The 144,179-nt window shown below is 34.2% G+C and overlaps 1 protein-coding gene across 1 annotated transcript; it reads right to left on the bottom strand.

Moving 5' to 3' along the window:
- Nucleotides 1-125,508: 125,508 nt before the first annotated feature.
- LOC129520451 (NHP2-like protein 1) lies at nucleotides 125,509-126,208 on the bottom strand. The gene has a single exon (XM_055341459.1). The coding sequence runs from the start codon at nucleotides 126,206-126,208 to the stop codon at nucleotides 125,822-125,824; it is 387 nt and encodes a 128-aa protein (XP_055197434.1). The 3' UTR covers nucleotides 125,509-125,821.
- Between the last annotated feature and the right edge of the window lie 17,971 nt (nucleotides 126,209-144,179).

Below are 144,179 nucleotides of genomic sequence, written 5' to 3'. Positions count from 1 at the left end.
TGCATGTGCCACTGATGTTTTTTTTGTCCAAAGAATCTGTATTCAAGTCAAGAAGGAAATGGCATTTCTTAAAAACAATTGTGGGTGTGGTATGACTGGAATCAAATCAACAAATTCTAACAATTAGGAAAAATATAATGACATTTTGAAATGAATGGATGGCCAAGATTGCCATCTTGGATGAAACTTTGACAATTTGAAAGGGAAATTTACTCTCGAGCATGCAATATTTTATGAACAAAAATCTGATTGAGAAAGATATTCAGCCAACAAGGAGGGGATATTTTTTAATGCCTTTTTCAAATGTGTCCAAGTGATATGATGAAATAGTCAGAAACATCCAGAATGTAGAGTCCAAGCCCATAAATAATAAGGACCTGGTAAGCTACTCCCAGGCAGCAATTAAAGTGCTTACGCAAGGGAGTTCAGAATTTCTACAGACGTCTGCAGAGTGATTTCAGTTCTTCCCCTTTTGTAATAGATCCATGTTCCATCATCTTGTATTGAATGTTTCCTTCCCTTCCTTCCTTCCTTCCTTCCTTCCTTCCTTCCTTCCTTCCTTCCTTCCTTTTTCCTTCTCTCTTTTGCTCTTAAATTTCCAGTCTAAGGAGAGCCTCATCTAGATGTGATGTAGAGATTATTGACGTATCAAGGACTTTGAGCTACATGTTTTATTTTTTATTTTTTTAAAGATTTTATTTATTTATTCATGATAGATAGAGAGAGAGAGAGAGGCAGAGGGAGAAGCATGCTCCATGCAGGGAGCCGGATGGGGGACTCGATCCTGGGACTCCAGGACCACGCCCTGGGCTGAAGGCAGGCGCTAAACCACTGAGCCACCCAGGGATCCCCACATGTTTTATTTAGTTGATATTTTTTGAATATCTTCCTTAGATTTCAAGTGATTTATTTTCATATAGAAGAATGGAATCCTGTATGCGTAGCTAACCTACTGGCTTGTGACGGAATAAATTGTTTTTAGAAAAATTCATTCATTTCTCCCTCCTGTAACTCCCAAGAACGTCATATAATTCCTTTCCTTACTGATATGGATAGGTAGTGTGACTTGCTTTGACACATAGGATATGGAAGGAGTCAACAGTATGCCAATTCCCAGATACAATGTAAAGAGTCATTATAACCTTGTGCATCTGTCCAGATAGGAGATGCTTTTTTTAACCTGTAACCAGGAACGAGAATACAGAGAATAGACCCAAATCCACCAGTCCTGTGAAATACAGCCATTGCAGCCAACCAGCAAACTTTTGTGAAATAGATATATGAAGGACTGAGAATTTTTACATACATTTATTGCCGCACAAATGTATATATAATTTTAATTACCATTTGTTTGCTCTTTTTTCTGTTTAATTTTCATACATTTTATGATTTTTGAATTGATAATCTATAGTTCTTCTCTAATAAGAGAATTACATCCCTAAAATTAATTTGAATTCCATTGATTCACCCACAGCATAATTATATCTACCTTGATAAATTTTGATAATGTAGCATATGTGCTATTTTATATGATATAATTTATTTACTAATTAGTAAAAAATAAAATTAGAATATTATGGAACATAAAATATTTGCATTCATGATTAATACTCCCCATTCCAATAAGCTTACCTTTTTCACTGTTTAACTGATAGCTTACCCATTGTTTAACTATTATCTGACCTTCCTTTTGATACTCTGAATATGTGTCAATGATTAATATGCCTACTTCTAGATTTGAAGCAAAAAGATCTTGAACCTATGTCACTTACTGTAAGTAGTTAAAATATCTTCATAGTCATTATTCGGTAGAATTTTCAACCTAGAAACCCACTCTGAAAAATAGAAAAAGCTATGGCAGACTATGCTATAGAAACATTGCAATATTACCTATTACTTTTTCCTTAAAATGTCATGATAGGTATTTATTTTCAACATCTATACTTTAGTACAATTCATTATGTTTATATCTCTCTCATTTTCATTTAGAATAATCCTAAGCAGATGATTCTCATTTTTTTTCCTTTTCAGTTTTGACACTTAGGCTCTTAATCCAGAGTAATACTTCACATTAGTTTATCTATTTTATACTGAGACTTCTAGGGATCCCTGGGTGGCGCAGCGGTTTGGCGCCTGCCTTTGGCCTAGGGCGCGATCCTGGAGACCCGGGATCAAATCCCACGTCGGGCTCCCAGTGCATGGAGCCTGCTTCTCCCTCTGCCTGTGTCTCTGCCTCTCTCTCTCTCTGTGACTATCATAACTAAATAAAAAAATTAAAAAAAAATTATACTGAGACTTCTAAATGGGCAATAACAGTGTTTGGAACAATTAGTTCTTCCTGCAATACTGTAATGAGTGAAACAAGAAAACAAAATCTATATATTTGTCTCAGAGTCCATTTATCTCACAGATTTTAGAATTCACAGTGAATTACTGTTTTCACTTATTTAATAAAGCTTGTTTCTCAAAACAAATAATAAAGAGAGAGAGAGAGACAAACCAGGAAAAAATTCTTAAGTACAGAGAACAAACTGAAGGCTGCCAGAGAGGATGTGGGTGGGCGGAAGGGTGAAATAGGAAACAGGGATTAAGCAGTACACTTGTGATGAGCACTGGGTGATGTTTGGAATTGCTGACTCACTATATTGTGCACCTGATACTAATATAACACTGTATGTTAACTCTGCTGGAATTAAAATTAAAAAAAACACTTGTTTCTTTGAAAGAAGTAAAGATACTATTATACACTGAAGGAAATCAGTTAATGTTTTTTAACATTTTGTTTTTCATTATGAAATTTTAACCAATATGTGGAGATTCAAGAACTAAAGGTGTTTAATTTCTAGATCATAAATCCTTTTCACACCTGATTCTATAATCTATATTCAGTCACTTTTTTATATTTATGAAATATTTAATTTATGAAATTAGACATTCTCTTGTGGAGGTTGTGATTTTGCCAAGCTAATGGATAGGAACTGCATCTTCTTTTCTGTTCTGTATAAAGCAAACAAAGGCAAGGAAAGCTGACAGAATTTTAAGTGTCAGTCAAGCAGCAATTGCAAAGTTGAAAAGCAGAAGGTAATGGCATTCCTGACAAGCTGACAATACCTACAGTTCTTGATAGAAATCACTTTGAGTCTAAATGACTAGCATAGGGTGATGTCTGACAGCTGATTTATACACCTAACTACAGAAGGCAGTAGGAGGAACGTGAACATATTGAAGACTAGGAAAGGAATAGACCATAAGGAAAGGTGATGGACATCTGTTTTTTTCCTTACAACATACCCCACACCTTGTATTTAAACTTCTTTCTTATGTTAACTAAAACAAATAAGCCTGAGACCAAGAAATAATAATATGATTAGCTGTGTAATAGTTTATCTAGTTGTTTGTTAACATCTTCTTCCACTAGAATGTAATTGCCAACCCAAATCTTACTGATTTAAATATTAACCACAGCTAAAATGTACCTACACAGTACCATCTAGAATGGTCCTTGGCCAAAAAATCGGGCATCATATTCTAAGCTGACACATAAAATTTGCCATCACACTCCACTCATTATCAATTTGGCATCCATACACTTCTCCTGAAATCATACTTAATCTCCTAATAAAGGCAATAACAAAGGCACACTTCTGCTTAGCAGGATGCATCTATCCTGTGTACTATCACTCATGCTTATATATCCTATCCCCTGAAGAGGATGGGAAGTCCTTGGGTGATGTTTATACTTCTCCTTGACAACCTGTAAATTAAATATTATAAGGAAAAGTTAATACTTATGTTATATGCATAAAATAAAGATATTTTTATAAATATAAATATATTTATTTATAAATAAAATATAAATTTTTATAAATATAAATATATTTATTTATAAATAAAATAAAGATAATTTAATACACACATGCATATATACAACAAAATAAAGAAGAAACACTAACAACAACCTCAGTCCTGTTTTCTGCAACTGGGCACCTAGTTGTAGATGGTATTTAAAACTACTTTCTTCTGGGCAGCCCGGGCGGCTCAGCAGTTTAGCGCCGCTCTCAGCCCAGGGTGTGATCCTGGAGACCCAAGATCAAGTCCCACATCAGGTTCCCTGCATGGAGCCTGCTTCTCTCTCTGCCTGTGTCTCTGTTTCTGTCTCTGTCTCTCTCTCTCTCTGTGTGTGTGTGTGTGTGTGTCTCATAAATAAATGAAACCTTTAAAAAAAAAAACTACCTTCTTCCACTGCCCATTCTATATTCCCCTTGCACTCAGTAGGCACCTCAGCTGGTTAATCATAATTTTTTGAGTAGTTTCTGCTACTGTATTTTTTTAAATTATAGCAAAAACATTGAACATGAAATCTATCCTTTTAACATATTTTAAGTATATAATATGGTATTATTAACTATAAGCATTATGTTGTACAGCAGATGTCACTTATTCATCTTGCATAACTAAAAAATATGAATATCTCATTGACTATCTCCCCATTTCCTTCTACCCCTACTTACTAGCAACTATCAATCTGCTCTTTTTCTAGGATTTTGACTATTTTAAATACCTCATATAAGTGGAATCATGTAGTATTTGTCCTTATGCCACTGACTTATTTTATTTAATAAAATGTCCTCCAGGTACATACAGATGGCAGGATATCCTTTTTTTAAGGCTGAATAAAATATCACTGTTTACATATACCATACTTTCTTTCTCTATTAACTCATCAAGAACATTTAAGTTGTTTCTGTATCTTGGCTATTGTGAATAATGCTGCATTGTATATGGGAGCGCAGATATATGAGTTCAATTCTTTTAGATATATACTCAGATATAGGAATGCTGAATCATTTTGTATAAGAACTGACATAGAGACTAATGAAGCAGGATAGAGTGCCCATAAAAAATTCATACACAAATTGTCCTCAAAAAGAATATCAGTAATACACAATGGGGAAATAATAGTCTTTTCAATAAATAGTGAGAAAACTGAATATTCACATGCAGAAGAATGAAAAATTATTCTCTTATACGCTGTATTAAAAATTTCAAACTGGATTAAGACACTAATGTAAGGGGATCCCTGGGTGGCTCAGTGGTTTAGCGCCTGCCTTTGGCCCAGGGCGCAAATCCTGGAGACCGGGATCGAGTCCCACGTTGGGCTCCCGGCATGGAGCCTGCTTCTCCCTCCTCCTGTGTCTCTGCCTCTCTCTCTTTCTTTCTCTCTCTCTCTCTATGTCTATCATAAATAAATAAATCTCTAAAAAAAGAAGAAGAAAGGGTAAGAAAACCATTAAAAAAAAGACACTTATGTAAGAATTTAATCTGTAAAACTCCTAGAAAAAATATAAGGCAAAATAGTCCTAACATTGGTCTTAGCAATAATTTCTTGGGTATGATATTAAAAGCACAAGCAACAGAAGCAAAACAGAACAATGGGATTACATCAAACTTAACAGCTTCTGCACAGCAAAGGACACAATCAACAAAATAAAAAAAGGCAACCTATGGAGTGAAAAAAATTACAAACCTAATATCTGATTATGATTAATATCTAAAATATTTAAGAAACTTCTACAACTCAGAATAAAAAAAAAGATAAATGAGCAAAGGACTTGAATAGATAATTCTTTAAAGAAAACACAAATAGTCAATAAGTATATGAAAAAGTACTCAACATCATTAATTATCAAATAAATGCAAATCAAAAGCACAAGGAGATATCACTTTATGCCTGTCAGGATGGCTGTTAAATAACAATTACAAATAACAATTGTTGAGTTCAACAAGCATTGGCATAGATGTGGAAAAATCAGAACTCTTGCAAAATTTAAATTCATAGCTCAGCTGATATGCAAAAAAAAAAAAAAAAGGCATGGAGTTTCTTTAAAAACTGAAAGAAAAACAAAAACAAACAAACAAAACCCATAGATCTACCAAATGGTCATGGTATATATCTGGTGGTGTGACCCAAACTCTCATTGCTATGGATTATTAGTTGTCCTGCCTGAATTGGGTTGTTGTAGTTCTCCATTAACTTCAATCATAGAGCATAATAATATTAAAAGTTGTCCTAGGTGATCTCATTTATTCTAAACATATCCTTCCACCTTCATTGTGTAGGGGCAGTACAATTTCCTCTTGGAAATAAAGATGAATCACTGAAGCCAGGACTACTGGAATTATCTATTCTAATTATGCATTTCAGAAATAGGGAAATAACCACAAGACATGTTCATGGATCCAAAAATTGATCTAATCTAAGTTAAAACTGTATAGATCACCTAACCTCCGCAAACCCTAACTAGCGGACAATGATGACCTTTTGGGACTCTTGGAGTTAGTGTCAATAATAACCAGTGTCCAGTAATCTTGAAAAGTTTCATAATTTTCTTTTCCCCAATGCACACTCTGGGAAAGTTCATAGGTCCCTTTGGGGGAGGCTGGGGAGAAGATTAACAGTATAAATTTTAACAGAGCACAGAGATACTTCCTTTAGGGATTCATCTTGCCCTTCATTCGAGAAGTTCAGTGTCTTAATACTGACTTAATACAGGGAAAAGGGCATGCCTGGGGGCTCAGTGGTTGAGCATCTGGCTTTGGCTCAGGGTGTGATACCGGAGTCCCAGGATTGAGTCCCATGTCGGGGGCTCCTTGCATGGAGCCTGCTTCTCCGTCTCTGCCTCTCTCTCTACATCTGTGTGTCTCATGAATAAATATGTAAAATGTTAAAAAAAATTACAGGGAGCTGAATGAGAGGATTTTTATCTGTTTTTATGATTCAAGTTAGACTTCTGTTCATTTGACCTAGAACTCTTCTGCTTATACAGATCAAATAAGAATTTAGTAGGCTGCACAACTGCTTCACTTTAGGGATACCATGACTACACAACATCCTAGGTCTTTGAAAATCACAGTATTCTAATTACTGATTTGACTCTGTCATTCATTATGGTAACTATGCTCACCTTGCCTTGGAGATTAAATGCAGACACAAGGCTCCTGAAATTCTGGAACCAATTATCCTCATTGCATTTAGGCTTCCCAATTCAGGGCAATAGTTGCCATTGTAATTTATGGCCTACAGAAAACAGTGAATAACAAAGAAAGTTGTACAACTAAGCATCTTTTAGTAAGAGATAATTTGAAAATTAATAAGTAACTATTATATTGTATTTTAAGATTTTGAATAAGATATCAAAATAAATTCCATTTTATGTGATAATCAGTAATCCCTATATTAATAACATAAAACTTAATATTTAAATATTCTATGTTCTTTTTTGAAATTTTGAAGTTAAAATTTGGTTAAATTGAATGCAATAGTTTGGTGTCATTTATAATAATATTGTTATTTTAATGCAAACATTTTAAGTGACATTAAAGATGTAGAATTCATATAAGCAGAAAACCAAAATTAAAATTTATTTTATGAATGGAATATCTGTCTGTAATTTCATATTAATGTGGAAGAAGAACTTATAAAAATCAATATCAATTTGAAGGCAGGAAAATGTTTTATAGTAAGGAAATAATGTTAAATTTATTTTTAACAATACTTTTATGTTTGGGGTGCTCAGATGATATAGTCGGTTAAGGGTCCAACTCTCGGTTTCTCCTCAGGTTGTGATCTCACCTGAGATCAAGCCCTGTGTAGTCTGCTTAAGACTCTATCTCCCCAATGCATAGTCTCTCTCTTCTCTCTCAAATAAATAAATCATTTTTTAAAAATAATACTTTTATAGTTTTGAAATATCAAGTCAACTTTTCCTGAAATATTTAAATAATCAGTATATAAAAATTTTAATTCATACCTATATAAAATACTCATAAATATGTATATATACACAAACTAAACTATATACACATAATTATGTAAAAATTGTTGATTTGATGAAGAAATCCTTTATAACCTGCTTTCTTTCTCTTTGTTTTGTTTTGTTTTGTTTTTAAGTAGGCTCCGCACCCATGTGGAGCCCAAAACAGTGCTTGAACTCACAACTCTGAGAACAAGAACCTAGGTGAGATCAACAGTCAGTCACTTAATTGACTGAGACATGCAGGCACCCCCAACCTAGTTTCTTCTTTTTATTAAAGTTCAATTTGTCAACATATAGCATATCACCCAGTGCTCATCCCGTCAAGTGCCCCCCTCAATGCACGTCACCCAGTCAGCCCATTCCCCTCCCTACCTCCCCTTCCACTACCCCTTGGTCATTATCCAAAGGTAGGAGTCTCTCATGTTTTCTCACCCTCTCTGATTTTCCCCACCTATTTTCCCTCCTTTCCCCTATAATCCCTTTCAATATTTCTCATATTCCCCGTATGAGTGAAACCTGGTTTCTTAATTTAGGATTTGTGCACGTGCTTCAGGAATTCTGTAAAAATCTTTAAACTTGGTATAAATACTTGCATGGATTATTTTTCCCTTTGGGAAAGGTCATAAATTGCATCAGTTTGCTATATGTCCATTAATAAGTAAGTCTCTAAACCATTATTTATAACATATAAACACTGATTTTTAAATCTCAAATGGGAAAACTGGATTGATGAAATCAGTCTGGATTATCCTTATTACTGACTGCCATAACTATTTTTCTTTATTCTAAGGAGTTTTCTGTCCAAAAGGCCATGGACTTGTTTGGGGTTCACATTTAGCATATGTGTTTATGTCCCTAGTTTTAAGCCATTGTAAACAAGTAATAGGTCAGGATTGTTAAAGACCAGAGTCACAACAACTTTCCACTGGAGCACATAAAATGCCCGTTGAAAAGTAGAACCCCGTCTCATCTGAGTCTACATTTTTATAGCCTATAATTATTTCATATGGTTAGTAAGAATGGTTTATGACTTGCTAGAATACCATAGTTTAGAACTGAAAAAAAATTCTCAAAAATTCCAGAATATCCTAGATTAGCATATATTCAACGCATACAAACAGTAACATTGTTTATTAGAAACAGACAAGACTTTCTGTTTACAATCATTATCTGAAACCATCTTAATTCTCATGAATATTAGCAGTGAGGTGCATTATTATCGTCACACAGGGCAGAGACCTTTTCAGGACTTATAAATCTAAGAGAGCTAATGCCAGAGTGATATTTCACAAAATGTGCTGCCACCAGGGAGTCTGACCACATTTCATTTTCAGTAGTAACATCGAGTGTCCTAATTGCCAACATTCCCAAGCTGCTATCAAGTTGTTCTGTCATCTATTTTCACTAGCGATTTGCCTCCATTCCTTGTCCTTTATTGTTCCTCTGTTTCCTCTGTCTCTTCACAGATGCTGACAGATTTTAGCTTACTTGTAAATTTCATAAAAATCCACCTATAATATCACTGATCTAAACACTTTCAGTTGAGATTGAGATGATTACAATTTGGGCAATTTATACCTTTATAAGTGGTAGTGATAACATCATAATTACTTTTTAAAAATATTTGCCTTCTTTTCATGTCCAACACCATGTCAGTGTCTGTCATTCTTTGTCTAATAAAATGGTGAATATAGTGCAAATTAGCTGGACTGCACAATGAATTGCTGGAACTGATAAATACATTTGATAATAATGCTAAAGAGAATACTACTTTAGGTTATTTTTCCCAATATATGATAGTCATAAACATGATTTAGTTATAAATAATAATGTATTAATACTGACTTCTGGGCTTGATGAAATGTATGCAAATATCTCTTTTTCTATAAAACATAAAATAATTCATCTTCAAATATTGAGAATTTGTGTTTCTTTCTTTCTTTCTTTTTTTTTTTAAGATTTTATTTATCCATTCATGATAGACACAGAGAGAGAGGCAGAGACACAGTCAGAAGGAGAAGCAGGCCCCATGCTGGGAGCCCAACGTGGGACTCGATCCTGGGTCTCCAGGATCAGGCCCTAGGCCAAAGGCAGGCGCTAAACCACTGAGCCACCCAGGAATCCCTAGAGAATTTGTGTTTCTACTACAAATATGTAAGGAGAAACTTTCCTTGGGCCTTCATTTTATTATGTATCACAATATTATATATGTAAAAGTAACATATCCATTTAGGACATTCTCATATTGGACATAATGTAATTATTATTATTATTATTATTATTATTTGCCTTTGTATTTGGCTGTTTTGAATTTAGATATTTAGAATGGTGGTTCTGAAATTCTATGGGATGTGTCTTATGAAATTTAGGTTCATTTTCATAAATATTCCTTATGTGTTTAATAAAAAAAAAGTGCACCTTGCAGTTATTAGGTACAACCATCTACAGGTACTGTGTCAAGCTGGCTTATTATGTGGATAAAATCTATAATTTGACAATTTGTAAGGAGAGGTAGGGTGTAAATGCATTTTATTTTTCAGTTCCCATTAGTATATTTACTATGTGACTACAATAAAAGATATTTCTGTAAAAAAGTGAAGAAGCAAGACAATTTATATTGGATTGAGGAGGGAAGTAAGACAAAAAATTGAGGAAATTTAGACTTCGGTTTTGGAAATTTAAGATTTTAAAAATATAGCCTACACTCAATTACTTTTTCAAGAAAATGTTTTTGCTCATAATTTTCAATGATATCATAAGCGTTGAACATATACATTAGCTTCATCTAAAATGTTGTAACTACTCTTAGAAATGGAAGGAAAACTTCCAAAGTCATTCTACAAAGCCAATATTACTCTGATGCTAAAATGAGACAAAGACCCCACTAAAAAGGAGAATTACAGGCCACTCGCTCTGATGAACATGGAGGGAAAACTCTCCACAAAATATCAATAATAGTTCATTAAATAATTCATTAAAAGAATTACCAACCACAATCAATGGGATTTACTGCTGGTTTGCAAGGGTAGTTCAATATTTGTAAATCTATTAAGTTGATAAACCACATTAATTAAAAAAAAAGGATAACAAAAAAAAAGGATAACATCCATATGATCTTCTCAATAGATGCAGAAAAAATTTTTTGGCAAAGTACAACAGCCATTCTTGATTAAAAAAAAAACCCTAAAAAAAAAAAACAACTAACAAAGTAAGTATTGATGGAACATACCTCAATATCATACAAGCCGCATACGAAAGATCTACAGCTAATATCTTCAATGGGGAAAAACTGACAACTTGTCCTTTACAGTCAGGAAGAACACAAGAATGTCCATTCTTACCATTGTTATTAACATAGTACTATAAGTATTGGACTCAGGAATCAGACATAGAAAAGAAATAAAAGGCATCCAAATCTGCAGGGAAGAAGTCAAATTTTCCCAATTCATAGATGACATGATATTTTATGTAGAAAATCTGAAAGATTCCACAAAAAAATTGCCAGAACTGATACATGAATTCAGTAAAATCACAAGATACAAAATCAAAGTACAGAAATCTGTTGCATTTCAATACAGCAATAATGAAGCAGCAGGAAGAGAAATCAAAGAACCCACCCCATTGGCAATTGCACCAAAAATCATGATATCTAGAAATAAACCTAACCAGAGCTGTAAAAGATCTGTACTCTGAAAACTATAGAACAAAAATTTTCTATGGAAATTGAAGATGACCCAAAGAAATGGAAAAACAGCCCATGCTCATAGATTGGAAGAACAAATATTGTTAAAATGTCTACACTACCCAAAGCAATGTACACATTTAATGCAATCCATATCAAAAAGCACCAGCATTTTTCACAAAGTAAGAACAAACAATCCTAAAATTTGTATGGAACCACAAAATATCCTGAATAGCCAAAACAATGTTGCCTATATATGAATGGAATGTATGTGTGTGTGCACCATTTTTAATGACATGGATGGAACTAGAGTGTATTATGTTATACATATATGAGTGTATATATTATACGTTTTATATACATAGATATGAAATAAGTCAGTCAGAGAAACACAATACCATTTGATTTCACTCATATGTGGAATTTAAGAAACAAAGCAGGTGTATATACAGGAGGGGAAAAGGCAAGAGAGGGAACCATCAGACACTCTTAATGATAGGGAACAAATTGAGGATTGATGGAGGGAGGTGAGTAGGGAGATGGGCTACAGGGTGATGAGTATTAGGAGGGCACTTGTGATGAGCACTGGGTATTATGGGTAAGTGATGAATCACCAAACTGTATTCCTGAAACCAATATTACACTATATGTTAACTAACTAGAATTTAAATAAAAATTTTGAAAAAAATGAAAAAAATCAATAACTAAAATATGTATAAGGATTATTAAAATACTGATTTGAAAGAAAGAATTCTGTTGGTTAAGTTTTACAAAGTTATGTTCTCTTTAAGTTCTACAGTCTTAATAGTTTGAAAGAAATATACTGTAATTACGGTACATCTTTCAGGAAGATACATATTTAAAATTTGAATCAATTTTCTGAAACAGCAATTCCATGTTTTTTTAATTATCATGCATTCAAATATATATTTTAGTTTACATACTGTGTTTTGGGTTTTAAAATTAGTAATATATGAAATTGTAATAGGTATTAGCATAATTGCCTCAGTCTCTTATTGATGATATTATATGTCTGTGTTAAGAATATAATGTTTTTAGTCCGATAGGCTGTGTCAAACTGTGGCTTAGGCACTTACTAGGTGTGTGACATTAAGTACATTATCTTACATCTCAGTGCCTGAGACTTTTAATCTGTGAGACACTATTACTAATTTCACCTCATAATGTGAACTTCTAGGTTTAACTCATAGAGACTTGTGAGTCACACACTTGTAAATCACTTAGAACAATCCCTAGCACTTTGCTATCAATAATCATACATTATTGTACTTTCAGTCCAGAGATCTAGTTCTTCCTTTAGAGATGTACCGGGCCTTTGTTACACATTTTTAAAGTGAAAGAATAGAAATATAAAGACAAAATATAAAACTGGATGTTACTTTTCTTTAATGTAATATGTGAAATGATACTCAAGAAACTTTGTTTCTCTTTCTAAATTGCAGCAGTTTAAAATTGGCATGTACAGCTTAAATTGCTACGTCTGACTTACTAAGATATCTAAATGCTTTACTGTGTAACACAATATCATTATAATTAGTATATTGTGATAACATATATTTCTAGACAGTTAGAAAAAGAAAACCAGTGATTAGAGTTTCATTAGTAAGCAGTTAACATGAGCTTGGGGTTTGCTAGGTAGTATGTTAGTTGTTAAGGATACCAAATTGACTAAGCCATGATTGCTCCCTCAAAAAACTATTGCACTCAATCCCAAAGTGTAAAGATATCCTTTACTACTAATAAAGGAACAATAAAAGCAATAGTTCTACAGATAATAACTCTTCTACTATCTCTTTTCCCAAAATTGTACTGAATGATACAGAATTTTGAGTGATTTCTTAGGCATGGTTGGACTAATATTCTCAATGAAGTTTTGCTTAACCTCCCGAATTGGATATCTTTCTTTGAATATTCAGGAATGCACTGGTACATCTTCAGTAAAAACAAACAAAACAACAAAATAAACAAACACAAAAAAGTTTACCTCTGTTTCATTAATGTTCATATATTTCTTACCTTTCTCAGAGTGTACGTCTCTTGGTTTCCCTCTCTTTTTTTTCTCCTTTGCTCATTTGTTTTATTTCTTAAATTCCACATATGAATGAAGACATATGGTATTTGTCTTTCTTTTTTTAAGATTTTTATTTATTCATGAGACACACACACACACACACACACTGAGAGAGAGAGAGAGAGAGAGAGAGAGAGGCAGAGACCCAGGCAGAGGGAGAAGCAGGCTCCATACAGGGAGCCTGATGTGGGACTAGATCCCGGGTCTCCAGGATCAGGTCCTGGGCTGAAGGCAGCGCTAAACCGCTGAGCCACCGGGGTTGCCCCTCATTCTTTTTTTTATGGCTAAATAGCATTCCATTGTGTAAATATAGCACATTTCTTTATTCACCAATGAACATTTGGGCTGTTTTCATAATTTGGCTATTGTAGATAATGCTGCTATAACATTGGAGTGCATGTATCTCTTTGAATTAGCATTTTTGTGTTCTTTGGGTAAATACCCAGTAGTGCAATTGCTGGATAGTAGAGTAGTTCTTTTTTTTTTTTTTTTTTTTTTTTTACTTTTTGAGGAACCTCCATACTATCTTTCAGAGTGGCTTTACCAGTTTGCATTCCCACCAATAGTGCAAGAGTAAGTAAGCATAATGTTTTAAAGTGAATGTATTTAGAAATGCAAAATAACAGTGTTTGAAATGAAATTGGTTGCTAATAAAACCAGAAAAATATATGTTTAATAAGAAAAAATCTTGTTTATCAACTTTGAGATAGGATTTTGAGCAGCTCCTGAAAACACTACACTTCTAAAGATACAAAACAAAATGACTGGGTAGGATGACAAGAGCCCAGAGGCCTCATTGAACTCTCATACGCATACTTATAGAAATGGTCAATAATGTATAAATACTACAAGTCCTCTAATAAAAATGACAGGTAAGAAGGAATGTTATTCTTTTTAGGTAAACTTTAAGGAATTCTTTAAAAAGTTCAATATCACAACAATTTAAAAGCTGATTTCCGTTTAACTTGTCTCTGATATTTAGCTTTCCTTTAGTATTTACATGTAAAATAACCTTGGACAACTTAATAAACAACCTTTAATTTAAAGAGATTGAATAAATGTGAAAGTATGAGCAATGATGAAAATAGCAACTGTATATGTTGATGGTAGCAATCATCAAATTTATTTACACTGGAGTTATAGCTTTTACAGACGCCAGTCTGTGTCCAGGTATGATTTGTGTGTGGTGGTGGTGGTGATGGTGGTGGTGTATGTGTGTGTTGGGGGAGCAGAGTTGAAGTGAGGAAATAAGTTGTTATAACATAATGCATCTAGGAATATACTCTAAAATATAAGCAAGGGGCAGGCACAAGTATTAATTGGAAGCGAGACTAAATGCAAATTCTAATTAACTCTACATCCTAGCTCAAAAGAAAGAATAAAACACTAGAGAGAAGAAAATTCACTTTTAGGACTGCTCATAGTTTTGATTGTCATAATGGTCTACCAAATTATTAAGTGTGTATTTATGTTAAAAAAAAACCCTCAAGCTTGAAGTCTGAAAAAATCATAATGTGATGCTGTTAAGATAGTAGATGAAATCTCTTCATGTAATTGTCTTGCCCTTAATCCTTGCATTCTCCAACTGTCTCTGCACACCCCACACAAAAGAAAAATAAAAACAAAAGGAAAACAAACATGAATTAAGAACAAAAGAGAAATAGAGTATCACTAAGATTTATGCTCTGAAGCAGAGCACAGAGATATCACCTATCAGATACCTATTTTGCAAGCACCTAACTGATAAAGGGATTGGATTTCGAAAATTCTCACTAATCTCTTCCAATATATTAGAGAGAAGGACATGTAGTTCATACCCTTGTTATATCCTCTCTGATCATAGAATTTGCTTTCAGGGTAGAAGAAATGAACAGCAAATTTGACTTTCTTTAGGATAGCAATAAAAGCCAGGGATCTACAATATCTAGAAGAAAAAATGTCCAGTTTTCGGAGGCTATTATTTCTTAATGAAAATGTTATGTTGCTACACTCTAAATAGATGGTGTGAACCTGTTGAACAGTCGCCAAAATCTCAGAAAGGAGAGCAGAGCCCAGATGTTCTAATTTTTTTCCTAATAATTTATATTTGCTATCTTAGCAAGATATATCACCCACTATGCTCCCTTGAACACACACACACACACACACACACACACACATACACAAACTCTTTCTTCAATACAAAATATCCAGTATATATACTGGATAACTCAGAGACATTGTACATCTCAGAGACAAAAACAAAAGCTTTATATTCTCTATCAGCCTGTATTAGTTTGCTAGGGCTGCTGTAAAAAAAATACTGCAGTCTTTGTAACAAAAAGAGAGAGAGAGAGAGAGAGAGAGAGAAATTTACTGTGTCTCCATTTCAGAGACTTACAGTTGTCATCAGGACAGTGCTCCCTCTGAAGATGTTAGAACAATATCTGTTCCACACCTCTCTCCAAGCTTCTGGTAGTTCCTTGGCTTGAGGCTGCATAACTCTAATCTTCACATGGTGTTCTCCCTCTGTGTGTGCTTGTCTATGTGTCCAAATTTCCTCTTTGTATAAGAACGTGCAGTCATATTGAATTAGAATCCACCCTAATGACCTCAACCTAATCATCTACAAATGCACTACTCCCAAGTAAGGTCACAATCTGTGGTGCTGGGGGTTAGTACGTGGACATTATTCTGAAGGGCACAGGTACATTCATAGTACTGACTTAGTATAAACAAAATGGAAACAAATTTTGGGGTAATTATACAAGTATACTACAACAAATTTAGAAAACTTTGAACTTGATAAATTATGAAACAGCAGTCTTTGAAAGGTAGCAGAGTGAAAAAGTCAGATGATATAAGGAAAATAGATTAGGGCATTGAAATAAATAACAGAAGGTAAACAACAATAACAAAATTAACGTGGCAGGAAATTGAATCTGTTGTAATGGAAAATCTTGAAGTGAAACTCAGAATGAAAACGAAAAAGACCAAAAATAAAATTGAAAAAATGAGTTAACTGGAAGAACAAGAAAACAGAAACAAGACAGTAATAATGTATTCCTGATTAAAATATCCAGACAAGGGGAAAGAAAGTTATTCAAAGACATAAATGGAGAACATATATGAATTATAAATGCTTAGACAGCAGATTTCATGGATTCATAAAGGTGCCCTAATAACATCAAAGTAAATTTACAATAATTTAGATATATAATGTAAAATTTAAGATTAAATACTCTTTAAATTAATAGATAGATTAATAAGATCACTACAGAATATATTAGAAAGTTTGTTGCCCATAGATTCAAAAAAAATATTATAAAAGAGTGAAAGAAAAATAAACTTTTATACATAGAATTGAGATCCTTAAATATGTGTATCGTACTGACCTCATCCAACTGTCTTCTTATCAGTGATAACCAAGTATAAATTACTTATACTCTATTTTATTAGAGTATATTCTAAGTAATTACTAAGTAATATCAAACATTGCTGTGCATGCTTCTATATAAAGATACTAAAGGACACATACCTTCTAAACTTGCCTTTTATATTCAAATAGTTATATGTTCATTTTACCTTATTTCTTGAATTAGTTTTGTTTTTATCCTTTTAACTATTTTTTACATCTATCCATACCTTCCACAGTAATTAAATAAACTCAAAGTTTACACTCTACCTTTGGCTGGACATTCACTTCCTAGCATATTCCCCATCTCATTTGCAAGTACACAGTCCAGTATAGCTAACTAGATATTATTATATTATGAGAAGTAAATAGAAGTATTAAATATATGTTGTACACCAGACATTAAAGTAACAATGTATGTCAACTATACTTCAATAGAAACACATTAAATATATCAAGTAATAAATTCTAATGATATAAGCTTGAACCAAGTTGAAATATGTTTCCAATTCTTATTAAAGGCTAAAAAGAGATTTATATGTGTCTTCCAATTAATTGCATTCAATTCCAAATATTACATCTTCTGTCTTACTCAGTTTTAGCAAAAAGGAGAGAACCTAGTCCCTTCAGCAAAAGTGATACCCAGGAATGGTATTATCCCTCATGCACCCTCAAAATTTGAATTAATCCAACATCAACTCCTTTATATGTCACTATTATTTGTACACTCAAAATCAAATTAGAATTTCACAAAATCAACCTCATATCAAATGCACTTAAAAATGAAGTAATTAGGGATCCCTGGGTGGCGCAGCGGTTTGGCGCCTGCCTTTGGCCCAGGGCGCGATCCTGGAGACCCCGGATCGAATCCCACGTCAGGCTCCCAGTGCATGGAGCCTGCTTCTCCCTCTGCCTGTGTCTCTGCCTCTCTCTCTCTCTCTGTGACTATCATAAATAAATAAAAATTAAAAAAAAATATGATTTAAAAAAAAATGAAGTAATTATCAGTATATAAACAACTATGTGGAGGCACCTGGGGCCTCAGTGGATGAGCTTCTGCCTTTGGCTCAGGGCATGATCCCAGGGTCCAGGGATCGAGTCCCACACCAGGCTCCTTGCAGGGAGTCTGCTTATTCTTCTTCCTATGTCTCTGCCTCTTTCTGTGTCTCTCATGAATAAATAAATAAAATCTTAAAAAAAATAAACGATGAAAATGAATTTCCAGAGCCCAGCATATTATTTAATCTAGACCTACATTCCACCCAAGGCTTTGTGTTGTTTAGAAGAATTAGAATAAAGGGAGAAAGAAGAGACCAAATATAAAAGAATAAAATATAAATTTTTATTATTTACTAAAATATATGTATCTAATATATATATATATTAGATAAAATAAAACTAATATATATAAATCTTTATTATTTACTAAAATATATGTATTAGATAAAATAAAACTATATATATATATATATATATATATATATATTAGACGGTACTATGTCTAAGAGAATGACATAAGAGTGGTTACAAGATATTTAATTCCTCAATCCTTACAAGATCACTCTGAGATAGTATTGCTGTGTCTCTATAAAAGTCTCCATTAGGATATTTAGCTTCCTTCAAAGAGTGGTATTAGAGAAATTCCATTAGTCTAATGAAGTTAAACAATTTGGAGTGATGGCATATCTTAATCTCTATGTCTTACAGAGTTTAGTGTCTCTAAAACATATTTTTAAAACTCTTAATTTTAAATTTCCTTTTAATTATTTTGTTCCTGTCAACAAAGTCCTAAATTGAATCTGGGCTCTATTGACATGTCTTCTACTTTTTGATCCCAGACTACACTGTATTTATAATGAGAACATATTCAAATAAAATAAGACCCAATTGTTCTTTCTGTCCTTGAAAGCTTGCTTTCATCTTTTATAGTCACAATATTCATGCCTTATTGTAATACTTTAGGCTAAAGAATTATTCATAGCCCCACTTTATAGCTCAGCTAGAGAATCAACACTGGGTATTGAACTGAAGTTGGTTCTGGTCTCTGGGAGGATTCTCTTCTTCATTGTTTTCTTGGATCTTGATTCAAGTGGTTCTTGCTAATCTATTATTCTCCATGGCAACATCATAAGCAGGTGCTGAGATATATAAAACATTCACAGACCTCTTCCTGTTGCTATATATTTAAAAGTCTATACAGTTTTTAAAGGTTTGTATTATAAAATGCCATTAACTTCTACAATAATTTAATTGCTTCAAAAACTTAATAGCTCTCTGATCAATTTTCTTCCAAATGTCAGTAGCAATATTTATTTTCTAAGGTAATTCTCAGAACTGATACATTTCTTTCCTTACTTAGCCCTTTGCCTCTTTTCTAACTTAACACTGCCTACCTTAAAAACATCAGGGTTTAGGGAAAAATTATTAGTCAACTTAAGCTAAGATCAAAGGTCACATTATCCAACCTTAAAGTTATGCAAGAGATAGTTTTTACCAAATATTTCCCTATTGCTTAAAATGGGATTTGGTTTTCTTAAGCTCTAATACAGTTCTTTGTCCCTAACTCTCTAAGAAACCCATATTTTAGGTGTTTCATAATCAGTACCTCATTTCTGCAACTCATTTTTATATCAGTCATCTTAGACTAAGCCATAATATGGTAGTACCCAAAATATGAATGGTTTGTAACTACGTAGATTTATACCTCCAGTTTTTCTAGTTTTTCTAATGTATTGTTAAACATGATGTACAAAAACACAATGGAAATTCTTACTCAAATTCTACTCTTATAGATTCTGTGTGTTTGTAGTAACAATTACATATAGAATCAAAATCTGTATCAATTATTTTTTGCCACCTTATCACATAATTCTCTAATTTCCCAACTTTCAATATCAATTTCCTTCCTGCTCACAATCTAACTGCTAAGCAAGTGCCAAATATTTTAGGATACTTCATATGGCAACACAAATTCTGGTACCAATTTAGTTAAAGTAATGATAGCTTCTGTATCAAATATATATATATATATATATATATATATATATATATATATATATAGAGAGAGAGAGAGAGAGAGAGAGAGAGACAGATAAAAGCAGAAGTATATGCCTTTCACACATGTGACATGATGGGCATCCTTCCACATTTGATTCAGGGACAATGTTCTCCATTTTGTGGCTCCATCGTCTTGACACATGGTTTCTAAGATTGCTATGGAAGGAAAAGATACACCTACTTTTTAATGACAATACCCAATAAATGGCACATCATTTTCCTAACATCCCACTGCTGATATTTAATCACATGCCATATTTATTGCAAAAATGACAGCTCAAATCTGTTTTTGCTATTTTACAATAAATGTACATTAAGGAAGAAGAGCTAGATATCTTTGAATCTTTGACGGACTGACAGTATCTCTCTTTGACACAGAAAAAAAATGTCAGTGGATCCATTGGTATTACTTTAATATTTACTTTATTGACTGATTAAACTCCATTTCAAGATAATTTAAATTCATTCAAAGTCCTCTATACCCAGGACTATATTTATATTTTCCACAGGATATAAGGAGGAGTACTTTTTAATTCATACATCCATCCGTGGATTATTTTTTCTCTTTTTGTTTGGAGTTGAGCACAATATTCCATCTAATCATCTATACCTTCTCATTACCTGAAATTCTTTCCTATTCTGACCATTGCACCTATTCCTCTCCAAAGAACACAAGTATTTCCTTCTATGTCTTAGTTCTAACCTACTTTCATAATCAACTTAGGGTATCTTTTTTTTTTTCAAGATACTAACCTTTAATACCAAAATTTTTGTGAGGTGTCTACCATAATATCTATAAATATTTGTCATATTCTCAATTTTAATTAATCATGCTCAATTATAATGACTTGTTCTGTTCTCTTATTCTCTCACTAATTCAAGTTATTTAAGTGCATTGGCAGTGTTGGTTTACTTTACTGATTTCACAGATCAGAAGGTATGTTGATTAAGAACAATAAAAATGTAAAGATGAAAAGCAACTTTTTAACATAATTCCTTATAGATAAAATGCTGTATAAAAGTTTGCAAGAAATATATTAATATGATCATTTGTTTGTAGAAAAGTATCCAATGATCATGTTCAAAAAATAATACCTAGTTTCCTTTAAGGAGATTAAATAACATTAATTTTGTTTTTTTGTTTATCTGAATGGAGTGAGCAAGTTGATTTGATGGAGGATAAAATAAGTGATGACACTTCTCTCCATAGCTGTGCTTTGCCTCTCCACTAAATTGTTGGTGAAAATAATGTACGTAAAGGCAGCTGTGACGGACACCTGTTTTGCAACTAATGGAGCTCACATGTCTGATTACCATGTATATTTGTTATATGAATTAAAAGTTATATAGCTTTTTAAAAACAGTTGAAATTGTTGATTCCACTTTAAAAACTAAAATAAATAAATAAATAAATAAATAAATAAATAAATAAATAAAATAAATAAAACTGACTAAGCTGTTTGTAAAGAGAAATGAAATGTATCTATCACATCCACAGAGGTACAGACTATGGAAGCAGAGAATATAAGAATATTTTCAAGGAGATATGCCAGATTCTATTTCTTGACAGTCAATATTTATAATCTTCATTCATTTGCCATCCAAATAACTAGACAGCTCAATAAACTAACCAAATTACACCATTTTAAGTTGCCCCTTTTAAATGAATAAAAATTTCACCAAGATCAAAACTTTTTCAAATAATAGCAGAAAGTTCAAGGGTAGTACATCTTCACTTCAGCCTCCATCCAAACAATAACGGTTAATGTGTACTTAGTCTCGATATGGAATAAGTTTTAGATAGGTTAAATTAAGAATATTTTAAAATCTAATATTTTACCTATTAGCTTACTAAAGTCTATTTATTTGAAAAGTTATTAGAGTTGCCTCCATTTATTACTTTATGAGCAATTATTCACATACAGATTTTGATAATAATTTTCTGTCCCTTATGGAAATAAGAAAATTTAGGCTTCAAGATTAAAGTTCACAGAATAATTCAGCTAGTGAGTAGCAGAACCTGGATTCTAATAAAGATCTTCCTAACTCTCGTACATTATTTTCCCTACTATATTGTGCATCAGTGAGTAATATAGTAAATAAATTATAATTGCATAAGAAAGTTTAATTGTAAAGTACAGTAAATGTTCTCTCAACAAATTTATTTTAGCATGACAGTTATTCTTTTTTGGGTATAGTTTTCACATATTATTACTGTGAACTTAATACTCAAAAAGCAGGAAACTGTTCAGATATTTTCATCATATAAATTAGCAATTAGCAGGTACTTATTATCAGATACTCCTTATCACAAGGAATAATAAAGTAATACTAAAATAGCTAAAAATCCTCTAAATTTCAGATTTATCATTCTCAATCCTCTCACTAGCCACATATTGAAATTTAACAATGAGAGTGGAGTAAATCTCATTAGTTTCAGGAAGGCAGAGAATCTTTATGCTCTATTCTGGTTCTTTATCATACTACATATACTATTGAAATAAGAGATGGGTAGAATCATTTCATTAAATATGAACATAGTAAGTGAAGCAAATTGAGTATTGCATGTAGACACAGAAAATCTGATCTGACAATACAGATTAACTTTTAACTAGATACGTGAAGCTTGAAAATATAAAACTGCCTGTGACTTCTTTCTACAAGAGCTCTTTCAGTTTTTATCATTCCCTTGAATTGAGAATAGACTTTTGCTCTGGAACTGTCTCAAAATTAAAATCATTGAAATCAACACCCATATTCTCCTAAGTTTTTATGGTTTGGTCACTGTAAAATATGCATGAAGCCAGGAAGCACCATAAAGGAGATTATCTGCATCCTCACCTTGACAATTTTTATTTTAAGATTTTATTTATTTATTCATGAGAGAGAGGGGGGGAGAGAGAGAGAGAGGGAGAGAGAGAGAGAGAGGCAGAGACACAGGCAGAGGGAGAAGCAGGCTCCATGCAGGGAGCCTGATGCGGACTCGATCCCGGGACTCCAGGATCAGCCCTGGGCCGAAGGCAGATGCTCAACCAGTGAGCCACCCAGGCGTCCCCACCTTGACAATTCTACCATGAATTTGCTTGAAAACATTTATCTTTATATCTATCGGAATGTCACTACTGTTTCTTGAGTCATATTTTCTATTCTCTACCCCTTCTAAATTCTCTAAATCTTATTATTATCTCTATTTTTATAAATTGTATTCATTCTTGTATGGGTAAAATAATCTACACCCATGCTTTCAAGTCATGATTTTATGCAGATGAATTACATATTTCTTCACCCTAGAGATTGTCCATTGTCTCAAATTCATATAATCAACAACCTACAATACAATTAAAAATCTTATATTCTGGAAGCTCCACAAAACCACTATCTCAAAAATTACAATACTCACCTTCCTCCCTCAAATCCCCTTTTTCTACAATCTTCACTATCAGTAAATAGAATAACAATCCCAAATTCTTCAAACCTGAAATCATTGCCATTTCTCAATTTCTTTTTTTAGCATTCCTTTTATTCAATCTTCGACTAGATTTTTTATTGAATATTACCAGAGATTCCTTGTGTTTTAGTCCATTTTTTTCCTTTCCCCCTCAGAACCAATGAATTCCTCAAATATGTGCATGATCAGTGGAGTCCCAAATTTCATTTGGATAGTTGGTTTCCTGGAACTATTTACCATATCAATTAATCAGTTAGGGTGCTGCAATAAAGTACTATTAAAGTTGGCATATTATAGTGGGATGATTTTTTAAGGGATTTTAATAATGAGACACTCACAAAGATGTGGAGGTTTGGATATGATAACATGGAAACAAACAAAAAATAAATAGTGTAGCCATCCCAAAACCAGAAAGAGCAGAAAATCATTATTCCTCCTGTGTCTGAAAATAAGATAGAGTCAGGGAGAATCAGAACATAGACAATGAAAGAGCTTTACATTAAAAGTTTCCTGAAAGGAGACGTGACTTTTGGTTAAGGGATAGCCAGGTCACAGAGTATCCCCAGGGAGGAAATCTAAGGAATAAACACTTGTACTCTTGTTTTCCATTGGCTGAAGTAGCAACTATAGAATAAAGCAGCCTATTAATTTAAACCAGACTCCACACCAAACAAAAAGGATAAAGAAGAATGAAAAGCTACCTGAAAGGAGTCACAGATCAACAATGCAATCTTCAGTCCCTATGGGAGACAACAGGCTTCATCATGCTTCTCAGCAGGATTTCAAAATTGTTACACTAGACTCCACTTGTTCCCTTTTTACAAAAGGGAAACCCATCGTGGTTTTCCGGTTACCTTCTCTTCACTCTTGCATATTAAGCATTACTGGAGGTGGGAACAAATTCCTTGCTTTAATTCTTAGGTTGTCAGAGTACAAAAAAACCACATGCAGAGTAATGGAAAAGATAGAATATCATCAAACATTCTTGGATACTGGAAGCTGACTTTGGGTTGTTTATTTTGGGAACAAATGAGATCTCTGACAGTGAGAGTGATATGCTTTTCACTTTGCTGTAATTTTGTTATTAGTGACTCTGGTATATTAATTTATGTTTTTGAGTAATTTGTGAGATCAAGCCTTTAGCTGAAACTAGCAATTCTTTAGTTCTTAAACATGATAAAGGAAGTGACTTCAAACAAAAGACATAACATACTTTAGTAAGTAGGTTTGGGAGAACTGCAAGGAAATTTGAAAAAAAAAAAACAAAACATTAAACAAATCTGTACTTGACCATACAATAAAATACATGTGCAGAAGGATTTAAAGATTAATTATGTAAATAAATTTATAGAAACACTAGGAAAAACTAGTGAGTGTATCCGTGTGGAGATATTAGGAATATATAAACATGCATATTTTCTACAAAAATTGAAAACACAAATCTAGCTGTAAAATAGCTAACTAAAAATGACCCACATATATATAACTATGTGCTTTTTTAATAATAAATTTGTTTTTATTGGTGTTCAATTTGCCAACATACAGTGCTAATCCCGTCAAGTGCCCCCCTCAGTGTCCGTCACCCATTCACCCCCCCCCCCCGCCCTCCTCCCCTTCCACCACCCCTAGTTCGTTTCCCAGAGTTAGGAGTCTTCATGTTCTGTCTCCCTTTCTGATATTTCCTATCCATTTCTTCCCCCTTCCTTTCTATTCCCTTTCACTATTATTTCTATTCCCCAAATGAATGAGACCATGACTATGTTTTTAAAATGTACTTAAATGTATCAATAGATAAACTGAAAAAGTATGACAAAAATTGAACATAAGTGAGAATGCAAATTCATAACTAATTCTTGACAATTGCTTTTTTTTACTTATAAAAGACCATTGAAAAAGTGTAAACATCCCCATTTTCTGAAACCAACAAATCTTTTTTCATAACTCCTCACTCTCGGTGAGATTATGGAAAGTTGACAGTTCATATACTGCTAGTGGTGATATAAATTGTTACTTCTTCCCTTTGATCAAAAAATGTGTCAAAATGACTCAAAAGTCATAAAAATGCTCATTTCTCCCTAACCTACTACTCAGAGAGGGAAGGATTTTTTCTAGCAAAATAATTTACTGGAGGAAAACCTTTCTATGAGACAGTTTGTCATTCTTTGGTAATACAATATTGGGTATAATCTAAATTATGGATAAGACAATCCTTATCAATATAAGACATTACTGCATTAAATTTGATTCCAAATGTAATTATAAATATTACATATACAACATAGAATATGGGTTGAAATAATAATAGCAATAATTATTTATGTGATATTGACTAATTAACTATAAATATGAGCAATGCATTTTGAAATGAATGATAACAGAAATATTCAGAGTTGATTGGGAAAACATAATTTCTTTTTTTACTTGAGATATTTTACGAGAAAATATTTCTTAGGTCTCTTTTCTGTACTAGTCCCCTATTGCAACAATCCATGGGATTTGACAGCAACAGAACAGCATGAAAAATACACAAAGAATAACATATTAAGGAAGGAGGAAAATATTGCACATTGGAGCTACATGGATTAAATACACCATATTTCTCTAATTTCTCCTCTTTTGTGTATTTATCATAATGTTCTATATAGATTCTTTTATAAATCTTACCTTCCAAAATGTAGCCATATTCTCTGTGTAATTCTTAGCCCTGTGTAAAAAAGGATCTGTCAACAATAAAGACTGCAGACTAAACAGAAGAGAAATAAATCAATTTTAGCTATATTTTCAAAAGCAGCAGGTAGAATCTTTTATAAATCACTATGACCCAAGACAGTAAATCATGTAATAAAAGAAACATCTAGCAATTTTAGTCAAAGAAAATTTTTTAAAATATAAAGCTGTGTGAATTCAGTATTTTTATTTGATGACCAATAAAAGTCCTATTTCTTCCACTTATGTGTTGTTTCTTTGTTATTGATTGTCTGTTTCAGAGATGTCATGCCAGTTAATGTCCTATACATTTGAGGAGTTATTCTTTCATAAATTTATTTTTTGGAAACTTGGCATATGTTGTGACATGTGATACTCATTTCAACAATTATATTTTATATTATTTTGAAAAAGTACACTTTATGCTGGTTAGTGATTTTGGATAATCATTAAAATCATCTTTATATAATCGGCAAAAATGCATACATTCCTGACATCTACAAGAGAACCTTGGTTAGTTTTTCTTTTTCCCACTTACGTTAAAAACCAGGCTTACTATTGATCCCATGTTGACAGTATTTAAAGAGAGAGATTTCTTAATATTTCTATTTTATTGACCCTTTATTTCAGGATGGTCAATACTTGTCATAAAATAATAATGACAGACTCATTTAATTACTAAATGCAACCATAGTATCTTTTAGTTTCTGTCCATATCCTTAACATTTGATACAATTCAATGTTATGAGGCAGTCATGGAGAAAAGCCAACATCAGCCTTCCTGGAAAAACAAAGCATAATAAAACAAAATCTCAAAACTGTTTACTCCATTCTATCAGTTAGACAATTAGTTTAGTCCATATATTCCCAGATCTTTCAACAGGTCTGATGCATTTTGTAACACTCCCCCATTAAAGAGAAAGTTATTAATGCTAGGCCTTCTCTTTATTAAAAACAAACAAACAAACAAACAAACACCTCCGAAAATACAGTAAGTTGTGATCAGTCCTGACCACTTTGTTATATATTAATTTTAATATCCATTTGAATTCCTCCGAATAGCTAACTGGGAATAGAACACTCAGAAAATAGTAATTATACTTCTAATGTATGCAATACTTTACAATTTCCACAGCACTTTAACAAATCTGTATCATTAGAACTTACATCACGTATGCTAAACCCATTTCCCAGGTAAAAAGTTGCATTTGCCTAACACAATCTATTATTATTCATGGCAAGAGAACAATTGATAATAATGCTACTTTCCTGTTCCAAGTTGAGGGTATCTCTGAGATACATGCAACCTACTAGAAATACTGAAACAGAAGAAATGGTGAGATAATTTTTCATCGAACCCACACCCTCGATAAAGCAACTATGGTTAAAGGCAGTATCTGCAATTTGCATCAGTTAGTGATAACAAAAACACCAAGTGCACATTTTATTCCTAGTGTGTGACTTTTTTTTTTTTTTGCATATCAGGCAAATATCCAAACTTACACTGAATGAAATAACCAATAATAAATAAATGTTATGATATAGTTATTATATTACTTTTTTAAACAAGTTATTTCTTTTTTTAAAGGATTTTATTATTTATCCATGAGAGACAGAAAGAAGGAGGCCGAGACAGGCAGAGAAGCAGGCTCCCTGATGGGAGCCTGATGTGAGATTTGATCCCAGGACCCCGGGATCATGACCTGAGTTGAAGGCAGACACTCAACCACTAAGCCACCCAGGTGCCCCTATTTTTTTTTTTTTAATTTCTATCAGTAAAAATATACTCTGATTTATAAAAACCGCTGAAGAATGTGTACTATTCCTAGAATACACAATATTATACCAAGTATAGAGACCAACATACACCAACAGTATTACCTAAACGCCTCCACAAATTCTAGACCTAACAATAAGCCTTTTAAGGTATTGGAGATATTTGGAGATAACTGGAGACTTTTTCTCCTGTTTATGACTATGTCGGCTTTCCATAATCCTATCTTCTCCTCAACTATCCCTTCCAAATATTCAAGACATTTTCAAACTCGCTAATTATGTAAAGAATGAATATTAATTACCTGATACAGTTTTTACACTGCTAAATTTTAGATGTCCAATTTGGGGGGATTAGGAATTTCAAAGGAAAACTATTACTATTATCATTTTATTGCTCCTGCAATAAATTACAAACTTGGTGGGTTAAAACAACACACATTTATCATTTTAAAGTTCTTTAGATCATAAGATCTACATGAGTGTCATTCAGCCAAAATCAAGATTTATGCAGGGTTAAATTTTCTTTCTGGGGGTTCTAGAGGATAAATCATGCCCTTGCCTTCTGAAGCTTCTAGAAACCATCATCATCCCCTGACTTGAGGTTCCTTTCTTCCACCTTCAAAGAACAAAAAAGGCCATATCCACTCATGTCATATCTCTATGATCTACACATCTGCCATTTATTTCTCCTTTTAGGTCTTCTGTGATTGGGTTGGACCCATTCTAATAACCTAGCATAATATTCCCACTATAATGTCCTCATCTTTAATCACAACTATATAATCTACTTTGCCACATAAGGTATCAAATCCACATTTCCAAAGATTAGGAAGTAGGCATCTTTCAGGGGCTGTAATTCTGCCCACCACCCAACCCTTCCTGCATTAGATGTATCAGGGGCACCCTACCAAGCATTAGATATCTAAGGGACTTTTTTTTTCCTTGCAAAGGCAATCGTATCTGGACCACATGTCTTTATATTAGAATCAGGTAGGTTTTTGGTGAAATTCCAGCTAATCCTGGCTCAATTTCTAAAGGTTGTATCTGAGGGGATGGAAAATTTACCAGATTCACTAAGCCCAGTAATTGAAAATTCTTAAAATCTGAGTTCTGAGATTCAAATCTATTATTTTTTTAATGTGTTCACTCGCACCATATTTAATTCTTGCCTTCAGTCATCCTTCACTTCACCAAGTATTATGATGTGTCAATATAGGTTCATCAGTTGTAACAAACATACCACTTTGGTGAGGAATATTGATAATGGGGGAGGCTACAGATTCATGGAACAGGGAATATATGGGAAATCTCTGTACCTTTCTCTCAATTCTGCTGTGAATCTAAAACTGCTTTAAAAAAAGGCTTAAATTAACCAAGCACATCATTATAATTTGTCCATGAAATAAGATATATAAATTATGGCACCAGAAAAATTAAACTTACACTTTATCTCCAAATTAAAAATTGCATAAATTAATCACTTGCCTTTTTTGACTATTTAGAAACTTTAGAATGGTATGAGAAGTTCATATAAAAATCAATAGTTTTGTTAACAGTTCACTGAGCAGAATGTACTTGTATTACCTATGCAGAAATATAGATCTGTGGAAAGGAATTATAACAATAGTTTGATATATATAATGCAAAACAAAACATAAGGGTCATTGTATCACTTTATTTCTATAAATTTTGTATATCAATTAAATGATATATAGGATAAATTGAATAGTGCTGACTGATGTTTATGATGGGAGACATTTTTCTCTGCTGGTTAAAATTTTATTTCTCTAACAAAAGAAAAAGAGATACTTATTTTAAGCATTTGGTTTTAAAGCCTATAATTGATATTGTAATTAAAATAGAAGTTGTATAAGATTTATTGTTCATTAGTAGAAATCTTTTTAAAAGTGTTTCATGGTATAAATCTAAAGAAAATTTGAAGCTGCATGTCTTACATTTCATTACCTTGAACCATTACTTTTTGTTGAGGATCTCATTAAGTGCCTAATAGCTTCTAATGTAATACTCACTTAACAACATGACAGTCTCCATGGAAACCAAGCAGCAAGATATGGATGTAGTAACATAGGTTAATGTACTGTATTTTAATAGTGTAGGAGTTCCCCAAAGCACCAAAAAATTGCTTTTTAGAAATATGTGTGATGTTAAATCAACTTAATATTTAGATAGGAAAATCAAATAACTTCTTGTATAAAATCTATTACTGTCAAGTATAAAGTAATTCATGTCAGTAATTATTTTGAGCATCTCCTATCTACCACTATGAAGGAACTTATTTTGAGGAATAAATCCTCACAGTTAAATTATCAAAAGTCCCTAATTTCAAAAAAGCCAAGAGTGGGAGAACAACAAAAACAAATTATAAAGCAAACACAAAATCATAATAAAATATGATGCTAATGCTGAGATGGTGATGGCAAAACTTCCTGTGAACAAAGAAATCTGCTAAGGATTTTTCATAATAAAGTCTATGCCATACTAGATAGATATAAAGATATTTATATTTTACTAATGAGAAAATTAGGCTACAAAGAAGTAAAATTAAAAGAAAAAGTATAGGAACTGGAAGATAGTACTCTCAACTATTTCAATTCCATTTATAGTATCTCAGTAAACTAGATATAGTGATGTGACAAAAACATTTAATTAATATTTACTATTGTGTATTTAATATATGTGATCATTTGTGAATTTCACTTTTCAACTAGAAAAAAATTCTTAGATAAAAAAAAAAAAAACAGAAAATTATCTAATGAAGCAAGAACTGCTGTCTAAATCGTAATCAACCCCAAGAAGGTCATTTAAGCAACCTCGTTAAATATGGTCTTCTTCATTACTTTCAATTATGTGACTCTTGAATTAAACTTCATTATTCTTTCACTCTAAGAGAAATACATTTCCGATTATGTCCTCCCTTACAAAAACTTATTTTTCCCTTTTATGTATGTTTTCCTTTTAATATTTCCATGTGTATGTGGCATGCTTGACCTCCAAAACTACCCTTGATTACTATTTCATTGGTCTCTCAATGCTCTTCCATATCTTATATTGGACACTACATTATTTCTAGACTACTACATGCAACAATCATTTAATTCTACTCTTTTAAGAGTAATGCTTGTATTTCATCTTACCTTAATAGGTGTAATTTAATAATGGAGCTAAGCTGGGATACAATTCTTAAAAATTAAGTAACTCCATATATGTGCATTATAAGTATGTAAGTATAAATATATATGTATCTAAAATATATACTATATATTAATATTATATGTATATAATATCTAAATTGAGGCTAACAATTCTTACCTCATAGTTTTATTGTGATTATATGTGTCAAGTAAGATAATATGCATAAAATTATTGGAAAAAATTTAGTTGTTTTAAAAGTGGTATTTAAAAACAAGTAAATGTAAGATAGCAATAGATCATAAATCATTTAATGTTATTGAACACTGAAAATGTTAAGGCTATATGAATGAGGCAAACATGTTCCTGATAAGTAGTTTACAATGAAATTAGAAATGAAAAAAAAAGTAATAGGAAAGCTTTTCAAAAAGTTAAGGTATATAGTAACTATAAGATTTATAATATCTTCAGGAACATAGAAATTTCCCCTTTTAGCAAATCTGGAAAATCTGAAAGAAGTTCTTTATTGGTAAATATATAATCCTCTTCATAGACATTTTCCTCATTTTATTAGAAAAAAATCATAAATAAGAAAGCCCAGAAAATTATAGAGTAAAAAACAGTGTCTTCACTACTAGTATCCTCATATTGATTGGTGCTATAGTTCCTTTATCATATATATATATATATATATATATGATATGTGATAATTATATATATATCAATCCTTTTATCCAACCAGTAATGTATGTTATATATTGACAAATTTAAAAATTGTAGATTACCGTACACTTTGCTCCTAAACATTTCAGGATTATTACTAACTGTAGATAAATTGTTATTAACTTGAATTAAATATTACTTTTAAGGAGAGTTCGATATTTGTTTACAGAATTTTTTTTAAGAAAGCAAGGGAAGAGGGGTAGAGGAAGAGGGAGATAGAGAATCTTAAGTAGACTCCACACCCAGAACAGAACCTAGGGCAGGCCTCACTCTCACAACCCTGAGATCATGACCTCAGCCTAAATCAATATTCAGATGATTGATTGACTGAGGCACTCAGGTGCCCCTGTAAGTGACTATTTTTAAAAATAATATAAAGCAGGGCATCTTGTATTAATTTTTAACTATTTCAAAAATTACCTTTCTTGAGATACAAACTTAGTAATTCTCCTTTTTAATTTTAATTTTTATTTATTTATTTATTTATTTATTTTTAGAAAACCCCATACTATTTTCCACAATGTCTGCACCAATTTGCATTCCCAACAGACCATGAGGGTTCCTTTTTCTCTACATCCTCATCAACATTTGTTATTTCTGTTTTCTTAATTCTACCCATTCTGACAGTGTAAGATAATATATCATTGTCGTTTTCATTTGCATTTCCTTGATAAGGAGTGATGTTGAGCATCTTTTCATGTATCCATTGGTCATTTATATGTCTAGGGTGGCAAAATGTCTCTTCACGTCTTCTGTCCCTCCTTTAATCAGACTATTTGTTTCTTTGTTGGTGTTGAGTTGTACATGTTTTTGTATATTTTGGATATTAATCCCTTTTTGGACATATCATTTGCAAATATATTCTTCCATTCAGATGATCTCTGATTTTTAATTGACCTAATTAATACAAATCTTAGACAACTAAATTTAATAACATAAATATCAACATGACTAGGGGTTGGTGTGTCTTTTTACTATTTTTGGTTTCTTCAATTTTTTTGTTCTATTTCTACTTTTCTAGAATCAAACTCCCAATTATATCTGGCTTTTTAAATATCTTGGGTAAGACACAGCTGACATACAATAATCAGCACACATTAAAAGTACACAATCTGATAAGTTTTGATATATGAACAGACCTTTGTAATCATCACTGCAATCAAGATAATAAACATATAAATCATCCCAGTTTTCTCTTTGTAAACCTTTCCCTTATCCCTAAGCAACCATAGACCCGAATTGTTACTATAAATCAGGATTGTGCAAAAGCAGCACTTTTACATTTTGGTCTGGATGTCTTGTGCATTTTAGGTTATTTTGCAGCACCTCTGGCCTCTACCTGCTATGTCTCTACTTGCCTACATTCACAATATTGTTAACTATTGTTACTGCACATTTCTTACCCCAAATAATTAATTCCCTTGAAATACCTTAATCATAAACAGCAGATCACTACAGAAGACACTCTGATAAATCACAAATGGAGGAATATAGAGAATCAAATAAATTTGAGTTCTGGGAACAATATCGATTATTAAGATCCCTTTTCTTTCCTTTTTTCGAAGAGTTTGTTTATTCATAAGGGACACAGGGGGAGAGAGAGAGGCAGAGACACAGGCAGAGGAAGAAGCAGGCTCCATCCAGGCAGGGAGCCCGATGTGGGACTTGATCTGAGGACCCCAGGATCACACCCTGGGCCAAAGGCAGTTGCTAAACTGCTGAGCAACCCAGGGATCCCCAAGATCCCTTTTCTATCTGTGAGAAATCCATAGTATATATTACTAAACAATCTCATTTTATCCACAACTCGGATAGTCCAGACTTTGGTTGAGAAAATTCAGGCAAATAGTCCTAAGACACAAAATAAGATGTCTACGTAAACAACAGTAAGTACAACATTAATTTGTGAATAAATATATCATTTATAATGACTTATGCACCAATTTTTTGCATGTACTTGGTTTTTGCATTTTACATTTAAATTAAACAAATAGAGAGGAGGGTCAAGACAGCGGAAGAGTAGGGTCCCCTAGTCACCTGTCCCCACCAAATTACCTAGATAACCTTCAAATCATCCTGAAAATCTACGAATTCGGCCTGAGATGTAAAGAGAGACCAGCTGGAACGCTACAGTGAGAAAAGGTAGGAAGACGGGGAAAAAGAAATAAAGAAACAAAAGGCCTCCGAGGGGGAGGGGCCCCGCGAGGAGCCGGGCTGAGGTCGGGGCGAGTGTCCCCAAGACAGGAGAGCCCCGTCCCGGAGGAGCAGGAGCTGCACCAACCTTCCCGGGGGAAAGGGGCTCGCAGGGAGTTGGAGCAGGACCCAGGAGGGCGGGGATGCCCTCGGGCTCCCGGGGACACTAACAGACACCTGCGCCCCGGGAGAGTGCTCCGAGCTCCCTAAGGGCTGCAGCGCGCACGGCGGGACCGGAGCAGCTCGGAGGGGCTCGGGAGCGGCTCTGCGGAGGGGGCTGCTGGGCGGGAGCGCGAATCCAACAGCGCAGGCCCCGGAGCACAGGGCGCCGGGACAGAGCCCAGGATCCGGCCTCCCCCGGGACAGGCAGAGGCCAGGAGGGCCCAGGACAGCAAGGACGCTCCTGCCCAGAGCTGAGCAGATCAGCAGCTCCGCCCCGGAGCCCCCAGGCCCTGCAGACAGAGAGCTCTGGAGCTACTGCGGGAGCTGACTCCAGGGCTGCAGAGCTGCCTCCGCCACTGCGGCTGTTCCTCCTGGGGCCTCACGGGGTAAACAACCCCCACTGAGCCCTTCATCAGGCAGGGGCAGAGCAGCTCCCCTAAGTGCTAACACCTGAAAATCAGCACAGCAGGCCCCTCCCCAGCCAGACGGACCAGTTCCAGGGGAAGTCAAGGGACTTAAAGTATACAGAATCAGAAGATACTCCCCCGTGGTTTTTGTTTTTGTTTTTGTTTTGTTTTTTTTTTTTTTTTTTTTTTTGGTTGTTGTTGTTTCGCTTTTTGATTTCTGTTTGCTTCCCCCACCCTTTTTTTCCTTTCTTTCTTTTTCTTTCTTTTTCTTTCCTTTTCTTCTCTTTTTTTCTTTTTTCTTCCTTTTTTCTTTTTTCTTTTTCTCCTTTCTTTCCTTTTTTCTCTGCTCTCTTTTTCTCCTTTTCCCAATACAGCTTGTTCTTGGCCACTCTGCACTGAGCAAAATGACTAGAAGGAAAACCTCACCTCAAAAGAAAGAATCAGAAACAGTCCTCTCTCCCACAAAGTTACAAAATCTGGATTACAATTCAATGTCAGAAAGCGAATTCAGAAGCACTATTATACAGCTACTGGTGGCTCTAGAAAAAAGCATTAAGGACTCACGAGACTTCATGACTGCAGAATTTAGATCCAATCAGGCAGAAATTAAAAATCAATCGAATGAGATGCAATACAAACTAGAAGTCCTAACGACGAGGGTTAACGAGGTGGAAGAACGAGTGAGTGACATAGAAGACAAGTTGATGGCAAAGAGGGAAACTGAGGAAAAAAGAGACAAACAACTAAAAGACCATGAGGATAGATTAAGGGAAATAAACGACAGCCTGAGGAAGAAAAACCTACGTTTAATTGGGGTTCCTGAGGGCGCCGAAAGGGCCAGAGGGCCAGAATATGTATTTGAACAAATCATAGCTGAAAACTTTCCTAACCTCGGAAGGGAAACAGGCATTCAGATCCAGGAAATAAAGAGATCCCCCCCTAAAATCAATAAAAAACGTTCAACACCTCGACATTTAATAGTTAAGCTTGCAAATTCCAAAGATAAAGAGAAGATCCTTAAAGCGCAAGAGACAAGAAATCCCTGACTTTATGGGGAGGAGTATTAGGGTAACAGCAGACCTCTCCACAGAGACCTGACAGGCCAGAAAGGGCTGGCAGGATATATTCAGGGTCCTAAATGAGAAGAACATGCAACCAAGAATACTTTATCTAGCAAGGCTCTCATTCAGAATGGAAGGAGACATAAAGAGCTCCCAAGACAGGCAGGAACTGAAAGAATATGTGACCTCCAAACCAGCTCTGCAAGAAATTTTAAGGGGGACTCTTAAATTCCCCTTTAAGAAGAAGTCCAGTGGAACAATCCACAAAAACAAGGACTGAATAGATATCATGGTGACACTAAACTCATATCTGTCAGTAGTAACTCTGAACGTGAATGGGCTTAATGACCCCATCAAAAGGCGCAGGGTTTCAGACTGGATAAAAAAGCAGGACCCATCTATTTGCTGTCTACAAGAGACTCATTTTAGACAGAAGGACACCTACAGCCTGAAAATAAAAGGTTGGAGAACCATGTACCATTCAAATGGTCCTCAAAAGAAAGCAGGGGTAGCCATCCTTATATCAGATAAACTAAAATTTACCCCGAAGACTGTAGTGAGAGATGAAGAGGGACACTATATCACACTTAAAGGATCTATCCAACAAGAGGACTTAACAATCCTCAATATATATGCCCCGAATGTGGGAGCTGCCAAATATATCAATCAATTAATAACCAAAGTTAAGACATACTTAGATAATAATACACTTATACCTGGTGACTTCAATCTAGCGCTTTCTACACTCAATAGGTCTTCTAAGTACAACATCTCCAAAGAAACAAGAGCTTTAAATAATACACTGGACCAGATGGATTTCACAGATATCTACAGAAATTTACATCCGAACTCAACTGAATACACATTCTTCTCAAGTTCACATGGAACTTTCTCCAGAATAGACCACATACTGGGCCACAATCGGGTCTGAACTGATATCAAAAGATTGGGATTGTCCCCTGCATATTCTCAGACCATAATGCCTTGAAATTAGAACTAAATCACAACAAGAAGTTTGGAAGGACTTCAAACACATTGAGGTTAAGGACCATCCTGCTAAAAGATGAAAGGGTCAACCAGGAAATTAAGGAAGAATTAAAAAGATTCATGGAAACTAATGAGAATGAAGATACAACCATTCAAAATCTTTGGGATGCAGCAAAAGCAGTCCTGAGGGGGAAATACATTGCAATACTAGCATCCATTCAAAAACTGGAAAGAACTCAAATACAAAAGCTAACCTTACACATAAAGGGGCTAGAGAAAAAACAGCAAATAGATCCTACACCCAGCAGAAGAAGAGAGTTAATAAAGATTCGAGCAGAACTCAAAGAAATCGAGACCAGAAGAACTGTGGAACAAATCAACAAAACAAGGAGTTGATTCTTTGAAAGAATTAATAAGATAGATAAACCATTAGCCAGCCTTATTAAAAAGAAGAGAGAGAAGATTCAAATTAATAAAATCATGAATGAGAAAGGAGAGATCACTACCAACACCAAGGAAATACAAACGATTTTAAAAACATATTATGAACAGCTATACGCCAATAAATTAGGCAATCTAGAAGAAATGGATGTATTTCTGGAAAGCCACAAACTACCAAAACTGGAACAGGAAGAAATAGAAAACCTGAACAGGCCAATAACCAGAGAGGAAACTGAAGCAGTCATCCAAAACCTCCCAAGACACAAAAGTCCAGGGCCAGATGGCTTCCCAGGGGAATTCTGTCAAACGTTTAAGGAAGAAATAAAACCTATTCTACTAAAGGTTTTTGGAAAGATAGAAAGAGATGGAGTACTTCCAAATTCGTTCTATGAGGCCAGCATCACCTTAATTCCAAAACCAGACAATGACCCCACCAAACAGGAGAATTATAGACCAATATCCCTGATGAACATGGATGCAAAAATTCTCAACAAGATACTAGCCAATAGGATCCACAGTACATTAAGAAAATTATTCACCATGACCAAGTAGGATTTATCCCCAGGACACAAGGCTGGTCCAAAACTCGTAAAACAATCAATGTGATTCATCATATCAGCAAGAGAAAAAAACAAGAACCATATGATCCTCTCATTAGATGCAGACAAAGCATTTGACAAAATATAGCATCCATTCCTGATCAAAACTCTTCAGAGTGTAGGGATAAAGGGAACGTTCCTGAACATCTTAAAAGCCATCTACGACAAGCCCACAGCAAATACATTCTCAATGGGGAAGCACTGGGAGCCTTTCCCCTAAATCAGGAACAAGACAGGGATGTCCACTCTCACCACTGCTATTCAACATAGTACTGGAAGTCCTAGCCTCAGCAATCAGACAACAAAAAGACATTAAAGGCATTCAAATTGGCAAAGAAGAAGTCAAACTCTCCCTCTTCACCAATGACATGATGCTCTACACAGAAAACCCAAAAGCCTCCACCCCAAGATTTCTAGAACTCATACAGCAATTTGGCAGCGTGGCAGGATACAAAATCAATGCCCAGAAGTCAGTGGCATTTCTCTACACTAACAATGAGACTGAAGAAAGAGAAATTAAGGAGTCAATCCCATTTACAATTGCACCCAAAAGCATAAGATACCTAGGAATAAACGTAACCAAAGAGGTAAAGGATCTATACCCTAAAAACTACAGAACACTTCTGAAAGAAATTGAGGAAGACACAAAGAGATGGAAAAATATTCCATGCTCATGGATTGGCAGAATTAATATTGTGAAAATGTCAATGCTTCCCAGGGCAATTTACACGTTTAATGCAGTCCCTATCAAAATACCATGGACTTTCTTCAGAGACTTAGAACAAATTATTTCAAGATTTGTGTGGAATCAGAAAAGACCCCGAACAGCCAGGGGAATTTTAAAAAAGAAAACCATAGCTGGGGGCATCACAATGCCAGATTTCAGGTTGTACTACAAAGCTGTGGTCATCAAGACAGTGTGGTACTGGCACAAAAACAGACACATAGATCAATGGAACAGAATAGAGAACCCAGAAGTGGACCCTGAACTTTATGGTCAACTAATATTCGATAAAGGAGGAAAGACGATCCACTGGAAGAAAGACAGTCTCTTCAATAAATGGTCCTGGGAAAATTGGACATCCACATGCAGAAGAATGAAACTAGACCACTCTCTTGCACCATACACAAAGATGAACTAAAAATGGATGAAAGATCTAAATGTGAGACAAGATTCCATCAAAATCCTAGAGGAGAACACAGGCAACACCCTTTTTGAACTCGGCCACAGTAACTTCTTGCAAGATACATCCATGAAAGCAAAAGAAACAAAAGCAAAAATGAACTATTGGGACTTCATCAAGATAAGAAGCTTCTGCACAGCAAAGGATACAGTCAACAAAACTAAAAGACAACCTACGGAATGGGAGAAGATATTTGCAAATGACGAATCAGATAAAGGGCTAGTTTCCAAGATCTATAAAGAACTTTAAACTCAACAGCAAAGAAACAAACAATCCAATCATGAAATGGGCAGAAGACATGAACAGAAATCTCACAGAGGAAGACATAGACATGGCCAACACGCACATGAGAAAATGCTCCGCATCACTTGCCATCAGGGAAATACAAATCAAAACCACAATGAGATCCCACCTCACACCAGTGAGAATGGGGAAAATTAACAAGGCAGAAAACCACAAATATTGGAGAGGATGCGGAGAAAAGGGAACCCTCTTACACTGTTGGTGGGAATGTGAACTGGTGCAGCCACTCTGGAAAACTGTGTGGAGGTTCCTCAAAGAGTTCAAAATAGACCTGCCCTACGACCCAACAATTGCACTGCTGGGGATTTACCCCAAAAATACAGATGCAGTGAAACAGCAGGATACCTGCACCCCGATGTTTCTAGCAGCAATATCTACAATAGCCAAATTGTGGAAGGAGCCTCGGTGTCCATCGAAAGATGAATGGATAAAGAAGATGTGGTTTATGTGTACAATGGGATATTACTCAGCCATTAGGAACGACAAATACCCACCATTTGCTTCAATGTGGATGGAACTGGAGGGTATTATGCTGAGTGAAGTAAGTCAATCGGAGAAGGACAAACAGTGTATGTTCTCATTCATTTGGGAAATATAAATAATAGTGAAAGGGAATAGAAGGGAAGGGAGAAGAAATGGGTAGGAAATATCAGAAAGGGAGACAGAACATAAAGACTCCTAACTCTGGGAAATGAACTAGGGGTGGTGGAAGGGGAGGAGGGAAGGAGGTGGGGGTGAATGGGTGACGGGCACTGAGAGGGGCACTTGTCGGGATGAGCACTGGGTGTTATTCTGTATGGTGGCAAATTGAACACTAATAAAAATAAATTTATTGTTAAAAAATAAATAACAACTTGTCAGGGAAAAAAAAAAAAAGCTTTGTTAAATGGAATAAAAGAAATCTCATTTCAAATCAAGTTGAGAGGCCCAGAAGGGGAAGCATTCACACTACCAACTCTTGATCACTTGCAGAACTCAAGAGAAAGAAACTCACCTTGCGTTTTCCAGTAAGAAGACTACTTTACTACTCCAGCAGGAGGAAGGATGATTTTTCTCCTTGCTGAACAACATCTCAGCCAATGAGAAACTGCCATGACTCAACAAATGAGAAACCTCCTGCTTTCCTTCAAAGGACTTTCATTCAAAATAGACCCTCCCAACTTCCTCCTGTTTCTCCTTAAAGTAATGTCCTTCTCCTTTGTTCCCTGGACTTACCTATGGTTTTGCCATAATTTGCATGTCCCAAACTGCAATTCCTCTGCTATTTCTAAGCCTATTTTTCTTGTAAATAACTGCTTTTTTCCTCAAGGTCAGTAGAATCTTTTACATTACAAAGTACAAGATAGGTTATTTATCCTTTTATTTAAATTTACACACCAGATTCTCGGGTGACAAATTTTAATATAATAAGTGCTCTTATTGATTGATGTGAAGTGTAACTGATGTGAAACAAACTACCCCATATTTAGGCACATAATAAGGAGCATTCCCTTATTTTTATCATGTATCATAGTTTTCAGGATTGACTGAGCCCTCCCAAACAGTCATTGATCAGAGTTTCTTTTCTTTTTAAAGATTTTATTTATTTATTTATTTATCTATCTATTTATTTATTTATTTATTTATCGATTTATTTATTTATTTATCTATCTATCTATTTATTTTAGACAAAGAGCACAAGTGGGGAGATGGGAAAAAGTAGAGGAAGAGAGAGAATCCCAAGCAGACTTTGCACTGAATCCCAGAACCCGAGATCATGACATGAGCAACATGTTATCTAACCAGGAGTTAGATACTTAACCGACTGAGCCACCCAAGCACTGCTTTTGGTCAAAGGTTCTTACTCAGAGGATGGCTGGTGCTGGAGTCATCCAGGAAGTTCCTTATTCGTGTGCGTGGTGTCTGGATTAGTTGGGAAATAGTTAGGAGTACTTGAGTCTCCTAGGGCATCTTATTCTTCATGGTCTCCTTAGCCCTGCAGCCTCAGTGTAACTGAACTTCTTATAGAGAGCTGGAGGCTCCCAGAGATGTGTCACAGGAGAAACCGGTAGAAACTACATGCTTTTTTCTAATCTAGTCTCAGAAGTCACATAGCACCACTTTCAACACATTCTAACCACGAGGCACTCAAAGGAAGGGCATATCTCCTCTGACTCCTGATGAGAAGAGTATCAAAGTATTCACAGATAAGTTTAAGCCAAAAGAGCACACAATAGGCCATTTTTCTTCTTTTGAACTATAGATTTACAAAATATTTATTTGAAATTAAAACATTACTTATTTCAATCCTGGCCTCATGAATTCATCATGAGGACTTTGCTGTTCTAAGTGTTCAGTATACTAATTGTCTTATTTAGTATATTACATTACTTATTTAGTATACTAAATACTTATTTAGAGGATACTTCCACAGGTTTTCCATACATGAGATATTAAAGTTACATCCAGATTGTCCACATCTATTCTGGTGTGCAATTGTGAAACCTTAGTTTACAAAATTATTTATACTATTTGTAAGGGGGTCATGTGTGTATCAAAGTCAATGCCAAGCCTAATCCATTTCTATCATTTTCATGTCTGCACTATGCATTCACAGGCAATAAAATTTACTATTACACTGCACAAATCAAGAGACCTTCAAAAAGTACTTCAAAAGTACTACAAAAGTACTATTGTGATACTACAATATTTTGTGGTATTTCCATTTTTTTGCACATTTCACATGATGGAAAATAATAATTACAAAGTCATTATCTTTTTTCCAGAACAATAGTTTGGAGGAACAGGTGCATGTCATCTCGGTCTCAGTCTGGAGCTCATTTCAATAAGCTCAGACTGGTTGCATTTTTAAAGACAGCACTATTAGTTGTCTCATTTGTTACAACCATTCTTTGCAATTCTCACATCTGTCAAAGTCCATACAAATAGCCCCCCAGAGGAAGCAGATGTTACAAAGTTATAATTTAGATGTTTGTTTTGACTTTTAGACAAAATCTGGACAGCAAACATCCTGCTCTGTTAAGTAGCATTATCAAATGCAAATGGTTGATGATTTTTTTTATTAGTTTGTTACTGCTTTTGAAATGCTTATCTCTGTAATTATACCGGGGAAAACATAATATTCTAAGAATGCTTAGCCTTCAAGAAGATAGGGAGAGAGGGAGGAATAGAGAAGAAGGGTGTGAAGGCAAGGACTGGAAGGATGTGATAGAGAGGTAGGTAGATAGATTATATATATATGACAAATTTAAATAGATATTGATATACTTGAAATCCAAGTGCGATTTGAATTTGTAATTATTTGATAATGCTAAACTGACTCAACAACATTCATAAATATTGATTTACCCAGAAAGTATTGCACCATTCATTACATTTTATCCGAAATAAAAATATTAGATTGTGATTAGTGAAGAAAGAAGGTAGACTTTTGTGGAATGTTAAACTAAGATTTTGTTTTCAATTTTATTTTGATTTTTACTTTGTTCATACAGCTTCTATAAGCATATACATATTATTTCTGAAGAAAAAAAAGACAGATTAAGAAAGCCTAATTCTCATACTGTAGACTTTTTATTCACTACTCATATTAATTTACAAAACACGTAAAAGTAAATGAAGCAAATTTAATTTTCAGTTTGATACCCTCGCAGACACATTTTCTGCTTAATCCTTAACAGATACTCCATGTAAATGACAATAATGATAACAACATAATTAAGAAGATACGGAACACAATAAATAAACAACAATCAGGGCATACTCGTTACTGCATAGAATTTTTTTCAGAAATGATTTTGATGTACCAATATCCAAGAACAAATTTTCCCTATTTTGCAATTCCAAAGCATAAGTGTATTCTGCTTACCTAATATTAACCCTCTTATGAATTTATTGAAAATATTAAAGCTACAGTGAATTGTCTGTATATTCTTCTTATTTTCCTGAGTAGAAAAGGAATACTTATTTTTTTCTATTAAATTTAGAAAAGATAGCCTTATTTCTTTCTACAATGAATGAAATCCTCACTTGGTGTTCCTTAATTCTTTCATACTAGGTTAAATGCTATTCTAGTCCATGAAAATCAGAAATCTCATCCTTCTTGTCTGTAAGTGAATATGAAAACTTATAAAATTATTTGTGATTATGCATGTTACCATAAAAAGAAACATAAAGTATCTAATTTCTGTATGATACCAAAACTAGATATTCATGCACATGTATGTTATGCCAAACAATACTCACTTTTGAAAATTTTCTTTAAAAAGGGGTTACACTTTAATAACACAAATTTGCAAGGCACTGCCAATAACTGTTTAAGGTCTTGTTTCCCCAATCATCAATATGATTATAACACTTAAAATAGTGGCTAATAGCACTGTAATTAAAAATAAGCTTTGAAAAGGTTTTAGGATTATATAAGAAAATATCCACAGTATTGGATTGAATCCTCACTAGGAAAGCAAGACTGTAAATGGTAACAAACTTATAATGATTTTTTAGACTTATAATGACTTTTAAAAATATATAGTGTCTAATGTTGCACTTTCAAATATTTTTTATAATAATGTACTTTCCTAAATTCTAAAAGCTAGTGCTGTAATATTGTTTGTAATATCCTCGCATACTCACTTCATCTCTACTGCTTGTTTTTATGATTCAATTCTCATTCCAGGTATAGTTTACTTGGCATTCTTTCCCTCTTTAAAATAATTACCTCATGTCAGAGCTTTGTTTTTAAAATATATATTCCTTACAATGAACATAAATTATTTTTTGCAGTAGAAAAGGAGTATATAACTGATGCCATTTATCACAATAATTAGCCATCCCATTCAATATTTTAATGCCCACATAACAGAATCATTTTTATCCCAAAATGATATAAGTGCATTTGCTACCTGCCATTCTGTTTTTGTTTACATTTCCTCACACAACAAACCACACACTGGAAAAGCATGTTTTATATATTAAATTTATTTTACTTCCTAATAATTAAAATTTGAGTAAATCATCATTTGTGATGTAATTTAAATTTAATATTTAAGTGCTATTTCACCAGTTATCATAGTTCATTGTGTAAAGGTATTAGTATCATGCTGTTTTAAACATCACAACTTTTTAAATGAAAACATTCTTCTCCGTTATTCTTTAGAAATTCTTGAATGTTCTTGTCCTATAATTCTTCACATGCTGTTGGTTCACCAACTGGTCCCTATACAGAGAGGGCAAGGAGAGATGGAAGAAAGAGGCAGAGCATTCCAGATTAGCAGGTGGCAATATTAATAAGCAAAGAAACTTACTTATGGGGTTGTTTTGGTTGGTGGCAACACAAGTAGGCCTTTTTACTTACCCATAAAATCTTGAAAGTGTATATCGAGGACTTAACTGGATACAGTCGTGTAATCAGCACAGTTGGTCTCAATGGCATCTACTTCCTCAAAGCTCCATGGTACAACTCCCATTGCAGGAACAGTAGGCAGAGCATACATCCCAATGACAGAGGAAGGGTTGAGATGCCTCTGATCACTTTGGGGTGGCTCTAGGCCAACTGGTAGTCACATCCTATTGATTGCCTCCTACAACACATGCACATGAGTATATATTAATACGCCATATATGCACCCACATATTTACATATACTGCATGTATTATTTTTAAATATAATGGTAAATAAATAAATAAGAGCATGTATCTGATATCCTGTTATGGACAGAATGTCTCTGTCTCAACTAAAACTCATGTGTTGAAACCATAATCCTCAATATAATGGTATTTGGAGGTGGGGCTTTGGGTAATTAAAGTTCAATGATGTCAATTGAATGGAGCAGTCGTTACTGGATTAGTGCCTTTATAAGGAGATGAAGAAACCAGGGCGCTCTTTATCCCTTATGAGGAATCCACAAGAGGATTGCCATCTACAAACCAGTAAGAGAATCCTTAAAAAGAATAAACTATTTGGCACTTTTATCTCTGGCTTCTCAATCTCTAGAATTCTTAGAAATTAATTTATGCTGTTTGAGCCTCCCAGTTTATGGCATTTTGTTAATGCAGGCTAAACTGACTATGACATATTCTATATCCTACATCAGTCAAAGTAAACAAAATTTGAGGAAATAACACAGAGAGGTTTAAATGCATTTTAATACTTTTTAATTTACACTATAGATATTCCATATGTGGGAATCAAAATAAATATTTTTAAAATTGACTATTAATATAATTTCATTTTATCATAAGCTAATATGATAACATCATAAACTAATTATAAAACTATTAACTTTCTATACAGATAAATATACAGGAGTAAAATATAATTTATATAGCTAATAGCAAAAAACCTAAATATTAAGCCCAAATTTAAAAAGTTAGTAATGAATACAAATAAAATGTGTATCTATCTTTATGGATAAACTAGATAAATATAAAAAGGTAAAATGCAAAATAAAAGTATGAAAATAAAACTAAATATATATTCCATTTATCCTTCAAGAGGGAAAATGACTAATGAAGATACTTGAAAATATTAAAAATATATGACAAACTACCTGAAAATTAGGTGTAGCAGTGGTATTTTATAAGGAGAGCATATGGTTGATATAATTAGAGCAAAAGATCCTTTTGTATTGGTAATATATACATGCCACATCAAATATCTATTTTTATGAGATGAAATATATAACATTGAGGGGCATTTGGGTGGCTCAGTGGTTGAGTATCTGGCTTCCACTAAGGGCTTGATCCCAGGGCCCTGGAATTGAGTCCTACATCAGGCTCCTCTCAGGGAACCTGCTTCTCCCTCTGCCTATGTCTCTGCCTCTCTCTGTGTGTCTCTCATGAATAAATAAATATCTTAAATAAATATATATATATAACATTGAAATAAATACATTACAGTGGATATATTGACAATCATTTCATTTTATTTCTGTTTTCTTGTGTGGAATTTATTATATATAGGCCACTAAGGTTTATTGTGTGCTACTGTTAACATTTGCCATTGTTTCTTGAATGAAGCAGAAGTGCCTGACTTAAAAGTCAGACTATGAGTATTTTGATAAACATTATCACCTTATTCTCATGACAAATGACTCAACCAATCAGGTTCTTCCTAGAAACATGGAAATGCCAGTTGAAAGTAAATATTGTAGTTCTGCAAATTGTAGCCAGTGAAAGAACAGCAATGACTAAGGTAGTGTACTTATCAAGAGTAACATGATAGAGTAGCCTGCATTTGCTTCTGTGTCCTGAATAAGTTGCTAGGCTCCAAATGAGCTGGTGTTGTCAGGTATTTCCCCGCAGTGGTAAGAAAGACAAATAAATGATGAATAACAATGTAGCCATAGAAAAGGATAGACCACAAAACATATAAATTAGGTATTTAAGTTCTTCATTTTTCCTTGTTATTTTCCTTAATACAATATATAGTAAAGATAGGCCTTAGGTAATTGTGTATTACCTGAAATACATTTAGACCAATAAGCAAAGGGAAAACTATCGCATGTGAAAAACTTCAAAAAGAATACACATGACGAAATGATTACATGAACAATCAATCACATGGACTGAAAATTACTATGTTGTAGTAGGTTAAACATACGACTAAGTTATAATAAATACATATGAGTTATATTTTCATGTACTCATTAATAGTGATTATGTCAGCAATTTTGAGATATCTTTGAGAAAAGATGAGTATTTTAGGTGATTTTAAAATGTAAGGAGTGCATCCAATTTTTATTTTACCTTTTAAATAAGAAAACAGGAAAATGAAAAGTATATATTAAAGGTATAAAATATGAAAATGTCAACCTCCCCTTCCCCAGAATTTCTGAGTGAAGTATATAAAAGAATAAACATGAAACTACCTCAGCAGGATGTTTGACACATAATAGACAAATGTTATATATGTTGGATCTTTCTCTTTAGATTTGATTTTCAAGTTTTTTCATTTCCCTTATGTTTTTAGACCGTCTAAGAGTCACAAACTGAATTAAACTCCTTAACAGAGAAGGCCGGCTATATAAATGAGCTACGCCATTGTGCTGATAGCTAGAAGATATGCACTGGTAAGGGCTGTGACAATTGGAGGGTTTATATCATCATTGCTGCCTTATATTACCAATGCGTGTTGTATATAACCTCATGAAAATGAGCAAATATGTATTTTTATTAAGCTCTTATATATTTCTCTTTTTTTCAACCAATTAGTCTTAACTAAACTCTGTAAAGGATAAATCAATCTTATTTGTGGAATTAAATCAGTTTGTATCATCTGATTTTAGTAATATACTAATTGATCATGATTATTTTGGGGTCTATGAGCTGCTTATATATACAAGTAATAGAAGGGAAGTTGAGAAGTTTTCTTGGTTATTGCTTTAACTTAAGTATTGGCTGCTCAAAGAATAATGCTATCGGCAACAGAGGATTCCGAAATAGTCAATATGACAAAATGGAAATCAAAATAATAAGATTCTACTACAAATACTTGTTACAATACTGATAATGTAATTGATTTGTTTTGATGTTCACTTTCCATGCCTGAAAATGAAGGAATTTAATGAGAAGATATTTAAGACCCATTTAAATTCTCAAGTTCTAAAGTGGAAAATTAAGCATTGAAATTGTGTCTCAAGGCTTAAGACTTTATACTAGTTAACTAATTAGAACCAGTTGATAGGGTTTCTGTGAGGGATAACTAAGAAACACTCCTTAAAGGCAGTTAATATGTATTGTTTTTCTTTATATTGTTAGAATCAAATATTGGTCTCCTGAAAAGGTGGTGTTTCCATATTGTTAAAAATATTTAATTCAGTGAGCTTTAAAATTAAATTTTGCATTGCCAGAAAAAAATCAATATAGGAATTTAGGAAATCACTTCGTATTTCCCTGCATGTATCATTCTGAGTAAAGATAGGAATAAAGCATGTAGAAAGAGAAAGAATATTCTACAGAGGACATTAACTTTCCCACCAATATATTACTCATATTCAAGCTGATAACATTGTATCATGTAAAGTATTTAGCATATGAGTGAAAAATAGAACTAAAAAAATTATTGGCAAATTTTTCCAAAAATTTTATATAGTAACTTTTAAAACAAATAAATAAAAATTATCTCTTGCCCTTTGGCAAGTACCTTACAGTAAAGAAAAATTGTGTGTGTATGTGTATATATATATACACATACATATACAGTGTATATGTATTTTATACATGTTTAGTATAACAGTCCTGTATGTCAATGGGGAAAATGTCTATCCCTAAACGTGTCATACGAAAAATGGTATAATGATTAATGATAGAAAATGCTAGATGAATGGACATCATAAAAGCTGCCAAAACGTTGATTATTTTGTCACTTACATTTTATCTTTCCTCTTCTCTTGTAGGTATACATTATGAATGTAGAAAACTGTTGTTTCATTCATGAATAATTTAGGATGCATAAAATGGCTGCTGGAAAACTGAGGAAAAAAAGATTCAATTTTCTCTGATCTAAGTTGTACAAAGTATAAAACAAATGACTCTCAATAATGTGTTCAATGTGTTTAATCGATTGTTGTAGATTTTGGTGCTAACTCTGTGAATAAGCAGATTGAGGAAATCCTCTGGCTTTACAACTTAGGAGAGTATGCATTTTGTTTTTCCTTTCTGAATTTTCCTCTTTTGTTAATTAACTTCTACAATATAGTGAATAGCATATAACTGTATTAAGAATTGCTCTTATAGACAAGACTGATTTACATTCATCAATTTTATAACAACTTAGTATATATTATCAAAGTACTTTCATAGTTTTCTAGTTTTATTTTGCTAATTAGTGGTTCATGAGATGATATATGTGAGAAATGTACATTGACATTCTTTCTTTAGCATATGCCTAAATCTTAATATATTTAGTCAGATTAAGTAGTTGGTGGCTAAGCTTAATGTGTAGTTCACAACAAAGATGGATAAGACCATTGAATCCCTTTCCCAAAATTTGTGTTTTTGTGTCTCCCATAAAAAAGGGGATATGACTGAAAGGAGCTTTATATTAATTTATTAATTACTTAATGAGTGTAATTTTAATGAAACGTTTCATAAAAATATCAATATCATAAAACTTAAACCTCCGATTTTAGTAGCACTGGCTTAGTGCTGAAGATCAACCTCTCTACTGAGGGCACCAAAAAATTATGATAAAATAGTAATTGCATTACAAACATCAAAGTGTTAACCACATAGTAAGGGGTTAAGAGACCATATTTTTAAAGAAGACAAGAAGCTATAAATATATGTCAATACTTGAAGTAGTTTTTGTATTAAGGCATTTTTCAATTCAGAAAATACACAGAATGTTGAGCTTCAGCTTTTATAGTAGAGAGAAATCGGAACATCAGAGTATAAAGCCTGCTTAGCTAAAGTGAAGAGTCTAATCTATCTGTGTCTTACTCTGGGATCTCTTATGGCTATTCCTTCAGATTGAGGATAAAACAGGTAAAATTACACTCTTGTGGATCTTCAGCTTGGTTCTACTTCAAGTCTAGATTTTGGATTGGACTGTCCTTGTTTCCTAGTATCCCTGCCCTTCAAGTATCTGGCACACAATTAAAGAAAGCATATTCTTGGGACACCTAGGTGGGTCAGTGGTTAAGCTTCTGCCTTCTGCTCAGGGCATGATCCTGGAGTCCTGGGATCGAATTCCACATCAGGCACCCTAATTGGAGACTGCTTCTCTCTCTGACTATGTCTCTGCCTCTCTCTCTTTCAACGTCTCTCATGAATAAATAAATAAAATATTTTTTTTAAAAAAAAGCATATTCTCAAGAAGTAAATATCATCCTTGGTCTAAAATTGTTACTACAAATAAAGTTTAAAATACTTTATCAGGAACACATTCAATGGAAACCAGACATACAAGAATTAAGTACCATGCCTGAGAAAGAGAAACAACAGACAATAGGAGATTAAAAAAAAAAAAGGCACTTTTAAATGACAAAGTGTTGGCCTATTAAAAACAAAAACAAAAACTACTACAAGCATGGAAAATCTCTCAGATAAAGAGATTATAAAGTCACATATTAGATTTTTAAAGGAACCAAAGAGGATTTTTGGCACTAAAAAATCCAATAACAAAAATATTAGACTTAATTTGGGAGTTTGATAACATATTAGATATAACTAAACAGAGAAAGTGAACAACTTTGAAGTTTGAATAAATTTTCCAGAATTTTATAAGGAGTGATAAAAAAGATATCAAAAACAGAGGAGGAAGTAAAATACATGAAATAGGAATATCTTATATATGTTTAATCTGAGTCCCAGTAGGAGAAAAAGGAGAGTAGTAAGAAGCAATATTTTAAAAGTTAATGAATAAGATTTTTTTCAAAATGAAAAATAACCAATCAGAAAATTCTACAATCCTATAGAATCATGAGCAAGATAAATAAAAAGAAATCACCACTAGATACATCATAATGAAGCTACAGAAACCAAAAAATGCAGGAATTACTGAACACCAGATAAAATGTAAGACTTCCTTTAAAGGAATGAAAGGAATGAGGATATGCATTAGAAGCATTCAGAACACATGCAAGTCTGACATTATGAAAGTAAATGTGGAGAGAAAGAGGATTGTGTACTAAGGGCCTCAGATGTAAGGTACAGACCTGTTTGTTTAGGCCAGGCTGATGAGGAATCTTTAAGACAAAGATAACCATCGGAGGAGGTCCACCTTGCAGATATAAGCCTCTATTAGTGCCCTCATCATGTTCATATGTTAACTGGAAGCAGTCTAGGGGGGAAAAATGGCGTCTGTATGATTCAGTGGTGTATCTTGTAGGATGGGTTATCAAATTATTTTTCTCTGAATAATAGACTTGAAATGCATATGTTCATAGCCACCACACTGGACATTGCAGTAAATGTTAATATAGTGTAGTGACTCTGCATTCTATTTTATTCTTTTCTTTGTTGTTGATTTTTATGTCTATTATATTCCTTAGACTTGCACTACAAAATATAGCTTTCATAAAGTGTGCATTTGTATTGATGTATTTGTTCAGTTCTTTCAGCTTCTGAAGGCTGATATTTTGGACTGCTCCTTGAGAGTCTTGTCAATGACATTTTAGTTAGCAGTCAGTCAGGAATATAGGCTGAGCTTATTTTTACATTTTATAGGTCGATACTTCTGCATTTATCTTGCTTCTGGTGTTCACCTCTTTCTTAAATTTCTAGCTGATCTGTTAGCCCAAAGCTCTGTGATATGACCTCTTAAGCTACAAAAGTCTCAACATGATGCTGCCCAAGATTAGTTCAGGTTAGGGGATTGGATTCATTAAAAAAAAAAAAAATCACAAAACTCATCTGGTGCACTGTTGCCTTCCTGAGTAGACTCCTCACATACTGGTCACTTGTTTGCAAAGTTCCCAAGCATTTTGCTCCATGCATTCATACTTTAACAGGTAGCACTGATTTGGGCAAAGTTAATTCCCAGAATTGGAATTTTATTCTTCCTACAGTTCTCTTTCTATATTTCTTGCAAATTTAAGCCAGTAAATTTGTAGTTTTGTGGCAATAATGCTGATAAATAGGAAAGAACCATCAACAAAAACAAACAAAAAATTTGGAGATTAAACAAAACAGCAAATCCAGAAACTGTCATTTCATGCCTACATTAGAGCTTTACCTTTGCAAGGGTAAATTTTTGTTACACTACTACCTGTTTTTAATCTTTCCAATGCTTTTAAAAAATAATATTTCAATACTTGACATTTGTCACATGTGAGAAGTTTTAAATGATTATGTTCCCAACTACTATTGGTGGCCCAACTGGGAGAAAAGATGAATAATAGTTGACAAAGTATAAATAGCTCAAAAATACTAATTATAAAAAAAGATAACTAAGCAAATAGACAAGTGTAAAAAGTGAGCAAATACTTAGAGACTAGGATAACTCAATGGCCACCAGTCTATGAAAATTTGATTAATATAATCAACAATGAGAAAGTACAAATTAAAATAATTTTAACCTTTATTATACTCATTAACTTAGGAAAAAGAACTCTAAAATATCTGACAATGTTAGAAATTGCAATAGCAGAGAGAGAAATTGCTATCAGAATCTAATGGGTAAGAATGTCACAATTTACTTTGGGACAATACTTAACTCTAGCAAAAATGGTAATGGAATTAGGGAGATGTAAATAGAGATCTTCTAGCACCCCGAATTTAAAAAAATTATGAGAGAGAAAGAAAGAGAGAAAAAAGAGCAGAGGAAGAGGAGCAAGCAGAGCTTGATCTCAGAACCCTAAGATCATGACTTAAGCCAAAACCAAGAGTTGGTCACTTAACTCACTGAGCCACGCAGATGCCCCCCACCTCTAAATTTTATAGTATTAGATTTTGAAAAAAATATAAGGAGAAAATATGAAAAAATATTTACTTTTGTTGGTTCTTTGTTGTAGTTTTGTTTACTGTGCTTTTATTGTAAAAATAGGTTTTGTAGTTGATCTAAAAGGTTACTGTCTTAATACTGGAGAGACTGATTCCAGCTGATTCCAGGGTGCAGAGCTCAGTAATAGACTAGACTGTACTAGGTAAGAAAATTTGATGATGATAAGTAAATTCATGTTTATATCAGAATATAATACCAATTGGCTACAATGGTTATGTTGTAGTTTCCATTTTTAGTGCTCCTCATTTAGATGAGGAATTTCTATCATGCATGAATGGATTCCATTCAGGAATTCTCCATATCTTTTATGAACTTCTATGGAAACAGTTATTCTTCCCAATGGCCTAATACAATTATCACTCACTCAGTTTTGATAGGATTAACACTAAATTTTGACTAACTTCTTCATGTTTCACAATCCTCTCAGCCTTTCTTGCTCTTTTTTATTCATGAAGTCTCCATGAATGATTCTTCCCAAATTGGCCCTGCTTTTTATAATAAATCCTAGAATACATTCAACTCAACAAGATGTTTTAAGCAAATACTAATCAACCAAATCTAATTCAACAACAACAACAAAAACAAGAACAAAATATTATGGAATATCACCCTCTGCTTCAGGGCTCCAGAAGAAGCTCTATCATTGCTCAGCTTGGTGCAGACATCTAACTCTGGAAAGTCATTAGAAATTTAGTTTTAGTTTCCTGGGATGCCTGAGGGGCTTAGCGGTTGAGCATCTGCCTTGGCTCAGGTCATGACCTGGGGTCCTGGCATTGAGTCCCGCATCAGGCTTCCTGCATGGAGCCTGCTTCTCCCTCTGCCTATGTCTCTGCCTCTCTCTGTGTGTCTCTCATGGATAAATAAAATATATAAAAAAAAAGAAAGAAATTTAGTTTTAGTTTTCTAATATATAAGTGGATGTGTCTTGTCAAAATAATTGTTAGTAATTTTGAAATGACACTTGAACCATTTTCAGGATGTAAAAATTGATTGCAAAACTATTACTTACTTGACATCATGCTTTTACTTTTACACATTTTAAAATTACGTTTTTCTTCTAATATTTCAATGATAAAATATTGAGTTCCCATAATACTATTAATCTCTTTAGGAGTGCTCCCAGTGTAAAGGTACTTAAAACCAAAAATGGCATAGTGATTGAGAGGAAAAAAAAGTCATATGTAATGTATTTTGTAATTCCCAAGTCAAACTTAAATATCAAATGAAATTAAATTGATTATGATAAATTGACAGTATTGAAACAGGAGGAAGTGTTATGAAATGATGTAAAGTTAATGAATGATCTTAAGGCAATTAACTTGACATAAGGTAACAATGTAGTCCTTAAAAATGACATGAGTGATTATTTTATAAAAGGAAAGAAGATTTGGAGATATAGAAAAGTAGAAGTATTATATTTTTCTTTAGTCATATATGATATAATCATTATGGAAGAAGTTATTTTATATGTTACATAATTCTTTTTTTTCTGGAAAATTTTATTTGATAACCCTTTATTCTGATATAAATTCAAGTTCATGAAATGTGAGAATACTGTAAGAATTTTCTATGTATCCTTTAACTATATTCATTAATAAGTTCCATTTCACCAGCTGCTTGTCTCAGTTGTGTCTATATTCTTCTCGTCTCTTTTCTGTCTCTCTCATTGTAGTTATAATTTTAATTTCCCTAATGATTATTAATGTTTAGCATCTTTCAAGCACTTATTTGCAATATGTCTTTTTTGTAAAGAGTTCAAATATTTTACCTGTTATTTATTGGGTTACTTGTTTTCTTATCATTGAGTTTTGATATGTCTTTGTATGTTCTTGATATGAGTTCCTTTACCTAATATGCAATTGCCAGTATTTTCTCCCAATCTGTTTCATATCTTTTCATTCATCTATTGGTGTCTTTGAAGTAGCATTTTTAAAAAATTCCAATGATACATTGCTTGGGGCATCCTAACCCATGGATGTAAACATTATTTTCCTATGTATTCTTCTAGATTTTATAATTAGTACTTGTGAATTTTTTTATCATAACTTTGTTTCATGTTACTAAAATATAAAGGTAAAATTTATTCAATGTGTAATTTGACTAACAGTGTACTAGTGACATATTTATTTCAAAAAGTTGTGTGCCATGAATTTAATGAAGTTAATATACATAAAACTTTTAGAGTAGAGCCTGGTTTGTAATTGGCACAAAGTATCATACTATGAGATTAAAAGTGTTAATATACTAAACTGCTTTAATAAAGACATGATGCATAGTAAGTATATAATAAGAACATATTTAGGAGAATGTTAAAACATACCAATATACAATAATCACTTTTCAAATTTGTTTTTTATATTATTATCCTTCTTTCAAAATTGTAAATTTAGGATCTTATTAGTGGTAATGGAATTTATGAATCTTTTAACAAATAGAAAGCTTATAGCAGAAAAATAATTGGCTAATTTAGTAATATAAGAAAATTAACAGTAAAATCATTGGTACCACAGCAAAACTGGCAAATTGTTGACTATAATTTTTTAAAGAATTTATCTAAAGACCCCTATTTAATGATCTTAGTCTTTATATATTTGACTGGATAAAGTATTTACATTTTATATACCTGCATTTTATTTAATAATTTATTGTAGTTTGCTATAAAAATGCACTCTTGGGGGATGCCTGGGTGGCTCAGCGATTGAGTGTCTGCCTTTGGCTCAGGGTTTCAACCTGGGGTTCCAGAATGGACTCCCACACTGGGCTTCTTGCATGGAGCCTGCTTCTTCCTCTGCCTGTGTCTCTGCTTCTCTCTCTGTGTCTCTCATTAATAAATAATTAAAATTAAAAAAAAAAAAAGCAAAAGCACTCTTGGGTACCTGGGTGGCTCCGTGGTCGAGCGTCTGCCTTGGGCTCAGGTTGTTATACCAGAGTCCTGGGATCAAGTCCTACAACAGGATCCTCACGGGGAGCCTGCTTCCCCCTCTGCCTGTGTCTCTGCCTCTCTCTCTCTCTCTCTCTCTCTCTCTCTCTGTGTGTGTGTGTCTCTCATGAATAAAGAAATCTTTAAAAAAATAAATAAAACTGTCAAGCAAGAAAGAGATTGATTTCTAACTTTATATCTAAGCTGTCAGTATTTTTATCACATATTCACTCTATTCATATCAGACTAAATGATATTAAAAATAAAAAAATGTACTTAGTAGCTAAAATCTTTGATATGATTTTCATAAACAACTATTTTAATTAGGTCTTTTAAACTGTATGGAAGCCTAGTGTAGCTTTCTCTGTTTAAGTTAGATGGCCAAGTGAACAATTTATTCACTCTGAGTGAATAAATGGGACTTTGAATAGGAATATGTCTATGTGTGTGTTTTTATATTATTAATATCAGTATATTTTGAAGTATTTTCTGATAAGTGTGAATGCAAAATCTACCACCATAGACACAAATGTAGAATAAATATTTGTTCATTATATATTTGGTTTCCATTATTGTCCATCATATTTTTCAATTTTACCTTGTTTAAATTATTTACTTATTATGTAATAATCCTCATGATGAATCACAAATGCCCAAATGTAAGAGTCACACATTCAGTTCTCATTAGAAAATGATGCATAATTATAATGCCTTTTTTATTCATATGCACACATACCAAAAACCCTAATGACTGATACTTCTACATGAAGATCTATGGAAAATTGTCTTCTAGGCCAAGGATTTTTTTTAAATATGTCTTTTTTAACAAAAATAAATGTAATATCTTATTTTGGATCTTTGAAAAAAATTAGTGAGACCTTTAGAGAAATGTGAATAGAGTCTATATGGGAGATTATGGGACTGTATTGGTATCAGTTTTGGATTTTGATAATTATTCTATGGTTTTATAATACTTTGCTGTTTTTAAAATCTATATACTACAGTATTTATAGTATAGTTTACATATATAAACACATATGTATATACATATGTTAATATTAATGCTAAAAAAGGAGGAGAAAGTTATAATTGAGTAAATATTATACATCAATGGAGAAGTTGTGTATAACACTTATTCAGAAACCATTTTTGTAACATTTAAAAATATGACTTAAAAAAGTTTTTATTTATTTATTCATGAGAGACAGAGAGAGAGAAAGGCAGAGACACAGGCAGAGGAAAAAGCAGGCTCCCTGTGGGAAGCCAAATGAGGGACTTGATCCCAGAACCCAGGATCACGACCTGAGGCAAAGGCAGACACTCAACCACTGAGCCACCCAGATGCCCCTAAGAATATGATTTTTAAAAATGTGACTTTTTCCACACCAAAATATTTTGTAATAGAGACTAATTCAGTGCTATAATTTTAAAAGAATATATTTTATAAAATATTTCATGTTTTTAAAAATTAAATAGTAACAAACATGTAAACTTCCTCATAAGATTCCATAGCAATGTAAGAAACCAAATCAATATACTTGCAGATGAAAATGAGATGTATATCCTATATTCAATAAAAATTTTAAGCAATTAAGTTGCCTTTTATAACCTTCATATGTTCAATCCCCTAACTAACCTTTTCATTATCTCTAGTGTTAGCTGATTTTAGATTTATGTATCATTTGATGTGCTTACCCTATACCAAATGCTCTCTGACAAATTATTTACAAATGTCAATGTTCCAATTTAAATCAGGGGATGTTTTAATATAAGTCAGATTTACTTTTCATTTAGTTCCCCTTGTGTCTCTATATTCTTACTACAAGTATCAGATTAAAAGTTTCTTTTTTTTAAATATAGCAATCTTTGAGATATTGATTAAACTAATGAAGTAGTCTGTTGAAAACACATCATCCATAATTAGCTATATCAATTTAATTTAACTCACTTAGATTTTCCTATTAATGTTTTTCTGTGCTTTTCACATAGGACACTTAAGCAAAAATAGTAAAAGCCTTAGATAGTCATGTAAAAAGAAACCTCAAATCCTGAATTAATTGATTTGTACCCCAATCCATAATATTTGATTTTGGGACAAGAGATGATTTTGTCGTTAAAAAAAGGAGAGTATTTCTATATTTTACTAATTTATTTTGCAAGGGATTAGTCTATTTTGCCACCTTTTCCCCAGGAGATTCACTTATCCTCAAAATCCCTAATGTCAGACTGACAAGTATACCTGGGAGAAATTAACCAATGATGTCATCACACTTAGGAAGGACTTCTTTCTCTGGAATCTTAATTTATTGTTGTTTCCATACCTCTCAAATGTAATTAAAATTGTGATTTTTGTAATTTATCTGATATTTCTGTGTAACAACAGGATCATTACCTTGTTTCTGCCCACTGTATCCTTTCCAGATAGAAAGTCTAAATATATTTAATGTATATCTGAAATTAATCTTTGTTATTTATCATTATACTATACTCTTTTGCTGAATTTTACCTAGCACCCCCATTTGCTTGATATTCGTTTTTCTTCACAATTATTTTAAGGCTTAATCAAAAGATCACTAGCTGTATTTTGATGAAAGGCACATATACATTTCCCAGAAAATGCAATGACCTTGGAACAATTCAACTGCGTATTGTACCCCTTTGAATTATATATTATTTTGTGTATGTTTTAATTATTTCTGTATGTTAAATTATTACTGTTACCTTAATATCATCAATATTCATTTACATGTACTTAAATATGTGTCTTGCTTTGCTCCTGAAGAATTATCTGTGTCTGCTTTCTATTTACTTTCCTCCTGTCTCATTACATCTTACTCCAAACAACCTTATGCTTGTTGTAAAAAATGATCAAGGACTCATTAAACAGACTTCTTATGTCCTAATTCCAACTATTTGGTGCCATCTGACTTTTTAGCCATCTTATAATTAGAGTTTCTACACCATAACTGTCTCATCTTCTAATGAGTGTTATAAAAAGATATGTGCCTTATTTCTCATTCCAATGATTAAATGAGTTAATATATTTAATGTTCTTAGAGCAGCACCTGCACATTTTAGGTGCACATATTATGCTTGTGCTATTTTTATCACCCCCAATGAAACAGTTCCCGCTTAGGACAACAGTACTAAACAAGAAATACATCTATCAATAGTCATCTTTTTTGGCAGGATTTAACATTATGGTTGCTGCATCATTTTTAATATATATGTTTTTAAGCATTTCTCACCCATTTTCTCTTCCTCTTTCGTTGTTACTTCCATGTTTCTTTTACAGAATTATTCTCTTTTCCCCAACACTGAATGAACTCCTAGGGATTCTGTCTTTGTCTTCTTAATTATATTGTCTAAGAAACATATTTGCTTAAACAATTGTATTTATGCCCACACATATAATTTACTGTCTGTATACAAATATTTCACTAACATTTATATTTCCCAAATATCTCACTTCTGTGCCAGACATATATATCCAAATGCCTATGGATATATATGCTTCTCTCCTTTGAGATCTCAAAAGTATAACAAATATCAAAGGGTCCTCTCCTCACAAAAATAAAGTTAGTTTTATTTCAGATATCTTAGCAACAATATAATTCAGTTATGTAATCATAACAAATTGATGACATATGTAATTTACCCTCACTCCCCATATCTAATTTATCACCAGGTCCTCTCAGTGGAAACTTCTTATTATGTCTAAAATAATGCAGGTTTCTCTGGATCCCTGAACACTTCTCTACCCCAGTAGAAATCTATATTCCCCATACCCATTTACAATGATAGCCTCTAGATATTATTTATTGTCCTTCTTGTATCCCATCAATCTAATGTTCAAAGGCAAGAGTCATTAATTTAAATAAACACATGACAATTACTATAATTCATATTTTTAGTAACTTCCGACTGTTCTGTTGACAAATGAATAATTAAAAAATTAACATGCCTTTATATTTTGGTACCTGTTTCTATCCATCTTCTCCTTGTAACAAACACTCTTTTTGTTCTCACCATTCCAACTATATTACCCATATAGTTCCTATAGAGTGTCATGTTCTTTCCTATCACAGAGTCCTTGCACATGTTGCCCTGTTCTGTGTAGAAGTCTCTTCTTTTGCCAAATTTAAGGCCACTACTACTTGAGATTAAAATTATTTTTACTTCATTAGAAAAGGCTTTCCATAAACACTTGACTAGATCAAATTATCTTGCTGTAAAACTTCCTGTTACACAAACTGACCTCTTTTTAGCACTTATTGTAGTTTGAAGTATGCATGGCTTGGCTGATTATTTTCATATTTTTCTGTGCATTTCATGGAGATAAGAAAGACATCTGTTGGAACTCCTTGGTGACTCAGCGGTTGAGCATCTGCCTTCAGCTCAAGGCGTGATCTCAGAGTCCTGGGATTGAGTTCCACATTGGGCTCCTCGTAGGGAGCCTGCATCTCCCTCTGCCTCTCTCATGAATAAATAAATTTTAAAAATAAATAAATAAATTATTTTTTTAAAAAAAGACATCTGTTTTTTTCATCTTTGTTTTTCACTTCCTAGTATTAAAAAGGGCTTATGAAATTTATTGCATACTAAATACGTATTTTTAGATCAATTAAGAGGTCTAGAGTGAGATTCATCAAGTTACAAGTGAGAGAGAAGACAAGAGTTGATATCACCACAGAGCAGAAGGCAAAGAGTATACTGACAGTTCACAAAATATTGGAAGAAGATGGATCCACAAAGGATATTTCATAAGCCATGATAAAGAAAAAAGTGTAAAAGATGGAGAGATTACATCAATACAGTAGAAGATTTTAAAGAATCAGTGAGTACAATAACCAGTGATCCTGAGAAATCAAGAGATATGTAGAATATTTTCAACTGAATTAAAATATAAATATAAAAATAATTGGACTTTTTAAAAAATATTTTATTTATTTATTCATGAGAGACACAGAGAGAAAGGCAGAGACATAGGCAGAAGGAGAAGCAAGCTCCCTGTGTGGATCCCGATATGGGACTCAATTCCAGACCCCAGGATCAGGACCTGAGCCAAAGGCAGACACTCAACCAATGCGCCACCCAGGTGCCCTATTTAGCCAACTTAATCAGAGCATTATGCAATGCTGTTTTGTGAATAATATTATATGGGTTTAATTAATAAGTAAGAGATGATAGGGGAAATATATGCTCCTAATTAATAATATTATCAGTGAAGAGAAATTATATACAAGCTAAATGAAAAAGGAGAATTTTACTAGTGCTTTTGAGATGTTCTATATTTATATCAAATAAAAGGAATATAACTACTGATGAGGCTGAAGTTAATGGAGGAAGACTGATTCAAAAAGCCTAGACCTTAACGAGAAAGAGAAGAGTAATCACAAACTAAACACCAGGTACATGTATGTGAATATAAAAACAGGTGCTTTTTAAAAACCAAAACAAAACAACAAAAATTATATGATGACGGAATTGGTTAGTTGCACATTAAAATGAAATTAGATGTCAAGAAGAGAAATTGAGGAGGTTTTGTTTAATTTTACCAATTTTCTGTAAATTAGCAAGCACATTTCTCTAATAATAATGAAAACAGTGAGCTGAGAATAAGCTCATGAAGTTAGAATCGCACAATTTAAAATTTAGATTAGCAGATGAGGGAGAATTTTAGCAGAAGTTGAATAGTGAGGCAAAATCCTTGTTGGATATTGAGTATGCAAAAGGAGTAAGAAAATATCAATTTGTAGTGTCATCTATCATCTATCTATCATTATATCATTTTCTACGTGTTTATCTATTTGTGAATTTATTAATTTAGTTATATATTTACTTCTTGCTGATTTATTCTTTTCTGTAGTTATACTAAAAATAGTGTTTATAAAAACCAAAGACCATATTTTACTTGATCCAAAGGTGAAGTGTTTCTCAGCAGAGAAAATAAGTCAATAATGGTAAAATAGAGAGATGATAATGAAAGGTGAATGGAATAAAAGATAATGAAAGTAGCTGAATAGTTAATTTATTCTGTGTATAGGCCATGTCTTTCTTTGCCAGGTTGGATTCTTCTTTTTCTCCAGGGTCCTCTTTTATTCACCTCTATCTTATTCCTCTTTCTTCTTCACTATACTAGTCTTAGTAAAAGAGAAAGAGAACAAGAAAAAAGAATGCAAAAAAAAAAAAAAACAGAGATAGAGGGAAGAAATAAAAAGAGGGTGTATTGACAGAGGAATAATCTATTTTTGAGGAAATATATAAACATTAAAGATCAGAAAATTTTACGTGTTGAAGGCTTAACATGTTAAGTAATTAAAAGTAAAGTAATGAATTGAAGTGCAGCTGTGATCATATAACCCCATATTGAGAAAATATGGGAATAATAAACAAGGATTAAAGCACTGATTACATGTAGAGTTTAAAAACATAGTCCAGGGGCACCTAGGTGGCTCAAATGTTTAAGTGACTGACTTGATTTTGGCTTGGGTTATGATCTTGGGTCATGAAATCTAGCCCCACATGGGGCTCCATGCTCAGTACAGAATCTGCTTGAGATTCTCTGTCTCCATCCCTGCTCAGGTTCTATCTAAATAAATTAATTAAGTTTAAAAAGAAAACTAATCAAAGAGTTGTAAACAGTTCCTGAAAACTTATAAAAGTAATATTTTGCAGTCATCTAAAATCATAAACTGTTTTAAGCACTGTATCACATTCTGGAACTACATATTTGACAAGCACATCATTTTATTCTTGTTTTTATTTCCTTTTTCTTTAAAATTGTATGTAATCTGCAAGAGGAGTTAGCCAAGGATCTTCACACTGAAATATTTAGAAACATTTTGATGGTTTGGATAAAGATTATTGAGAATTATAGTCTGAAAAATATTACTTAATATAGATTTTGGTAGATAGGAAGTAAAAAAAAAAAGATAAGGAAATAAGGGAAGGAGAAAGAGAAAAATGTTAGAAAACTAAGAGGGTGGGGATCCCCAGGTGGCTCTGCGGTTTAGCGCCTGCCTTTGGCCCAGGGTGTGATCCTGGAGTCCCGGGATTGAATCCCACGTTGAGCTCCTTTCATGGAGCCTGCTTCTCTCTGTGTGTGTGTGTGTCTCTCTCTGTATCTCTCATGAATAAACAAATAAAATATTTAAAAAAGAAAAGAAAACTAATAGAGGTAGATAATAGAGGGGACAATGATTACAATTGAAATATGCAAAATAATAGTTTCATATTCAGATACTTATAAATGAGATATCCTGCTGTGTAAATTGTATATGCTGTCTGTTAACCAATATTTAAATATTCCAAGTGAGCTAGCTGTGCATTGCTAGTGGAGGCATATGACTATTAAGAAGAATAATAATGAGGAAAACAAGATAGTCTTTGGAAGGAAGAGATTAAGACCACAATACACATTTCTCCTGTCATTTACAACTCCATGTTTAACTATTCACCTCAGTTTAAATATTCATTCAATGTTATTCACTTGACCAGTTGTAAAGTTTAAAATTGGAATTCTGTTAATTGCATTGTATTGGAATCTTCCATATCTACTTTTAAGACTTAGTTAGCTACTGTGCAGTAGCAGGTAACTCTATGGGTCAGACGTGATCCTTAAAGAGCCATAATATTCAAAAGCTTACCTTTTATCATTGTGATAAAGGATTACTTGGCATTGATTTTTTTTTTCAAAAAGTTGTGATTAAACAAACCTTACTTAATTTAAAATCTCAGCTCTCCAGGCATCCTGTATTTTGTTTTGTTTCTTTGTAGTTTTGTTTTTGTTTCTGCTGCTATTTATGCTATTGGAAGTTGGTTAGTTGGTGAATTTTGTTTATGGAAACCACACTTAAATATAAGTTTTTTAAAAAAATCACTTAAAATTTTGGCATTTTGGGGGACACCTGCGTGGCTCAGTCAGTTAAGCATCTGCCTTTGGCTCAGGTCATGATCTCAGGGTTCTGGGATCAAGCCCGTAGTCAGGCTCCCTGATCAGCAGGGGGTCTGTTTCTCCCTCCCTCTCTGCCCCTCCTCTCTGCTTGTGCTCTCTCTCTTTCTCCCTATCTCAAATAAAAAAAAATCTTTAAAAAGCTAAAATAAAAATAAAATCTTTGATTTTAAAATTATAAAAATTAGTGTATAGTGGAGTAATGTTTTCTAAAATGCATAACAGGAAAGTTTCAAAAGTAAATATTATTCATTTCATTAAATTAATTATGTTACACCAATTTAATCATATTTTTATTACTATAAAACATTTACAAGTCCTCTAAACCTACTTTTATTTTTTAAGACTTTATTTATTTATTCATGAGAGACAGAGAGAGAAAAAGGCAGAGACATAAGCAGAGGGACAAGCAGGCTCCATGCAGGAAGCCCAATGTGGGACTCATCCCAGAACTCCAGGATCACGCCCTGAGCCAAAAGCAGATGCTCAACCGCTGAGCCACCCAGGCATTCCCAAATCTACTTTTAATTGTGTCATATTTTCATATATAGAAAACAGCTAATGTCATGGCTATGGGGGGAAATCTTTGTTGTATCAGGTAATTTGACTTTAATAACATTCAGGAAATATAAGAATAAGAAAAAAACTATGAAATAATAAAATGAAATAACTAATCATTGCCCACAGATGAAAAAAAAAGACACATGATTATGACAAAATAAAAAGCTCATGCTGATCATTAACTTCAGGGCAATGTTTACCAGAGGCAGTATATGTATATTCATTAAGAAAGAGACAATTAAGTCATATACAGCAAAGCTCAGTAAGCAGTATATCCTATTTGTACAGTTTTCTGTGTGGATACAAAAGAAGTGATGCACATCATCATTTAATTGTAATGGTCTTGAAAGCAATTGAACTACCAAGTGATACCACTCCAACTTAAAACAATATAAAATAATTGGCATAGTTCAGTGGCATTTCAAAGCATTAGGCTATGTTCACATCATAGGCTGTGTCTTAATGAATAGAATACTGATAATCAGGAAACTATATGCCCCTTTGCTCAAGTCGATTGGCAATAATTCATGAAGAACCAGCAAAATATGAAGTTGTAAGTCACATTTTATAGTAATTAAAATAATCTATATTGGAATGAGAGGAAATTGCTGTACTAGAAATATGCTTTATACATATAAGAGCAGGTTTTTTTTCTGTAACTCTTTAATAAAAAATAAGGAGCTAGAGAAGTCAACAGACATAAAACAGGCATGTCCTCAAGGGCATTTACATCTAATTGTGTAGGCAAGATATAAGCCAATATTATCTTTAAGAAATATATGGTTGAGGAAATGTTATAGGACAGGATTAGTATAGTTTATCATTGATAAATTAAAATGATCTTTTTTCATGAAAATTTAAATGACATGAAGTATAACCACTGGTGGAGATGTATTGGGAAAGTTTAATGGAACAAGTGGGATTTGTTTGTGAGCTCTTAAAACAGTAACTGCCTTGTGAGTTGGAAGACATGGTTAGATAAATGAGAAAGCCTAATGGAAAAAGCTCAAAGATAGAAAAATTCACATTGTGGTCCAAATTGTCAAATAAATCACTTCTTAGGGTTCAAAGAATTAGTGTGTAATGGAACTGGATATTTAGTTTATGGCTCTCCTTTATGTACATGTTAATAATTTTCTAGATTTTATGACATTATCTTCCTGGGTATATATATATATATGTTTTCATTCCTACAGTGTCACAAAATTAAGTTATGGCAGCATTGCATTCCTTTTCCTAAAATATCCTGTTCAATATAACATGCTATAAAATATAATAAAATACAACTATAGATTTATTCATTAATTTGATATTTACGAGCTGTCATTTTGATAGATACTGTAAGTATACAAATAGAGTGACTCAATAAATTAGAAGTGTGTTCATGTTAGAATGGGAACACAAGGGCGTAGTATATCAACTCTGAATCAATGAAGGTCTCAGAGATGTGTTCCCCCATGATCAGTCTTGAAATTATATATTTACCATTCAAGGGATATTGACAAGAATACATTAGCAGCATTGGTCAGTAACTGAAAATAGAAGATTTGAGGCTGTCCTCAAAGATAAGTGCACTACTTTGAGATTAGGAGAAATTCTGTGTCATCGAGTAAAGAGTTTGGTAATTTGAATAAGGTAAGGGAATTCGTCTTAAAAATCATTTCCTTTCACTTATGCCTTATTTTAAATGACAATGAAACAAAGAAATATGAAATTCCTTATTCAAATCTAAACTCATGAATGAGATATAGAGAGCCAAATAATGATATCTGCACTTTGTATTGAAAATATGTTTTAGATCAGCATAAATATATGCAAATATAATAGCTATCTACTTAACAGCTGAGTTAGCTTATATGTGAATATTTGGGAAAATAAAAAGCTCCAGTCTTGAAAAATAGTTTTAGGATTGACCTGGATATAGACAAAAATGAGGGAAAGGCAGATCAAAATAACACCTTTATTTCTGATAAACTTGATTATAAAAATTGTCTTCATCCTTTGGTATATTTAGTTTCTTTATTTTTAAATCAGATGTAGATTTATCCACTCTGGTACAAGTAGAATTACAACACTGTTGTTCAAATCTACAAGGAGAAAGCAAGCCCCTTAAAGTATGGCCGCAGGGGCACCTGCGTGGCTTAGTGGTTGAGCATCTGCCTTTGGCTCAGAGCGTGGTCCCATGCTCCTGGTATCGAGTCCCGCATCAGGCTCCCCACAGGGAGACTGCTTCTTCCTCTATGTCTCTGTGTCTCTCGAGAATAAATAAATAAAATCTTAATAAAATAAAATAAGGTCCCAAAAGCACATAAAGTCAGATAAGTTAAAAAAAGAAGACCTAAGAGCTGTTGTGATATATCTACCAAATACCTTACCCCAAATCCACTCATATAATTCACTCCTGTGCTACTGGAGAAAAAGGCATGACAGGGTAGGATATGAGATCAGTGGAGTAAATATGATAGTCCTCCAGATGAAAATATTAGTATGAGACCATTGTCTTCTTCCACGTTATATACTAAATTTAATTAGAGCAGTAAAAATGAAAACAGAATATTAGAATTATTTGCAAGTGGGCCTTTGACCTTGCTATTAGTTCTCTCTGAGATTCTATGCTCTCACCTCTCTGAGGTTCTAGGCCGTATCTCTTTTTACTTAACAGATGGACAAACATCATTTACTAAGGGAAGGTTTCCTAGGCAAGAGCTACCTACATCCTACAGACACACACTGTTAAAATCTAGCTTGGTTCTCTTTTTCTCCTATGTGTACATCATAAATGAGTTAATCAAATAAATCTCCCAAGAGGCATTTTTATGTACATTATCTTTTTTTTCAATTCCGTTCCCTGACACTGTAAGCTGCAGGAACAAAGAAACTGAGACTCTTATTGCATACTCACTTAATTACAAAAATTAATAGATTGTCTGTCTGGCAAAGAAAAGTTCTGAACTAAAAAACTGTAAATACATATTAATGAAATATTCGATAATATTAAGATTCAATTTTCACAAGGTATGACAACTTATAATAATTGCAAAATATATTTTTATGTCAAAACTGGCCTTTGAGAGATTACCAACCATTCACGATTACAAAAAAAAAAAAAGCCTTTCAATGGAGAAACATGAATGAGTCTAAAGCTTTAAAATGAGTGAAATAAATAAAATGCAAAAAGACATCTACTATTTACATTTATATGAAGTTCAAAGAAGGTGCAAAACCAGTCTATAGTGATATTGGCCAAAACAGAGATTACTGTTGAGGTAATTGCTCAGAGGGGGCTTGAGGAAATCTTCTGGGAAGATGAAAAGTTATTTGCCTTAGGTCATACTTATGTAAAAATTCAACAAACTATACATCTAAATTTTTAAAAAATATTTTATTTATTTATTCATGAGAGACACAGAGAGAGAGAGAGGCAGAGACACAGGCAGAGGGAGAAGTAGGCTCCATGCAGGGAGCCTGATTTGGGACTTGATGCTGGGACTCCAGAATCATGCCCTGGGCCGAAGGCAGGCACTAACCCGTGGAGCCACCCAGGGATCCCCTACATCTAAATTTGAATACATATTGCCTATAAGTTACAATGCAATTTGTAAATTAACTTTAATGAGGAAAGATTACCTTGGATAAACTTGAATATTTTCAATTCCATATACATTTATTTTTTATTTATTTTTTTTCAATTCCATATAAATTTAGAATCAACTTTTCGATTTCCACAAAACCACCACATTAGAACTATATTGAATCAGGGATAATAATTAGGTAAAATTGACATAACTTACAATATTTGATAGAATCTACATTTAAAAATATATAATAAAGTATAATGAGCCTTCTAATCAATGCACTTGCACACTTGTAGATTTTCTTTTTTTTAATTTTCTTTAATTTGTTAAATAATAGTCTGTTATTTTCTATCTAGAATTCTTGCATATATTGTTATTATTTATATTTTTATGTTTTTAAGCTATTGTGATTGGCACTTTTTCTAATAATTTATGTTCTAAGTTTTGTTGTTGGATATCAGTAAATTTATTTTCATATTTACTCTGCACATTATAAATTTAATTGTTTTATTATTGGATTTTCTTAAACTTTTAATTTTCCTTTACCTTACTTTCTTGTCAATGTACTTTACTCCAATGTAACATTGAGGTGGTGATAATGGAAATTCTTTTTTTTTTTTTTTTTTAGATTTTATTTATTCATTTGAGAGAGAGAGAACATGTGTTGGGGGGAAGGAGCATGAGTGGGGGGGAAGGAGCAGAAGGAGAGAGAGAAGCAGACTCCCTGCTGAGCATGGAGCCTGATGTGGGGCTTGATCCCAAGACCCTGGGATCATGATCTGAGCCAAAGGCATATACTTAACTGAGCCATCCAGGTGCCTCTTGGAATCCTTTTCTTATTTCCAATTTCCTGGATAATTTTGTTGATGTGCTTTATTGATTAAGAAATTTCTTTTCATTTTATAGTTTGCTAAGGGTTTCTAATCACGCTAATGCTTTTATTGCAATTATTTAATAATTATGATATTGATTGCACATATTTTTTGAATCTTAAAAAAACTTATTTTTGGAAAATACAACTCAGTCATGCAGACTAATTATATATATATTATATATATTATATGTATAATATATTATACATTGTCTCACATTTATTATATATAATATAATACTGCTACATATATCAGTATGCATATATGTATATACATGTACATTAGACTGTGATTAGGTAAAAATAAATTTAGGTTGTTTGTTAAGTGTTCCACATGAAGTGATTCTTTTATGAAACATCCGTTTTGTCTGTCATGATGTTTCTGGTTTCAAACTCTACTTTTTTTTCTTTTCTTTTTTTTGATCAGAAACCTCTATTTTTTAATATTTAATCAAGTAATTGATTAAACTAATTACATTAGTTTCAGGACTACAACTTAGTGATTCAACAATTCCGTACATTACTCAGTTCTCCCCATGAGAAGTGTAATCACATCTGTCCCCATACAAAGTTATCACAATAGAACTGACTCTTTTCCCTAGGCTATACTTTTTAAATTCCTGTGCCTTATTATTTTTTGTATATTTTTAATTGGAGTTTGATTTGCCAGCATATAGCATAATACCCAGTGCTCATTCTGTCAAGTGACCCCTCAGTGCCAGTCACCCAGTCACCCCAACCCCCCGCTGACCTCCCTTTCCACTGCCCCTTGCTCGTTTCCCAGAGTTAGGAGTCTCTCATGTTCTGTCTCCATCACTGATATTTCCTACTCATTTTCTCTCCTTTCCCCTATAATTCCTTTCACTATTTTTTTTATATTCCCCATGAGTGAAATCATATAATGATTGTCCTTCTCCAATGGACTTACTTCACTCAGCATAATACCCTCCAGTTCCATCCACGTTGAAGCAAATGGTGGGTATTTGTCATTATTAATGGCTGAGGAATATCCCATTGTATACATAGACCACAGCTTCTTTATCCATTCATCTTTCGATGGACACCGAGGCTCCTTCCACAGTTTGGCTATTGCAGACATTGTTGCTATAAACATTGGGGTGCTGCTGTTTCCCTGCATCTGTATCTTTGGGGGTAAATCCCCAACAGTGCAATTGCTGGGTCCTAGGGTAGCTCTATTTTTAACTCTGAGGAATCTCCACACATTTTTCCAGAGTGGTTGCACCAGTTCACATTTCCACCAATAGTGCAAGAGGGTTCCCCTTTCTCCACATCCTCTCCAACATTTGTTATTTCCTGTCTTGTTAATTTTCCCCATTCTCACTGGTGTGAGGTGGTATCTCACTGTGGTTTTGATTTGTATTTCCCTGATGGCAAATGATGGCGGAGCATTTTCTCATGTGCTTGTTGGCCATGTCTATGTCTTACTCTGTGAGATTTCTCTTCATGTCTTTTGCCCATTTCATGATCAGATTGTTTGTTTCTTTGCTGTTGAGTTTAAAGTTCTTTATAGATCTTGGATACTAGCCCTTTATCTGATGTGTCATTTGCAAATATCTTCTCCCATTCTGTAGGTTGTCTTTTAGTTTTGTTGACTGTTTCTTTTGTTGTGCAGAAACTTTTTATCTTGATTAAGTCCCAATAGTTCATTTTTGCTTTTGTTTCCCTTGCCTTCATGGATGTATCTTGCAAGAAGTTGCTGTGGCCAAGTTCAAAAAGGGTGTTTCCTGTGTTCTCCTCTAGGATTTTGATGGATTCTTGTCTCACATTTAGATCTTTCATCCATTTTGAGTTTATCTTTGTGTATGGTGTAAGAGAGTGGTCTAGTTTCATTCTTCTGCATGTGGCTGTCCATTTTTCCCAGCACCATGTATTGAAGACACTGTCCTTTTTCCAATGGATATTCTTTACTCCTTGTCAAATATTAGTTGACCACAGAATTGAGGGCCCATTTCTGGGTTCTCTGTTCTGTTCCATTGATCTATGTGTCTGTTTTTGTGCCAGTACCACACTGTCTTGATGACCACAACTTTGTAGTACAACTTGAAATCTAGCATTATGAAGCCCCCAGTTCTGGTTTTCTTTTTCAATATTCCCCTGACTATTTGGAGACTTTTCTGATTCCACACAATTCTGAAGATGATTTTTTCCTACTCTCTGAAGAGTCCATGATATTTTCATAGGAATTGCATTGAATGTGCAAATTGCTCTGGATAGCATTGACATTTTCACAATATTAATTCTTCCAATCCATGAGCACGGAATATTTTTCATCTTTGGGTCTTCCTCAATTTCTTTCAGAAGTGTTCTGTATTTTTTAGGATAGAGATCCTTTACCTCTTTGGTTAGGTTTATTTCTAGAGATCTTATGCTTTTGGGTGCTATTGTAAATGGGTTTGATTGCTTAATTTCTCTTTCTTCAGTCTCATTGTTAGTGTATAGAAATGCCACTGATTTCTGGGCATTGATTTTGTATCCTGCCACACTGCCAAATTGCTGTATGAGTTCTAGCAATCTTGGGGTGGAGTCTTTTGGGGTTTCTATGTACAGTATCATGTCATTTGCGAAGAGGGAGAGTTTGACTTCTTCTTTGCCAATTTGAATGCCTTTTATGTCTTTTTGTTGCCTGATTGCTGAGGCTAGGACTTCCAGTACTATGTTGAATAGCAGTGGTGAGAGTGCACATCCCTGTCGTGTTCCTGTTCTTAGGGGAAAGGCTCCCAGTGTTTCCCCATTGAGAATGATATTTGCTGTGGACTTTTCATAGATGGCTGTTAAGATGCTGAGGAATGCTCTCTCTTTCCCTACACTCTGAAGAGTTTTGATCAGGAATGGATGCTGTATTTTGTCAAATCCTTTCTCTACATCTATTGAGAGGATCATATGATTCTTGTTTTTTCTCTTGTTGATATGATCAATCGCATTGATTGCTTTACAAGTGTTGAACCAGCCTTATATCCCAGGGATAAATCCCACTTGATCATGGTGAATAATCTTCTTAATGTACTGTTGGATCCTATGATTATTATCTTGTTGAGAATTTTTACATCTGTATTCATCAGGATAGTGGTCTATAATTCTCCTTTTTGGTGGGGTCTTTGTCTGGTTTTGGAATTAAGGTGATGTTTGCCTCATGAAATGAGTTTAGAAGTATTCCATCCCTTTCTATCTTTTGGAACAGCTTTAGTAGAATAGGTATTGTTTCTTCTATAAATGTTTGATAGAATTCCCCTGGGAAGCCATCTAGCCCTGGACTTTTGTGTCTTGAGAGGTTTTTGATGACTGGTTCAATTTCCTCCCTGAGTAGCCTGTTCAGGTTTTCTATTTCTTCCTGTTCCAGTTTTGGTAGCTTGTGGTGTTCCAGAAATGCATCCATTTCTTCTAGATTGCCTAATTTATTGGCATATAGCTGCTCATAGTATGTTTTTAAAATCATTTGTATTTCCTCAGTATTGATTGTGATCTCTTCTTTTTCATTTGTGATTTTATTGATTAAAGGTTTTTTTTTTGTTTTTAATAAGGCTGGCTAAAGGTTTATCTATCTTATTAATTCTTTCAAAGAACCAACTCTTGGTTTTGTTGATCTGTTCTACAGTTCTTCTAGTCTCTATTTCATTGAGTCTGTTCGAATCTTTATTAACTCTCTTCTTCTCCTTGGTGTAAGTTGTATTTGCTGTTCTTTCTCCAGTTCCATTAGCTGCAAGGTTAGCTTGTATATTTGAGTTTTTTCCAATTTTTTGAGGGATGCTTGTATTAAAATATATTTCCCTCCTAGGACTGCTTTTGGTGTATCCCAAAGATTTTGAACAGTTGTATCTTCATTTTCATTAGTTTCCATGAATCTTTTTAATTCTTCTCTAATTTCCTGGTTGACCCATTCATCTTTGAACAGGATGCTCTTTAACCTCCATGTGTTTGAGTTTCTTCCAAATTTCTTCTTGTGATTGAGTTCTAGTTTCAAAGCATTATGGTCTGAAAACATGCAGGGGACAATTTGAATATTTTGGTATTGGTTGAGACCAGATTTGTGATCCAGTATGTGGTCTATTCTGGAGAAAGTTCCATGTGCACTTAAGAAGAAGGTGTATTCAGTAGTGTTCAGATGCAAAATTCCGTATATATCTGTGTAATCCATGTGGTCCAGTGTATCATTTAATGCTCTTATTTCTTTGGAGATGTTGTGCTTAGAAGAGCTGTCATTTGCAGAAAGTGCCATGTTGAAGTCTCCTACCATTAGTGTTTTTTTTATATGTCTTTAATGTGTTTATTAATTGATATCCTTGGCAGCTCCCACATTAGGGGTATAAATATTCATGATCGTTAGGTCTTCTTGTTGGATAGACCCTTTAAGGATGATATAGTGACCCTCTTCATCTTTTACTACAGTCTTTTGGATAAACTTTAATTTATCTGCTATGAGGATTGTTACCCCAGCTTTCTTTTGAGGACCATTTGAATGGTAAATAGTTTTGCAACCTTTTAATTTCAGGCTGTACGTGTCCTTACATCTAAAATGAATCTCTTGTAGACAGCAAATCATGGGTCTTACTTTTTTATCCAGTCTGAAACACTGCATCTTTTGATGGGATCATTTGGCCCATTAATGTTCAGATTTACTATTGAAAGATTTGAGTTGAGTGTCATCGCAATACTTATTCTGTCCCTGTGTTTGTGGATTGTTTCTTTTGGCTTCCTCTTTCTTTTACAGGGCCCCCCTTCATATTTCTTGCAGAGCTGGTTTGGTGGTCACATATTCTTTCAGTTTCTGCCTATCTTGGAAGCTCTTTATCTCTCCTTCTATTCTGAACGAGAACTTTGCTGGATATATTATTCTTGGCTGCATGTCCTTCTCATTTAGGGCCCTGAATATATCCTGCCAGCCCTTTCTGGCCTGCCAGGTCTCTGTGGAGAGGTCTGCTGTTAATCTAATACTTCTCCCCATATAAGTTTGGGATCTCTTGTCTCTTACTGTTCTAAGGATTTTCTCTTTATCTTTGGAATTTGAAAGTTTCACTATTAAATGTTGAGGTATTGAACAGTTTTTATTGATTTGGGGAGACCTCTCTATCTCCTGGATCTGAATGCCTGTTTCCCTCCCCAAATTAGGGAAGTTCTCAGCTATGATTTGTTCAAATACGTTTTCTGGCCCTCTGTCCTTCTCAGCGCTCTCTGGAACCTCAATTATACATAGATTTTTTTCCCTTCTGAGGCTATCATTTATTTCCCTCCACCTTTTCTCATGGTCTTTTAATTGTTTTTCTCTTTTTTTCCTCATCTTCCTTCTTTACCGTCAACTTGTCTTCCATGTTACTCACTCTCTCTTCCATCTCATTGATCTTTGTCTTTAGGACCTCCAGTTTGGATTGCATCTTATTTAATTGGCTTTAATTTCAGCCTGATTAGATCTAAATTCTGCAGTCATGAAGTCTCTTCATTCCTTTATCCTTCTTCCCAGAGTCACCAGTAGCTTCATAATTGTGCTTCTGAATTGGCTTTCTGACATCCAATTGTAATCCAAATTCTGTAACTATGGCAGAGAGTACTGTGTCTGATTCTTTCTTTTGTGGTAAGTTCTTCTTTCTAGTCATTTTGCTCAGTGCAGAGTTGCTGTATGAGTGGGCTATGTCAAGAATATCAACCACAACCTAAGTAAATTTCACCCTAGATGATTCTGCCAAGGTCAGAGACCAGAAATTGAAACCAAAGATCAGAACAAAATAAAACAAAAGGACCACTAAAGTGAAAAACAAATTTTAAAACAAAATAGTAAAAAATAAAAGGCCAAGAATCCCAAAGAAAAAGAGAGAAAGAAAAGAAAGAAAAGATAAAAGAAAGAAAATAAAAATAGGGAGGAGGGCTGTGAGCTGGTGGTGGTGATGACATTGTAGTGGAGGGAGAATGTAGTCTACCTGAGGGGTTCTAGAGGGTGTTCCTGTTGGTTCTGAGTATATTAAGTTCTGTATGTTATAGATTCTCAGTCCCAAATTTATATAAATCAGAAATACTTGTAGAGGGCTCTACCATTGACCACCAAAACATAAGTGAGATAAAGGGGGGGGGGGGCAGAATGGGAATGAGGAATCTCACAGAATGAACCAACACGGTGTACCACTTGGTTCTGGGTTCCTGCTGGTCATGTTTTAGAAGATGTTAACTTCCACCATTGTAGAACAAAATGAGGCAGAGAAAACAGAAAACACAAAACAAAACAAAACAAAAAAACATATCTTATCTATCTCCCAAAATTAAGTTGATTATGTTGAAGGTAATCTAGAAGAGGAAAATAGGAAAATATATCTAGGACCTTTAATTGTAGAAATATGGAAGTCAAAAAGGAAGAATCTTAAAAATGAAGAGGTGGTAAAATATTGTAGGTAAGGTGAGAAAAGTGAAAAAAATTGGAAATTTACAGTCTGATATAAACACGAGTTGTACTGGAAAAATGAAGACAAGAAAATCGGAGAGGTACCCTCCGGTTCTATATACTGTAAATCCCTCGACTTCCCTGGAGCTTCCCAGCACTGCCCGGTCCAGCACTTGCTCTTCCCTTGTCCTCCAGCTGGTCTTCTGGGGCAGGGGCTGCTGTGCTGGTTCTCAGCTGTGTGCACCTGGGGGAGCTGCCCCCTCCCGTCCCCCGCCAGGTGCACGGCCCAGTGGGAGCTGTTCACCCCGAGAGGCCCCTGTTCCCTGGCGGCCCGCCCGCCCCCCCCCCCCAGGCACAGGGTGACCCCAGGAGGGACACCACCACCAGCGGCGGCCAGGTCCCCAGCCCTGGAGTCAGCTCCCCAGGAACCACCACAGTCTCCCGGTCCGCAGGGGTCTGGGAGCTCCCGGGGGGGGGGGGGCTGCCCTGCACAGCTGGGGGCCCCGGGGCTGGAGCGTCCTCGCGGTCCTGGGCCCTCCCCGCCTCCGCCTGTACCGGGGGGAGCAGGATCCCGGCCGTGTCCCCAAACCCTTCTCTCCTTAGCGTTCAGGCTGTTCTCTCTGTAAATCTCAGGTCGGATTTGTAGGTGTTCAGGATGTTTGAAAGTTATCCAAGTGAGCTGGTGGGACCGGGTGAGGTGAGGACCCTGCTCGCCCCCTAGCTTGCCCTGCCCCTGCTACTTTTTCTTGTAGAAAAAGTTATAGCAGATTTCTTTAGCTAGTGTTTATATAATATATATTTTGTCCTTTTACTTATAAAATGTATCCTAATTTATGCCTTGTTTAAGTTAATTGGCAGTGTTTTTTTTTTTTTCCTACCCCCTCTAGTCTCAACTATTACTTTCTTAAATTGTTTGTTGGTTTTGGGGTGAGGATGTTTGCTTTTGTTTTGTTTTGTTTTTTAGGATACAATTGTCCATGCATTTGGATTTATAAGTCATCTTGCCATTTATGTTCTAGTTGTTCCATTCTTATCCATTCCTTTGTGTTTCCTTTTTGGTCATCTATTAAACTAATCACTCTTGTATTATTTTACATATATCTCTTAACTAGTTAATCCCATATTATTTTACTGTTATTTTAATGATTACCCTAGAGGTTTCTACATGCATTCTTGTCATATTATAAATAAAATTATTATTTCACCACCTACAGGTCAATGCAAGAAATTGAGATGTTACCTCTCATTTACTTCTCTCTCTTTTCTGATATTGGCACTTTGTTTTATTCCTTTTTTTAAAAGATTTTATTTATTCATTCATGAGAGACACAGGGAGAGGCAGCGACACAGGCAGAGGGAGAAGCGGCTCCCTGCAGGGAGCACAATGCAGACTCAATCCCAGGACCCTGGGATCATGACCAGAGCCAAAGGCAGATGCTCAGCCACTGAGCCACCCAAGTGCCCACTTTGTTTTATTCACATATTTAAATTTCCCAAGATATTACGGCTTCCAGTTGAGGAGTTAAGATGGCTGGGTAGTACGGGGAACCTGTACTCACTTCATCCCTTGAACACAGCTAGATAAATATCAAATCATTCTGAACACCCAAGAAATTGATTAAAGGGATGAGAAAACAAACTGTACCACTAGGGGGACAAAAGCAGCCACATTGTGAAAAGTAGGAGGGTGGAGAGGTGATTTGGGGGAGATCAACACTGCTGTGATGATGCGGGAGCCCTAATCGCAGAAAAGAGAGAGAAACAGAGAAGAGCAGACCATGGGCAATCATGCAAGAAAAATACTTCCCCAAAACCACTGACTGGGAAATAAGTGTGTGTGTGTGTGGGGAGGCTGATTATCCCAAGTTTTAACAAGCAACAGAGCTCAAAGCTTGAAGTTTTACAAGTCTGTGCCATCGCCAGTGTCAAGATCGGAGGATGTAGTGGTGCTCCTGTGGAGGAGGGCAGAGGCATGGAATGAAGAGCATGGTCTGAGGGTCCTCTGAGTCTCACAGGGAGAGACAGATCCTCTTTTTGGAGTAATTTGGGAGAGGTGGCATTGCCTCTCAGGGGACAAAAGAGCCAGCAGGTGCAATTGAGCTGCCAGGCTAATTATCCTAGCACAGAGGCACCCGTTGAGGGTAGCCAACCTGGAAGCTGGATTTTGGCTGTACTCTACCATCCATTCTGAGCCTCTGTGCCATCATGTGACTACTTGTCTGGGACAAACCAGCATCAGCCACAGCTCTGTGAGACCATCTGTTGGAGGATCAGCACAGCACTGGGTTCCTAAAATTTGGAGTTTTATAACCCAGCCAAGTGCCTGAAATAAAATACAGGAGCACTGAGCCACCAGGTAGGCAGGTGGCTTGGACACAGGCGTGGTAAAGGCAGGAATCTGACAGGAGCCTGGGATAGAAGAGGGGGAGATTGTATACTATTCTGTGAGGGTTCCCTGAATAGTGGCAGGTGAGAACTCCCCTCTCTGGGAACCATTTATCACCCCTTCCATCAGCACAGATGGGCCTTAGAGACAGATGCAACGCATAGTGGAGGCTTGAGCCGCTTACACAGACCCTACCCACCTGAGCTCTGTAGGTTTTTTGTTTTGTTCTGCTTTGTTTTTTCTAAGGGGATGTGTGGCTGAGAGCCTGAGCAGCAGAGATCCCTCCCTACCAGCACAAAACCCCTGCAAGCATCAACTCTACTGACTATAGACAGCTGCAAAGCTTCAGCTCTGGGGGAGATAACGATCTAGCCTTCCTTAACAAGCAGACCCAAACACACCTAGTTAAAACTTACTACACACTGGACAAGGTTCAAATACTCCCCACAGCAGGTAAGGAGAAACTCTGCAGAGGACTGATCTGAGGGAAAGAGCAGCCAAAACATAAAAGCAGAGTGCAGACAGCATACACCAAAAGCACTTCCGGAAGCACCAGTCCTAGGACAGTATATGACTTCTTAATATAGCCATGACTTTTAGGAGCAGGACACATAACAGGCTTTCTTAAAACACATAGAAAACAGATAACTAGACAAAATGCCAAGAATGAAGGATTTCATCACAAAAGAAAGAACAAGAAGAGGTCATGACCAGGCATCTAATCAAAACAGAAATAAGTAATATGCCCGTATGAGAATTTAAAATAACGATTATAAGGATACTAGCTGGGCTTGACAAAAGCATAGAAGAAACTAGGGGGTTCCCCTGCAGTAGGAATAAGAGATCTAAAAACTATTCAGGCTGAAATTTAAAAAAAAAATGCTTTAACCAAGATGCAAAACCAACTGGATATAATGATCACAAGGATGGAAGAATCAGAGGAACAATAAGTGATACTGAAGATAAGATTATGGAAAGTCATGAAGCTGAAATAAAAGGGAAAGAAGAGATATTGGATCACAAATGTAGACTTAAGGAACTTAAAATGTCATAAAGCATAATAACATTCATATCATAGGAGTCTCAGAAGAAAAAGAGAGAGGAAAGGGTAGAAGGTTTATTTAAGGAAATTATAGCTGAAAACTTCTTATGATGGGGAAGGAACCAGTCCTCCTAATCCAGGCGACACAGAGAACTCCCATCAAAATCAACAAAAGACAGCAAACAACAAGACATACTGTAGTAAAACTTGCAAAATACTGGAATGGATGGGTAGCTCAGCGATTGGGCGTCCGCCTTCAGCTCAGGGATCCTGGGATCCCAGATGGTGCCCCACATCTGGCTCCTTGTGGGGAGCCTGCTTCTCCCTCTGCCTATGTCTCTGCCTTTCTCTGTGTGTCTCTCATGAATAAATAAATAAAATCTTAAAAAAAAAAAACCTTTCAAAATACAGAGATAAGGAAAGAATCCTAAAAGCAGCAAGGGAAAACAAATCCCTAACCTACAAGGGAAGACAAATAAGGTTAGCAGCAGATCTTTCCACATAAATCTGGCAGACCAGAAGAGAGTGGTGTGATATATTCAATATGCTAAATGGGAAAAATATGCGGCCAAGAATACTTTATCCAGCAAGGTTGGCATTCAGAATAGGAGAGATAAAGAGTTCCCCAGGCATCAAAAACAATGAAATCTTGCCATTTGCATCAACATGTTTGAAGCTAGAGTGCATTATGGTAACCAAAATAAGTCACTGAGAAAAACAAATACTATATGATTTCACTCATATATGGAATTTAAGAAACAAAACAAATGAACATAGGGAAAGGGGAAAAAGAGAGAGTGAGAGGAAGCAAACCATAAGAGACTCTTAACTATAGATAATAAACTGAGGGTTGATGGAGGGAAGGGAGTGGGGGCTTGGATAAGTGGGTATTTGAGAGGCTACTTGTGATGAGCACTAGGTGTTATATGTAAGCAATGAATTACTAAATTTTACTTCTGCAACTGATATTATAATATGTTAACTATTTTTAAATAAAAACTTGGAAAAAAGGAAAGAAATTATGGCTATCATTGTAGACTCTATATTAACTTAAATTATTACATGTATTTAACCTTTGTATTTCTATTCATTTATACTTGCATCAATAGGGAATAATTTTCATTTGACCTAAAAAATTGTTTTTATTTTTCCATTATCATGTTATACTAGTTACACATTTCTTTAGTAGTTTTTTTTCTTTAAAAAATGTATTTATTTTCCTTTTTATTTGAAGAGAAATTTTGCTGAATTTGGCATTCCATGTTGGCATTATTCTTCTTTTTTCAGCATTTTGATGGCATAATTTGATAGCTTTCTGCTTTCTATTTCTGGCTTCTATTATTTTTACAGGTAGTGAACTACCATTCTTACATTGGTCTTTGCTTTCTAGCTACTTTTATATTTTTGTATTCTATTTCATCAATTTTCATATAACATACCAGATGTATCTCCTTTAAATTTGTTACACTTTGTAAAACTTCCAAACATTGGGTATAAAGTATTTTGTCAATTTTGGAATTTTTTCACCATTATTTATTTAACTATTGTTCCTTCCTAGTATCTTATCTCCTTTGCAGACTCCTTGTGAACCCCTCTATTGCTATTTATAATAATCACTTTTTTTAACAATCACTTATTTTAAAACATAAATCTTAATCATCAATTACATCTGTATTTCATTCTACTATCTTATTTTTTGAATTGTTCCTGTTTTATTTTTCTGAAAATCTTATTTTTTTATTGAATGCTGGGTTACTTCTATTTCTAATAAAAAAACTCAGTTGTAATGTATGGCTCTGCTGAGGTTATCTTCTTCAGAAAGAAGTTAATACTGCCTTGGAAGGTGTTAAATTATGGCTGACATCTTAAGCCAGTTTGGATTGAGCTCTCATTGGAGCTTGGTTTTGCTATAGGTAAGGACATGTCTATTTCTGATTCATGTTTACTGATATGATATATGCTTTAGAAGGTTCTCAAAGAAGAGACATGGTATGCTTAACCAGGGTCCTTTTAATTGATAGTTCTAAACCCCAATTTCACTGCTGCTCCATGTAACTCCGGATAGCTTAACTTAACTTACATGATTCTCATTGATGGATTTCTTCTCCTAGTCCTACAATTCAGTTGTAGCTTTTTGGATTAGCCATTTTCTCAAAAGGAAAATGAATGCCAAAATTTAGCTCATCTCTCTGGGTTTGTATCTCTCTGGGATCTTGGTCAATAGTTTAAGGCTTTGATAACTTTGAAGAACATTTTGTTTCATACAACCTAATCCACCATAGGTAAAGGTGGAATTCTTTATAATGATAAAGGTGGAATAAAAACTTTCTGAAATATCTGAATAAGTAGAGATGGATATTTAAATCTGTGACATAATACATCACATGTTGATTTTTTCTTTCTTGCAGATCAAAAAAAGGTTCAAGAGTAGATTCATATATGTATGATGTAGGAAAAATACAACACAGGAGAAATAATAACAATAAAACATGCAACATAATATTGTCATGCCTCTGGATCTTTAAACTTTGTTATTGCCTAGATCTGGATATGTTTCTCTTTCAATGCTTTGTACCATGGGATTTCTCATATTTCTGGAATTATCATAAATGCCATCATGTTTCGTGTTTCCTATATTACCACTTTCTAGAAAGCTAGTTCTCTCATATATGTTCCCATAGTACTTATTAACACATGATTCTACTATTGTATTTATCACATTGATCAGAACTATATCACTGCAGTCCTACTGTTTGTTTTTTCTGCTAGATGATGAAGTCATCTAGAATAGGAATTATCATCAGAATAGCAAAGGTGTCTATCACATTGAAATATCAGACATTCAATATAATTGCTAACTCTTTTTTAATGATTTTATTTATTTATTCATGAGAGCACAAAGAGAGAGGCAAAGACAAAGGCAGAGGGAGAAGCAGGCTCCTTGCTGGGAGCCCAGTTCTGGACTCCATCTCAGGACCCCAGGATCAACGCCCTGAGCCTAAGGCAGACGCTCAACCACTGGAGCCACCCAGGCATCCCTAATTACTGATGCTTAAGAGAGGATTCACAACAGTAAAAAATCCATAGGTAAATATCAGGCCTGAATTTAAAACAACTTTGATTAATATGCTAAGAACTCTACTGTAAAAAGTACACCAAATGGAAAAAACAGACATTCATATAAGGAGAGAGATAAAAGAATCCAAAGGAATTGCTTGAAATTAAAACCACTATAACAGAAAGAATGCCTGTTACATAATAACAATAATAATAACAAATAATAATAACTTCAATAAAAATATGCATCTTAAATGGAAAAAAATGTCCATAGGTAGGCTGTATGATCTTGGATGAAAAAAATAATTATACTTTATTTTTAAGTGAAATTTAGTTTTTTCTTTAGCTATAAATATAGGTAAGGTACCATATTAGCATTCATAGTTATCTATGAATTATTACCATTAAACACCCAAGATAGTGTCATAGCAAATTATGTGTTTTGTTTTGTTCGTTTACAAATTTTGAAATGTGATTTAAAGTCCCTTCTTTGGGATACCTGGGTGGCTGAGTCAGTTAAGCATCTGCCTTCAGCTCAGGTCCTGATCCTAGAGTTCCAGGAGAGAACCCCATGTCAAGCTTCCTGCTCTGTTGCTTCTCCCTCTCCCTCTGCACCCCCCAGAGGTGTTCTGTCTCTCTTGCTCACTCTCTGTCTCTCAAATAAATAAATAAAATCTTTAAAAAACATCCCTGCTTTACAATGATGGTAATTATTAATAAGTCACTAGATGGTTTTAGGTACTATTTTAATAGAGAAAGATGCATAGATGATAGATAGATGATAGAGGATAGATAGATAGATAGATAGATAGATAGATAGATAGATGATAGACCAACTAAACAATAAGTCAAAAAGTAGATAGATGACTATTTCAATACAATGTGTGTAATTATATTTTATATATTTAAAAATATTATTCTGAGAAGATGATCCGCAGACTGCAAAAATAAAGAGTCCATGACAAAGATATTTAAGTATTCCTGGGAAATGCGTTTGTTGAAAAGGGAATATCAGAAACATTCTATTGGTGGTAGTCAATAATTGGTTTACTTTTATGTTAAAAATTTAATGTTGTCACAGGTTTTAAAATTCTGTTTTAGTATAGCAAGCCTATTAAAAAAGTAAAAATAACTTTAGAATTCCATGATTTATTTGGCATTCTGAAAACAGAAAATTTTAGCAATGGCATTCACTTTCTCAAGGACATGATTATACATTCAAAATTATAACTTTAAGCAGAAAAAGTCCCAGAACATTTGATTTGTTCATTTATTTATTTTTTGTTTTGTCCAATTTCCAGGAAAGATAAACCTAATAATGAAAGTCCTTCTCTCTTAAGTTATTCTATTTTAAAAAATGGAAAAGTAGAAGTCATATACTAGGCAGCTAGCTCCCTCTCTCTCCCTTTCCACCTTCACTCCACATACAATAAAGAGAAATAAAGGTGTTGATCAAATATTCCTCAGATCTTATGGCCTTAATTTAAGAAATTATTTAACTGCACTAACACTAAATAATAAGAAATTGTATCCAATTAAACTGTGAACTGAAAAAATGAGGCAATAATAGAATAATGGTGAATCTATTAATATGTTTGTGTTTTCCAATAGGATCATAACCATGCAAATCTAAAAACTTACATAAAAATAGCATTATTTACAGGTTAAAATTAAAATATATCTTATTCATTACTTATTTGACAAAAACATAAATACATCCCCAGTTCATTCACAGTAATTATAAAAATTTCAAGATTTCATATCAAATATGAATAAAATTGTGACTTAAAAATAACACTGAATCACACATATTTTAATCTTAACATAATCTAATATATTAAAATTAAATCACACAGAAAGTATAATCTAAAAATGATCAAGAAAAAATAAACTTACTTTGGAAAGCAATTTTATTTCAAATTTAGCATACCCAAAAAAGAAAAAAAAAAAAAGAAAAAGGGTGGAAGGAAGGGAGACAAAAGCAAAAGCAAAAGTCAGGAGCAGAATGAAAAAAAATATATTAGTATTTTTTAAATTATTTACAGTCATTGTAACTTTACTATCTTGAAATTAAATGCTCAAAGCTTATATTATTTGAAGTCCTTTACAGTAAGACATTATTTACTGCAGCACACAGCCTTTTCCTAGAACCAATTTTTATTTATTAGAGGGTTAGTAAAAAGCTTATTATTAGCATTTTCTCTTCCATAGAGGTATTCTTAAGAACTAAGACATAATAATCTTGACACTTGCCTTAAAATCATGATGAAACTAGTTTTATTAAGTCAAAAAAAAGGAACTACAGATTCATGTGTAGAAAATATTTCACAAAGATATGAGAATTCCAATGCATACTATGCTTATATGGAAAGCCAAAGGCTGTATCGTTGCACGTGAAGTCTTTTTTTTTCTATTATAATATCTTATTTACAAATTGGATATGGTCATGTGTCACATAAATTCTGAATAAGAAGCTAGAATGTCAATTTTATCAAAGTTCCATCTGATTGTAATGCAAAATAGCTTTAAGCAGAGGCCTTTGGGGGCCCTGCTTCCACTAATAGAGATATGGATAAATTATAAGGTTGTTTGCTGCAGAACCCATAACTTATACAGTAGTCACTTCTGTAATGGAAGCATGGGAATAGAAATGAGATTTCACAACAATTTTTTTAGTGTATAAGGACTATTGCACTGTCTGATGAAACTCATGTAAAATTAACAGTCAAATATATTTGTTAATTAATTGTCAAAAGATAAAAAAAAATAAATTCCCAACCCCCTCAAAGACAAGATTGCCCATGCAATATATTCATAACTAATCACTTACCAAAATGCCTAAATCCATTTTACTGTCTTCCACTGTAAGTGAAAATCCTTAGGGCTGAGGGAGGGACCTGGAGACAGTTTAGCTTCCAAAAGAATTAAAAAGGAAAGACTCAGAATAAAGACAGTTTAGATCTATCTTACCTATTTTGTGACATAAGGCCTAGAGCTATAAGAGATTCCAATAACATGGGCATAAATTCATACTCTCATTACTGAAGTACCTACTGTTCTTTGACAAAAATATTGACCTGTAATACCAAATTTAAACTCTTCTCCTGGGGCAGCCCAGGTGATTCAGCAGTTTAGCACCATCTTCAGGCCAGGGCGATCCTGGAGACCTGGGATCAAATCCCACATCAGGCTCCCTGCATCATCTCCCTCTGCCTGTGTCTCTGTCTCTCTCTCTCTCTCTTTCATGAATAAATAAAATCTTAAAAAAAACCTCTTCTCCTATAACTTCTTATCATTTATTATAAGTAAACCCATTATCTGCTTTTAGGTATCGTGCTTGGATTAGATTTCTAACATATGAGTTAAAGATTCATTTAATACTCCATAATACAAGAGATCTTCACATCAACTGTCATAGAAATCATCTGAATTCCATAATCATGTATATCACAATCCCTGGCATATCAAAGAATTATACTTACCATAACCATGCTATACTCAAGTCCAAATGATATAAAATAATATTTAATATAACACTTTCTAAAAAGACTATTTATTTATTCATGAGAGATACACAGAGAGAGGCACAGACACAGGGAGAGATAAGCAGGCTCCTCACAGGGAGCCTGATGTGGGACTCGATCCCAGGACAGAGATCATGCCCTGAGCCAAAGGCAGATGTTGAGCCACCCAGGCATCTCCACTGCTTGACATTTTAAATGTCAGCAGCACACGTTAATAGCAAATTGTAGACGTAAAAATATTTCCAAATCATATACATTGTCATTTATTCTTTTGAATTTTGTTTATATCCTCATTACCATTATATATTTTATTATTTTTAACAAATAAATGCTATAAATATTAGAAATTCAAGTACCTGGGACAAATATTGTTTAAAGTATCTACTTAAGAAAAAAATAGTTCTATACATTTGTTTTGCAATCTCAAGATATTACAGAAAATTCTATTAATTGCATGATATTTCATGAAATTTTCAGTTAATTTAAAAATTGACCAGTAGTTACCGATGAATACTATTTTTCATTTTGCTTCTAGACACATTAATCAACCTGCGGGCATGTTGGGATCAATCAGTTGCAGCTGTTGTGTTCATTCATCTTTGTGCTGCCATTCATCCCATGGCAGCAAGGAGCACACTGTGTAATTGAATTTGGTTGAAATCTAATATAAGGGCAAACTGTGACACAGTAGCAATAATCAGTTTGATTCAAAAATTTGAGCAGAGATTTTTGTTTTCTGTTTTCAGTGAGAGGAGTATGATACTGTATTCTGTAATAGTACTGTGAATGAGAGCTCTGGGGAAAAGGCACACAGCATGGCTTTAGGACACATCAAGTGCTCGTGTATTCTTAGCTTAAAAAATACAAATGGTTAGAGAAAGGAGAGTACTAAGTACAATAAAATGTTATAGATAATAAAGCTTAAGGATTAGAGTGTTTCTCAAGATACATGAGATTGTGTCAAAATTTTCTTGTTAACTACACTGGAATTAAATATATCTATCTATCTATCTATATATATATATATATATATATATATAGTCATGAATTTAGTAAAAGTTATGCAATGCAATAGAATTCCTTGTTTTAGATATTTGGAGGTTCTAAAAATTACACTATATATCTATAAACCTACAGCCATTCCATATTTATATATAATTGTGTTTGCATCAGAGCTCTGCCTCTCATTTTTAAGTTAATTTTGAAATGTGATAAAAACTAGCTTATATTAATAATGTAATTATCTAGAATTATTTGTTTTTATGTTTTAGGAAACTAACAAGTTTTCTCCATTCCACTTCAAATCCAGTATTAAAGTAAATCTATGGACACTTTTTAGTCTACGTATTACATTTTACCCTATAAATTGTTCCTACATACATTCTGGGTTCCATTTAATTTTTCATTTTTCATTTTTAATTTTTTTTTTTTTATTTTTTATTTATGACAGTCACAGAGAGAGAGAGGCAGAGACACAGGCAGAGGGAGAAGCAGGCTCCATGCACCGGGAGCCTGACGTGGGATTCGATCCCGGGTCTCCAGGATCGCGCCCTGGGCCAAAGACCGGCGCTAAACCACTGCGCCACCCAGGGATCCCTCATTTTTCATTTTTAAATGTCATTTCTTGTATCACTATGATTTTCCCTGAACTAGGTAATTGCATATGTTTTTAATCTCAAAATGATAAAGACTACACTCAGAGATAAAAGATATTCAGACAGCAAGTTTTTCTTATAAGCTAGTTTCAATGCAAAACACTCATTTTTTTTTTAATTTTTTTATTTATTTATGATAGTCACAGAGAGAGAAAGAGAGAGGCAGAGACACAGGCAGAGGGAGAAGCAGGCTCCATGCACCGGGAGCCCGATGTGGGATTTGATCCCGGGTCTCCAGGATCGCGCCCTGGGCCAAAGGCAGGCACCAAACCGCTGCGCCACCCAGGGATCCCCCTCAAAACACTCATTTTTAACTGGCTTTCTCTTCACCCATCTCTACCTTCATAAAATAGAATAAGACTAAAGTTGAATGCCTTTTTTAAATTAGAAGTTTCTACTCCTCTCTCTGTTTTTTATCATGAAAAGTAATAAAAAGTAATTTGCTTATAAAAGTTAAAAAACATATCAAATTAATCACCAAAATTAATTGAGCTCATAGCAAAAATTCCTTAATCTGTGAAACAACATAATTTCAAAAGTCTCTCCCAGTTCTAACACTCTATGGGTCTGTGAATATGTAGCTAAACTAACTCATTTAGTGTTCAGTGATTTCCCTTACTACACATTTTATGCTTGGTGTTTTCTTTCTTTCTTTTTTTTTTTAATTTCATGATACAGTCAACTGACTAAATTATATTTATCCATATCAGATAGCATTTTTATCCAGTCATTCATTTTTCTGTGGAGTACAAATGGAAGGTAGGACATACAAAATATAATGATATATATATCGTAGGCTCCACACCTATCATGGAGTCCAGTGCAAGGTTTGAACTCACAACACTGAGATAAAGATCTGATCTGAGATCAAGAGTCAGACCATCAGATTAACCCAAGAACACCTACCTTTTTCTTCTTTTTATGAAATCCTATTAAATATGAATTGTGTCCTTTTTTTCCCTTACCTTCCTGGGATAAGCAAAGAAAAGTTTTATTGGGAGAAAAAAATATGGATGGAAAAATACACCTAAACCTTTGTACTAGCTCTTCATGCTTAAAAAGACTATACTGAAAGAACTGCTTAGATTAGAAAGTTTTGTTTCTATTGTATATTTGTTTGTTTTTGATTTTCTTTTCACTTTGATCTATGAGGTCTCTCCTTTTGTAAAACAAATAAAAAAAAGATTCTTTAGAATCACTTCACAAGAACTGTGTATTTTCAATAACAACTATATATCAACTCTGATGAGATTTTAAGTCAGACTAGCATGCAAAGTGCAGAGTATATTAAATTAGAAATATTAAAGTAGAAAATGTGAATTGCCATTGATCCCAGAAAATAAGTGTAATGACAACTTTCTATTATAATTAATTGATTCATAAATAATTTATTAAATTATTCCATTAGTTGTGGAAATGCATCAGTATGAATTATCTCTGATTCCTCTAACTTTGGTTAATAATATCAAAGAGATCAATATTTGTTAATTTTTGTCAAGTTATTCATGTATCACTTTGATTTAGAATTGCTGGGTACTTAAATTGTTCTAAATTAAGTCTAATTTCTCTACAGTGGTTGAGTGTATATCAAATTCATTTTATTGAAAGATTTAACAAAAATTTTACTGATAAAATATTCTCATTTATTTCATGTTTTAACTGTTTAAAACAAACTGATTAAAATAATTAAATTTAAAAATAAATTTTTCCAAAATTATTTGAGAAACAATACCAATGTATATGTAGACAGTAATGATATTTATAGGTCATAAAAGGGAAAGCATTGGATATGAGGGACACTTATGGAATTTTCCCAGTGCAGGTTTAAAAGCAAAAATAAGTAGAATGACAAAGATAACATTCAAGAAGCTATAAATGCAAGTTTTGAACTAAAATTATCTTTGCTGTAAATTATAAAATATTCATTCAACTTTATTGTGGTAAGTTCCACATGGTGCTTCATAATGACTGGAATGAACAAAACCTTACATATTTATCCTTATTAGGAATTGGTAAGTTGATAAAGCAAAGGATAGTAGATGATAGCTATAAATCCAAAAATACTTTTTGAGGAAAAAAAAAGTAAAAATGTTATTAAAGCCTTTTTGAAATATATTTACTCTGAGAAGATTCAGAAAATGTGTTTTCTTATCTTTTAAAGAAAACAGTATTTTTGTGATCTGCAACTTTATATTCCTAAAAGTTGGATAAACTAGAAATGTCAGTCAACTTAAATACAAATGATTCTCAGCCTTCAGAAAATTAAACCTAGGAGTACATACAGATTAGTTTCTTCCAAATGATCCATTTTCTGTCTTTTTGCATAGAAATAGGCAGTATCAATGCAGTACTTTTAGTGCTGTGTTAAACAGAATCCTTCAAGGATTTAGGTGGTATTAGATTGTACGTATGGCTTTCTGTATAAATTAAAGCGTTTCACAAACTTATCAAATGGGAGCAAGTTCAGTATGCTGGGAGTCTAAAATTATTTTTGAAGGAGCTCACCAAGACAATGAATTAAAAATATTTATTTTTAGTCCTTTCATGAGGTTTACAAATTAATATTTGCTCTTCCTTATTATAATGACATGAATAACATTTTGTAATGTTTTGGAAAATCGTCAAAAATAGTATAAATTTAATTCAGGAATCACAACGCAGATACTTTTCTTTGGACCCTTCCAGTGATCATTAATTTGTCACTACCTTCTGTAGACTCTTGTCACATGTAGTTTAGTGTCTTCATGTGACCCAAAATATATTTTGCCTGACCTCTATCTTCCCCAGCACACTGTATTTCTCTTGCATCTTAACAGAGGAAATTTCCAAACTGATAAATATGTGCTAAGATAATAATGGTTACTTACTATTTAATAAAGTATCCTTCAAAGTATAGAATATTGCATGGTTAGTTTTCCTGAACCAGAGCGTTACAAGACAATAGCATTCACACATCACTGTGATAACTAGGAATGTCCTGAAATATCTCCAACCTGATATTATCAAAAGGTCCCTTTAAAAAAAAAAGAAAATTAAATTCAAAGTAAGTAAAAGAAAAGGAACAATAAATATCAGAATGGAAATAAATGACTTATCCCATAAAACAAAGAGAATAAAAGTCAGTTTTAAAGATCAGTTAACATCAGTGAACCAGGTGAATTAGTGAGGCATATTAAGAAAAAAGAAGGAATATATAAATTTCAAATCTTAGAAACAAAGAGGCGACATGATATAGATAATGAGAATTAAAAGGATAATAAAGGGGCACATTGGTGGCTCAGTGGTTAAATGTCTTCTTTTGGCTTAGGTTGTGATTTCAGGGTCCTGGGATTGAGTCCCACATGGGGCTCTTCACATGGAGTCTGCTTCTCTCTCTGCCTATGTCTCTGCCTCTCTCTGTGTGTCCCTCATGAATAAATAAATAAAATCTTTAAAAAAATAAAAGGATAATAAAGGAATATTTCCAGTAATATTATCCCAAGATATTTGATAACTGGAAGTAGACAACCTAGTTAAGAGATACAAAATGCCAAAATATGCACAAAAAGAAATAACCAAACCACCCCTACATACATTCAACATATTTAATAAGTAGTTCAAAACATCCCTTAAAGTATGGCTTTACTAGTGAATTCTATCACACTATTAAGGAAATGAAGATACGAATTCTACACAATTTTTTCCAGAAATAAAAGTGGAGAGAATTTTTCAACTTACTTTATAAGTCTAATATTACCCAGATAACAAAATCAACTAAGACAATATAAGAAAACAAAACCACAGACCAGATCTCTCATGAATACAGAAAAAAAATTAATAAAATTATAGCAAATCGAATATAGGAAAATATAAATTTTTACCAAATCATATTAAGAAAATATAAAAAAATGATCAATTGTGGCAAAATGGATTTTATTTCATAGGGCTATAACTGCTTTAACATTTGAAAATCAACTAATTCAGGGGCGCCTAGATGACACAGTTGTCTAAGCATCCGACTCTTGGTTTCAGCGCATATTGTGATCTCAGGGTCATGGGATCAAGTCCCGCATGGGGCTCCATGCTCAGTTTGGAGTCCACTTGGGTTTCTCTCTCTCCTCCTCCTGTACCTTTTCCCTCACCCCACTCTCTCTCTCTGTCTCTCAAAAAATAAATAAATCTTTAAAAAATGTATAAAGGAAATAAAAAGAAAATCAACTAATTAAATTCACCATATTAATAGACTAAAAAAAAAACTAAAGCCATATAGTCATCTCAATATAGATAAAAATGAGAAATAAAATTTAAATCGATGAAAGTAAAAAGAGACTTTGTAAACTCAAAATAGAAAGGAAATAAAGGATATATCTCCAAAATTCTTAGTAATATAATATTTAATGGAAAAACAACAAAAACAACTTCCTTTATGATCAAGAATAGGTCAGGGATATGCATTCTTACTATTCTTATTCTTCATTGTACCGGATGCAATCACCATTTTTACAAAGAAAGAAAAATAAATAAATAAAATATCAGTTTAAAATGAATAAGTAAAATACACTCTATTTGCAGACAACTGAAGGCTATAGGAAAAATTTTAAGGTCTCTACAAGAGTTATCAAAACTAATTGAGTTTAGCAAAGTCAAAAGAAACAAGATAAACATGCTATTAATTACATTTATACATACTACATCCAACGCTAGAAATCAAAATAAACTTTTAAAATAACATTAGAAAGTGGTATATTTATATATACCTTCACAAAATATATGTCAATGTGTCCATTGAAAGCTGAAGAGCAATTATGCAAAAAATTAAAGAAATAAATATGTAAGAAACATACCATGCTCATTGAACAGAGAATTCAGTATTGTTAAAAAGTCAGTTCCTTCTATATTGTGCTATAGTTAGTTAAATCCCAATAAAAAGAGAGAAGGAAAGTTTTGTTTGGTATGAATTCATAATATAATTCTAAAAATATATATGTATGTGGAAATGCCTCAGAATAGCTAAAATAATCCACCCCCCAAAAAATTTGAAGAATTTACATGACCTGATATCAAGACCTACTATGAAATAATACTAACCAATACTGTTTCCTGGCTTCAGAATGGAAATTTAAAAATTGGAAAAAAAAAAAAAAAACAAAATCCAAAAAGACTTTTTTGGTAATGAATATCACATAGGTGATGGACTAATTTTCAACAAATGACTAAGTAATTCAAATTGAAAGACATAATGTTTTCAATAAAAGTTACCAAAAACAATGAAATATTTGCATACAAATAAAAAAAAAAGCAACCCTCAGTGCTTACAACATATAAAAAATGTCTCAAAATATCTCATAGGACTGTACAAGAGATAACAAAATACAACTGCTTCAGGAGCAAAATTAGTATAAAATTTTGTGACCTAGCCTTTGGTTGAGATATTTTAAAGAGCCTACAAAAGGAAAGAAACTACAAAAATTGCTCTTTAACAACTGGACTCCATAAAAATTAATTTTTTTTGCCCCTTAAAGACATTGTTAGAAAAATGAAGAAAAAAATGAAGAAAAGCTACTTGTTTAAAGAAGATATGTGTAAATCCTGTATCTAGTAAATTAGTTGTATATAGAATAAATAAAAAGCTTCTAAAATTTAATCATAAGATAAAAAAAAAATTAAGAAATGGGTACAAACTTGACAGGTGTTTAACCAAAAGCAGATATCCCAATGGCAAATAAGTACAGGAAAAAATATTCAGTATTATTAATCAATATTGCATGCAAATGGAAACCATATTGTGGTACTACTTTGTGTATAGAATAAAATTCTAAATGTTGAAAATTTCAGGTATTTGCAAAAATGCATAACAAATATAATGTTCATGCATTGCTGACAAGAATGAAAAAAATAAATAAATCTATGGCTTCTTTGTGAAAAAGTTTGGCAATTTTCTTTAAACTGCATGTATCAGATGTCCCAGCTGTCCCACTCTTAGGTATTTACCTAAGGTGTTTACCTTACATATTTATCTAAGAGTAACAAAAATATGTCAACACAAAGACTTGTATTTAAATGCTCCTGTTTGGGATCCTTGGGTGGCGCAGTGGTTTAGCGCCTGCTTTTGGCCCAGGGCGTGATCCTGGAGACCTGGGATCGAATCCCACGTCGGGCTCCCTGCATAGAGCCTGCTTCTCCCTCTGCCTATGTCTCTGCCTCTCTCTCTCTGTGTAACTATCATAAATATAAATAAATAAATAAATAAATAAATAAATAAATAAATAAATAAATATTCCTGTTCTAAAAAATTTATTCATATTAGACATAGTTAGAAACAACAAGAAAATACATCAGGAGTATTGATATATATGCTAATTTTACAAATCCATACACTAAAATATTGCTCAAATTAAAAGAATAAATTATTATTACACACTGAAATATAGATTAATCATAAAACCATTATTTTACGGAAATAATAAGTCTGATACAAAAGACTGCATACTGTATGATTCCATTTCTAATAAATTCTATAAAAGGCAAAAATATGACACCAGAAAACAAATGATTGGTTTCCAGTTGCTAGATGAGAGTGTGCGGGGGCAGTAATAGCAATTCTGTATCATGATCATGTTAGTGGTTATGCAACTGTATATATCTGTCAAAACTCTTGGAACTGATAGCCTAATATTAATGACTTACTTTGTTTATAAATTATATCTCAATAATGCTCCTTGAAAACAAAAGAAAAATGTTCATAGACTAAACATCACAATTCAAATGCAGAAATTGTCAGAACAGATAAAAAGAGCAAAACTCAACTACATGATGCATGTCAGAAATGTGCTTTAGGGATCCCTGGGTGGCTCAGCGGTTTGGTGCCTGCCTTTGGCCCAGGGTGTGATCCTGGAGTCCCGGGATCCAGTCCCGCGTCGGGCTCCCTGCATAGAGCCTGCTTCTCCCTCTGCCTGTGTCTCTCCCTCTCTATGTCTATCATGAATAAATAAATCTTTTAAAAAATTAAAAAAAGAAAAGTGCTTTAAATATAAAGATAAAATGGATCCTGTGTGCATCATACAAAGAATAAGAAAGACATGATTATTTAAATATTAAATAGTTTTCAATACATGCAATATTAAAGAGATTGAGAGCAGCATTTAATAATGATAAAATGTTAAAAAAATGATAAAATGTCAATTAATTATAAATAAATTTCATTTGTAGATTAATATAAGAATTCAAAAACATATGCAACTAATCTTGACAGATATGAAGTGAGAAATAGCCAATTCCAAAATTATAGTTGAAGATTTTACCATATTCCACCCCAGCAATTAATAGAGCAATTAGACATATACGTGCAAACACATATTTGATTTCAATAATAATGCTAATCCCTTTGAATTAATTGATATTTACAAGACACTAAACATTCTCTGCATGTGCACATAATACATTCTCTAAGATAGAACAGATGCTGGATCAAATGACCAGTTTCAATAATTTGAGGACAAAAATCATGTAGAGTTATCTGATCACAACTGAATTAAATTAGATACAATAAATATATAGGAAAACTCTACATATTTGAAAAAAATTTATTTTATTTATTTAAAAAAAATATTTCATTTATTTATTCATGAGGGACACAGAGACAGAGATAGAGGCCGAGACACAGGCAGACGGAGAAGCAGGCTCCATGCAGAGAGCCTGATGTGGGACTCGATCCCGGGACTTCAGGATAACACCCTGGGCCGAAGGCAGGTGCTAAACTGCTGAGTCACCCAGGGATCCCTTATATTTGAAAATTTTAATACACAATTCTAAACAAGCAAGAGTTCAATAAAAAAAAAAATTCCATTTCCTAGACTGAGTGGTTTTATGTTTAAATTAGGCAATATTTCAAATATGCTTAGCTGCCATGTGCTTTATAACCGATTTTTTTTCTTTAACAAAATGGAGTGAATTAGATTACTGACTTTCTTATTCTCACACTTAACGAAAACCAAATCCAGACACATTTATCACACATTTTATGTAAGTGAAACAATCTGGTGATATAATGTTCAAAGTTTTGGCCAAAGTATAAAATTATTTTTCTGGCATATTGCAGCAAAATGCTTAAAACTATTCCTAAGAGCAATGTTGAGAAATAAACTTAGATAGATAAAAGATCATTTTAAGGAAATCAAACAGAATATGAAGGAAACATAATATAATTGAATTAGTAGTACCTTAAAAATAGTAATAGTTTAAATAAAACTCTTCAATTATACTCCAGCTCTTTCTTAATCAAAATAAAATTTTAGACCACTGGGCCCTATTTGTTTGACAAGTTTAATCCTTGCCTAACTTATTTTTAGAATTCATTCAATGTTTCTATTAAAGTGTTCTGGCATTTGAGGTTTAAAATAGTAACTAACTGTCCAGGGCAAGTGGTTCAGTACATTAAGCATCAGACTCTTAGTTTTGATTCAGGTCATGATCTCAGGGTCCTGAGATTGAGCCCCACATCAGGCCCTGATGCTCAGCATGGGATCTGCTTGAGATTTTCTCCCTCTGCCCCTCCACCTGCTCTTTTTCTCTAAAATTAAATGAATAAATAAAATCTTTAAAAATAAATAAATAAATAAAATGTGAATTGTCCACTTTACAAAGTGGAATAAAAAAATCAATGTTTTTTTCATCAAGTGTTAAGGGCACAAAGTATTGACCTATTTAAATCAAGTAGTATGGAATAAATCTGAATGGTTTTAATACTGGATTAATTTTGCAAATTATAATTATGCCACTTTTGCATTATATTTTTAAAAGATTAATTTAAGAGATTAAAATTATCTTTAATCCTTTTAACTGCCAATCTTTTTTTTGGTTGACAGATTAATCAGTCGGACAGAAGATAATTTACTTATTTTAGCAAATGACTAATACTTCTTTGGCTTTCATGAATTTCTATTTTTATTATCTGTCAAAACCAATTTAAACTTATAATGGTAAAGAGTTCTTCTAACAATGCCAGATATAGATTATGGCAGATAGGTAGATAGATTGATAGACATCAATCTTAAAAGCCTATGTTGTCGAATAAAGGGGAAAGGAGAGAAAATGAGTGGGAAATATCAGAGAGGGAGACAGAACATGAGAGACTCCTAACTCTGGGATATGAACAAAGGGTAGTGGAAGGGGAGGTCGGCAGGGGATGGGGTGACTGGGTGATGGGCACTGAGGGAGGCACTTGGCGGGATGAGCACTGGGTGATATGCTGTATGTTGGCAAAGCGAACTACAATTAAATAAATAAATAAATAAATAAATAAATAAATAAATACCTTGTCAATGAAATTATTTAGAGATATTGGTAGCTATATTGAAGAAACTAAGTCAGTATTCATTTGTCAAATATGAATAACTTTTTTTTCTTTTATATTTTTAATTCTGTCAATATAATCATCTATTCTTTTGCTTTGGGAGAAGTGATTTGCTTTACAATTTCAGGCACATACACAGAAAAAAGGAGGAGTTGATTTCTGAAAGTCTTTTCTTCTTTTTAAGATTTTATTTATTTGTTCATGAGAGACAGAGAGAGAGAGAGAGAGAAGAGGCAGAGACACAGGCAGAAGGAAAAGCAGGCTCCATGCAGAGAGCCTGATGTGGTGGAACTCGATCCTGGGACTCCAGGATCACACCCTGCGCCGAAGGCAGATGCTTAACCTCTGAGCCACCCAGGCATCCCTCTGAAAGTCTTAAAGCATTTTTTCAAAGTATATATGTAACATGTACCAAAATATATTTTATATCTCCTTAAAATGGCAGAATGCAATTAAATATATTTTGCATTTATATATTTGGAATATATATACATATATATTTATAATTTGGAATAAAACTGCTAAGATCTTTGTTTATATATTGGTTCAATACATGTATTATGTATTGGAAAAGAATCACATAAATCAAAATGGAAAATTTTATTTATTTAGAAAATTTTCCTGGAAGTGAATAAATAACACTTCTCGGGGTGCCTGGGTGGCTCAATCGGTTGAGCGTCCTATTTTTGATATAGGCTCAAGTCATGATCTCAGGGTTGTGAGATCAAACTCCATGTCCATTTCCAACTGCTTGGGATTCTCTCCTTCTCTCTCCATCCCCCCACTCTCTTTCTCTCTAAAGAAAAAAAAGAAATACACACACACACACACACATTTAAATTGAACTTCAACTGAAATAAAAGGAAAGGATAGATCATTTAAAATAAGTGGTAAAATGTCTACTTACTTACCCTTATGAATGAGGGAAAAACTGCAAATTCTGAAATTTTGGCACTTGAGTTACTTAAGTGTACCAAAGTATTTCAATTGAAATAGAATTACATACTTCACAATTAAAATGAAAAAGTAAGATAGCAAGATACATTCTCTTTACTCAAGAGAAAGTAGATAAATTTAAATAAAAAACAAAAAATAAATTTTAGTATGTAAAGAATGAGATGTGTTTGATAATTTGTCATATTATTTTTTAGATACTGTGTGTAAAAGATTGCATAGGATTTTTGAGGATAAGAATGAATAAATAATAAACCATCTTTATTATTAAGGAAATTATAGTAAATAATATTACAAAAGTTAAATTCAGATTGATTACATAGTAACTGCTTTTAACCAAAAAATATAACAACTATTTTAGGGAAATTTCTAAATTTACTTAAAACTTCAGTTGGGCCCTGGATTTGGAAAAGAAGGGCATGTTTCTCACTAATTATAAAGCAACCTTAAGTACTTCCATAATGACAAAATTTACAGAGAACCAACATTCCCATTTCAACAAGCTCATGGTGACTATAATCCAGATTTGTCAATTTACTATGTAGATTTTTAAATTTAATTTAATTTTACTTTATCTTGTATCTTAACTTTATTTTATTATTATTTATTATTAAAATTATTATTTGTTTTGTTTTGAGCCAGACTACCCTAACTCTCAATAGTTTCCTTGGTTCTTTTTTCTAAGATTTTATTTATTTACTCATGAGAGACACAGAGAGAGAGAGGCAGAGGGAGAAGCAGGCTCCATGCAGGGAGCCCAATGCGGGACTTGATCCCAGGACTCCAGGATCACACCCTGAGCTCAAGGCAGCGCTAAACCGCTAAGCCACCAGGGCTGCCCAATTTCCTCAGTTCTGATCTTCCTCAAAGCTTGACCATCTAAAAGCACTAACTATAATTTTGATCAGAGGGAATTTGAATATCTATTGAAAGGTTATGAAAATGTGTGACTGACTAGACTTGGCCTGGGTGAAAATACAGAGGCTATGCATATTAAGTTAGAAAGTATGGTGTTTTCTCTTGAAAATCTTGAGTACTAGAGTAAAAAGGCTCACATTTTAACATAAAATTTGCCTAAAATATATGTGGCTATGCACCAAAAGATAGTTGCATAACAATATTGAACATACATTTTTATGGCATACTATCAATAGTAGGGGCACAAAGAGAAAATTCCAGTTTTTCCATTTTATTTAGACAAACTTAACATTACCCTACCTTCGTTACAGCATCTAAGATACAGGAAAAATTAAAATATGTAGCAGCTAAAAGACACTTGTATTGGTTAGAGTTCAATCAGAATGATAGAATCACTAGCAAACATATATATTAAGAAATTAATGGCAGTGTTGGCTTTCTGTTTGTGGGGCTGCAAGGCAAGATCAAAGTGTTTTGCACAAGCCATAAGAAAGCGTAAGTTGGAATCTCAGGCATGAGCTAAGGCTGTTGTTATTCATAGGTAGAATTTTTTCTTCCTTCAGGAACTTTTTTAGCTCTTAAATCCTTTTAACTATGAAATCAGGCCCACCCAGACTAATCGGGATAATCTTAAAGCCAACTAATTATGAGCTTTAATGATATATACAGAATAGCCACACAGCAAAACTTAGTGTTTGGTTATTCAAATAACTAAGCACTATAGCCTAACCAAACTGACACGTAAAACTTGCTATGGTAACACTGAAGGCATATTGTAAATATTAGACGCTAAAATATAATATAGGATAATTGTATTTATTTTTACTTTTATTTTTATTAATGCTCCATTGCGCAGGCATAATTTATTCTTGACTTATTCTAAAGAAGCTGAGAAGAGGTATTCAATGTTGGTAATAAGCAGAAAGTGGGTGCAGCCCGGGTGGCTCAGCAGTTTAGCACCTGCCTTCAACCCAGAGCCTGATCCTGGAGACCCCGGGATCCGGTCCCATGTCAGGCTCCTGCATGGAGCCTGCTTCTTCCTCTGCCTGTGTCTCTGCCTCTCTCTGTGTCTCTGTGTTTCTAATGAATGAATAAATTTTTTAAAAGTCTTGAAAAAAAATAAGTAAAAAGTGGGAATTAAAATCAATGTTTGAGATAACTTATGCTTTTTTTTATTTTATACTGTACTGCCTCACAGAAATAATGAGACAGAAATAATGTAGACAATTATAGTCCCATAATTTATTGAGAACTATTGTTTGCTGTGATGTATGGATTTCTTTTGTCTTTAATGACTACCTTCACAATTTACAAGTCCTTGGATACATTTGCTATCTTACTTTTTCATTTCAATTGTGAAGTATATAATTCTATTTCAATGGAAATACATTGGTACACTTAAAACAAGTAACTGATGCCAAAATTGCAGAATTTGCAGTTTTTCCCTCATTCATAACGGTGAATAATACAGGTACTTGTATTAACTAGTTCCCTAGTATAATAGAGGATACCTCATCATTTTATCCATTATATATTGATTTCTTTTTTTTGTCAATAGAATATTTTTGAGGGATAATGTGACTTCAACAAGTCAAACAATAAAAATTATATATAATTAATTTACATATAAATTAATTAAAATTTAAATTAAAAATAATTAAAAATTAAAAGCATATAGAATTAATTTAGTATTTGACAGAATATATATATATGTACATATGAATCAGATAACTAAGAGGGCATAAAAATATAAGCATTTCATTAAAATATTAAATATATTATGCTATAGACTATGTGTTGATTAAATGCATTGCATCGTACCCATAAAACTTTAATAAGTGTCTGTTGATTATATAAATAAATATTTGTACTGCTCACGATTATTGATTATTATTTTTGGCTGTAAGTGGTTTGAAAAGCAAGCATGGGGATCCCTGGGTGGCGCAGCGGTTTGGCGCCTGCCTTTGGCTCAGGGCGCGATCCTGGAGACCCGGGATCGAATCCCACGTTGGGCTCCCAGTGCATGGAGCCTGCTTCTCCCTCTGCCTGTGTCTCTGCCTCTCTCTCTCTCTCTCTCTCTGTGACTATCATAAATAAATAAATCAAAAAAATATCCTTAAAAAAAAAAAAAGAAAAGCAAGCATGAATATTATATAAGATGGTAAAATAAGGGCAGCCCGGGTGGCTCAGTGGTTTAGCACCTGCCTTCAGCCCAGGGTGTGATCCTGGAGGCCCCCGATCAAGTCCCACATCAGGCTCCCTGCATGGAGTCTGCTTCTCCCTCTGCCTGTGTCTCTGCCTCTCTCTCTCTCTGTCTCTCATGAATAAATAAATAAAATTTAATTTTTTTAAAAAAGATGATAAAATAAGATTATGAAGTTAACAAACTTTCCAGAGTTTCAGGACTATCTAGAAATATTTTACCATTATAAGAGCAATGGACTATTAAATCTCTATAGCACTTATAACTAAGTGAAATATTTCTTGATACTGATATAGACTTAATCATTTATATTCACCCCAAAGCAAAAACAAATAAGCTTCAATAAGTACTGACAATGAATAAATGGAAAGGCAGCCATTTAAGTAAAAGAGAATATAATAACTTCTTTGTTTAAAATGAATTTTGAGATTAGTACGAAGTGGACATAATCTGAGTCTTTTTTTTTTTTATAATCTGAGTCTCATACTGAAAGGTATCACTTGAAAGGAGAGCACATATAAAAAATAATTGGGGAAAAATTGACAAAATTTAAATTATATTAAACTTAATTAAAATTAAAATCCCATAGCTTTAAGATATTTTAGCACTCATTAGAAACATTAGTCATGAACATCACAAAACTAGGATGATAAACAGTTTATTGATAAAGGGAGTAGCTATGATTAGAAAAAAGTTCAACATTCTATAGATATGTAACAATAAGTAGAATGAAAGCTTTACCACAAATTTGGTGGTTTAAAACAACAGAAACATATTCTCACCACTCCGGAAGCCAGAAGTCTAAAAGAATGACTGTGCTCCCTCTCAAGTCTCTAGAAGGCTTTTCTAGCTTCTGTAGGCTCTGTATGTGCCTCTACTTTTAGCTGAATCACTCCATTCTCTGTCTTCATTTGGTCTCCTTTTCTCTGTCTCTGTTCTATATATTCCTTATATGGATATGTGCCCTTCAAATTAAGGCCCAGGAGAATATAAAGGAAGATATTTTCCTGACATTCTTAACTAAATACGTCTGCAAAGACCCTTTCTCCAAACAAGGTTATATTCCTACCTCTGGAACATGATCATATCCTTACTGGTGGTGTTATCCAATCCATTACAGTGCATTTGCTACCTCCCTTGAAAATTAGTACTCCACATACCAAATACATTTACCTCATCTAACATCACAAATGCCTCAACCCATTACAATATCAACTCTAAGTTGAAACTCTCATTTAAACATAATCAGCTCAAAAAAGTCCCAAATTTCATTTATCTAAATCAGACACTGGTGAGATTGAGTATGATTCATTCTGAATTAAAATAATCTCCATCTAAGAAACTAATTTAGAAAAAAGGAAATATCTGCTTCGAAAATATAATGGTGGGACAAGCATAGGCTACAAATTTTCATTCCAAAAGATCAAAAAAAAAAAATGGAGGAAATAAAGTGGTCACTAATTCCAAGCAAATTTGAAATCCAGCAGGATAAATTCCACTATTCTTCAATGTCTGAGGATAATCCTCTGTAATTTGATGTTCTGACTTCTGGGACTGCAGCAGCCCTGCCTTCTGCTCTGCCCAGGGCAATCCTACACATCTTTGTGCAGTGCATGCAGGCTCTGCTGCCACAGTCAGCCTTCTTCTTTGAAGGGTAAAACAATTTGCAGCCAAGTGGCTCTCTGAATGCATTCTCTGCCTTCAGAATTTTTGAAAATTTGTCAACCTCTCTCTGTCTCTGCCCTTTTTAGTCCAAGTAGACAGTATTTCTTCTAAAATAGAATTCTCAAAAATCTGATTCTCCTATGTGGAACAGGAGTCAATGCCACTAGATAAGTAAGACCTCTACAGATCTTTCCTTATTAAATGCATCTCTATTCCTGGCTTATGTTAAGATGGTTGAGTAGAGATCAATGAGTCACATAACCAATGTCTTCAGCAAAAGGTTTTATAGCCACACATTTTGTCCTCTGTCCTGAGCATCATTTTCCAACAGTGAATTTCCTAATTTTAATATCTTTCACAATCTGTGTAGGCCAAAAACTTCCCAAACCATCAAGAACTGGTTCCTTTTTGCTTAGCAGTTCCTTTCTCAATTTATCTCTTTCCTCTTACATTTTACTATGAGCGGCAGGAAGAATCAAAGTTATACCTTCAGTGCTTTAAGAATCTTCTCAACTAAATATACAAATTCATTTCTTACAAGCTCTACTTTCCACATAACCACAGAACACAATTTAAGCCAAATTTTTTGTCATAACAAGGGCAGCCTTTCCTCCAGTTTCCATTAGCAGGTTCCTTATTTGCTTCAGAACCGTTTCTAGGACATTCATAGCTCTCCCAGCATATTGTTCAAGGTAACCTAGGCTTTCGGCCTCATAAGCCTCGAAATTATTCCAACCTTTACTCACCCAATTCCTAAGCCACTTGTACATCTTAGATATTTATTACAGGAGAATCTCATTTCCAGTCACCAGAAACTGCATTAGTTTCTTGGGGCTTGCTTAACAAATTTACCACAAACTTTCTAGCTTAAAATAACAAGAAATTTATTTCTCCCCAGTCTGGATGTGAGAAGTATGAAATCAAGGTATCATCAGGGTTGCACTCCTTCTAGAGGTTCTAAGAAAAAATCCTTCTTGCTTCTTCCAGTTTCTGGTGGCTCATTTCAAGATCCTTAATTTTGTCTGCATATATGCCACCCCACCCCAATAAGGTTACATTCACAGTGTTGTGCCCAAGATTGCGAATCCGAGAAACCACCAAGGAGCCGACACCAATGCAAGCACATAAGAGTTTATTAGCAAGCTCAAGCTTGGGTCCAAGTATACCTGACACAGAAGAGCAGGGACTTGGACCCCGAGGTGGGTTTCAGCTTAGTTTTATGGGCTGGTCTAGGGGACCTCCAGAAGGGGGGGGAGGAACTACTCAAGTTCTGTTTACCTTCTGATATGGGGCTGTCAAGGGCATTGAGCTCTGTTCTCATTCTAATATGGGACTTTCTGCCACAGGCGTGGGCTCTGTTCTCATTCTAATAGGGGCTTCCTGCCCTTGGCTTGGGCTCTGTTCTTAGCTGTTTTCTTCCTGTAACTGAAGTAAGGTAAAATTCAGCTCTTATTCACAGGGGCCTGGGATGGCTGTACTTGTGCTAACGCTGAACTTAAAGTGGAATGGCCTTAATTTTCTCGGCCTCCATAACAAATTCTGAAACATGAATATCTTTTGGGATGTACCATTCAACCCAATATAAGAACAGTAATAGTGTCCCCTTTCTACCACTTACTTCCCTATGTCTCAGTTTTCCTTATCTGAATTTATGAAAAATACCACATATCAGACTTAAATGCCATGCTTGATTTTTTTAAAGCTGTTTTCTGATTAGGTTTCCCTTGAGAAACATAAGAACATTTTGAAAAAGATAGGAACATCAAATGAATGATGAAGGTATTAAATTAAAATCTTAAAGAGCAAGTAGATTAAAAAAAGGAGCAGGGAGGTATCCAAAATGTTCCTGTGCATGCAGAGTGCAATTCTAATATTAAAAATTAAAGTTAGGGCAGCCTGGGTGGCTCAGCAGTTTAGTGCTGCCTTCAGCCCAAGATGTGATCCTGGAGACCCTGATTGAGTCCCACGACAGTCAGGCTCCCTGCATGGAGCCTGCCACTCCCTCTGCCTGTGTCTCTGCCTCTCTCTCTCTTTCATGAATAAATAAATAAAATCTTTAAAAAAATAAAATAAAAATTAAGGTTGTTGGAGATACAGGCTTCTGGCTATAAAACGAATAAGTCATAAGAATAAAAGACATAGCATTTGGGAATATAGCCAATGATATAATAACAACCATATATAGTGACAGATGGCAACTACACTTGTGGTGAGCATAACATAATGTATAAAGAAGTTGAATCACTATGTTGCTTTACCTGAAAGCGATGTAACATTCTGGGTCAACTATACTCAAATTAAAATAAAAGTATTATAAAAATGTTAAAGTTGTTGACAATCTGTGACTATATAGCACAAATTTAGTAAAATAAAAAACAAAAATTATAACTAAATTAAAATATTAAAACCAAAATTCTGAGATACAGAACATACACAAGATCATAGAGATGGAGGAAAATTCCTAACTAATTAATACAACTAGTTCTATAAAGAGTTAAAGAAAGGAATGAGTTGAAGAGATGTTAAAATAATTTTTAAAGGAAGAGCTAAAAATTATGTGAATCTATAATTTTAAAGAGGCTGTTGATCAGGCAAAGCTTAAAAGATAACATCTTTAGCTACAATATGTTGTTGTTATTGCCTCTGGTTTATTTTGTATTTTGTTGTCATTATTTTGCATTACAGGTAATTCATGTTTATATTTTAAAATAATACATTGAAAAATCAATCAGAAAAAGTCAGTAACCTACAAAATACCAAATATAAAATTTGTTTTAGACCATTTATGACACTAAATTTCAGAAGGCACTGGACTAAGCTTACAGATTTTGAAAAATTTAGAAAAACAACATCATGACCTGACAATATACAAATAAATAATTGTTTCCAGTGTGCAAGGGGAATATAAAAAGATAGTGTGTGTGTGTGGGGGGGAATAGAAGATTTCAAGAAGTATGCATCTGTGAAATGTTCCCTTTAAAAAATGGCTAGGTAACTACGAGTCATCAGAATAAATAATTTAATATTGGATATATTGTGGAAAAGGAAATTAGAGTAGCAAAATAGCAAATTAAAGTAGATATTAAAGTAGCAAAACATAAAAGTATGTCTAAAAGACTGCTAACAAGGCTATACACAGGATAACATCAATAATAATATTAGAAATTATTTGCATTAAATAATAACATAGTAGCAGAAATAATTCTTATTCCAAAATCTAATATGAAATAAATAATGTGAGATAATTAGAAAATGTATATGCTTGGAATATCTATCTTCACCAAGATTAATGATACTTTTCATTTTTTCCTTTAAAATAGACTTTCTTCTAATAAACTACAATGGCATTATTACTCCTAAGACAACATTAATTATTATTAATTTTGTAATACAGTGAGTTCTTATGTCTCTCCTATATCTTTTATTCTGGAATATTTTTCCCATTAAAACTTTTAATATTTTTAATTTAATTTTTTAAAGAATTCAAGTTAGATTCTTGTAAAATGGCTCATACTATGAATTTATCAAACTGTTTCTCCCAATAAGCAATCAATATGAAATGGAAATAAAATCATAAAAATCATTAAAAATAAAATTCCATTGAAGTGTATTTAATCTTTAATACATATTTATACATATTTATGTTGACAAACATTTAAAAATCAGATAATCATTAACCATAAATCTTCAGGGTTTTTTTTTAGATTTATTTATTTATTTATTCATGAGAGACACAGAGAGAGAGAGAGGCAGAGACACAGGCAGAGGGAGAAGCAGGCTCCATGCAGGGAGCCTGATGTGGGACTTGATCCCAGGACTTCAGGATCACGCCCTGGGCGGAAGGCAGGCTCTAAACCGCTGAGCCACCCAGGCATCCCATAAACCATAATTCTTGATCAAAACAGCTGAGACAAAACTTTGTATAATTGTGACTTTTTTTAGGTTTCAAATATAAATATAATTGAATATAGGTAGATATATAATTTAAATCTGTGCTAGTAAGAAACCGCTCTGTCAGCTAATATCATCCACATAAATACAAAGCATGATTGATATGTTCAATGAGATTGGTTTAAATAAATATCAGAATATATTGCAATAATTTTATTTTTTTGCAATATTTTTTACAATAATCAAAAAGTAAATCATGAACTTCAGATAAATGTACAAACAACATAGGTCAATATTTTATTTAATTGATTAATAAGGAACCAATAAGATGCTATAACTGGCTTTAAAAAATCCAAAAATGAAATATATGTAATTTAGCACAAAAACGATTGGCTAAGATTCTTGTGTAAAATATAAAACTGGTTATGGCCAACAAATTCTAAATATTTGAGGTAATTAAGATCCAACAGAAAGAGTCTTTTTACATCTCTACTGGATAAGTCTCTACTAATTAGCAAGTAATGTCATTAACCTTAAGACCTTAAAAAATAAAAAAGAATGACATAAACTGAATAGAGGCCCCTGGGCAATATTTGGGTAATTTGTGCTTTTCTGTGTTTTTTTAAAGATGTGCCATCATCTTTTTAAAAAATTATCTCCAAAATATGGAGACATATTCTGACATATTAAATTGGTAAATGTATATCCTATTGCATAAATTTCAATATATCAAATGCAAATGTAGTCATGAAAAAAATTGTAATTTTTATTATTTGATCACTAAGCAGATAAGTTGAAAGTAGGTTGGAAAATAAAGTAATGGTGATGCAAACATATATATTTCAGGAATTTTGAAAATTAAAACTATAAAATAAATTATGAAATTATACTGAGTAAAAGGAAAATAAAGCAACAGTTATACACTATAAGACTATTCCTAATGGGACTATTACTGTATAAATTAAATAATGAATTTATATTTGAGATCATTTATACATAAATATATTTACTATCATAAGTTATATTAATATAAGAATATTACTGTATAAATTAAGACAAAAGTAGCTGCTATGACAGATAACTTTAATTTCCTTTTATGGATTATATGTTAAGCTACTTTGTCATCCTTTCTGCTGGCCTGGTTATCTTATTACTAATGGATTTGGTTTTCATTTTTCTTTTAATACAGTGTTCTCTCTGTCACTATTAAAAACACCTGCGGGATTACAATTGTTTCTTCATAAATGTTCTCAGTAAATGAATTGCTTTAATGAGATGAAAGAGTAAAATTTAATATTCAAAACCTAAAACCCTGAACAAAGAAAATGAAATTTTTATATTAAAATGTGTGAAATGGGATCCCTGGGTGGCGCAGCGGTTTGGCGCCTGCCTTTGGCCCAGGGCGCGATCCTGAAGACCCGGGATCGAATCCCACATCAGGCTCCCAGTGCATGGAGCCTGCTTCTCCCTCTGCCTGTGTCGCCGCCTCTCTCTCTCTCTCTCTCTCTCTCTCTCTCTCTCTATCATAAATAAATAAAAATTAAAAATAAATAAATAAAATAAAAAAATAAAATGTGTGAAATGAGCAATTCATAAATAGTTTTGAAGCATTTATTGTGAAACATGTATTAAAAAGTACGATATATTTAAAATTAAACAAATAATGTACAAGTACAGAAATAGACTAGTAAAGGTAAAAATAAATTGTAGCAATAGAAATGCAGAGGGGTTGCAATGTTAATTCAATTTCTTTGAAGGAAATTTAAAGCATATTCCTAAATTTTATTTATGTTATATAGGTTGTAGTATAATCTTATTTAAAATCTCTAAGTAGATGATCCAAAATGATTTGCATCTGAAAATTTCATTTTTAAAATATGAAATCATTTAAATTAAGACCTTCTTAAGATTCAACAAGCTAATTTACAAAGGAACTCAAGAGATAGGAGATATGAAATATGTATTTCTTGGATGAATGACCTAAATGTAAGATTAAAAAAAAATCCTATAGGACAGCATAGGCAGTAACTTCTTAAACAATGGCCATAGCCATTGTCTCCTGAGGCAAGGGAAACAAAAGCAAAAATAAACTATCGGGACTTCTTTAAAATAAAAAGCTTCTGTGTAGTGAAGGAAATCAACAAAACTGAGAGTCACCCTATGAAATTAGAGAAGATATTTGCAAATATCAGATATTTGACATATCTGATAAAGAGTATGCAATATCTATAAGTAGTTTATCAAACTCAACACCCAAGATGACATGAATAATCCAATTAAAAAATGGCAGAAGACATGAATAGACACTTTTCCAAAGAAGACATCCAGGTAGGTAACAGACACATGAAAAGATGTTCAATATCACTCATCATCTGGGAAATGAGAGTGCAGAGAAATGGGAACCCTCTTACACTGTTGCTGGGAATGCAAACTGGTGCAGCCACTCTGGAAAACAGTATGGAAGTTCCTCTAAAAGGTAAATAACAACTACCTTACAATCCAGCAATTGTGCTACTAGGTATTTACTGAAAGTATAATTATAGAAAGAGCCCAAATGCCTCCTGATGAATGGATAAAGAAGATGTAGGATATATATCTATCTCTATCTATCTATTATCTATCTATTATCTATCATCTATCTATCTACCTATCTATCTATCTATCTATCTATCTATCTATCTATCATCTATCTATCATCATCTATCTATCAGAACTTTGCCTTTTGCAACTACATGGATGGAGCTTGGGCAGCCCAGGTGACCCAGTAGTTTAGCACCTCCTTCAGCCCAGAGCATGATCCTGGGGACCTGGGATCGGGTCCCACGTTGGGCTCCCTGCATGGAGTCTGCTTCTCCCTCTGCCTGTGTCTCTGCCTCTCTCTCTCTCTCCTATCTGTGTATTCTCATGAATAAATATTTTTTTTAAAAAAATCAGTAGTATGCTGAGTGAAATAAGTCAGTCAGAGAAAAATACCATATGATTTCACTGGCATGTGGAATTTAAGAAACAAAACAGATGAATGTAAGGGGAAAAAGAGGCAAACCATAAAACAGACACTTAACTATAGAGAAAAAACTGAGGGTTATTGGAAGGGACGTGGGCAGGGGGATTGGGTAAATGGATGATGGGTATTAAGGAAAGCATGTGATGAGCACTGGGTGTTTTTGTAAGTGATTAAATGACTAACTTCTGTGCCTGAAACTAAAATTACACTGTGTATGAACTAACTGGAATTTAAATAAAAACTTGAGAAAGAAAAATACATATATATTTCTACCTTATGAGTTTGGATAAGAATATTCATTTATATTTAATACTTATCTAAATATGTAGTTTATATCCGTATACCTATACATATGTAGTTTTACAAGCATCTGAAGACACTAAGATTTATGTATATACATTTTAATTAAACTATTATGATGCTAACAGTTTCTCTGAAATCTGAAGTCATAGTGAAATTCACTATCAATTTTTAAAAGAGCTAGAAGTTTTAAAGTTATCCATAAACCTATTATCTTTCAATTATTTCATTATTCAACAAAACAAATATGTAAATAAAAACTAAATAATTTAACATCCTTCACAGGAATCTTTTTTAAACTTCATAAATAGCTTGTGATTTTGTCAAAGGGTTGTGGTTGACTAAAAAAAATAAAATAAAATATAAAATAAAATAAAATAAATAAAATAAAATAAAATATCTTAAAAAAATATGTAACTCAGATGACCGGAGAAAGTCATATTTCACTTATAACTTCTGAGTTGAAAGATAAATAATGTAAACAGGGCAGTCCAGGTGGCTCAGTGGTTTAGCACTGCCTTCAGCCCAGGGCCTGATCTTGGAGACCCGGGATCGAGTCCCACGTCAGGCTTCCTGCATGGAGCCTGCTTCTCTCTCTGCCTGTGTCTCTGCCTCTCTCTCTCTCTCTCTCTCTCTCTCTCTCTTTCTCTCTCTCTCTCTCATGAATAAATAAATAAAATCATTTTTTAAAAATAAACATAAATACAAATAGTATGTTCTTTAAGAGCTATACAACTCTATCATTTCATTTTATTAGTGTGAATTTTCAGTCTTTTTTATTGTAATTATATTGTGAAAATCACCTAGAACTCAGAGTGAAATGATAAAGATTTGATTCCCACATCTGTTGCTAATTTTGAAAATTAACCCTTGAAATTCATATTTCACTTTCCATTACCCTCTGAATAGTTATTGTGTAAAATTAGACAATATTGTTATAATTGGTACTCTACAGATTATTTACTTTAACAGTTAGATATATTATTTGTAGTCTATACAGAGAAGTGACATAATTCCTAATGCATTATTTCTTTTTAAACCTTGAAAATAAAACGTGCTTGTGTTTTGATTTAAATACCTTTAGTAGGAGGTCAGTAAAATATTTCCTTGATTTAATAAGTATGTAGGAATCTATACATATAAGGATGGAATCCAAGCAGCCAGATTATCGTTTAGCTCTATTTCTTTAACTTTTCTTTGGAATTCTTCATCTTCTTCTTGGCATTAATGGGGTAGCAGGTTTGTGAGTAATTTTGTATATCTCCATTCAATATCTATACCTCTCATTTTAATGCTAAAATCACTTAAAATAATTGAAAAATTGAAGAAAGCAGTAACGTTGATTGAGTAGAGTAAATGTTAATTTAGCTCTGCAAATGGATTTTTTTTTTCAGTGCCAATGATATCTAGCAATGTCTGGCAATGCTTATTTTTTATTAAGGAATAACTGGCATACAATATAATATTAGTTTAAGATATACAACATAGTGACATGATATTTATATACATTATAAAATAGTCACCACAATAATTCTAATACCATCTGTCACCATAAAAATTTGTTATGGTATTATTGACTATATTCCCTATGCCATACATCCTTGTGCCTTACTTATTTTGTAACTGGAAGATTGTCCCTTCTAATATCCTGCATTTATTTTGCCCATCCCCTACACCTCTTTTCCTCTGGCAACCATGAGTTTATTCTCTATAAGTTTGTTTCTGTGTTACTTTATTTGCTCATTTTTTAAAAATTTCACATATAAGAGAAATCATACAGTATTTGTCTTTCTCGGACATATTTCACTCAGCATAATACCCTCTAGGTCCATCAATGTTCTCCCAAATAGCAAGATTTCATTATTTTTTATGGCTAATATATATATATATTATTAGAGATATATAAATATATATACATCACATCTTCTCTATCCATTCATCTATCAATGACATGTAAGTTGCTTCCATTTCTTAACTATTGCAAATAATACCGCAATATACATAGGGGTGCATATGTCTTCTTGAATTAGTGTTTACATTTTTTTCAAATAAAACCTATAAGTAGAATTGCTCGATTATAGTAGTTTTTGTTTTGTTTGTTTTGTTTTGTTTGTGGGACCTCCATACTATTTTCCAAAGTGGCTACACTAGTTTACATTTTCATCAACAGTATGTGAGAGTTCTGTTTTCTTCTCATCTTTATCAGTACTTCTTACTTCTTGTCTTTTTAATAATAGCCATTCTAAAAGGTGTAAGATGATATCTAATAGTGGTTTTGATTTGCCTTTCCCTGATAGTTAGTAATGCTGAGCATCTTTTCATGTGCCTGTTGGCCATCTGTATTCTTTCTTTGGTAAAATGACCATTTTTAATCAGAGTGTATGGGAGTTTTTTGATACTGAGTTATAAATTTTTTGAATATATTTTGGATGTTAACCAATATATCATTTGTTAATATCTACTCCCATTCCATTGGTTGTCTTTCTGTTTTGTTGATGGTTTCCTTCACTGTACAAAGGGTTTTAGTTTGATGTAGCCTCATTTGTTTCATTTTTGCTTTTGTTGTCCATGTTTGAGACAGGGCCAAAACAGTGTTGCAAGGAATGATGTCAAAGATCTTCTTGACAATCTTTTCCTCTAGAATTTTTATGGTTTCAAGTCTTACATTTAAGTCTTTAATCAATGTTGTCTATTTTTTGTATAAAGTGGTCCAGTTTCATTCTTTTGCATGTATCTGTTCATTTTTCCTAACAACATTTATTGAAAAGATTGTCTTTTTCCCACTGTATATTCTTGTCTTTTCTGCTGTAGATTAATTGACCATATATAAGTGTGGGTTTATTTCTGCATTCTTTATTATGTCCCATTGATCCATGTGTCTATTTTAGTTATAATACCATATTGTTTTGGTTACTATAATTTCATAGTACAGTTTGAAATATGGGAGGGTGATACCTCCAGGTTTGTGGATCAAATCAAGAATAACATTCCGTATATTCAGGGTCTAGTGTGGTTCCATACAAATTTTACTATTATTTCTTCTAGTTCTGTGGTATTTAGATAGGAATTGCATTGAATCTGTAGATTATTTCTGGTTGTATGGACATTTTATTTTATTTTTTAAAAAGACTTTATTTATTTATTCATGACAGAGAGAGGGATAGAGAGAGAGAGAGACAGAGACACAGACAGAGGGAGAAGCAGGCTCCATGCAGGGAACCCGACATGGGACTCGATCCCGGGTCTCCAGGATCACACCCCAGGCTGAAGGCAGCGCTAAACTGCTGGGCCACTGGGGCTGCCCCTGTATGGACATTTTGACAATATTAATTCTTCCAATGCATGAGTACAACTTGCATCATGTTCAGTTTCTTTCATCAATATGTCAGTTTTCAGAGTACAGGTCCTTCGCCTCCTTGATTAAATTTATGTATAGATATTTTATTCTTTTTGATACCATTTAAATGGTATTTTTGTCTTAATTTTTCCTTCTGAGAGTTTATTAGTATATAGAAACAACAAATTTCTGCATATAGATTTTATATCCTGCATTTTTTATTTATTGGTTCTAATCTTTTGATGGAAACTTCAGGATTTTCTATATGTAATATCATGTCATCAGAGAATACTGACAATTTTATTTTTTCCTTTCCAATTTAGATGTCTTATATTTCTTCTTCTTGCCAACCTGTTGTGGCTTGGACTTCTAATAATATGTTGAATAAAAGTGGTGGGAGTGGACATCCTCATCTTGTTTCTAATCTTAGAGGAAAAGCTTTCAGCTTTTCACCATCAAATATGATGTTAGCTATGAGCTTGTCATATATACCCTTTATTATGTTGAGGATCATACCTCTTCATTTGGTTTAATCAAAGCTTTTTTAAAAGAAAGCTGTTCATGGTAGAACTGTGTCATGTTACTTTTTTTTCAATTAAAGGATAGCATGCATGTCTTAGGTTATAAACAATCTTTCAGAAGTCATTGTTTCACACAGAAATTAAGTTTTTGTTGAGTAGATATATACACATTCTGTAAGTACAGTCATACATAGATAGATACAAGTACAATTTTTACATTTCTTATGGTTGTTGATTTTGAAGTATTTTCAGTTCACTTTAGGCATATATAAATTTTATGTAGAGGTTTCACTGCTTTTATTGTTACTTTTCTCATTACTTTTAGTTATAATGGTATAATTATTATCATGGTACATGATACATAGTGCAATTTTTCAAGTGTCCTAAGCAGTGAGAATAACTTTGCTTCAATCATTATAAGGTATGTAAGATTGATGATACTGCTACAATCGATTCTTTAAATCTGTCACTTTGGGACTCTCAAATGATTAGGAATTACTCTTCTGTGGCTGTTGTTTGCAAAAAGCAGCTAACCAAAGCATATAGTACATAGTAAAACAGAGAAGAATGACAAGAGAATAAGAATTCAGACACTATCAAATGTAGTCTTCTTGACATTGAAAAATGGTCTCCTCATTTCTTAATGAACATAGTTTTAGGAATCTTATGTGATTTAGTGATTGTACACTTGGTCCAAAACTAATATTTTTCTAACAAATATGGATCTTTTCTGAGACTCATGAACCAATAAGATATGCATGACTTCTTGTTTTATACAGGGCTAGGACTCATTTGTCATTCAGAGTGATGATTTCCATTTAAAATGGAATAAGGTCAACTAGGTAAAAAATCTGAAACAGGTGTCTAAATCAAGAAGTGGGTACTCTTGGCTCAATCAGATCTAGAAAAGAATATGTATGTGATCAAGATTTGAGGAGTTAAGTGTGAAGAGAAAAGACTACAAATAGTCTAAAGTGGAAAGTAGTTGGCTGTGAAGAATTCCTAGGAATAAATTCAATGCATTTGTGAAATTATGTATATGTATTTTAATGTTTTCTGTCTTTGATGGGCCTGAAAAGAGATGATTGTTTCATCATACTACCCATACATGTAGTGGTAAAGTATCAGAAAGATTAAGAAAATTGGTAATAAAAAGAACAATAAGAACAATCATGGAAAATTCTTTTTTTAGTTATGTACTTCATTCAATTTTATTGAAAATATTCTGTAAAGCATATAATAATAAAATGGAAATAATGAATTCACAGAATCTTAAATATAAAGGTATTTATTGTTTATTTATTAAACATTTATTTATTTCTTTGAGAGAAAGAGCACAAGATTTGAGGGAAGGACAGAGGAAGAGTATCTCCAGTAGACTCCACGCTGAAATAGACGTCCCATGCAGGGTTTGATCTCACGACCCATGAGATCATGATCAGAGCCAAAACCAAGAGTGAGACTGTCAACTGACTGAGTCAGCTAGGTGACCTGAATGTAAAGACATTGATAAAAAATATATTTCTACCCAAAGAATTAATAAAAACAACAAAATTCTTAGACCTAGTAAGGGTTTGCAGCAAGTTACAAGATATAGGATGATATAAAAGTGTTAATTACTGTTCTATGTATCATCAATGAACAATTTAATTTTGAAAGTAAAATATACAACAGCAATTACATTAGTGCTTCATTGTAAATCTAACATGATATTCACAAATTCTGTATGAAGAAATCTCTAAAAAATGCTGATGCAAGAAATAAATAATCTAAATAAATAGTAAGTTCATCCATCTCTGTGGTTAAAAAGAATCGGTATTAAGGTATCAGTTCTTCCCAATTTGATCAATATTATCAACATAATCTCAATCAAAATCTCAGCAGCTTATTTTTGATATTAACAAACTGACTCTAAAGTTTATATGGGAAAGCAAAAGACCCAGAATAGCCAAAACAGCTGAAGAAAAATTTGGGGAACTGACACTAACTGACTCCAAGATCCACTATAAATCTATAGTAATCAGGACAATGTGCTATTGGCAAAGGAATAAACAAATGAATCAATGGAACAGAAGAGAAAATCCAGATATAGATCCACAAATATATATGCAACTGATCTTTAAAAAAAGGAACAAAGGTAATTTAGCAGAGAAAAGATAGTCTTTTCAATAAATATGCTGGAATCACTTAACATTCACATGCAAAAAAAAACTAATATAGACAAAGATCTTACACCCTTCTCACTCAATATGAAACCCTCAAAATTTATAAGACACCTAAGTTTACAATGCAAACTGTAAAACTTGTAGAAGATAATAAAGAAGAAAATTTAAATAACCTCGGATTTACTGATGACTCTTTTTCCCTTATTTTAAGTAATTAAATTAAATCTATTTTAATTTGGATTGAAATATACACATTTTAAACTATTTATCATTCCCTAATATCAGAGTATTAAACAATTACTCAAGCTTTGGGCTAGTAGGTGGATGCTGGATATGGAGGGCAGTGAAGGAAGAGGAACAAAGATTTCACTATCCCTTTTATATGAATTACTAAATGTAATTCTCGGGAGTGTGGACCGTATGTGTTAATATTCAAGAACTTATTTACTATTAAATCCTTTCAGTTGTTGCATTTGGTATTTTAAAACAAAACTACTCGACTGACATATTTTTGAGTTACTTTGAGTGATTTTCCTCATTCTTAATAGTGATGACTTTTTAGATAGAATGCCAAAAGTATAATTATGAAAGAAACAATTGGTAAGTTGGACTTCATTAAAATTAAAAACTTCTGCTCTGCAAAAAAACAGTTAGGAGAAAGAAAAAAAAACAAGACACAAACTGGGATAAAATATTTGCAAAACACACTATGTAAAAACTGGTATCCAAAATATTTACAAAGGACTCTTAAAATGCAACAATAGAAAACAACCCAATTTTAAAATAGGTAGAAATCTGGATACTTCAGCAAAGAAGACATACCAATGTTAGGTAATCATATGAAAAGGCACTCAACATCATATGTCACTGGGAAATTGCAAATTAAAACAGCACTGATATATCACTATATAACTATTAGAATGGATAAAACTCCAAACTGACAATACCAAGTGCTAGTAAAGTCCTGGATTAAGATGAACTTTCATTCATTGCCGGTGGGAATGCAAAATGGTACAGCCACTTGGGAAGACAGTTTGACAGTTTTGTACAATACTATTTACAGAAGAAGAATGTGATTGAGCAATCTTGCATCTGAGTACTGAACCAAATGAGTTAAAAACTCATACAGAAATCTGTATATGAATGTTCATTGATGCTTTATTCTTAATTGGCAAGATGCGGAATCAGTCAAGATGTCCTTCAACAGGATTATGGATAAGTAAAACGTTACAAATCCATACACTCAAATAGTATTCAATAATAAAAAGATAATGGGTTATCAAACCACAGAAAAAAGATATGAAGGAAATTTGAATGGTATTGCTAAGTGAAAGAAATCAATTTGAAAAGCCCATGTACTGTATAAGCCATTCTGGAGATGGCAAAACTATAGAGATGGTAAACAAAACAAAACAGTTATTGTCAGGGATTTGGAGAGAATAGGAGACAATGAATAGATGGAGCATACAGAAATTTGGGTTGTGAAACCACTTTATATGATACTTTAATAGTGTATATGTGACTTCATGCATTTGCCCAAATCCTTAGAACAATATAACACAAAAAGAAAGCTCTAAAGTAACCATGGACTTAATGATGTATTAATATTAGCTCATCAACTGTAATAAATGCACCACGCTAATATAAGATGTTAATAATAAGGGCAAGTCTTATTATTGGAGGGGGACAAGTAATATATGGGATTTCTCCACGTTTTTTGCAGTTTTTCTACAAACGCTAAATACGCCCTAAAATTAAAATGTTAAAATATAATGTTGGACTATTTTTTTAAGATTCTATTTATTTATTCATGAGACACACACCGAGAGGCAGAGACACAGGCAGTGGGAGAAGCAGTCTCCGTGTAGGGAGCCCGATGTGGGACTCGATCCTGGGATTTCAGGATCACGCCCTGAGCCAAAGGCAGATGCTCAACTGCTGAGTCACCCGGGTGTCCCTAATTTTGGACTTTTTAAATATAGACATATAATATTCTCCCCTTTTTTATCATAGGTATTTGTAGCAGATTCAAGTTAAGGAGAAAATGTTCATCTCCCTTGCTTTGGCTTATATGACATTTTATTTTTCCATGTGGTTAAACAAGACAGGCACAGATTAATTGTCTGTGACCTCCAGAAGGCAAAACGCAATTCTTGGTTCTATCCAAAATACCAGGAATCAGTCATCTCATAGAGACATTATGAGGAATCAATCAGAGATATGGTGGCTCTTTGTAAATGTAAGGCACAAATAGTGACTTGTGAAGGAGGGTCTTCAATCTGAAGCATTTCCTAAGTATTTACTGTTATAATGTTACACCATCCCCTACAACTTAGTCAAATCATATAAGAACAACTTGCTAATCAAAGCAAACACTGAAACTATTACTACGTTTACATGAGTAACTTGTGAATTAATTTTGAAGGGTTGGCAATATTTAAACTTTTACAAAGTTATTGTTTTTCTAGACATGTATTTCTTTTAAAGGCTGCTATATTTCTTTAGTATGGCAATTTAAAATAATAGGAGTGCCTGCATGGCTCAGTCTTTTTAGCTTCTGCCTTCCGCTCAGGTCATGATCCCAGGGTCCTAGGATCCAGCCCTGCATCCAGTCCCTCATTGGTCTCCCTGTTTGATGGGTAGATGTGCAGCTTGCTTCTCCCTCTCTACTGCTTGTGATCTCTCATGCTCTCTCTTTCTCAAATAAATAAATAAAATCTTTAAAAATAAAATAATTTATTGCTCTAAAATAATTATCCTACTTTTAACATATATAAAGAATGCTTCAGCAACATATGCATTAGAGATGATTCATTTTCTAGGGCATCACTTCAAGCGATGAAACAAATTTGATATTTAATATAATTTTACATTTCAGGTTTATGGACATAATGTAAATATATAAATTTTTCTGCAGATGACAAAAATGATTATACACAATGTGCATATATCTTCTCTAATTTGGACAAGACAAATGTCTGATTTGGGAACAAAACTCAGAAATAATAAACTAATTAACTAATTCTAATCTTACTTATTTTCTTCCATAGCTATCTTCCTATCAGCATGAAATAAATATTCATAGCTGAAATACAGAGTAAACTAGTATTAAAAATCTGCTATATGCATTGAATACATCTTAAATTCCTTTATGTATTAGATAAGTCTATTTATCTTCAACATTCCTTCTTTTATTCCATCCCATCTTGTTTCAATACTAATCAGAAACCACGCTGAAATAATGATAATTAATAACTACAAAGTTTAATGCAATTTATTTGTTTTTCCATCCACTTATATTCATTAAATTGAGTGGTTCAATTTTTTACTAAAAATGAGGATTCTCAGAAATGTGAACCTTTTTAGATCTCATATAAGCATATGTTGAAAATCAGTAAAAGGAAGGATGCCTAAGCCTGTATAACCTAGCCTTCACATCCTTCAGCAAAATGTCTTCCTGGAAGAACATAGGTTGAAATGTGACAAAATGATTTTTATAAAATTATAATGTCTACAAAAATATTTATTTGAAAATAATGAAATGAAATGAATTTGAATGGATCATGTAGAAAATTATGCTCTTATAGAAACAAAAGATACATTTAGAGATTTACTGTTGAATATAAACTTTAAAAGTAATAAAATAGAAACAAGGAGAGTAATGTATTCACTTTGGGAATTCTGTTTCTTTTTAAAAATATTTTATTTATTTATTCATGAGAGACAGAGAGAGAGAAAGAGGCAGAGACATAGGTAGAGAGAGAAGCAAGCTCCGTGCAGGAAGCGTGATGTGGGACTGGATCCTGGGACTCCATCCCAGGACTCCAGGATCACTCCCCGAGCCAAAGGCAGATGCTGAAACGCTGAGTTACCAAGGCGTCCCCACTTTGGGAATTCTAACATGAAAAGCATTTGTTTTTCCATTAAAACTGATAAAATTAAGCCTTTAATTTTAAAAACCTATATGAGGTAAAACAAATTTACTTCTATCTTTAATGAAATGCATCAGTTTAATACTTAACAGAGAATTGATCTGCATTTGCAAAGAGAAATACATATGATAGAAATACTACAAAAATACTTTTTTCAATATTTCGATCTGAAATATAGCAGGAAAATGACAATAAACCTTTTGCTTCTTCTCTTCCTTCAGGCATTTTATATTCATTTCATTATTCTCTTCACACACATAAAGGTACAGGAAAGCCTTCATTCTATTTGCTTTCATTTTAATTTAGTTTTCTTTTTATGAATTTTAAAAAAAATATCTGAAAAGTGTCTTCTCTATGCTTTTGTGATTTTATATTACTGATTTGATTTTAGCATCTACTTTGAGTTTTTAGGACCATTTAATACTGGATAGTTCTCTATAAACATGTTTATGCAACACATCAGTGAAATTTTATTTAATTTTGATCATGTTTTTAAATTTTATTATATATTTACTCAGAATGCAAGAAGTATTTGTAAGATAGTTCATGTTTCACAACTGTATTAAGCACAAATTGGGGTTAGAAGATTTCATCTTACCAATATCTAAAAAAATATATATATATCTTCACGATGCTCAGATGAACCTGTTCTGTTAGGTAAAGTTTGGAAAGCTGCATGCCTAATCTAACAGTAAAAAACTTTAAACACTGCCTATCAACTTCAAATGTCAATGGAAAATTATTAGTAATAAATATCATGGGGCGCTCTAATTACCTCCTACTGCTCTGCTCTTTTAGAGAAGTTGTTCTATCCATGCAGGTCATGCTGTGTAAAATATTCATTAAACATGTTCTGTGCTAATGAGAATTTGTACAGTAAAACAAACAAAAAAATAATGCTTTATCAAAAACAATGATAAGAGTATATACTAAAGCAAAGTATTGCTGCCATTAAAAAATAAAATCGCCGATTTGCAACAATCATACTATTATACCTTCTTTAATATTCTGTTTAGAAACAAATATTTAAAGAGGTATTTATACAACAATAAGGCCATTTTATTGGTCCTCCGTTCTTTCAGAATGAGGTACTACATTTTTGCAGACTTGAAAATTACCTTAATTAAATGAAAATGCATCTCTGATGCCACAAGTTTCTTTCCCATTGTCATCATATGATTTATTTAAATATTGAGAATATGCAAATATTGAGAATATGCAATATTGAGAATATTCACTTATAGGGATATATTCACATTTATAACATGAAAAATTTAATTTGCCAGTTCTTTTAAATGTAAATCTGTTTTTCTAAAAGATAACTTTCCAGAAAATCACATGGAATTTAGATTTTTTTAATCCAAATGAGCATTAGAATTTTAAAATTTCATAAGTCTATTTTAATGCTCCTTACATTTTAACAAAAGATAGCAAATGTAAAGTTAATATAGGTTTAAACTCTGTGAGTCCACTTGTGAATTTTGTGCAGTTACAGTAAAACTGTAAAATTATTTTGTCTTCCTTATAATTTTCTTAACATTTTCTTTTCTCTCACTTACTTTATTAGAAGAATAGAATGTATAATAAGTATACATACAAAATATATTTTAATAAATATATGTTAATCAATAGTTTATATTATCTTAAGGCCAGTCAGCTGTAGGCTAATAATAGCTATGATTTGAGGGAGTCAAGTTACATATGAATTTTTGACGGTATGGGAGGTAACTGTCCCTAACCCCCATATTCTTCAAAGGTCAACTGGAATTGAAAGTTATTTTTTAGAATCCTTCTTTGAGTTATGACAATTATCTACATTCTAGAGATTTTATTTATTTTTTTAAATATTTTTTTAATTTTTATTTATTTATGATAGTCACATAGAGAGAGAGAGAGGCAGAGACATAGGCAGAGGGAGAAGCAGGCTCCATGCACTGGGAGCCCAACGTGGGATTCGATCCTGGGTCTCCAGGATCGTGCCCTGGGCCAAAGGCAGGCGCTAAAGCTGCGCCACCCAGGGATCCCAATTCTAGAGATTTTAAACAACTGAATATTCTAGTAACCATTTGGATTTCACTTGGTTATTTTCTCATTGGTTCCATGTCTCCTTTCTCTTATACTAGGTCCTCTAAAAAACTAGGTGATGTCTATTTCATCCCACAACCTTCTTACTGAAGAATCCATAATCTCTTCAAAGTCCTATTAAAAAAATAACAACCTTGAAATATGTGATTTCTATAATTATGGTTATCTTAATTATTCTCCAGTTAGACTTCCTGATCTAGTTCACTTGTTCACTATATGAAATTATTGTACATCTGATTCTCTCCCATTTGCTATATTAAAAACAGCGTGAAAGCAGTCAGTGTCTAACTTGTCTCCCAAAGTTTAAACGTTCTAGTATGAAAATGGATTGAATCACTATGAAGCATTTTAAATTTAATTTTGCTTTAGTTTTTTTGATAATATCATAAAACCACAGGGCTTAACTAAAATTTCCAGATCCTTTTTTCAAGTACAATACTATAAAACAAATTATATTATGTCAGTTTTTATGAGAATTACATGAATATATACATGCTTATGCATGTATATTAGAAAAAATCTTGGCACACAATCAACTTTGTGAAATTCTTTAATATTTTTTTCTAATTTTATCAAAGAACTATTTCACACAACTGTGAAATTCTAATATACTATATCTAAAACTTATTATTGAGACGGAATTAAAATTATACAGAGCACTCTTGTAAAGAACCTATTTTTGTGGTGGGATAAACAAAATACCTTAAGTTTTAGAATTTAATTTCATCAGTCCTAAAACATGGATCATTATTTTGAGAAACTTTATGTTTTTCAAAATTAATATTTTATCTCTATAATGACACAACACATACACAAACACACTTTCATCTCATCTCATTTGGAATAAAAGTACTCTATATCCTGGAGGCCAGGATACTAAATTATACCTTACTAATTGCTGAAGAGTACTGAAACTACTGACTTTGGACTCAAACCAAATCCTGGATCATTTTTACTATGTACTTTCATTTGTTAACTGTGCCTTTGGCAAGTTATATACCCTTCTGAGGTTCAATTTCTTCCACTGTGAAGTGAGGAATACAGTTGTATACTTTTGAGTGTGGTTACATTCACTGTGATGACATATGAATCAAAATACCTAGACTATTTTAAAGATTTAATAAGTGCTACATAGATATATCTGTTATTTTTGTTTATTCTTAGGTTCCAAAGCAGTCACCCTTAAACATAGGTTGAAAGTAATAAAACTGTAACTCATTTAAGATGGTGATTCCAAAGGCGGTAGACAGAGAAAGCTTAGACATGGAAATCAAACTCTATGAATAATTTATTTATAAATTCTAAATACATTTGTGCATATAATGAACTTAAAATCTCTTTGAAATATGAGTTGGGGCAGCCCCAGTGGCTCAGCAGTTTAGCGTCGCCTTCAGCCCAGGGTGTGATCCTAGAGACCCGGAATCCAGTCCCACGTTAGGCTCCCTGCATGGAGCCTGCTTCTCCCTCTGCCTGTGTCTTTGCCTCTCTCTCTCTGTGTCTCTCATGAATAAATAAATAAAATCTTTTTTAAAAAAAAGAAATGAGTTAATTTCATCCTCTACGTGAATAATTTATGGTAGTAAATGTGTGGAACCCAAGAATAATCATTTATACCATAAATTATAGTCATATTTACTTTTATTTTTTATTTTATTTTTTATTTTTTCCATATTTACTTTTAAAACCTGCATAGAGTTATTCCATTTTTGCATGCTTTTTTTTTCCCATATGTTTTCTGAAAATATTTCCTCTCCACTTTAGAAAAGTATGTTGGAATGAAGGCAACTTTTTCACTATTTGTATTAATCTAAAATTCTTAACATAGTAAATGAAGTAAATACAAAGGAAGTTATACTCTAAAACCTAAAAAGGAGTTTAAATAATTGCTTAGGATTCTAATTATTAGTTAAAAGTAACATTGAAGACAAATAATGAAAAAAGGAGTCTCATTATTTTAAAATGAAAGCTTAAAGTTTAACTTTATTAACTGATATGTGATTTTGCTGATATGCTTGAATTAATTAAAAAATACACAGCAATTCTGTTTATGGTTCACAGTCCAGAAAAGTAAATCAAAAATGTCTTTTTCAAGTTTTTATTTAAATTCCCGTTGGTTAACATACAGTGTAATATTAGTTTCAGATGTAAACTTTAGTCATTTATATTAATATTCTCATTGAACTTATCATGTCTCTGATCAAGTAGTGATGGAATGAGAGAGACTTAATTTACAAAATTAGCATTATAAGTGTGTCCAGGGGACGCCTGGGTGGCTCAGCAGTTGAGTGTCTGCCTTCAGCTCGGGTGTGATCCTGGAGTCCTGAGATCGAGTCCCACATCAGGCTTCTTGCATGGAGCCTGCTTCTCCCTCTGCCTATGTGTTTGCCTCTCTCTCTCTGTGTCTCTCATGAATAAATAAATAAAATATTTAAAAATATGTATATAAGTGTGTCCATGTATATATATTATTCCTGGGTTTTGGATTTTTCATGAGAATTTAAAATGCACAGCAAGAATGTATCAATAGCAGTACAGAATCATCATACTTAGGTAGTTCTTATTCATATGTCAGTCCTCTCGTAAGAAAATATATATTAAATATTCAGATAGACCAATTTTTGAGGGCCAGCTTATTGGAGCATCCCCATTTATACATGACATAACTTTTTAAGGATGATTGTAAACCAAGTTATTATATAATCCATTGCTCTTCCTATTATAGTATTTATTTATTCTGTTTAGAAAATAACATTCTTAATAGTTAATTATTAAATCATCTTTTTTGTAATTAAATGAAAACCAATCTTAATAAATGTATAAAACATGATACAATGGAGTATACATGTATACATATACATAGAGATACACATGTATATATGTCTTTCATACACATGCACATATTTACTGTACGTATACATACATTCACACAAGTACACACGCAAAGATTATCATGAACGTGTAATTGCATATTATATTCTCTGCATGTAGAGAAATGCATGATCATATATGATGAACACCAATATATGTACATATTTCATTCCACATATGTACTCCAAATCGCATACACCTAAAAAAAGCCCCCCAGTTAGCCACTCCTAAATTCAGAAGATATTATAAGCAGTAGGTTCTTGTTCATTCTGACCTTTCTTTTAGTGAATAAGCATTGAAGTTCTGTTGCTTCATCTCTAATAGAATAAAAAAAATTTTTTTAAAAGATTTTATTTCTTTATTCATGAGAGAAACAGAGAGAGAGAGGCAGAAACACAGGCAGTGGTCTGAGAAGCAGGCTTCATGCAGGAAGCCTGACATGGGACCCGATCCCGGGATTCCAGGATCACGCCCTGAGCCAAAGGCAGATGCTCAACTGCTGAGCCACCCAAGCGTCCCCTAAAATAGAAATTCAACACAATATTTAACTTCTAGGGCATTTGTGGAAATTAAGTACACAAATGCATGGTTTATGACTTACATAATATCTGTATATGTCAGCTAATATAATTATCATAATTATAATTACCAGTATGGACTAAAATAAGAAGAATATACTGTATAATAAGACATTGGTTCACAGAATTTTTTTATCTCCCAATGTCTATAAACTATGTTGAATTTTGGGATCCCTGGGTGGTGCAGCGGTTTAGCACCTGTCTTTGGCCCAGGGCGTGATCCTGAAGACCCGGGATCGAATCCCACGTCGGGCTCCCGGTGCATGGAGCCTGCTTCTCCCTCTGCCTATGTCTCTGCCTCTCTCTCTCTCATTCTGTGTGACTATCATAAATAAATAAAAATTAAAAAAAAAAAACTATGTTGAATTTTTATTCTCTTAATCAGTTTGATAATACTTTTATAGATACTCTGATACTTATAATCCAAAAGTTTTGAGCAAGAGAATCAGCTCCATCAATCTCCTTCATTATTTCTAAAAATAAATATTTTAGAATATGAATATTAAAATATATCAAAGTCTCTTACAGTTATTTAAATTATATGGAACAGTTTTCTCTTTATTTTTTTTTATGAATATATTTCTTTATTAGGATGCTCACAAGAATGACACACTAGCACTGTCCTTCTGATGTGATAAAGAATACATACATCTGACCCACATTCTGGCAGGAAACAGGCATTAAGGGCTCTCAGAGCTGGTACCAAGTGTCCATTGAAGACAACTCCATTCACCAGAGAGAATGTTTCCTTGATTCCAATGTCTCTGCTGTAGCTTCCAGTCAGGGCTCTGTGACTTGCTCAGACTTCATTCCAGCGTCAGTGGACCCTCTTTTTTTTCCTAGCCACTTCTCAACTCCTTACATCAGCTGCCCCATGTCTAACTCACCCAGGTAGCCTCTGGAATTTTGCAGCACATCTCTTTGGTATGCTGCTGCCCTGCCACCCTCAGGGGCATGGTTGGAATTTGGGGGAAAGGGGAACATCACATTACCAAAGCAAACAGCAGGAGCATATTGGCAAATGACACTTGGACACACATCTAACAACCTCAAAGAATACATGCTTTCTCCCCTAATGACCCATAATCCCCTAGAGAACAAACACATATGGAATGATTCTGCACTCCAGGCACGAAGGATACAAAGTGAATGGTGTTCACATCCACCATGTCCTACACGCAACAGGAAGTGAGCTCGAACCAGATCTCTAACGAGGCTCTTCCCTGCATCTGAATGGTGTCACCACTCTGTTTCTGCCTGTTCTCGGCATTAGTTCATTTTTCAAAAGGGAGGAAAGGATGGTAGAGAGTAGAATGGGAGACAGAGGTGGGGTGGGGGATTAATATACAGAGAACAACCTGTAAAACAAAAATAATACAAAAATGCAAAACCCGGATTTAGTACTAGAATATAACAAGAGAAGGTAGCCGGGGAAACTACATGCGAACAGACGATATGATACACAACCCCAGGGGGAGGACTGGACTCAGTGAGGAGTGGGACAGAGGCCAGTGGTTTACACTAAGAGCCTTTCGATGGACTGCTGAATGGACTGGATCTGCTGCTTCAGCTGCGAGCCTTCTTTGATGGTGACAGAACAGGCAATGACAGGCCTGGACACCCCACAGGCCCGCCCGAGGGCCTGCTTGGAGCGCACAAACACGTAGGGCACGTTCTTACCTTCACACAGCAGCGGAAGGTGCAGGATGATTTCCAGGGGCTCAGCGTCTGCAGCCATCACGATGAACTCAGAGATGCCTCTGTTGAGGGTTTTGGTGGCTTCGTTGGCTCCTTTCCGAAGCTGCTTGTAGTTACATGACTGCTGAACAAGGTCCAGTAGTTTCTTGGTGAGGTGGGCATCTGCAAGGGGGTAGGCCTTGGGATTTACATCAGCCTCAGTCATCTCTGCGATTCCGCGGTCCCGCCACCCCTCAGGGAGCGCCGGCGACGTCAGAACCGGACGAGTGGAAAATCCAGTTTTCCCTTTAAATATACATATTTCAGAACGCCTGGGTAGCTCAGTGGTTGAGTGTCTGCCTTCAGCTCAGGAGTAATCCTAGGTCTCAGGATCAAGTCCCGCATGGGGATCCTGCATGGCCTGCTTCTTCTTCTGCCTATGTCTCTGCCTCTCTCTGTGTGTCTCTCATGAATAAATAAATAAAATATCAAAATATATATATATTTGAGTCCATGATATAAGAAACACACGGGAATGAGCACTCTTTTCAAAGTCTAATAGAGTGCTGAAAGATTACAATTGTTTGTTAAAAGACAAACTGAGGAATATTAAAAATATTTCGAGTTTGAGCAAAATCAATTCCAATTTAGCAATCAGAAAGAAGTTCAGAGGAGCTAGACAAAAAGAAACTTTTATTGTTGTGCCCAAGATTGCGAATCCGAGAAACCACCAAGGAGCCGACACCGATGCCAACACACGAGAGTTTATTTCCAAGCTCGAGCTTGGGTCCAAGTTTACCCAACACAGCGGAGCAGGGACTTGGACCCCGAGGTGGGCTCCAGCTTAGTTTTAAGGGCTGGGCTAGGGGACCTCCAGAAGGGGGAGGAATTCCTCAAGTTCTGTTTACATTCTGATATGGGGCTTTCAAGGGCATTGAGCTCTGTTCTTATTCTAATAGGGGCTTCCTGCCCTTGGCTTGGGCTCTGTTCTTATTCTAATATGGGGCTTTCTAGCCCCATATTTCTTAAGCCTTAAGCTGTTTTCTTCCTGTAACTGAAGTAAGGTAAAGTTCAGCTCTTAGTCACAGGGGCCTGGGATGGCTTTACTTGTGCTAACGCTGAACTTAAAGTGGAATGGCCTTAATTTTCTCGGCCTCCACATTTATAGATAGAAGGAAGCAAGAATAAGGAAGTTAGTTATATTACCAAAAAAAAAAAAAAGAAGGTTGTTTTTATAAAGTTACTTTATTTTAGAGGATGGGAGGGATCTTAGGCAGATCACCTAACCAGTGTTGATCACATGCTTCCTGACTGACAGGTTTTGAGACTCCATTTCTGGGAAAGCTAGGACTGAGAAGTCTGGTGACATGGGACTTGGTATAAGTGATTCCATTTTGGGCCTGTTACTTTGTTTTCAACATGTTAAACAACTCTTAAAATGTCTGTAGTAATGTACAGCATATATATATATATATATATATATATATATATACACACACACATATATACACACATACACATATGTGGTAAATTATATGTAAGTTATATATATATAAATTAATAATAATATATAATAAATAATACATATTATTTCTTCAGCCTAATACATAACTGAAAATCATTATATTCTAAATAATTTTACTTGTTTAGACAGAAAGTAATGTATTTTTTCAAAGATTTACTTATTTGGGGATCCCTGGGTGGCTCAGCAGTTTAGAGCCTGCCTTCAGCCCAGGGCATGATCCTGGGGTACTGGATCGAGTCCCACATTGGGCTCCCTGCATGGAGCCTGCTTCTCCCTCTGCCTGTGTCTCTGCCTCTCTCTCTCTCTGTGTGTGTCTCTCATGAATGAATAAATAAATAAATAAATAAATAAATAAATAAATACATACATACATACATATTTACTTATTTATTCATAAGAGAGAGAGAGGAAGAGACATAGGCAGCGAGAGAAGAAGACTCCTCTCAGGGATTTCAATGTGGGACTTGATCTCCAGACCCAGAATCACACCCTGAGCCAAGGCAGACGCTCAAACACTGAGCCACCAGGCCTCCCGTAATATGTATTTAAAGTTAAATTTTTACTTTTTTACTAATGTGGAATCTTTTGGAACATAGCCTCTGACCAAGGGATACATTTTACACTGAAGGATGTGTTCTGAAAGGCACATGACCCTGGGATCCACTGCTTCTCCCACATAAGCACATCAGCTGGAGGTACGCATCGTGTCATTCCACTGTCACACACACTGGCATACAAAAGTCTTCTCCATAACCCTGGAGGGTTTGAGAGCCATTTTCTAGGATGCAGCACATGCACTAAAATGAAAACATGATATTGTATAGAAGTAGAATTGACTCCTGCCATCATCATCCCCAGTATCCCACTGTTGTGCCCAAGATTGCAAATCCGAGAAACCACGAAAGAGCCGACACCAATGCAAACACAGAAGTTTATTTTACAAACTCGAGCTTGGGTCCAAGTATACCCGACACAGCAGAGCAGAGACTTGGACCCCGAGGTGGGTTTCAGCTTAGTTTTATGGGCTGGTCTAGGGGACCTTCAGAAGGGGGGGGGTAGGAATTTCTTAAGCTCTGTTTACATTCTGATATGGGGCTTTCAAGGGCATTGAGCTGTTTTTTGTTTTTTGTTTTTTGTTTTTTTCCTGTAACTGAAGTAAGGTAAAATTCAGCTCTTATTCACAGGGGCCTGAGAATGCCAATGCTGAACTTAAAGGTGGAATGGCCTTAATTTTCTCTGCCTCCACAGTAGGGTAGCAGAGATGGTTCATGCAAAGGCTTGATGTGCACTAGCACAGTTGGGTAAGAACATAGGCTCTGTCTTCCTAGGTTTCTGCCATTACCATGAGAACATTGGCAGGTAGCCTACTTATTGATCCCAGAAGAACAAAAGATTCGGAGCAGAATCCATCCAGTCAATGAGCAGACCCACAGCTTAAAAACAAGCTCCCCCAATAGATCTTTGAGCATGATAGTAAATGTTTATTGTTGGAGATTTAAAATAAATAAATAAGATAACCTTGTCAGGTTATCTATAGACTCTCCTAATTGTGACAGTCAACCTGAGTTCAAAAATTCAAGAAAAATGAAAATTTCTGGAGGGCAAAATCTGTTTCATCTCATTTTTCGCTTTATTTCCGACTATAGTCTTTTGAATGTATTAAGCATTTGAAAAAAATAATTGTGTAATCACGAATTTCCTATACTTGGCAAAAACATACAAGAACCTAGTTAAGCATATTAGAATATTGAATATAAGAGGGGACATTATGTTGAGTTCTTTTCCCTTGATTTTAAAATATATTCATTGTTGCAGTAAAACACCAGTTAACTTTAAAAGTGCTATTACAGCTGACCCAATAATACCAAATATTCACATTAAAGTAAGTGCTGAAGAATTCATGAATTGCTAACAACCTACTATGAAGTGTATTCTTTGTGTCTTTTTTTTTTCCCAACAAGGAAGAAAACAGAAATCATCAATTTAATTATGTGTGCTTGTATTCCCTCTTTTGTTATCCAAAGGAAGAACACTGTTATTTGTGACTTATTCAACCTACTACAAAATGTGCAAGTTAATTTCCAACTTTATTTTGTAATGTGAAGTAGGGAGGCTTTAAGCTGTCACAGCCTATGACAGGTATTTAAAACTTGTGTTGCTAGTTCTAACTCTGTTCTAAACATATTCAGAAAACTGACATTTCTGAACAGACTATGTCTCGATTCTGACTGGCAAGAATATTTAATGGAATAATTTATTCTCCATTGAATGAAAACTATAGACTAAAATTGAAATGACTAGAAAAGGTAACTTCTGCAATTAATGTAGTATACTTTCAATTAAAAATCAAAATCAAAGGAAAATGCTATTTACTGAACATAATTAGGTCAAACCTAACTCTTAGGCTAATAATTTATAACATCAATCAACCAGCCTTTCCCTCTGCCTCCAAGGAATTAATCTATTGTTAGAACTAATACAATATTGGTTATGTAGACAAAAAGTAATTTCTTCTATCTCTGTTTTACTTATATAAAAAATTCCTAATGACTTTGTACATATTGTCATTTGGTCAACAAATTGAATTTAAATTATATGTTGATTAAGAAACTAACTTCCTAAGAGAAATGCTTTATTACAATATCAGCAGAAGTGTCTTGTTATGTTACAATTCTTAAGAAGTGAAATTCTCAGAATTAGAAAATCCAACTCAATTAGTATTTATAATATAATTTATCTTAAGAGTCTTAGAAGTCATGAACTAACTATTTACCTCAGTATATTATTTACTCCAGATAAACTACATAAAATACATAATATATGGTATAATTCCTATATTTATGATATATTCAATCACATAATATATAAAATGTATAAAATAAAAAATAAATACAATATTGAAAACTATGCTCTTTAAATATTCAATATTAAAATATGTTACCTAAATTCACTTACTACCTGTAAAATATAAATGTAAATTTTCATGCTTCTATTAGTTTATATGTCTGACACAATAGTGGCTTAATTCAACTCCTTTTTGAATAGTGGCAACGATTCAGTGTCTTTTTTTTTTTCAATGATATATTTATTTATTTGAAAGAATGAGAGAGAACACGAGTGGGGGACAGAGAGAGAGGGAGAGAGAACCCCAAGCCCACTCCACATATAGCCCAGAGCAGATACGTGACTAGATCCCATGACCTGTGATATCCCAACCTGAGCCAAAACCAAGAGTCAGGTACTTAACCCAATGAGCCACTGAGGCACCCCAAAATAGTATTTAAAAATATGCAAATCCCAAAGGAATCCCAAGGGTTCCTTTGAAAGTAAAACCTGATTCCAAATCTGGTAGAAAAGGTACAAGATGTACCTGGGATATTGTGCAAATGGTAATGCAAATGAAATAATTAATAGATAATTTTAGTCATGTCAAAAATATAAAGGTCCAAATTAATGAGATCCCTACTGGCTAATTATGAAATACATGAGGATGAAATCATATAATATCTAAAACGGGCTTACAAACAATCCACTGAAGGGTGGATGGGGTGTTTTGTAGGATCTATAGATAAAATACAATCGATTCTGAGTTGACAAGTTGAATTTAGGCAATGAATCCTTGATGTCTCATTATACCAGACTCTACATTTTTGCATGTGTGAAAACTTCCCTTAAAAATATTAACTGTAGTACTTTAAATGTAATGTATGTTGTGCCCACAATTGGGAATCCGAGAAACCACCAAGGAGTGGACACTGATGCAAGCGCACAAGGGTTTATTAGCAAGCTCGAGCTTGGGTCCAAGTATACCCGACACAGTGGAGCAGGGACTTGGACCCCGAGGTGGGTTACAGCTGGGTTTTTTATAGGCTGGTCTAGGGGATTTTCAGAAAGGGTGGAGGAATTTTTCAAGTTCTGTTTACATTCTGATATGGGGCTTAAGGGCATTGAGCTCTGTTATCATTCTAATATGGGACTTTCTACCACAGGCGTGGGCTCTGTTGTCTTTCTGATATGGGATTCATTCTGCAGTTTTTCCTATAAAGTTCAGCTCTTATTCACGGGGGCCTAAGATGGCTGTACTTGTGCTAATGCTAAACTTGAGGTGGAATGGCCTTGATTTTTCTCGGCCTCCACAATGTATTCTGATGTATAGGTAGTGTTTCACAAAGATGAAATATACTGTTTTAGCAAAAATTACATTTTTTGTTTCATCAGGATTTATATCATGCATTCTTAAGTCATGCTTAAAAAATAAAGAGGTGATACAGAAAAAGAAATATGTAATAAACACTGCTTTTGTCCTTCTGAAACCCTCATCATCCTTTGCTTATAAAATGGGTTCTTCTTAACACATAATTAGGCTTGCCTCTCAAGCTAGGCCAAGAAGACTCCTCTAGAATGTGTACCCAATTTTTAGATCAGATTAAGACTAAAAAACTTCTATGGTATGAATGAATATAAGGTTACTGAAGGACATCACGTCCAGCAATTAGTAGGAATATATCTAAGAGATGGACTAGGATCAGAGATCTCTTGAGCATTTAGTTTCAGTCATGCCTAAATGTCTGTATAAAAATACGTTCTTAGGGATCCCTGGGTGGCACAGCGGTTTGGCGCCTGCCTTTGGCCCAGGGCGCGATCCTGGAGACCCGGGATCGAATCCCACGTCGGGCTCCCGGTGCATGGAGCCTGCTTCTCCCTCTGCCTATGTCTCTGCCTCTCTCTCTCTCGCTGTGTGCCTATCATAAATAAATAAAATAAAATAAATTAAAAAATAAATAAAAATACGTTCTTATTTTTTAAGGTATTTTAAGTTAGAATTCTCTCACTTTTAATCTAAAATATGTTAATGAATATAGGGACAATAATGACAGAATCAGCTGATAACTATTTGAGATCGTTTTGTAAATCAATTAGTATAAGTACTATATGTATAAGCAGCTAGATAAATGGTGCCTATTGAATCAGATACAGGATAGTGAAAAAAATCTAAGGTAAAACAGAGGCCCATGATCATTGGCTGAACAAGTTGATAAGAATATTGCCAGTGAGATCACCAGCTGCCTTAAAGTACAAGATAAAGAAGGATGGTTAGGAATATATTTATTGCAATTTATATGCAAATACCTTAGGTATATTATATTTGGAATTACTGAACAAGTAAAGACTGAAAAGAACAGCTCTGTAACAATACATTGGAGAAGGCAGAAAAATTAAAACAATGATACATAAAAACTAGAAAGAAGACTCCTGACTAGATTAATAGAATTTATATGTCAGAATGACAAAAACTTCTCACCAAGAAAGTGAGAGTCTAGCATCAGAACCATAGATTAATGTATATTAATTTCTTTGTAGTTTCAGAGTATATTTGAGTTAAATATAAAAACAGTTTATAACCCATTTGTTTTTATGGGCAGTCACTCTCTTGCTGTTCTCTTTTTTCATATTCACTTTAAAAACTGTTTTAATTCTTTTTGCTTTAAAAGAATTTCTAGTTAATTTTACACATCAAAACTTATGGATTTTGAGGCTTTTATTTCATAATTAAAGTCAGAATTTTGGTGCCAATATAAGGTAAACTTATGCAAATACCACACATTAAGGGAAAGTACCTTTTTTATGCTATGAAATACAAGGAATACAGGGTCCACTCCCAATTATAATAGAAGGCAAGGAATGATTTGTTTGAATAAGTAAAGTAACATTTCAAAGAATAGATGATTTTATTCAGGTTGCTCTGTGAATGTTTGTTTTATTCTAATAGTATTCAATATTTGCTGAGAAAAAAAGAAAAAATAAATGCTCCTAAAAGAAATAATGTTTCAAGCATAAAATTGTCAATGAAATGCATTTCTACTCCAAATAAAAATGTATTTGTATTTTACTTAGTTTTATATTCATGGAAATTCTCATTTCCAATGTACAGATAAGCAAATCTAAACTTCATTCAATTTTCTGCATTTCCCACCTATTTCAATCATAAGTAAGTTAAAGGGTTTTTATTGTTTCTTCAAAGTTGTTCAAAGTTACCATAGCAAGTTTTTACAGTTATCTAACAGTCCTATTTTAATAGTTACTGTATACGGATACTTCATTTAATATTTAATGTAGTCCCTCAGTTAAAAATAAAAAAGGAGGAAAACAAAATCATGGTATTAATACTGTGAAGCCCTCTTAAACTTCATCTTAAATCACCTAAATATCACTTGGCAAAAATGCAAAAAGTTATACATTTCTCCTTATGTAGTTATTCCCTAATTAAAAAAAATACTCAACCGGAACACATGGCATTCTTTTATAAACTTTTAATTGATTTATTAGGTTGTAACTAAATCAGATAATTAGTTAACATGGAAATATATGACATTTATGAGACATTATCTATTAACACTGTATTTTTTAAATTCATTTGACAAGCGCTTATAAGAGTCAATTGTATGCTTAGCTATTGTTCTATCTTCCATGTATATAATAGTGAGAACAATAAATATATAATCTTCTCCTAATATGGGTAGGAAAGGAGGCAATAGTTTGAAAAACAAATGACAAATGCACAAAAAACATAAAATGTAAGGTACAGGTGGAAGAAAGTTACCAAAAGCTATTACAGTGAATAATGAGAGGGAGACATTCAAGGTTATCACAGAAGGCTTAATTGAGATGATATTCAAGGTGAAACCTCCAGAATGATTTAGAGCCACAGAAGTGCACTCCATAAGAGCACAGCCTGTTAAACGGCCTTAAGCCTGGAAAGGGTTGGTATATTTGTTCAATGAGAAAGGCCATGTTGCCATTGGTGGACCAAGTGATGGAGCATCATGGGATTTTGCTGGTGTAGTAGGTCATCATAGACCTCTGACTCCATATGTCAAAGCAGGAAACATGAATTTTACTCTGAATGGACAACTCCCAGAACATAAAACTAGTGGTTGGGGTAAGGTGAGGAAATGTTGGCTGATAGTACTATTGCATAATGTGATTTAGATTGTTAAAAGATCACTGGACTATGAAGAATATATTGGAGTTGAGAATTCCAGTAATTATTCCTTGTGCATTTTACCTATAAAAAAGCAAACATTGGGATTTCTTTAAAAATTGAGACTCTAGGGATGCCTAGAGGGTGGCTCAGGTCATGATCCTGGAGTCCTGGGATGGAGCCTGCCTCTTTCTCCCCTCTCAGTGGGGAGTCTGCTTCTCCCTCTCCCTCTGCCTCTCACCCTGCTTGTGCATGCTCTCTGTCTAATAAATAAATAAATAAATAAATAAATAAATAAATAAATAAAATCTTTAAAAAAATGAGACTCTACAATCAGAGAAAGACAATCATCAGATGGTTTCTCTCATATATGGAATATAAGAAATAGTGAAAAGGACTATAACGGAAAGGAGGTGAACTGAGTGGGGAAAAACTAGAGAGGAAGACAAGCCATGAGAGACTCCTAACTCTGGGATACAAAGGTTTGCAGAAGGGGAAGATGGTGGGGGGGACGGGATAACTGGGTGACAGGGACTAAGGAAGATACTTGATGGGATGAGCACTGGGTGTTATACTATATGTTGGCAAATTGAATTTAAATAAAACATTTAAGTAAAAAATTTGAGACTCTACATAAATATGATTACATATATTTCTTTAAGGTGGCACTGCTAGATTTCTACTCAGTTATTCAAGTATGCCATTTTCCTGACAAATGCATACAGAACTACATATAAAAACATTTTTTTAAAAAATACTGCATTTCAATCTGTCCTACTACTATATTTACATATTTGGCATTTTGAATACTGTAAAGGCATATCTTTAATTTCTTCTTTAAAATGGTCACAACTCTACAGCATGCTACTGGAATCATGCTGGTACTAAACATCACAATATACACATAGTAAACCCCACAACGAAGAATATTTCAGCCTTAAATATCCATAGTGTTGAATCTGAGAAACCCAGGCTTACCAAGTCCCTGAAAGTAACATAAAATGAACTGGGACACTGTAGAGAGCAAGATGGAATCACTCATAACATGCAGAGCCTGTGTCAGGCAATGAAGGACACAAGCAGCGAAGGACATCACAACTACCAGATCCCAGAGTCCAGCACCTGCTGATGACACACTCAGAACTGATAACCTGCAGACACAGAGGAGGTCTGCAAAGGCCCAAGACTGATTAAATTCCTTTAAAAAGAAAGGATTTCTGCAGCAAACTGCCAGACTCTTCAGAAGCCTGATGCATCTCCGAGAAGAACAGGGATCCTCCACTGCTTGCTCCTAAGAAGCAGTAAAGGCGGAGAGCTGACCAGGGAGGACCCCAGACCCAGGACTTCTTTCAACCAAGCGCCCACAGACTGACTTTCAGTTTCCTTCCTTAACTTCCCACTCCTCACCCCCTCTATTTTGTTCGTGTGCCTTGTGCTGGGCTTTGTGTCCCATGTAAGAAGCCAAGTTAAGCCTGTGTGGTGAAATATCACTGAATTTAGAACTCAGAACCTGCTTTACAATTACTTTAACCTTGTTTTATGACGCAACAAAAACTGACATCGTGGAAGGACACAACTGGTGTGTGTGTGTGTGAGCCTTCACAGCTTTCTCATGACAAAGGTACAACTTTTTTTCCCCCTAAATCTACCATCCAGAGAAGACACAGCCCCCAGGAAAAACGGCCAAGGACATTAACTTGGCAGGATGGTGGAATGAAAGGCGCCGTCCCCTGAAGCCCCTGTCCATGAAGACTTGAAAGAATTCTGGAACAAAGGAGAAAAGGTGAGAGTCTCCCCCCCAACCCTGGTCCCAAACAAGAACAAAAATCTGAGCAGCACCACCTTGAAATGGCAAGAAAAGCAGTTTAGCTTTAAATGCATCACTCAAAATGCATGAGACCATAGAATATTTGTCCTACTCCGATTGACTTATGTCACTCTGCATAATACCCTCCAGTTCCACCCACACCGAAGCAAATAGTTTAGTGAAAGGGAATAAAGGGGAAGGGAGAGAAAATGAGTGAAAATATCAGTGAGGGTGACAACACATGAGACACTCCTAACTCTGGGAAACGAACAAGGGGTAGAGGAAGGGGAGGTGGGCGGGGTGGGGTGACTGGGTGATGGGCACTAGGGGGGCACTTGACAGGATGAGCACTGGGTGATATGCTATATGTTGGCAAATGGAACTCCAATAAAAAGTAATACAAATAAATAATAATAAATAATAAATAATAAATAATAAATAAATGCATCCCTTGGGGCAGCCCAGGTGGCTCAGCAGTGTAGCACCGCCTTCAGCCCAGGGCATGATCCTGGGGTCCAGGGGTCAAGTCCCACATCTGGCTCCCTGCATGGAGACTGCTTTGCCCTCTGCCTGTGTCTCTGCCTCTCTCTCTCTCTCTCTCTCTCTCTCTCATAAATAAATAAATAAATAAATAAATAAATAAATAAATAAATAAATAAATAAACAAACAAGTAAATCTTATAAATAAATAATAAATACATGCATGCATGCATCGCTTGTCCCCAAGCTCGGCTTGGAGCAGAGAGGCCCCCCGGGGGTGTCCAAGTCTTCGGCTCCTACACCCTGGGAGAAGCCCACCTCCGGGTCAACTCCGCAGGATGCGGCCGGCGTAGACCCGGCCGGGTTAGCCCCCTCCAGCTGGGGACCCTCGGACCCCCCCAACAGTGATCCCTGGAGGATCGCAGACCCTGGCACCAAGTCCCCCTCCCCCCAGGCAGAGATGGGTCAGCGAGCCCTGCTGAACCTCTTAAGCCCACCGGGGAGGCCCGTCCAGAGAGATGGCAGCAGAGGGCCCTGCCCCCGTGGACACCACCAGCTGATCTGCCCAGAACTGTGGACGCTGGTGTTGGCTTGCAGCCTCGGGAGCTTCCAGGTGAAATCTGAAACTGGCCCCCCATGGGGAGGACACAAGGAGAGCCTGGAGAAGGAGGAAGGCCACTCCAGAGCGGCAGGTGACAATTTTAATAAGCAAGAAAACTTACTTGGGAGGTTTACTGGGCATCTGCAAGAGAAGTAGATCGCCACCCAAGCCTACCAGAATTTTAAGTTTATATAATGGCCTTAATTGGATTTAATCGGATACACAGTGTAGATGATCTCCGTAACACATTACAGTCTTGAGGTTATGTCTTTGGAGCAGTTTTTAGTGTGGAGAAAGCGAAGGACAGGGGAGGGGGTGAAGAACCTCCAGTTTCCTGGGTGCAGCCTGTGGGTCAATGCTGGTCATGTCCTCTTGAGGACATCTTCCAACAATCCACCCCTCTTGAGGAGCTCTTACAATCTGACACACACCTCATCCGCCCCTTACAGTATACCCAGAGAGGTCAGCAAAGGGTTTCGCCAGCATAGAAGTTACTTGTTAGGCGTGTTAGTTGCTATCTGGTGGTATTGGAAGCAGATGGCACAGCGACAGTATAGTCATATGAAAGAGAAAACACAGATTAAAATAATGATTCCCAATGTGAATAACATTTTTTTTCCCAAGAGCCCCAAGATCTGAACCACTGATTTATTAAGTCCCTTAGGTGGAATTGGATCTCTCAGGGCATTCAATCATGTCCTCATATGATTTAAAAGCAATAATACATTAGCAGACTCCTAGGTATGAATACACAGCATTCTCTTTGAATGATGGCACAGCTGCCTCCTTGTGAGGTAGTGGTAATGTCCAAGGCCTTTCTATTTAGGAGGACAGCTTTTCTCCTTAGACAGATTTCCAGTGTTCAGTAAAGATAGGCTTTACCAGCTATCATTTAAGGCTCGCTGGATAAATGTAGTAAGGCCTTCTATGCATGCTATAACATCCTCCAGGCCAAGGGAGGGGACAGTGAGGGTTACCAATGACTGTACCAAGTGAAAAGCAGGTTGTGCCCAACTGCCATCAAGGAGAGGTAGGTTGGCAACTGTTACCCTGAGGCAGATTCTCCTCTGTGCCCAGGGAAAAGCCAAGGTGCAGTGTTTTAACCACTCAAGTGGAAGCTAAGGTCAAAGATTAGTGCCACCAACCACTAGGTCGCATTATGGCCCTCCCAGTAAATACATGAATGGTAGCACCAGTCAGTGCCAACCTGTCACTATCTTTAATATGATAGAATGACTATACAGTTTCAGTGACATCCACGCCGTATCCTTGGGACAATTTAGGTCATTCTGTTCGGAGTGATTTTTCTGTTTCCGACGTAAGGGTGTGTGAGTGCTCAAGTGTTTTCTAACCCAAGGTAAGCCACATGAACCCATCCCATATCTGAGTTTAGACATCCATAGCTCTGATGGTGGTATTTTTTTAGAACCCTTCCAGTTAACAGTTTAATGAGCTGCCTGGAGAGTTTGAGAAAAGAATACCCATGCCCAGTGCTATTGATAGTGTATGCCACAAGCCAGATTTCTGGATCAGTACTGGTAATATCAGATGAATTAAAAGGCAAATTCTGGCTTGTTCTTCCTTTAATATGCTGCTTTAGAGTCTTCCAATTCCCTCCCTGGTGTGAAGTTACCCTCCATGGTAATCCTAATCAGCTGCAGAGGGGCAACTTCCCATATACCCAATAGTTGGATTGATTTCCTTTGTCAGGAATGAGTGGGCCCACTGCAGAAAGGTGTTCATCCTGTGACTGCATACCACAGGAACACCAGGATTCTAAGGTTGAACACAGATATTTGGTATAAATTTGTATGGAAAAGTCTTCCACCAGGCCACTGTGGTTACCACTCTTTCTACATACTCAATCTGCCATATCTACTAAAGGATCAGTTGCTAGAACCTACACCCAAGTAAAGCATCAGCTTCTCATTTGTCAGGGAGTGTGTCAGCGTCTTATAAGCAGTAAGAACTGCCTCAGATTCTTGCAAGTGAATCCAAATGTCTTTCCATATATCCTCACCCCACAAGGGCTTTTTGTGATCATCCACTTCTCAGATTCCTATTGTCTAAGCTATAGAGTGAATTCCTTTAGAATAGCCCAACTGTCAGTGCAAAGGGTTAATGGCTAGGGCTCATGCCTTAACACCAGCTGAACTGCGCTTGGTCCAGCTCACTGGCTGCTGTGGTCCATTACTGTTTCCATCCAGATAGTGTCAGTGTTAGAGTAGTGACAATGGTCCTATTGGGCAGACTGCCCTGACTATCCTTCTGTATACTAGGCATCTATGGGAATTTCCCCCACTTCTTCTCCGTAGGCCACAAGGGCCACCACAGGAATAGGGGTGGGGGCATTTGTAGTATCCACATACTCTACAGGACCTCGTAGCACCTGCATTTCTAGAGACAGTGGACTAGAAGACAGGTACTCTTCTTCTACAAATAGGTGTTCCATTTAGTCAAAGTGGGGTTTGAGCTATGACAGACATGGGTCAATATAACTTATTCTCAATACATCCCTTGATAGGAAGAGAAATTCTTACCATAAAATACTGTTCCTTTGTGGGAGATTCTACCTAAAATACTGTGTACTTTGCTAGGAGCTGTTGCTCTACTGGGTATATCCACTTTCTGCCCCCTTGCAGAGCTGGGATCAAAATTCTAGTATTCCCTCCTTCTGTTATCTGTTTCACAGTGTTCAATACCATTGCTTCCAGAGTCACAGATACATCTTACTCACATGGTAGCCCTGCCTGGGAGATGCTCAGAGCTTTAATCTGATTCACCAGGATTTTTACCTTCTCATAAGTGTCTTGCTGCTCTGATCCCCACTCCCACACTTATCCTTTTATTTATTAGGCAGTATAAAGGATAAAGGCATCAATGACAGGTGGGGAATAAAAGTCTTCTGAAACCCCCAAATCTCTGCAAAGATTTGCACTTGTTTCACATTCTTAGGAGTCGAATAGGCTTACACCTTATTAATTACAGCTTCTGGAACAACGCATGACTTACCTGACCAAACAACTCCCAAAAACTTTACGGCAGTGTCTGGACCTTGAATTTTCTGTGAGTTCACTGCCCGTCTTCTTCCTTGCAAATGTCCCAGCAAATTCTGTAGAGCATCCTGCAGCAGAAGTAAGTTTTCCCATGTTATCATTATATCATCAATGTAATGAAACCATTTTATTAAGGTGGGGAAGGAGAACAGGGGTGTCTTGGGCTATTATCCCATGACATATTGTGGGATTGTTCAGTAACTTAGAGGAAATGCTTGAAAAGTCCATGATACTCCTCCCACACAAAGACAAATTAATCTTGTGACTTTGCAACCAGGAATATACTTAAAAAAGTATTTCCTAAGTCTAACACATTATGGTACACTCCTAGGACCATGGCCAAGGTATCTAAGATGGTGGGAGTACCAGGCACAGGTGGAAAATACCACCTTGTTTAATTCTTGGTAGTTCAATATCATCCATCATGAGCCATTTGGCTTTTCTACCGGCCATACTGAGCTGTTAAAAACAATGTGGGCATGATGCACAATATGCAGTTGGTGCAGCTCTTGGATAGTTTCTCCTATTTCATTATGCTCCTGGGAAGTTTATATTATGTGACAGTTATCACTCTTGCTCAGGGTGGGAGGCTTAGCAGTTCCTAATTGGTGTTTCCCCCAGCCATGGTTTCATTACTCTAAGCCAGGGATGGAATTTACCAGTAGAAATTTGCAGAGTTTGGTATCAATGTTCAATATGTTCCTTTGTAAGGTATCAATGTGCAATATGTTCCTTGATATTAGAGAGATAAAAACTTAATATTCTCATAGGAAAATTATTTTTTTAAGATTTTATTTATTTATTCACGACAGAAAGAGAGAAAGTCAGAGACACAGGCAGAGGGAGAAGCAGGCTCCACCCAGGGAGCCTGACATGGGACTCGATCCCAGGTCTCTGGGATCACACCCTGGGCTGAAGGTGGCGCTAAACTGCTGGGCCACGGGGGCTGCCCTCATAGGGAAATTCTGAATTTGGAGAGTCAAAGGGACCTTCTTGACCATAACTATTTTCCCTATATAGCCATTGATGGCACTTAGGGGCCAGAAAACTTTTGAGTTACAGAGTACATTTGGCTCCAGTATCCACCAGAGTCATTGCCTTTTGCTTACTTCTGGGGGACCAGTGAACATTGGGCTCAACCTCATGTCTCTGATCACTTTTAATGGCCTTTACCTGGAAGCAATCTTGGCTTAAATTCTATGCCCAGGGTATGGGAGACACCAACTCTGAGTATTCCTGAGGTCCTTGCTGGAGCAAGAGGGCCATCAGGGATGGTAGGGACAGGTGGGCAGGTCTGAACCATTCTTAAGGTTTTAAGGCTTTACACAGGCCAACCAAGCAGTCTTGGGTTGCTGGTCTATCTTGGGTTTCATATGGGATCACAGCAGCAATAAGATTAACCCACATGTGTTTCTAGGTTATTTTTACTGGACCCTTTGCAGATGTTGGGATAGTCTTTTCACTTTTCAAGTTCCCTCTCTGTCTTGGGTCTTACCCATAGCCTTTACATATTCCTAAGGTTTGTCATTTTCCCCAGATCATTATGTATTTCCCAAATTATAAATGTGTTACCCATGATTTGTTCAGCATAGATATCTATTCCATACTAGGTGGTGAGGGTAGACTGTAGTATTTTGGCTTTCATTTCTTCAGTAAATGTGGCTCAATTAGAGCCTTCAAACATAGGACGTAGATGGCCTGTCTCATTCCCAACTCCCTAAAAATTTGATGTACACTCTATAGATTTCCAGGGTTCAACATGCCCAGGGAGGACTTCTTCATTGGGCCCAGTCTCTCAGTAGGCTAAATAATCTAATCAATTAGGGAATGAGTATCCTGAACCCTCCAAATGCACTGTGGGTACTGCCAGAGGACAATCATGTTCCTGCCTGGTCAGAGAAGTGCTGTTTTTCCCCATGTCCCATAGGTATACTAACCCACTAATCATGCCTGAATACTTCCCCTGGCTTTTTGCTGGATTTTGGCAGCTATATCAGTCAGCTCAGCAGAACTAAGATCATCGTGAGCATTTCCTGATTTAGTGGCAACCCTACTGGTTGGCATTGTTGTTGCTGTCATTTTGCTTTCCTTTGTATTAGGGATTAGATAGCATAGGACATTTAATCTATTTCACTGTTAATTACCATAATACCCTTCTCTGCTCTCCTCAATTTCCCAGGGAATCCACTTCTTTGGGTTCCAATTAGGCCTTATCAAAAGCACTTGCACTTGGACTTTAAACCATGGCAACTTGTACCCTCCTAGCTTTGCAAAGCAGCATGCTAAGGTCTCCAACAGCCACAACTCTTCTTTCAGCTCTCTTCTTTCATCTCTCTAATTTGAGCTTCAACCTCTAGTTGGACATCAGTGGCCAGCCAGACAGTAGAGGCCAGAACCTGTGCCAACAATTTGTTTCCCTTCTTTGCTACAGTCTACTCTGTGCAGTTTTTTTTTTTTTAAACAAGTGTATCAAGGCAGCCAATGTTTTGGTGATCCACAAGTATCTAACATATGGACCACTCCTCCACACATAACAGTCAATGACCAACTCAGAATTTCTCCCATAAATACGTTTTTCCCAAGACCCATTTCTGGAAGTCACCTGGAAGCTAGCCAAATGTTAGCAAGCTCCCTCAGGCGTGCTTCCCAGGTTAAATCTGAAACTTATCTTGTATATGGGGAGCAGAGAGAAAACGAGTTATGATGCTTGTCTTGGGAACCCATAAGATGAGTGGATCTCCACTGCTATTCAACAGATTCCTAAAGGTTTATATAAAGGCCTTCACTGGAATCTGTCAAATACACCATCCAGATGATCTCAATAACATATTATCATCTCAGTGTGCACCTACAGCAACTCCTAGTGCTAGGAAAGCAAGAGGAATGCACATTCCAAAGACAGGGGCGGGGGTGAGGAGCCTCTAATTTCTGAGGTCTAGATCATGGGTCAACTGGAGTCATATCCTCTCAATGACCTCATCTAACAGCTGCCTGGTAAAATCCTTCCTCTGCCAAGGCCAAGCTGTCAAAGACCAGAAGAGCTCTTCAAATGTGCAGACACAGGCAAGGATACAAGGATTAGGAAGAATCAGGGAAACATGACATCTCCAAAGGAGCTAATAAATCTCTAGCCACTGATCTTAAAGAGATGGAGATCTATGGAGGTCAGAAAAAGAATTCAAAATAATTACCATCAAAGATTCAGTGGGGATGCCTGGGTGGCTCAGTGGTTAAGCATCTGCCTTCAGCTCAGGGCATGATCCTGGAGTCCCAGGATCAAGTCCCACGTCGGGCTCCCTGCATGGAGTCTGTTTCTCCCTCTGCCTATGTCTCTGCCTCTCTCTCTCTCTCTCTCTCTGTATCTCTCATGAATAAATAAATAAAATCTTAAAAAACTAAAGTTCAGTGAAATGGAATGAAACAAGATATCAATAATGTGAGGAGGACAGAGATATTACAAATACATGGAAAATAACACATCTTTAACAACTTTTTGGTCAAAGAAAAAAATCAAAGAGGAAATTAGAATATATCTTCAGACAAAGTAAAACAAAATCACAGCATAACAAAATTTATAGGATGCAGCAAAAGAAGTACTAAAGGGGTAGTTTGGAGCAGTAAATAAGTGATGCTAAAAAAGAGAAAGATCTCAAATCAACAACTTCAACAAAGAAAAAGAATAAACTAAGCCCAAAGTTAGCAGAAGAAAGGACACTTTTTTAAAAAAGATTTATTTATTTATTCCT

The sequence above is a fragment of the Nyctereutes procyonoides genome, unplaced genomic scaffold (assembly GCF_905146905.1).
Source record: "Nyctereutes procyonoides isolate TBG_1078 unplaced genomic scaffold, NYPRO_anot_genome, whole genome shotgun sequence".
NCBI classification, from domain to species: domain Eukaryota; kingdom Metazoa; phylum Chordata; class Mammalia; order Carnivora; family Canidae; genus Nyctereutes; species Nyctereutes procyonoides.
The sequence above is the reverse complement of the archived record's forward strand: the minus strand, read 5'-3'. Positions and strand labels throughout refer to the sequence as shown.

Bases quoted from the DNA above. Each gene is read 5' to 3' on its own strand.
- LOC129520451 (XM_055341459.1), bottom strand. From the start codon at position 126,208: ATGACTGAGGCTGATGTAAATCCCAAGGCCTACCCCCTTGCAGATGCC.